Source organism: Peromyscus eremicus, chromosome 3 (genome assembly GCF_949786415.1).
Source record: "Peromyscus eremicus chromosome 3, PerEre_H2_v1, whole genome shotgun sequence".
NCBI lineage: Eukaryota > Metazoa > Chordata > Mammalia > Rodentia > Cricetidae > Peromyscus > Peromyscus eremicus.
This window is the reverse complement of record NC_081418.1, coordinates 75,031,374-75,175,552: the sequence shown is the minus strand read 5'-3', so window position 1 is coordinate 75,175,552 and position 144,179 is coordinate 75,031,374. Positions and strand designations below refer to the sequence as shown.

General features: G+C 38.5%; 1 protein-coding gene across 2 annotated transcripts; it reads left to right on the top strand.

Annotated features, from left to right (window-relative positions):
- Positions 1-32,587: 32,587 nt before the first annotated feature.
- Snca (synuclein alpha) lies at positions 32,588-138,797 on the top strand. 2 transcript variants are annotated; one of them, XM_059256699.1, is made up of 6 exons: positions 32,588-32,752; positions 34,865-35,010; positions 43,111-43,152; positions 49,188-49,330; positions 136,780-136,863; positions 138,436-138,797. In XM_059256699.1, the coding sequence occupies exons 2-6, from the start codon at positions 34,890-34,892 to the stop codon at positions 138,466-138,468; spliced, it is 423 nt and encodes a 140-aa protein (XP_059112682.1). In that variant the 5' UTR covers positions 32,588-32,752; positions 34,865-34,889; the 3' UTR covers positions 138,469-138,797. The 2 variants fall into 2 exon arrangements, with proteins under 2 accessions (XP_059112682.1, XP_059112681.1); XM_059256698.1 differs by lacking the exon at positions 32,588-32,752 and adding an exon at positions 33,445-33,680.
- Positions 138,798-144,179: the final 5,382 nt, after the last annotated feature.

Sequence of the window (144,179 nt, the reverse complement as noted above, 5' to 3'; positions counted from 1 at the left end):
GAGAAAGTAGAGAAGGAAGATGGGACATCAACACCTTACAAACAGATATAAATTAGAGTTTTCTGGAAAAAGTGACAGAAGTCACATTGGCAATAAGAACGACTTATTCTTTAATATAATCATTACACTAAGCACAAACTAGGCTAGACATGTGTTAGTGGAAAGGTACAGGGATTGGAGGCAGAAGAACCTGGTTCAAGTCCTGAACTGCACTAAAGGCTCCCTAAGGACTGTTTCTCCATATTTCAAGTAGAATGGAGAAAGTGATCCACAACCTCAAACAGCTAAACTAAAGAACTTAAATACTATATGAAGCAAGGAGTATATGGGCTTCTCAAAGTTTGTGTGGTTTGATTGAGACTGTTTTCCATAGATTCATAGGCTTGGGTGCTTTGTGCCCAGTTGATGAACTGTTTGGAAGGATTAGGAGGTGTGGCCTTGTTGTAGGTGTCCTCCTCTGGGGGTGGGCTTTGAGGTTTCAAAAGCACATGCATGCTAGGCCCGTTCTCTCTCTCTTTGCCTGCTGTCTGAGGATCAGAACATAAAGCTCACATCTACGTCTCCAGCACCATCCCTGTCTACATTGTACCATGCCCCACACTATGGCGATAACGAACCTGAAACTGTAAATAAGCCTATGTTAAATGCTTTCCTTTATGAGAATTGGCTTGGTCATGGTGTCTCTTCACAGCAATAGAACATTAGCATGACGGTAGTGCTAAAATGTATTTATTTTTTTCCCTCTATAAGAGGTAGGTTCAAAATTTTGCACATTTTCTTCTTTGTTTTACATTCTGGCAGAGGATGTGTAATTTATGATTCAAAGCAAAGATGCTTTGAATATCCTTGCCTGCTGAATTTGCTATGCGAGCAGATGTGAGTGCTAGTTTCCAGGTAACAATGATAAAGTAGACTTCAATGTTTCTATCACTGCAGTGTTTCATTCCTCTGTTGCTGTGAAAAACCTCCAACCTTAACCAGTTTAGGGGAAGAAAGCATTGTTTATTTAGCTTGCAGGTTACAATCTAAGGTTACAGACAAGGCAAGGACTCCAGGCGGAAGTCTGGAAGCAGGAAATGAAGCAGAGAACCTGGAGGAACACAGCTTCTTGTTTGCTCAACCAGCTACATTTCTCTTCTTTTTTTTTTAGGTTTTTATTTTGATTAGTTTATATTTTTATTTTTTTGAGAATTTCTTACATGCACTTACATTATTTCTGACTTTCCCTAGGCTCCTCCAGCTCCTTCCTTGTTCCCCCCATGTCCTTCCAAATTCAGGACCTCTTTTTAAAATAAGTACATACACACACACACACACACACACACACACACACACACACACACACACACGATATCTCCTGCTGACTGAGTATAATAGTGTCACACCCTATGAGCCTATGGGGACCATTTCCATTCAAACTACCACAGGGCCCACTTTCTGTTTGTGGAGAGCAACTCTTTGTTTTAGCCTCAGCCTGGGTTGTTTGGAAATTCCCATAGCCTCTCCCTCCCCACTTGCCACAGCAACTGAATTGAATGCAACCTAGTTCATTGTTGGAAACCTCCCCTGGTGACAAGAGGTGGCCAAATGAGACTCCATATGACCCATTCCTAGAAGTGCTCATTAGGAACACGTTCATAGATTCCAGGAAGTTTTCCCTTCACTAGGTTTCCATACCACCCCTCAAATGCCCCCCAATTTCAGCCATATCTCCCCCCCCCCCTCTCTCTCTCTGCCATCTCCTTCCCTCATATGGTACCCCTGCTCCCATCCCCACTCACCTCCAGTCAACCTATAATATCCATTCTATTTTCCACTCCCAGGGAGATCCATGTTTCCCCCCTGTACCTGCTAGACCCCTCTTTGTAACCTAATCTTTCTGATTCTATGGATTGAACCTTGGTTATCATTTATTTAACAGGTAATATCCACTTATAAGCAAACAAATCCCATATTTATCTTTTTGTGTCTGTGTTACTCAGGATGATTTCTTTCTAGTACTATCTATTTGCCTACAAATTTCATGATGTCATTTTTTTGACAACCAAATCATACTCTATTGTGTAAATGTACCACATTTTCTTCATTCATTCTTCTGTTGAGGGATACCTAGGCTGTTTCTATTTTCTGGCTATTATGATTAAAGCCATAATGAACATGGTTGAGCAAATGTCCTTGTGGTAGGATGGGGCATCCTTTGGGTATATACCTAAGAGTGGCATAGCTGGGTTTGAGGTAGATTGATTCCCATCTTTCTAGGAAATTGCCATATTGATTTTTGTAATGAATGTACAAGTTTTCGCTCTCAACAGCAACGTAGGAATGTTTCCCTTGCTCTACATCCTCACCAGCATTAGCTGTTTCTTGTGTTATTGATCTTAGCCATTCTGACAGGCTTGAGATGGAATCTCAAAGTAGTTTTGATTTGTATTTCTCTAATGACTAATAATGTTGAACATTCCTTTAAGTGTTTCCCAGACATATGAGATTCTTCTGTTGAGAATTCTTTGATTAGCTCTATTCTGAATTTTAAAATTGGATTCTTTGGTTTTCTGATATCTAGCTTCTTGAGTTCATTTATTTTGGGTATTAGTCCTCTATCAGATGTGGAGTAGGTAAATGTCTTTTCCCGTTCTATAGGCCGCTGCTTTGTCTGGTTGACAGTGTCTTTGTCTTATAGGAGCCTTTCAGTTTCATAAGGTCTCATTTATTAATTGTTGATCTTATTGCCTGAGCTATCAGTGTTCTATTTAGAAGGTTTTCTCCCATGCCATATATCCAAGGTTATTCTCCACTTTCTCTTCTATCAGATTCAGTGTATGAGGATTTATGTTAAGGTCTTTGATATACTTGAACTTGAGTTTTGTGTAGCACTACTGATAATTATGGATCTATTTTTATTATTCTATATTCAGACATCTAGTTTGAACAGCACCACTTGTTGGAGATTCTGTCTTTTTTTTTTTTTCTTTTCAGTGTGTACTTCTGGCTTCTTTATAAAAAATCATGTGTCCATTTGTGTGTATATTTATGTCTGTATCTTCAATTCAATTTCATTGGTCAACCTGTCTGTTTTTATGCCCATACCACACAGTTTTTATTACTATAGCTTTGTAGTACAACTTAAAATTGGGAATGGTGAAAACTCCATCAGTTCCTTTATTGTTCAGGATTGTTTTAGCTGTCCTGAGGTTTTGTCTTTTCATATGAAATTGAGAATTGTTATTTCAAAGACTGTAAAGAATTATGTTGGGATTTCCATAGGGATGGCATTGAATCTTTATATTGCTTTTGGTAGGACGACCATTTTTACTATGCTACTGCCCATGAATACAGGAGATCTTTCTATCTATTGATATCTTCTTCAATTTCTTTCTTCAAAGACTTGAAGTTTTTATCATACTGGTCTTCCACTTGCTTGGTGGGAGTTACATCAAGATATTTAAATTATTTCAGGCTATTGTGAAGGGTGTGTTTTCCTGATTTCTTTCTCAGTCCGTTTGTCATTTGTGCATAGGAGGGCTACTGATATTTTGAGTTAATTTTGTATCTAGTGACTTTGCTAAAAGTGTTTATCAACTGTAGGAGTTCCCTGGTAGAATTTTAAGGGTCACTTATGTATACTATCATATCATCTGCAAATAGTGATGCTTCACTTCTTTCATCCAGTTGGCATCCCCATGATCTCCTACAGTTGTTTTATTGCTCTGGCTAAGTACTCTATTGAATAGATATGGAAAGAGTGGACAACCTTGTCTTATTCCTGATTTTAGTAGAATTGCTTTGAGTTTCTCTCCATTTAATTCTATGTTGGTTATAGGCTTGCTGTAAATCACCTTCATGATGTTTAAGGTATGGTGCTTGTATTCCTAATCTCTCCAGTACCTTTACCATTAAGGGGTTGTTGGATATTGTCAAAGGTGGCCTTTTCTGCATCTAATGTGATCATGTGGTTTTTGTCTTTAAGTTTGTTTATATGGTAGATTACCTTTATTGGTTTTCATATATTGAACCATCCCTGAATCTCTGGGATAAAGCATACTTGGTCATGGTGGATAATCTTTTTGATACATTCTTAGATTGGTTTTGCAAATATTTTACTGAGTATTTTTGCATCTGTTTTAGTTAGGGTTTCTGTTGGTGTAAAGAAACACCATGACTATAGCAACTCTTACAAAGGAAAACATTTTTTCGGTGTCGGGGGGACTTGCTTACAGTTTCAGAGGTTCAGTCCACTATCATCATGATGAGGAGCATGGCAGCGTGCAGGCAGAAATGATACTGAAGTAGTAGCTGAGAGTCCTACGTCATGCAGGCAATAGGAAGTCGACTGAGATGAGGGACGTTATCTTGAGCATAGGAAACCTCAAATCTTGCTCCCACAGTGACATACTTTCTTCACCAAGGCCATGCGAACTCCAAGAAAGCCATATTTCTTAGTAGTGGCACTATCTATGAGATTACAGGGCCACTTACATTTAAATTACCATAGCATCTATGTTTATAAGGGAAATTGGTCTGTAATTCTCTTTCTTTGTAGGATCTTTGTGTGGTTTGAGTATCAGAGTAACTGTGGCCTCATAAGATGAATTCCTTCTGTTTCCATTTTGTGGAATAATTTGATGAATATTGACATTAACTCTTATCTGAAAGTCTGGTAATATTCTGTGTTAAAACCATCTGGCCCTGGGCTTTTTCTGGCTAGGATTTTATAGGTGCAGTTTCCCCATCATATCTAGAAGACTAGTAGTTACAGGAGAGTTCCTGGTCCTCTGGCTCTTAATCTTACCATCCTCTGAGATGTTCCCTAACAATTATTTCAAGAATGATGTTATAAATATGTTACCTGGGGTTGGGCATCCCAACACTGTCATTTTCTGCATTTTTACCAGTTGTGGATTTCTGTAATAGTCTCCATTTGCTTCCAAAATAAACTTTTTTGATCCTCTCTGAGTACTAGTTTTCATCATGCAAGTTACCTAGGGGGAAAAAAAAACAATTAACAGCCTTATTCAGCTGTAAAGTCTGTGAACTACAACAATGATTACTTAGTAAAGATATCCACAAGTGTTCAATAATGGCATTTATAGTATGGTGTTAACCAACATTTGTCTAATTTGACTAAAGACCTGATCAATAGGAGGGAATTTGTCTGGCACTGTAAGCTTAATTATCTGCAGTTGGAGATATAATTGACTCTAGAGGAGAACCTAACACTGCCACTTTCCTAGACCATTATAATTTCTAACTGCATTCTAAAAATGTATTCTTGTGCGCACAGATAAGTCTAGCTCTCACCCCTTGTCAATTACTTCTCTTATGTAACCCAAATCTACTTGCCTAGGTACGGCATTGCACACAGTGGGATGGGTCCTCTTACACCATTTAGCAACAGGAAAGTGTCCCATAAACACAGACACAGGTAAAAATGATCAAGACAATTCTTCAGCTAATGCTCACTCTTCCCAGGTTACTGAAGGTTTGTGTCAAGTTGACATCTAAAACTATGACATTCTACCCCTTATAAACCATATAAAGCAAAAATCATCATTTTGATACATAACTTCCTCTTTACTGTTTGTCCCCATAATTTCATGTTAACATCATAGTTAAAATCAAATCAAAAATCAACCCAAACTCTGACAGTGTAAAAACTTCAGTGTCCAACATCTGGCACTCCTTCATGAACTTCCAGGCTCCAAAAAGGTTGGGCAGTTGCACCTTGCCAGCTCTGTCCTGTATAACACATAGAGCTTTCTTGGTAAGCTCAGGCCTGCAATTCCCCACCTGCTGTTGTCCATAGTGGTTGTCCTGTGGTCTCTGTATCTTCAATATGCTAGAATCTCTACTTCAACTGTGATGCATCTTCATCAATGGCTACTTGGTCACTCTTTGGGGATTCCAATCCTGCCATGTGGTGGCAAGTGTCCTCCCTTTCTCTCCCTGTCCCTTTCAATCCTGGAATTTCTACTGCAGTTGTGCCTGTGCCTTCATCAATGACATCTCTTGGCTTCCCTTCAGGGATATTCTGACCCTACTACACAGTGTTATGCCTCAGCTTCTCCTCATGATCTGTTCACACCTTCAAAGCCAGAGGCATAGTAGAGACTGTTATGCATTAACAACTTTGGCTACCTGCTTGAGGTGCAGCCTTGCCTCTACCTCTTACCTTCAACCACAACTTCTCTGTGTTGACTGGGCAGAAACACTTCCTGGAAGATTTCACCTCAATGATGCTAGTATTGCATTAATCATAACTGATTTTTCAGCCCCAGGTATCTAGTGTCCATATGCTGTGCTTTGTCCCAGTAAAGCATATAAGGTTTCACTTCCACAGATTCTCAATTTAAAATATAACATAAACAACCTAGATAGAGAGCTAACTTTCTTCTGAAAGTTCAAAAAATAGGTCTTTGATGTCTGCATTTCTCTTAGCATTCTTATCTTCCAAACTTCCACAGAACAGCCCAATAAACTTTGAGCACTCAACAGCATCTCCTGTCTAAAGCTCCAAAAATCCTTCCACAATCCTCTCCAAATAACAACATGGTCAGAGCCATCACAGCAATATTCCATGCTTCTCATACCAATTTCTGCATTATTTTTCTTCTCTGTTACTGTAATAAATCACTGACCAAAAACAACTTTAGGGAGGAAAGGGTTTGTTTGTCTTACAGGACACAGTCTATATCATCCACAGAAGCCATAACAGGAGCTCAAGGCAGATACCTGGAGGCAGGAACTGAAACAGAGACCATGAAGGAAAGCTGCCTACTGCCTTGTTTTCTTCTAGCAACTCAGCAACCTTTCTTATATAGGCCAGATCCACCTCCCTAGGAATAGTACCTCTTACACCTGGTTGCCCTCCTGTATCTGAACTCACGGAGACTGTGACAGCATACACAAGTTCAAGGCAGACACAATTGCAGCAGGAGAGTGGGGAGTGGATACAAAATTCTAAACCTAACCAAGAGGCTATTTGCCACTGATACCTGCTGGGATAGGTAAAAAATCATTTTCTTCAATGAAGTGACGATAGGTAGCTAGGTATGTCAACCACACTCTGGGGAAGATATCATGCTCTGGAGTAGGTGGCCAACACAAAATGTACTCCTTATTTCTTGTTTGTTTGTTTGATTTTGGTATTTTTTTTGTCTTTTGTTTGTTTTGATTTTATATATATATATATATATATATATATATATATATATATATATATATATATAGAGAGAGAGAGAGAGACAGAGAGAGAGAGACAGAGAGAGAGAGAGAGACAGAGACAGAGAGAGAGAGAGAGAGAGAGAGAGAGAGAGAGAGAGAGAGAGAGAGAACATGATGATGTTGGGTAGGTATGCAGGTAGAAAGCACCAGGGAGGAGCAGGAGGAGTGGAAAATATGATCAAAATATATTGTGTGAAAATTTAAATAAAAAGAAAATACCTCAGAGACAGATCCAGGCTAATCTTGACCAGGCGATTTTTCAGTTGAGGTTCCTCTTTCCAGGTGACTGTAGGTGTGTGTGTCGTTGACGCCTGAATCTAACTCTGACAGTGATTTAAGCAGCACTAATGCTGCAGAATTCTAAAGCTTTATTACATAAAAAAATCCAAACTTTTAAATCAGGTTTTGAGTAGATACTAAAGCTAAAAAAAATGAAAATGTATCACAATAATATTATTACATATTTATTACATATTTATTTGATTTGTGTAATATTTATTTAATTTATTGCATACTTAATTTATTACATATTAATATGAGTGTTTCTTTTAAAAGCTTTTTGTATAACTTACAATCTAAAAGTGTTAATCTGTTTCTACATGTCCAAGATACACTTTCTATAAATTATTCTGTAACCTTAATTCAGAGCGATCATTACTATCTTTTGTCTAATTAAAAAAAGCTCTCACAGTAACATGTTAGCAAAACAGAAAAACACTAAGGTTTTCCCTAGAGTGATTGCTTCATCCGTTGTAAAGAACTGTCAGAGGTCAGAACAGTCAGTCATAGATGCCGGAAAGCGTAGGATGCAAAGATTTCCTACTCTGCAGCAAGGCCAGAAGCTGGGGTCACCAAAATAAAAAGCTTAAAACAATGCTGTGTATTTGCACTGCCACCAGGCCTGTATGTTCCCATCATGGTCTCCAAGCCCTGCAGCATGCTTCCAGGCCCTTGTGAGATCTGGGGAAGACCTGGGCCCAGCAGGACCACAGCTGCTACTAGGCCAAAAGCCTGAGGGAAGGGGCCCACATGCATAAGCCTCAGAAATCTGACTTAGGGAGCGCTGCCTCTTTGTCCTCCAATCCCTAGCCACGGTAAATGAGCCTGCTTCTGGAAATGCAGGAGGAAGTTGGAGGCCAGAATGAGTTGCTGCTGTGGGCATGGAGGAAGGTGTCTGGGGCAGGTAGACACGGACACTATAGCCATTAGCTAAGGAAAATTAAGTTCTTTTTCTCCTACCAGCCACTACCCAGGCAAGGACCTTGCCTGGGAGATATTTTAGAAACATTGTATTGAACATATACAATTGTCGGGATGTAGCTGCAAAAAGGAAGAGTAAACCCGAACTCAACGAGCAGTGGCTTTGGACTTGGCACGGTGACGAGACATCCGTTACAGGGTTACAGGAAGCTTTCTCGTTGGCAGTTTTGTTTCATGAATTCGGTCCCTCAGATATCCACACATGCTTTTGAGAACCCACGAAGAAAGAACGGAATACTCGGTGTTTATGGAAACTTGGTTAATACCTACTGTCATTTTCAATTCAACACTAAATGTCTCGCCTGCTTTCAAAATCTTACTGGGTTGATGACTGAGATTTATTCTGTTTGTAAATATTCTTTCTTTGAAAGACAGTACCCTTCATGTTGCCAAACACGTTTCTGTTCATGTGACTATTGTTCCGGATTCTTCTTTCATTGTTTTTCCTTTTGGCACAGACTCTCTCTGTGTCCACAAGGCTGGCCTGAAAGCTGCAGTAAGTCTCTGACCAAACCTCTGAAGTACCAGTGTTGCAGCTATGAGCTACCTGGCTTGACTCTGATCCTGGTTTTTAGATCCTATAAACTGTGGACATTCTAAACTTCTTTTTCAGTCACAATTCTGTTGGGGAATATACAGAATGGAACACAAATTACTGCTGTAGTGTTGAAGTTGGAAATTTGAAGACTGTTGTGTCTCACTATGTGCTAGCCAACGAGGACTGACTTTCCCAAAGGGCCGGTGAACCTGCAGCCTCTTGCAAAGCAGCACTCAAGGATCTGTTCTCTTTGGAGTCTCCGATCATTCTGTCTCTGCAGTGTGTGCTCCTACCAGGGTTGAAGTTTCAGAACTGAGTGTAGTAAATAAACAGTCCAAAAAAATGTGGAGAAACATGAGGGAATTCTCAAAACTGTCTCTTTCTTTCTTTCACACACACACACACACACACACACACACACACACACACACACACACGTAATTATGATGTGTGGATAAATTTGGCTCATTATTGAGAGAGGAAGAATAATAGCATTGCTTAAAGGGAGTCTTTTGATACAAAAGAGAAAGAACACAAACTAAATTTCTTCAGAAAATTATCAGTTGACAAGGACACAAGGATATGATGACATTTTAAAATCAAAATTGGTCATTTCACATGCAAGGAAATCTCCATTTAAGAAGTTTGTAGGGTGAATCTCCAAGGTTAAACAAGGTTAAAAAAATATTATCCAGAACAAGTGAGCTGGCATGCCAGTCTGCACAGAGGCTTCTGAGTGAATTTTCTCTCATTTAAAGAAAACTACAAACCAAACCAAAACAAAAAACAACCGACCAACTAAACAAACAAATAAACAAACAGAAATCATGGAACAATATGAGAGCCTTAGCAGTGTGAATGGAAGATCACCAGTCAAGGTGTATTGGGGGACCTCCAGCAAATGAGCTGAGGTCACAAGGTGACCCTCAATTGTTCACTAAACAGCCATTGATACATACTATACAGGGACATACCAGGCCACATTTTAAATTTCAAACTCCCAAAAGTTCATTTAAGAGCCAGTCCCTGAGAATATGTCAAAATTCTCTTTCTGCTCTCGTTAGCAGTCAGCATGCCCATTATCTACTGAATAGTGTGGGGAGTCCATGTTACAGAGTTCTTTTGTTCTTCCAGTTCATCCGAAAATCAGTGGTAAGGTTAGGCACATTCTTTAAAACCTGACTGTACTCTGGTTCATGACTGTCACAAGTAAAAACATGATGATTTGGTGGGTTACAATTTGGGAGATTAATCCCTCCAACTATGGCATTTAAAAAGGGAGGGGTGAAGTAATGTGAGCTGTGATCTGCTGAGAGCACTGGATTCAAAGCCTCTGACTGGGCTTCAGAATCCTGTGCTTGGATGCACAATATTTTAAGAAATAGTCATAGAATCAGTCTGTGTACACTCCCCAAGATGGTTTCTAATGTTTGGTGTTTGACTGTAGATAAGTCCGCATACCATTTGTGTGCCTGGTGTGTGTGGAGGCCAGAAGAGGCTGTTAGGTTCCCTGGGCTTGGAGTTACAGACAGTTGTGAGCTGCCATGTGAGTACTGGGGCTCAAAAATCCAGTCCTCTGCAACAGCAGCCTATGCTCTTAACTGCTGAGTCATTTCTCTAGCCCCATTATCGGAGATTTTGTTCTTCATCTCCTAAAGGCCACAGAGCACAAAAAAGAAGTTATAAAGCTGGTGACCAATTCCATGGATTTCATTCCCTAGTATGGTGATTTTTTATTTGTGCTGAAATGTGATTTTATTTGTATGTTAATAAATAAAGTTGCCTGGGGATCAGAGCTAAAAGCAAGCCATTTAGCAGAAGTCCAACGGTGGTGGCACTCGCCCTTAATCCAATCACATGGCAGGCAGAGTCTCTGCATAGTCAAGGACACAGCCAAGCAGTGACCCTAACCTTTAATCCCAGTATGAATCATAGAGACCTGGAGGTCTGTATAGACAGGCAGTGATGAGGAAACCATGTGGTTGGGTTTAGAGCCAATGAGAAGGGAGAACAGAAAGGCAATAAAAAGACAGATCACACAGGAGAAGGTCTCTCTCAGGGGAAGGACAGCAGCGAGTGGTAAACTAAAGGCTCTGATCTCTTGGGCTTTTAACTCTGCATTTGGCTCTGTGTTTCTTATTTAATAAGACCATTTAGAATTTCATCTACACCCTAGCTTATTGCATTATGAGAGTAGACAATGACATTGTAGATAGGATGAAAGCTATAAATATGATTCCTATTGTTTAATCCTGAGCCAGGCATACAGCTTTTTCAAGGTTTAGGTACCTTGGATAAAGCCCTATGTGATATTATTTTATGGTAGCTATTTAATGTTACTTTGTAAAAATAAGTATTATCCTTAGTCCACTAAGGCAACCATGAGAAAGACACATGCTGTGTCTTAAACAAGAGATATTTGTTTCCTCTCAGTTCTAAAGGTGAGACGTCTAGTATCAGGTGTCAGTAGTGCTGATTTATCCTAACACTACTTACTGTCCTTGGCTCATAGGCTACCATCTTCCCAGTACAGCCTTACTGTCTACCTGTAATGGATTCTAGTCTCCTCTTCCTGTAAATATACCAATCATGGTAGATTTGGGCATTCTTCAATGACATGCTTTAACCTTTATGTCCTCTTTAAAGACACCATGTCCAAATATAGCAGCACTCTGATGTACTGAAGGTTAACACTTCAATACACATTTACATTTTTAAACTTAATTTACTTAAAAAATCTTTAAAAATTATTCAAAAATTTCCTACATGTATATAATGCATTCTGATTACTCTCACCTTCTTCTCTCTTCTATTTACCTCTTACACTTTCAAGCCCCACCACCATTTCTAAAAGTCCATTTCTCACATTTATGTGCTTTTGTTTTGTGACTCGCTGAGTTGAACTATGTCCATTTTTGTGACCATGGGTGTGTGATCACTGGAGCCTGGTGACCTCACCAATGGGTAGACAAATAAAGACAATGACTTTACTTCCTTCAACATCCATCAATAGCCAATAGCTCATCATGGAGAGATGGGGCTAGAGGTACCTTTTCCCACTGGTGGTGAACTCTTAAGAGACACAGTCATGTACAGGCTCAATGCCAATAACTTCAGCAGCTGTGAGCTCATGATTAAAATGGCTTTATTATGGTCTGAAGATGATGTTCCATAAGCTTTTTCCCTAACAACCAGATTACTATATTCTTCCCTTCTTTGGCTTGCATTCCTCAAGCCTTAATGTACAAATGCCCTGTTTAGGGATGAGCATTCAACAGTAACTTATTCATAGAGACTTAAGCAGCCAGGAGATTTGCATTCACTACTATTCATTGCAAAGAGAAGCCCCTCTGATTATGGCTGACTACTGTTGTTTGCATGTGCATGGGTGTAGAACAATCTACTGGAGGAAGGGTAGCAAAAAAAGCTGACTCTTGATTCACCAGAACCCATCAATTACCAATGGCTCCTCAGCTAGAGGTGGAACTTCATCAGTCCTTTTCCCATCCGTGTTTAAATTTTGATTATTGTTTTAGTGTTCATGTCTTGTATATGTAGTTACAGCTGCATTGTGTTCATGTTTGTAATGGCTCTGTCATGTCCACCAAACACTGTTTCATTGAAGATATCTGCTGCCTCTGGTTCTGTCAAACTTTCTGTCCCATTTCTTCCACTATGATTCCTGAGCCTTGGGGACAAGGGGGAGTGATATAAGTGTCCCATTTAGGGCTGAACACTGATTGCATAGTATCTTATTCTTTTCACATTGACGGCTGTGGGCCTCTTTACTAATCATCATCTACTGCAAAAAGAAGCATCTCTGATGAGGGTTGGGAGATACACTAATATATGAATATGAAAATAAAAATGTATGTGGCACTTTAATACTATGTCTACTTAAAAGAATAATTATATTAAGTTCTCCCCTAAGGACTTTGATCTAGTCAGCCATAAGGTTTTGGACCAGGTAATGGTACCAGAAACAAGTTTTTAGTGGGCTTTAAATCCAGTCAGAAAATGGTTGGTTACTCCCACAACATTCATGCCACTATTATATCAGTGTGCATGTCCTTCCAGGAAAGCAGTTATTATAGCTTTCAGGGTTCACAGGTGGGTAAGACCATTTATTACTTTTCTTCCCCAGCAGCATGCATATAGATCTTCTACTACTATGAAAGGTACTTAATAGGTATGAAGCTTCCAGGTCAGAATCTGCTTAATTTTCCAAGTCCTATGTCTCAAGTACATAGCCTGTTCAGCAATAGGATATAGCCATCAAGTTCAGGAGAGTAATCAATAGTAGTGTCAACAGCCACTAGTGTTTGAGCAGGGGCATATTTCTACAAAATCTCGTTAACTCAAAAAGAGGTAACCCATACCCAAATTGATCTTTTTGTTAGACTATGTTGTCTGAAAGAGGAATCATCTATCTGTTATAGGGTAATATCATTTAAACCGTTTTTATATGTGTGTATGTATGTATGTATGTTAGGAAGTTTCTATAATGGTCGGTTTTCATGTGCCTTTTTCAAAGTTTTTTTCCATATTATCCATCTCTCCCCATCCTCATTTCTCTACTTTTTCTTCTCATAATCCACTCCATTCAACCATCCCTGTTCCTCTAGTCTTTCCCCCTTCCCTTGAGCCCCACCCCCGTTTTCCTACCCAATGTTATTTTACTTGTTTTCTGAATTTTATAAGCATTCAAAACACAGATATCTAAAAAGTCAGAGCTAACATCCACACATGAGAGAGAGCATGTGGTATTTGTCTTTCTGGTCTGAGTTATCTTAGGATGATTATTTCCAGCTTCATCTATTTACTTGAGAATTTCATTTTTCTTTACAGCTAAATAGACTTTCATAGTATTTAGGTACCATATTTTCATTATTCCTTGGTTGATGGTCATCTAGGCTGATTCTATTTCATGACTATTATTAATAGAGAAGCAGTTAACATGGATGAGTAAGTGTCTCTGAAGTAGGATATAGAGTCCTATGGGAAAATGCCCAGGAGTTGTACAGCTTGATGATATGGTAAATCAACACCTACTATTTTGTGGAAATTCCACATTGATTCCCACAGTGAGTTTTCTAGTTTTGTCTCCCATCATCATTAAATAAGTGTTCCCCCTTCCTATGTCCACACCAGAATGGTTGTCTTTGTCCATTTGTTTTAGAGATCCTGAATGGGATAAGATGGAATCTTAAAGTAGTCTTCCCCAATGGCCAAGGATGTGAAATATTTTTAAAATGTCTAATTTTTAAAATGTCATGTGTGTTTTCATCTTTTGAGAGCTCTCTGTTCAGTCCCTGTGGTAGTTTGAATGTAATTGGCCCCCACAAAACTTATAGGGAGTACTATTAGGAGGTATGGCGTTAGAATAGGTATTGCCTTTTTGGAGGAAGTATGTCACCGTGGGGTTGGGCTTTGAGCTTTCCTGTGCTCAAGATACCTCCCAGTATCTCAGTCAACTTCCTATTGTCTTCTGATCAGGATGTAATCAGCACCATGTCTGCCTACATGCTGCCATGCTCCCTACCATGATAACAATGGATTAAACCTCTGAAACTGTAAGCAAGCCACCTCAATGAAATGTTTTCTTTATAGGAGTTGCCATGGTCATGGTGTCTTTTCACAGCAATAGAAACCCTAACTAAGACAGAAGTTGGTACCAGGAGTGGATATTGCTGTGATAGGCTGGATGATGTTTTTGTTTGGAGGAATTTGGACTTTGGTACCTCGTGTTAGGAAAGAAGTGGAATGTTTTAAGCACTAGCTATACTAGTACGAGCACAGAAGACAGTGGTGCTACACTCATTCAAGAGGTTTCAGAGGAGAATTTTAGTATGTTACATAAAGATCCTTATTATGATATTTTGGTGAAGAAAATAGCTGTGTTTTGCCCTTGTCCAAAGAATCTGCCTGAGACTAATATAGAGTTTGGGATTAATTCGGTTGGCAGAGGAAATCTGAAAACAGCCTACTATAGACTCTGTCATGTGGTTATTAGTGGTAACTCTAATGAAGATTTATAATGAAAAGAAGCCAGCTGAGCAGGGTGAAATACAAAATGTATAGAGGAGAAAAAGAGCACCAGGAAATAGAATGGAGCTAAGCATTTGTTCAAAGAGATAAACAGATTAAGAAATGGAATAAAGGGAGTGGTGACCTCAGGACAATATCTCACCCAGCTAAGTTTCCAAATTGTGAAAAGGAATTACAGGAAAACTTGGAGCCAGATGTGGTGGTGCACACCTTTAATCCCAGCACTTGAAGGGCAGAGGTTGGCAGATCTCTGAGTTTGCAGCCAGGCTCGACTGTAGATCTTGCCAAGTTTAGGCAGTGAAAGACAGAAAGTTGGTGAAGATGTAATTGAACAAGGAGGCCAAGTTCCAGCCCCAGTAAATACCAGAATTGGCAGGCAGCTTGGACCACATGGTTCTGGAGTTAAGGATAGAAGAAAGGGATTATGGAATTTGCTCCTGAGACTAAGGAAAGCTGCTGAGGTCAAGTGCATGAAGCTCTGGAGTTAAAGCCAGGATTGCCTTGGAGAACCCAGTATGTTCTAGATGTCAGAGTTGTAAGGTACCTGCTATGGAGAGTAGCAGGGAGTAGAATCAGCCCAAATAAAGAAGTATGTTGCAGTCAACAAAGCTGAACAGAGATCTGAAGAGCATTTTGACATCAGACACAGAGATGCAGAGTTTGGAGTTTGCCCAGCTGGTTTTCAGTCTTGCATTGGTCCAGTATTTCCTCACTATGCCCCCTTCTTGCCAGAGTTCTGCTCCAGATGAGGGCAGGGTCTGAAGATGGGTGGATGCAAGAGTGGCGACGGAGAAATCAGACATGGGACACTTCTCAGTTTTGTTTTAGGAGAGATGGACAGAGAGGAAGCACATCTCGGTATGACTTATCCCACTATGACCACCTGCATCTCTCACAGGCTTTATTTATACACAAAATCATTTCCTCATAGATTTTAATCATTGATTCCAAAGTCTCACCATGGTACATACATTTTCTAAAGTCTTCCGTAATTACATAAGCACATCAAAGTAAAAGAAACAAAATGAGCAAACACCAAATGTCATGAGAACTAAAATCTAACATTATGATAGAATCAATTCTTTTTAACTCAATATCCTTTTCCTTAACATTGGTGTTGTAATGCCTTGCAGTTACAGAAAACTGGACAGGATGTCTTTATTTAAGTTTGACTAAGTTAATAAATCAGAAGTTATTTCCTACTATGTGTTATTCTATTAATCTACTATACGGAATATTTGATCTTTCTACAGAAATCTAATTCCTTGGTCCCTGGTTTAAATTCTTTCTTTTATATCATACGTAAGACCACCATTCTTTCCATTGACTTCTGAAATACCATGTTCTGCACTTTATTCTTTCTTCAATCAGAGAAGCCCTGATCAGACAAGTCTGCTCAGGAAGCCATGCAGTTCATGGAGCCAAGATGTTTCTTTGTATGTCTCTGTCATAAACTCTTGTTTAAATATTGTCTCTATCTTCACTACAACCCTACAAAGATGAAAAGAACACAAAGATTCCTAAAGCTGCTTACTTTGCCTTCTGGAAGGTACCAAGGCCTGTGGTTAACTTTATTATCAAAAATCTTGTCCTTTCCCATACCAGTCCCATGTTTTCTGGGGCAAAGCATAAAAAACCTAATGATTCAGTTGTAGTTTGTCAGCTTCTAAAATTTCCCTAAGTTTTTCTTCTTAAATGGTTTGTTCCAGACCCTATGTCTCATGCTTATTAATAACACTTAAGTAATAAGTTCTATAGAAGACTCAATTTCTTCCATAGCTAATTCTACCAAGGAATCACCATAAGTTTTATTCTTAAAATCATCTTTCATTAGGATTGTTACATTGCACCAGTTCTAGCCTTCACTGTGGGACCCTTAACAGCAAGGAATTCGAACATTAAACATGTCAAAGACATAGGCAAGGGTTGTGCTGCAAATTCCATCAAGGGCAGTGAATGGTCAGGTCAGTCCAACTCATCCAAGCGCTGTGATCTTTGTCAAGCAGCAGCCCCAAGACACTTGGCATTGCCACTTTCTCTATGTTTTGGAATGGTAATATATATCCTGTGGCATTATATGTTGGAAGTATGTGATTTGTTCTTTTATTTTGATTTTATAAGGGACTGCAGTTAAGAGATTGCATGAATCTCAGAAAAGACTTGAACTTTGGACTTTTAAACATTGTTGAGACTATGATAGGCTATGTGGACTTTTGAAGTTGGATTGAATTCATTTGCATTATGATATTGTTAAAAGCTTTTGGAGGACAGGGAGTGGATGTGGTAGTTTGAATGTCATCAATGCCCATAAGCTCATAGGGAGTGGTACTATTAGGAGGTGTGGCTTTGTTGGAGTGGATATGGCCTTATTGGAGGAAGTGTGTCATTGTAGGGGTAGGCTTTGAGGTTTCCTATGTTCAGGATACCACCCAATTTCTCTGTTGACTTCCTGTTGTCTTCTGATCAAAATGTAACCATAACCATGTCTGTCTACATGCTACTGTGCTCCCCTCCATGTTCCCTGAAATGATGATAATGAATTTAGCCCCTGAAACTGTAAGCAAACTGCCCCAATTAAATGTTTTTCTCATAAGAGTCTGAAACATTTATCTAATTATTCTTTAGCAATAAAAAATTTGGAGTAAGAGCTGGGCGGCAGTGGTGCATGCCTTTAATCCCAGCACCCAGGAGGCAGAGGCAAGCAGATCTCTCTGAGTTCAAGACCAGGCTGGTATATAGAGCGAGATCCAGGACAGGCACCAAAGCTACACAGAGAAACCCTTTCTTGAAAACCGCGCCCCCTGAAAAAAAAATACGGAGTTAGATACCAGGGTAAGAGCCTGAAAGTTCAGAGAAACAGGGGAGCAGCCACCAATCACCTCCGATCTCTTCCATTTCTTCCTCCAAAAGGGCAGAAATCCTCTCTCAGCCCTGCTTTACTACTTCCTGTCTCCTGTTTATCTACAGTCCTCCATACTAATTTAATTTTGGTCAGCTAGTGGCTCGCTCTATCCTCTGACTCCAAGCAAGCTTTATTTGTCAGAACACAAAACACTACACCAGAGTCGCCGTGGTCTTGGTGTCTCTTGACAGCAATAGAAATTATAAGTAAGACAGTCCCAATGACTCATTCTTAATTGGAATGTGTTCATGATGCTTAGATTATTATTTTTAGTTCTTTATATACTCTAGAAATTAATCGTTTCTCAGATGCACAACTGGTAAAAAAAATTTCCCCATATTTCTGGTTGTTTCTTCACACAAATGACAATGTCCTTAGCTGTACAGATGCTTTAGAAATTCATGGCCTCATTTGCCAGTTTTTCTTAATATCTTTTCAACTGATTCCTGCTCAGAAAGTCCTTTCCTGTACTTATAAATTGAGATATAATCCCTTTCTCTTCTGAAAGAATCAGGTTATCAGATCTGTGTTGAGGTCATTGATATACTTGGAATTGGATTTTGTACAGGGTGAGGGATGAGAATCTAGTTTCACTTTTCTACATGTAGCTATCTAGTTTGGTGAGCACAATTTGTTAAATATATAGTCTTTTTTCGTGTATATTTTTGGACCATTTGTCAACATTAGGTGACTTTAGGGATGTGGACTTATATCTTTGTTGTCTATTCTTCTGAGCTGTATATCTTTGTCCAGTACTATAGCTGTGTGATATAACTTGAAATCAGGTATGCTGATACCTCCAGAAGTATTTTTTATTGTTCAAAATTGTTTTGATATCCTGGCTCTTTTATTTCCATATGAGGCTAAAATTTGTTTTTCAAAATTTTTGAAAAATTGGCCTGAGAATTTGATAGGAATTTCATTGAATCTTTAGACTGCATTTGATAGGATGATCATTTTCACAATATCAATCCTAACCAATCCCTGAGCATCAGCAGTCTCTCTATCTCATGGTATCTTCTTCCATTTTTTTATTTTAATGTCTTAACATTGTCACTGTAGAAATATTTTATTTCCCTAGTTAGATTTATTCTAAGATACTTTATTTTTGAGGCTATTGTCAACATATAATTTTATGAAAGTCAACTCAGCCCTTAGCACTGTAGTATTAGTGATGGCCGTTATTGGTACCTAGGTAAAATAATTTTAAAACAGTATCTTAATAACAAAATTCTTATTTTTTCTCCCCCTGATATATAGAGAAAAGGTTATCACAAATTTTAAATTTAAAAGACAAAGAGAAGGGTTAGGTGAAAGGGGTGGAGGAAGACTGAGCTACATCATCTCTATGCAGGTTGGATACATACTTTTTCTTGCATGAAGATTCTAATAGATTCCCTATCTTCTGCATGCAGATAGAGTTGTATATGTGTATACACACACACACACACACACACACATACACACACACACACACACACACACACATATACATACACATCATCTTCATTGAAACCATGGAAAATAAGTCTGAACATTTGACAAATTTTAATGTGGTCAACATCATCCAACACTTACAGGAGGTTTGGGAAGAATTTTATAGGAAAGCTGTCACCAGTATTAATTAACACTTTAAAAGGTCTAACTTTTTTTTCTGTGCTATTAAGTTCTATTCCAAAAGGTGTTAAGTTCATTTTGCCTATTTGGGAAAAAGAAGAGGTAGAAAATATCTTGAGAAGTAGAATATTGTGATCATGAGGCCCCAGTGAAATGGGCCATATCCACTATAGTAATAGTGGAAATTATCATGCATTTCACAAATAGCACTATTTATTATCAGCAAGAAGGTGAAGAAGAAATGTTTGTATGCTGTTGTGGTCTGAATTGGGATGAAGGAACATGCTTCTTTCTTTGGTAGAAACAAGTTGTTTCATGCAGAAACATTTTCCTGGAGATTGGTCTTTGAGATGCTGAACCTTTGCTGGTGGAGAGGAGCATGTGCTCTGCTGTTAGTTGTTAGTCTTGCTCATCTTTGGCTAAGCTTCGCTGTTTGTGGATACCAGATGTATTCTGCAGGTGTGATGTGAAAACGGGGAACCTGACTACTTGCCATATTCTCACACAAATTTCTTGTCTCCCTGAAGCAAAATTAGAATTTATAAACACTCCTGTTAACAACAGTCCTAATTAAATGCACATATAGGATTATTAATTAAAGATGACATTTATAAAAGAAGGCTTAAAACTTTTTGATTTTTGTTCAGTGATAACTGCCTTATGAATATGGCTATAATTCTACAATCTGATGAATTTGTGTTTGATGCTATCTGTATTAGTTATTTTTCTGTTGCTGTGGTAAGATATTATTACCAAATTAACTTATAGAATGAAGAATTTATTTGTCTTCATGGCTCCATAGAGATATGAGTCCATCATAGTAGAGAGGCATAGCAAGAAGCAGGTCAGGCATGGTGGGAGGCTCACATCTTAGATACCAACAAGAAGAACAGAGAGCAAACTGCAAATAAGATGAGGTTATTATCTGAGGTTATTAATCTCAAAGCATGACCTCATGATAAATTTCCTCCAGCAAAGCTGCCCCACCTAAACCTCCCCAAACAGGAACACCAACCGGGAAATAAGTGTTCAAATAATCAACCATGTGTATGACATTCTCATTCAAAGCACCACATTCCACTCTCTGGCCCCTATAGGCTCATGGATGTGCCGTAGTGCAAAACACAGTTAGTCCAACTTCAAAAGTCATCTTTTAAAGCCACAACATCTGTTTAAAGATCCAAAGTCTTATGTCAGACTCAAGGCAATCTCTTATCCCCTCTATTTCTTATTTGAGAGAGAGAGAGAGAGAGAGAGAGAGAGAGAGAGAGAGAGAGAGATATTCCAGCATATAATGACACAAAATACACATTATCATCCCGAAAGAGAGGAATGGGGGCCTAGTGAGAAAAGACTGAAAGCCAGCAGGGCTAGCAGCAAATCCTACAGGTTCATGTCCAGTGTCAAGGGCTTAGATGACTACATCCCTCCATCTTTGCTGCTCACAACATCTCTCTCTCTCAAGCTGGTTCTACTTGCTGCATGTTGATCTCCTTGTCAGATAACCCACAGCTCTGGAATCTCTAAAATCTTGGGATCTCTGTTGCAACCCAGCTTCACAGCTTCACAAAATGGCCTCGCAGCATCTCCTGTCCTTTCAGGGTTTTCATGCAGGGTGCCCCTGCCACTGCCTGGCCTCAGAAACTCTCTGAAACAATGGAGAAAGAATCCATAAGCCCTTAACTCTTTTATAAAACCCTTTCATGCTTTATTAATTGTGAGATTTGTGAACATTATTTTACCACCAAAACTGGATCTTCCACAAGAAAGTCTGCAAAAAAGCATACAAGAGAAAACGAGACAATGATGCAAAACCAGATAAAGAAAAGTGGACAAAGGTTTGTAGTCAACTCTGGCTGAGCATTTTTGCTCTGGAAAGGAGTGAAGTAATCATATCATAAGGGTGTGAGGAATCTCACACACTTAAGGGAAACTGTACATGCTCATGTACTATAGTCACTATGTGTCAGCACCAACATGCTTCCAAGAGTCAGATCTGGTCAAAAGCCAAGTCCTAAAGAAATCTAGCTCTTAGTTCATTTCTAACTGACTATGGGCAAAGGGCTTATTTTTTTCTGAGTCATTTTTCTTAAATGATTTAATCAAAGGACAAAGCCTAATGCAGAACTCAATTTAAAAGTTACCAAACAAAATTCAAATTTCATTTTCTTCACTAGTTACAGTTTTCAAAAATTCTACTCCAGTGTTCCAGATTGATTTCTGATACCTTAACACATACACTTTAGCTGGCCTTGTCTGTTCTGTTTCAAAGAGACCCCACCCTGCCTGACAATTATACAAGTTATTTAATAGTATATAATGTACAAAATATTGCTGTGGATATCGCTCTGTATAAATAAACACTGATTGGCCAATAGCCAGACAGGAAGTTTAGGCGGGACTAACAGAGAGGAGAATTGAGGAAACAGGAAGGGAAGGGAGAGATTGCCTGGAGCTCCCGCCAGGACAAGGAAGATGTAAGGTACCGACACAAACCACGTGGCAAAGTATAGATTAATAAAAATGGGCTAAATATAAGAGTAAGAGCTAGACAATGATAGGCCTGAGCTAATGGCCAAGCAGTTTAAATAATGTAAGAGTCTGTGTGTTTATTTTATAAGTGGGCTCCGGGACTGGTGGGACTGGCAGGACTTAGCGGGAGCTGGAGAGAAATTCTCCAGCTACAAAATATTTAACAAATGTCTGTGTTATGGTAGGTATTTCATTCCTTTTCAGATTATTTAAAATTTTTTTCTTTTACTTGTTGAGATCATATTATAATTACATAATTTCCACCTTCTCTTTTATTCCTCCAACCCCCCCAGATACCCCACTTGCTCTCAAATTTATTGCCTCATCTTTCTTTAATTGTTGTTACAATTTTGTGTATATATGTGTATGCATATATAATTCTCTATATAATTCTTCTAGTATATAGTATAACATTATAATATCTGTAATAATAATACAATATTAATATATTATAGATGTCCTCCTAAACACAAAAGTACAACCTCCTCGGTCTATATAATGTTACTTGTATCTTTATGTTTTCAGGGCTGACCGTTTGGTGTTGAATAGCCCTTACCTGGGGAAGACAGTTTCTCCTAGTCCCAGTTCCTTAGTTGCCTGTGATTCTTTGTGTAGATTGGAGGCCTCTTGAGTCCCCATCCATGTTAGCATATGGATTGGTGTCTTCCTTGTTCAGGACATGTTTAGGCAGATATGCTGATGAGAAATTTTGGGTATAAATTCTGACGTTTTGGGGAGACACAATTTCACAGCAAACTCCCTGCTCCTCTAGCTTTTACAGTCTTTCTGCTTCCTTTGCCACAAGGATTCCCAAGCCTTAGGGAAGAAGTTGTATTGTAGTTATATCATTTGGGATGTGGCTCCACAACTGCGTTTTGATTGGTTGTGGTTTTCTCTAATAGTTTCTGTTTGTTGCAAAGAGAAGTTTCCTTGATGATGGGTGAGAATTACACTTATCTGTGGATACAAGGACAGATACTTAGAATGTAGTTATGGATTAGGCTAGTTTGTAGGTTTTCTTCCAAGATCCATGACTTCACAAGCCCTAGATAGTTGGCTACGTTACCAGTACCAGGCATGATTTCCGTCTTGTACAGGTGAAAAATCAGATTAGAGAGCTGTGGGTTGCCACCAAGATGTGCTCGCGTGCACCACAAAGGTAACCGCATGCACCCTTAGGGTTATGGTTCCATGCTGGTTGTTGTGCTTCATAGGCATCACAGCTGTGTAGAATTATTGGCTGCTTCCCTCCTTTGGAAGCTTGCATGGCATCTTCTAGAACCATGAAAGGTAGTCCTCAGGAAGGAGGCTTTTGGGTCAGTTCCAGCTCAAGGCCTCTGGGCCCTATGTCTGAAGTACATGGTGTCTTCAGCAATAAGGTCTTACCTTCTACTTCTAGAGGGCCACCAAAGGCAATAGTGATAGCACATAAATATTTTACCAGTCTCTTGAACAACTCTGACCGACAACTGTGTTCTCCCCCTACCCATGGTTTTTCTTTTCTTTTCTTTTCTTTTCTTTTCTTTTCTTTTCTTTTCTTTTCTTTTCTCTTTTCTTTTCTTTTCTTTTCGATTTTAATATGATTACAGTTCTCCCTTCCCTTTACTCCCTCCAAACCCACCAATAAGTCCCTTCCAGTTCTTTTTAAAATTAATGCCCCCTTTTCATCAATTGCTATTGCATGTGTATGTATATACATGTGAATATACATGTATATATAAATTTGTATTCCTCAACATAACCTACTCAGTCTGTAAAATGTTATTTGAATGTATCTTTTTCAGGGATGAGAGAGGGACCTATGGTTGGTATGTAAAATAAATAAAAAATTTCTTAATAAAAAAAATAAGAATGAAAAGAAAGAGTATATTATATATGTATACACTGGGACTGGGCTCCAAAATTCTGCATTTTTATTGGTTGTGGTTTTCTGTTGTAGCCTCTCTATCTCTCACAAAGAGAAGTTTCTTTGAAGCTTAGTACCTTAAGCTCTCCTTCAGAAGGTGGGAGCCTTGATGGGTGGGGTCTTGCCTGAGGACACCCTTCCCTTTATTCCAGTGCAAAGCAGGCCTGTCCTCAATGACACAAATCTCTTCAATAGTTAGTCTTTCTTCTAGCACTGGCCTTGGCTGTAACACAGGCATCCTAGCAGTCTTTTTCTCTCCAAACCACATTTTGTATTTCTTTATGCCCCTGTTTCTCTTTTTCATTGTTGACTTGCCTAAGTGTTATCAGTGAAACCATAGATTCAACATATGTTGCCTTAAAATTTCCTCCACCAAAGAAATTAGTTCATTATTTTTCAATTGAGCCTCAGACAAGTTTTCAGGACATGAGGAGAAGGTGGCCACATACCATGCCAAAATATCACATGAATGGCCTCTAGCCCACTTGCTGTTAAAGTCCTGGACTCCCCATGGAACCTTTGGTCCAGGACTCTACAGTTCTCATTGCTCTCAGCACTACCGTCTTTCAGGCTTCTACTAGAAAGATCCTTTAATTTCTGCTTCTAGCATTCATCTGCTTTTCTCATTCAAAGTTCCAAGGACTTCTACATTCCTCCCAAACCTAAAATGATTGGGTTTCCCATAGCAATAGCCCACTCTCTGGTACCAACTTCTGTCCTAGCTTGCTTTCTGTTGCTGTGATAAGCACCATGACCAGAAGCAACTTTGGAGGCAAAGGTTTATTTCAGGTTGCAGTTACAGTTTGCCATCAGAGGAAGCCAAGGCAGAAACTTGAGGCAGGAACTAAAGCAGAGACTGTGGAAGAATGCTGCTCACTGGCTTCTCAGAATCACATTCAGCTGCCTTTCGTATATCTCCCCAGACTTCACTGCTCACAGTGGACTGGACCCTCTTACACCAATCATCAATCAAAAACAAAAATGCCTCATGTATACACTCTAAGGCCAATCTGATGGAAATAATCTATCAGTTGAGCTTTTCCTCTTCTCAAGTATGTCTTGGTTTGGAACAAGTTGATAAGAATAACCAGCACACTACTCAAACATATTTGCTTAATGATGGAGAAGCAAAGGGAACCATTTTCAACAGACACATTTGTAATGTTTTCAAATAGTTTCATCTATGAACTAAGTTTTGTGTGTTTTTACTTTATTTCAAAGGTTCATATTTCCTTAATTTTATTTTTAAATCTGATGAGAGATACTATGTGTTGAAAAGGTTTAATTTAGTCCCCTTGAGATTCACATCCTAATACCAACTACTTCTTAGAGAGTTATATTTTCATTTGCTCTGAATACATGATTTAGGAATCAGTATAATAAATGTAGACATTTATGAGTCAGTCCTCTTTGGCATCTAAGTCATGTCTTGTAGATGCTTAACTACTGCTTCACCTCTGAATTTACTTATCAGAGTAAGTAAATGGAAATAATTTACTTATCAGAGTAACGCTAATGAGAAGCTGGTATAAGTTTTCCTCTTTTTCGCCAGTTAGTAGCACTTCTGTGCACATATGCAGATCTGCCTTTGAATTGAGCAAGCATTTGTTTGTATTATTTCATTGGTGACAGCTAAGAAAAATACAGCACTCTGATTACTCTTTGTTTTTTTGTTTCCTGAAGTATACTGTATAAACTAAATAGGCCGCCCATCATTATGACACTTATTTGTATGCTTGAGTTTACTTTATGTTGCTTGAAAAGACTGTGCGGCCGGTACATCTCACCACGTCCTGATGGTGTAAGACTTTCTCTCATGAAGAGTGGGTAGCTTAGACAAGTCCCTAAGCAAGAATTTTACATGGACATTTGCAGAATCATTATCAACAGTGTGTAAAATGGTAAAAGAAAAGTATTCTTTGACATGACAATACTCTTAGGACATATATTTTCTGATCATTCAGGAAAGTTAATCTTTTTTTTTTAATCTTTCTCTCATATAATAGACCCCAACTGCAGCCTCTCCTCCATCCACTCCTCTCAGTTGCCCCCACCCCCACCTGCCTTCTCTCCCAGATGCACTGCCCCTTCATTTCCCTTTGGAAAAGAGCAGGCCTCCCAGGAATATCAACTGAACATCAACATAATAACATGCAATAAGACTGTGCACAAATTCACATATCAAAGTTGGACGAGGTAATCCTGTAGGAGGAAAGGGGCTCAAGAATAGGCAAAAGAGTCAGAGACACCCCAGCTCCACTGTTAGGAGTCCCACAAAAATCCCAAGCTAAACAACCACAGCATGTATGCTGAGGACCTAGCACAGACCCATGAAAGCTTTGTGATTGCTGCTTTAGTCTCTGTGCACCCCTATGAGCCCTGCTTAGTTGATTTTGTGGGCCATGTTCTTGTGGTCTCCTCAATCCCTCTGGCCCCTACAATCCTTCCTTCTCTTCTTCCGTAGGGGTCTCCAAGCTCTGCCTAAAGTTTGGTTGTGATTTGCATCTGCTCCCATCAGCTTCTCAAGGAAGCCTCTCTGATGATGATTGGACTAGGCACCAATCTATGAGTAGAGCAGAATATCATTAGGAATCATTTCATCGACTTTTTTTGTTGGTTTGTTTTTGTTTTTGTCAATAGTGTTTGATTTTGCTCTAGGTCTCTGGGCCATCCAGTTTCTGGTTCCTGGCCATCTAGGCAGTGTCAGGCATGGGCTCGCTCTGTGTGGGCCTCCTTAGACCAGTCATTGGTTGGCCATTCCCACAGGCTCCATTGCCCTAGCACATCTTATAGGCAGCACAGGTTGTAGGTTGAAGATTTTATGGCTGGATTAGTGTCCCAGTCCCACCACTGGAAGGAAGCCTTTCCTGGTTACAGAAGACGGATGGTTCAGATTCTGTACTCTCCATTAGTAGGAGTCCTCACTAGAATAATCTTCAATGAGAAAATCTAAAGGTTATCAACGTGTTGCAAGGAAGATTAATACAGTACTGAGCTTAATTTTTTTTTATCTACATTGACTTAATTTTCTGTAATTAGCAGCAAAAAAAGCTTTATATGTGTGAAGTATGAAGTCTGTTCATCTTATCACAGAAACTCATTTTAATTTCCCATCTGTCTTGAGAGTGCGATTTTAACTATTTAAATACTCTCTATAGGTAAGACCATAGCACAACGGTAATTAAGGAGTCAGAATGCTCACTAACTTAATTATTGCTACAGACACTCACACAATAATCAATTCATTAAGCACAAGTACACTTTACATTTGAAGAAATTTTCAAATCATTTCATTATTCTTTTATTAATATATATGTAATATATATGTATGCACATATGTTTTCGCATGCATATTCTGTCATCTCCTCTCCATTTCAATATCATCAAATATTATATACTATTTCTTTGTTTGAAAAGGAACTGTGTACATTTGAGTAAAATAATTGAGTTTTTCCTTTCGATAGTTACATTGTATGACAATGTTAAAATAAGTTTTCTTTGTTGTGTACATACTTCTGTTATGAAGTAGAAAGTTATATATCTAGAAAGTTTGATTTCTGTAGTCTAGATCTTGACAAGTAAAATAAGAACACATAGCTCCATTCTTTCAGTCTTACTCAAACATTTCATGGCTGCTACACACAAAGTCTCTTTGAAAATTACCTGGAGTTTCTTATTCTGATATAAATACACACACATAATAACTAGTGTTTTAATGAGAAAACTGGAGTGGGACTTAAATATAAATGGACTTTAAAATGCTATGTTTGAAAACTAAAGTATTTATCTACTAATAAATCATCACTTTGCTCATAATTTTATTTTCTAAATTGCTTAATAACTTTTTCTATACTTGATGTATAATAATAAGCTTTGACAATACTAATGATGTATTTTATATAATGTTATAGGAAATTTCTTAAATATCACTCTCAAATTATCTAAACAGGAAAAAAGTATTAGATGCTCCAAGTTTCTGATGTTACAAGAAAGTGCTCATTTTATTGACTTTTTGTTATTTTTCTCCTTGAAAGACATAATAACCAATTCAAATCAAAAAGACATAAATTCCTTTGAGATGCTTTTTCATCCATTTATTTTCTGTCCTTCTGAGCAAAAATATTACTGAAAAGTACATCGGTCTCATTAATCTGCCCACTTTTGCTCATCTGAGGTATTAAAAGTTGCATCCCATCAACTTTTATCCCTGGTTGGAAATAGTTTACTTAGTATATTAAGACAAAACCATTGATGGCAGAAACAGACATCTCAGCCATGTTGTGAATGGAATGAGAGATGACACAGGCCTGCAAATCAGGCTCAAAACTACCACAAAGAAAATAATTGCTTCCTAGCTCATGTCAAACAGCAGTCTACATAAAAATATCTACTCATGGCGCTAGAGAGATGGTTTGGTGATTAAGTGCTCAAATTGCTTTTGAAGAGACCCGAGTACAGTTCTTAGCACTTACATCAGAAGGCTTAAACAGCCTGCGTCTCCAGCTCCAGAAGATCTCATGCCTCTAAGCTCCTTGGCCACTGTACTCATGTGTACATACCCTATACAGACACATACACAAACTTAAACATTAAAATACATGCACTCATTTTGAGATTACACTCAGTTGAAGCTTTTCTAAGAACCCTCTTAATTACTGACATCACACAAGACAAATAAAATATCTACCCTATTTTGCAGATGAGATCAGAAATGTGAGGTGCTAGTTCTTATTTATTCCTGGCTAGTAGCAGCACATAGGTCAATCTCTTACCTTGGGCACTCTCAGAAGTCCATCCTGTTTACCAGAGTTGAGTTCATTTCTTGGGTTCATCAATATGATTTTTTTTTTGTAATTCTGATGTCCATGAATTTCTTATATTCTAAAACAGTAAATGCATTTTGTGTTGGTTTTGTTGTCTTTAATCTTAAAATTGTATATGTCTTCGTGTTCACAGTACTACAAAAATGATTGTGGTGTTTAGAAAGATATCTAACTGAATTATTTATATACGCCATGCTATTTTCCTGTGGTCAGAATTTACATTTGTTCCTCATTGTTGTCCATTACCACCTTCTGCCTGTGGAATAATAGAAATGATATAAATTGCACAAGGGGTCAAATTAAAGGTTTTCTTCAGGTACTACATTTCTTATTTATTGATTCTTTTTAATTTTTTGATTTGGAGTAACGTCACTGTTCTATCTCAAGTTCATGACCCTTTGAAAACAAAACCTGATGCCATCCTAAAGCCACGTACTGGGCATTTCTCCTGCACCTCCCATTTAAGATTGTGGGATACATATATGCAGATCTCAGCAACACATGTCTCACGTGATTATAGAAGACGGGCAAGGGACAGACAGAGACTAAGAAGCAGAGGCTCAATGATAAACATACTGCTCCTGTACTCACTTAAGCACATTAAGTCAATGTGTTCCATCCTTCTACTCACCTTGTCATAAGAAGCTTCCTTCTTATCATGGCATTTTACTCTTTGTAATAGTGAATGCTTACTGCACAGCAAACCTCAAAATTCACTTGTTTCTTGGGGGAAATCAAAGGAAGTCCAGGTTAAGTATATATTTCAATAGAATGCTAATCTACAGTATAACTACCTGATTAAGCCCAGTTAAGTCAAGGCTATTAGCATGGTAAAACAATAGATTTCATTCTTGAAAGAGCAGCTAACAAATCTGAGCAGCTGGTAACAATGTGCACACCACCCATATGTCCCATAAAGCTACTCTTCCTTAGAGTACAGTTATCAACTTTAAATTTTAAAGTTATTTTCAGGGAAAGGCTTTGCTACCGCTGAGGGTGTGAACAAAAAAAAGAAAACAGCAGTAACTTCCAGTTCCTTTCTTTCTTCTAGAGGACTTCAGCTCCATTATAAATGCAGAGATAAGAACCCAGAAGAGGATTTTCGGTAACATCAGCAGTTAAAACAGCTGCTTACTGTGCTCACAGCATTTTGAGATGTGGATGGAATAAAACAGAACTATACTAATAATTCAAAATGGTGAAAATAATTTTACCATTTTAGTATTTCTCTCTCTCTCTCTCTTCCTCTCTCTCTCTCTCTCTCTCTCTCTCTCTCTCTCTCTCTCTCTCTTTCTCTCTCTGTGTGTGTGTGTGTGTGTGTGTGTGTGTGTATGTGTGTGTGTGTGTGTGTGTGTGTGTGTGTGTGAATGGAGAGAAGCAGTCTCCCAGCACCAAAGACCACTGATGCAGATACTCCAAAGGTTCCTGTGCCTTCATGAGAACCTGTGTTCCTGATTTTCCATGGTCATATTCACATTTGAAGGATATTTCTAACACAGCTGGGCCCTACTTTTTTCCTTTACATCCCTTATCTAGGAGACTTTAGAGAGTGGTTTACAATGATAGAGGATTGTGCATTCCAGAAAAGCCTGCTAGATTATCTTATGTCCGACTCATGAGTGAAGTGATCTGAATCCAACACAGTCTTGGAGCTCCAGTTTTCCTGTCTATAAAAGTGACACAAAACTCAATTTATCCCCCGTTATGATTAAATGGCCCAGCACCTTGGTCCTTTGCCAGACATAAACCACTGTATACAGTTGTGGAGTTATGCTGCTGCTGCATTGTAGGAAGCAGAGCCATCCTGGTTATTCCCTCGTTGGTGGGCTGTTGAGCCCAAAAGTCTCTGCCATTTTATTTCTCTTTTAACCAAAAGCACCAGGGCTTAAGGGGATCCCTGTGAACTTATAAATATGTCATATTAGGAAATATATTGCATAATTGTCCCTGTAGTCTATCCAGCTAACTGAGTTTTATGGTTCACTGTGAAAATGTATTATTGGCAGTAATAAAAAAAGAAAAGAAAGCAATAAACTACTGATTCATGGAACAACATGGGTGAACTAACACATTATGCTGACTGATATAAACAAAGGTCATACTCCATGAATATGCATAGAATAAAAAAGAACTATATGCATAGTTCAAAATGTTGAGAACTATTTCACAGTTTTCCTTCTATGTTTTGTGATTTCACACAGGTCAGACAACTGGCCACACCACATAACTGGAGATACTGGAGCTGGACAATGCTGAAGGCAGGAACCACACCTTGACCAGTACTGCTGAGTTTTTCATATTTCCTTAAGAAGGCCACAAAGGAACTTCTAGGTAATAAAATAGTGTCTCTTCAAAATGGTGTAAGTCCTGCTATCAAATGTATCTTTCAAAACTGTGAGACACTTAAAATCTGGGCAGTTCACTTTATGAACTATATTTTAATATAGAATATCATCTGATGTCATTGAGGTATTTCAATTGTACTCATATTTGTGAATGTGTGCTGGAATGTTCACAGATGGAAAAATGTGTAAAGCTTAAACCTCAATAAGGAGAGGAACTGTTAGTTACAAAGTAGCCACACTAATGGCACAAAATCATGCTTTGAAAAATTGTGGAAGCCAGTGATATTCATGTGGGAGTCTTGTTCACACCACTCAATATAGTTTGAATATTTTACATAACAAAATTTCAGAGGAGTGGCATCATCACAGTTAATTTTCCCTTTTATGAAAGAAAATTGAGGAAAAATAGAACATAACTTGGTCAAGTTCTGAGAGCCAGAGAACCACCTCCTAGGTTCAACCAAAATAGGGCTGTGCAGAAGTTACCTTAAAGAGACATGTGTGTCCTTTCATCTGGCTTCAGACTATTGAACAATAGAGACCCAGAAATTGAAATTGAAAAGGAATTTGCTGGGGGAAGGAAAAGGCTGAAGCACTGTGCCCAATATAGGGACAGCACGTCTCCCAGGAAGAAGTTTCAGAGTCCACACAAACTAGACACCTTGTAGAAGAGACAGGAGCATGGACAACAGTGAAGGCTGGAACCACACTTTGACCAGGATTGCTTAGTTGTACAGATTTCCTGCCACCTGCTTAAACCTGAACCTCATATCAGGTCCCCAAAGATGAACTTGGGGGCACTGGACCTCTTTGTTCCTCTTCTCAATGTGGACACATTGACTAACTCCCTGCCCCCCACACTGTACAATTTATATGTCTCTTTAGCTGGCCTGTTGAGGACAGATGTCCTAACCTGCTTCATTAGGGATACCAAGGCCCAGGATCTGACCTTGTCTACTTCAGGAACACCACTTTCTTCCTCTAATTTCAAGTAAACACAATATTTGCTACCACTGTGTGGGAAGGTTGATTTATAAAAGGAAGCCAAGCATGCGTGAGGTGCTGAAGCAATGAATTTCAGTCACATGGCTTCTACTCAGCATATGTGGTTCTACCTGCCTCCTCTCTATAGACCTCAAAAATTAACTGCTTGCCTCTCGTTTCAAAATGTCTTTCAGATTTCAACTTTATTATTTATTTGTTATTTAGAATTCGGAAGTCAATCGAGCGCAAATATCAAAGAAAGCATTTTTCCCTCTACAACTTTTTTTTTTTTTTTTTTTTTAAATACAAATACAGCAAAAGCTTGATTTTGCTTTCGGTGTCCAACACAAGTTCAGAACACAAGAAAGGGAAGTAACCACAGCGTCCCGCGGGGGGAGGAGCTTGGTTCTCTGCTCTAGTCAGCTGTGGGAACCGCGGTATTCTGCTCAGCTCAGAAAGAAGTGGAGACGTGTTAAGCAACACAAAGATTCTCTGGAAGCGTGTGCATCTGCGTGTGTGCTGGGGCTGGGAGAAGGGTTTGTCAGCTGGAGCTCCAAGCAGCTAGAAGTCGGAAAGGTAAGAGGTGTGCAAAATCGGCCTATCCCTGGGGGCGGAGGAAGAAACTGCCTCTGACGCTCCCAGAGGGTGAATCCCACAGGCGTTATCTCCCAAGCCTGTATGTGGGTCTCTACAGTAAGCTACATTTCAAGAGCCAAAACAACTCTAGGCAGCTGGTTTTCGACGGTTGGGGGGTTATTTATTCCTTGCTCCACAGATGGGAAAAATCAGCGCCTGGCAGCTGCTGATTGGTGGAAAAGAAAATGGTGATAGTGGAGTCGGAAAGAGGATTTGCTGAGGCTCCCCTTGCCTTCTCGACCTGTAACTCTTCCTTAATCGGCTCCTCTTCACACTCAAAACCCTTTGAGGTCCTTGCAGGCTTAAAAACAAATGGAAATCTCAGACTGTGTGAACAAAAGCAACCCAAAGGGTGTGTACTCTCTCCCCTGGGTCTGGCTCCGCACACAGGCAGCCTCAGGCGGTCCGCGTCCCAGCTCATCCCCGAGGAGGGTCGCCGAGAGGAACCTGGAACAGGCGGAGGCAGGGAAGGGGGGTGATGGGCAGGACAGACATCAGCCCAAGTTCAGCCTCCGTAGAGCCCAGGATCCCTGAACTTGAGGTGGAGCTCAGGCCACGCTCTCTTCCCTCCTCCTGGGAAGCACGCTCCTCGTACCCGCAGCCCTCCCGCATCTCCATCCCATCCCTCCCCAGGAAAGGGGCGAAGGCACGAGGCAGGCGAGGGGCGGGGAGAGGCGCTGACAAATCAGCTGCGGGGGCGACGTGGAGGAGCCCGGGAGCCAGAGCGCCCAGCAGCAGACGGCAGGAGACCAGCAGGTGCTGCCCCTGCCCCTCCGTCCAGAGCCTTCCTTCCCACTGCCATTGAAATAAAATCAGGGGTTGGTTCGAAAGAGGAGGAATCGGAATTGTGCGGAAGCCAAGGGCGCCGGTAAGTACCTGTAGATCGCACAGCTCTGGGGATCCCGGAGAGCCCTGGCTAAGAGGAGTCCGGACGCCTGGAGGAGATCAGCGGTGGCTACCTCGGCGGTGGGAACGCGGCCAGCGCGAGGAAAGTACATTACTTGGCTTTCTTCCGGCTGGAGACGGGGCCCTTACAGCCTCCCAAAGCCCGAGGGAAAGGCCAGGCTGCCTGTGGCATCTGCTTTTTCGAGCAGAAACACTAGGGTGTTTCGTGTTGGGTGCTGGGTCCTGGAGGCTGGGTGCTGTGGGTTGGGAGAAACATGAGCATCTAACTTTCACCCCCCACCCCGGGAGCTTTCTAGCTTTGATCTGTGGAGTAAGGAGGCTGCATTTGGCCAGTGATTGATAGAAGTGCCGAGGACACTTGGCAACAGGTGATAAGGGGTTAATGAGCACGGGGTGCGGGGTCTTCTAGCAGATTCCAGCTGAGGACGGTGCCCCTAGGGTGAGAGGCCCCAAGTGAGACTGCTTCAGTGTATGGACAGCGCCTGCTCCGGGCAGATAGCAGACTGGAGAGCTAGTGGCGGGTGGAAGGTCTTGCCAGATTAGAAAAGCTGGGCTGCTGGCAGTTGGCCCGCTGTTCCCTTCATCTTGAAGTGAGCAGTTCGCCTCCTTCTCCTCCCCAAAGACTAACCAGTTACTAACCCCCCTCTGGGTCCTTTTGACTCTTGCCTCGGACTGGACTTCAGCTTTCCCCCAACCCTCTCCCCCCCCACGCTCCCTCCCCCCAACACCATTTTGTTTTCTGGATAGGCTTTTTACTTAGAATGTCGCCTTTGGGACACGGGACTTTGATGGGGTAGAGGTCATTCATCTTCCAATGTAACCCCACTTCTCCACTGCTGGAAGAACTGCCAGGTGATCCATCTGGATCTCTCCCATCCTTAAGACACTTGACTTTTCTTAGATTTGAGTGAAACGGGTGACAAGTAACACCATGCCCAGTCCAAAAAAAAAAAAAACCAAAACCAAAACCAAAAACCAAAAACCCCAAATGTAAGTGTACTTACACAGATATGGGGGAGGGGTGGTCCCTATTGATTTTTCAGTGATTTCTTTCTCTTTTTTTTTAAATTCTTCCCACGCTAGCTGCTTTAATCTTGTTTTCTTTTAACCGAATTTTTAATTGAAAATGTACTGTGTATTTTCTAGTGTGGAGGAAGACACGTCTTTAACCATGGATGTGTTCATGAAAGGACTTTCGAAGGCCAAGGAAGGAGTGGTGGCTGCTGCTGAAAAAACCAAGCAGGGTGTGGCAGAAGCAGCAGGAAAGACAAAAGAGGGAGTCCTCTATGTAGGTGGGTGGTGACATTGTGACTGATGAGCTGGGATGGCTAATGACTCAGTGCCGGTGTGTGGTGTCTGATTCATGTACACCACTGCTTCTCAGGAGTGTGACAGGTATGTGGAGGTGAGAGAATGTGAACCTGCTGATTAGATCTCAGAAACAAACGGGAACAATGTTTTCTTTCCTTAGAGTACTTAATTTTGTTGCTTAGGGTTTTTATTTCAATGTTCCTGTGTGTGATTACATTGGCATTTTTAAAGCTGGAAACCCATGAAAAAAATAGCTAAGAATATGCTTATGAGTCAGACCCTTTCACAGCACCAAGCATGGTGGCGCTCGCCTGCAATCCCAACATTGGGGAAGTAAAGGCCCAAGGCTCAGGGGTTGAAGGTCATCTTCAGGTACATAGCGAAGTCAGGGTCAGTCTGGGCTGTGTGAAATCCTATCACAAAACAAAGAAAACAAGGAGCCCCCAAGACTCGTGGGGCTTTGGCTTCTTTCATCATCACTGAAGATAATACCTCCTAATTTCAATGAACTATAATTTTAAAATAAGACTTTAGTGTGACTGTATTTAATATCTGTGAAAATACACCTACTTTGGCTCCCAAATAGAGAAGAGGAAAATGTCTTCAGTGGATCTCCCTTTAGAGATGAAGCTCAAGGAACTTCAGAAGTTTTGTGCGTGTGTGTGTGTGTGTGTGTGTGTGTGTGTGTGTGTGTGTGTGTGTAGTCACCTGCCAGGAACAATAAGAGGTTGACACTTGTTGCCTTTTGGGCCTAAGTGTATACCTTGAAACAGAGGTCAACACTCTTTTTTTGTGTCTTCCCCTGTGGTAAATTGGGTGCAATCTTAGAAACACTTCCAACACTTTGGTGGGAGGAAATGACACACATGTACACACATTCATCTGCAGCAGGGAGACAGGTACACAAGGGAGCACAGATGTGTGACTCATCTGCCTCTCTTGGCATCTCTGAGCTTTTGCACCTTCTCTGGGGACATCTATCTTGGTAGAAGCCCAGGGTCAACATTCAAATGGGTCAATATTCAAATAGAGACGGAGCAGACCAGGTGGCAGAAATGCCAGAGAGGCCACACTGAGAAGTGTCAAGAGAGGGGAGCTGTGCTGAGTCTCCAACAGATCGGTGGGAAAGATTATTTACACTTGGGAACACTTTTATGAATGCTTCTCCTCGAAGTTTCTAGCAGATCACCTTGGCTCATTCTCCATACATTATTTTTATGCTGACTTAGCTCTTTTTCTACCTTGAAACATTTTTTCAGAAAGTCTTGAAATGAATATTACAAGAGAAAGGTCTGAGTTAAGTGCTTCTTTTGTGAACAGTGAAGTATAATGTTTTAGATAGAGTTCAAAATATAAAATCAGTTATTTGTAGTTTTTTGGGGGGGGGGGGCTCAAGTCTCCCACATTCACCAATTACAGGCTCATGACTAAATTTTTTACTTTTTACTTCAGTTACTTAATAAATACATCTTTCTTCCTTTTAGACTACTAATTTTCTTTTTTTGTTTTTGTTTTTTCTCTTTTGATGCTTTTTTTTTTTTTTTTTTGAGACAGGGTTTCTCTTTGTAGCTCTGACTGTCCTGAAGCTTGCATTATAGCCTCAAACTCACAGAGATCTGGCTGCCTCTGCCTCCCAAGTGTTGGGATTAAAGGCGTGTGCCACCATTGCTTGGTTAGACCATTAATTTTAAGGGAATCTAGAAGTTTATTACTCTATCCAGATAATAAACAGATTTTATCAAGTAGAACACTTATGCATTTTATTGTTAATTGTGAGTTTGAGCAAATAAAATGATTGCATTTTTCAAAGATTCATTCTGTTGTCGCTGTGAGGCAATTATATAAAAAGTGTAATTTTTCAATATGTCTAATGTTATTAAAATTATCAACATTTGTTATTATATTTAACACATGTATAATTGATCAATTGCTGGTTATGTTCTGGAGTCTAATTAAAAGTTGAACACATGCATAGAATTTAGGATGAAAAGTGAGATGCGAAGATAAGAATTATAGTTCAGATTTTGGTCAACTTTTGTTAATGTTCAAACTTATTTTGGCAAATCTGTCTCAGATAATCAGCTTTACTGTTGAAGTGTGAAAACAACCATAGGAAATAACCAGTGTGGCATTGTTTCAGTTTTTTATTTACCAAAACAATAAGTTGGAGTTAACTCAGAGGCTATGGAAAAGTGAAAGGAAATTGGGCTATGGCCTTATTATCATAAAAACCTAAATTTAATACGAGCTACATCACTTCTACTTTTAGGATCTTAAGGAGGTCACTTAATATCTTTGGACTTCCTTCCCTTTTCCACAAACATATAGTTCAGAAAAATACAATTACTTTGTAGAGCTTTTGTGGAAATATGTAACTGAGTGAACTTCCATACTTAGGAACTTTGACTTTTATCAAATAAGCTGTTCAACTCAACAATTACTTTGCCAACATAAATTTTTCTTATTTTTCATTTAATATATAAAACTATTACCAATAATTAGCCTGAAGGCTTAGAAATTATCTGCACTGGAATTATGGCTCAGTGGCACCGTGCTTGTCTGTGTGCATGTAACACTGGGTTCGATCTCTGTCCCAGAAAACCAAAAGATGAAAAAAAAAAAAAAAGATTAGAAGTAATCAAAGAAAAACTTAAATTTCACTGATGGCTGAAAGGGCTTGGCAAAAGCCTCATCTCATCCCCTTATAACAAGTGCATTGGACAGCTGCCTTTTAAGTTATTGAAGAACTAGCTGCCACAGTAGCCAACGTGCTGTTTCTCTTTGTGATATTTGTATGAACATTTCGATTAACATATTACAGTTTTATAAACAACAATCTCAATCACATGACATATAATCATAAATCGAGATTAAAGTCAAAATTTTTTTCTTCCCGTAATGTTAGCTTTGTAGCATTAAGTTGAAGAAAAATCACCTTCAAATTCTGTTTCACTGCTGGGTGAGCAGCTGTGGCCACATATCCAACTCTTAAGTCTCACATGTGAGGCTTATTCCATGCAGTGAGAGAGTCAACATAGGAAACAATGTTACAGCAGGGTCCTTACAGCCCTCCCTCTCCAGTCTACACCCTTGTGATATCTGAAAAAAACAAGACAAGATTGGGCACCTCATCTTAGAGAAGCCATCCTCTGTGTCATCCCCCAGCTTCCACATCTTGCTTCTTATTTGCCACTTGCCACCTACTTTGTAGCTATATATTATCACTTAGAGTTCACCTGCAAACTGAAGGTAAATTATCATTTATAGCTTAACTGATAATTATGAAAACAAAGATGAGGCATTGTTTTGAGACACAGCAGCTTCATCTCAGTGTCATTTGTCTTCCGTTAAAAAGGCATTCCATGATTTATCAAATGTCAAATTCTCCCTACTGCTGAGGCGGAGAAGACAGACTGGGGTGAGCGGTGAGCACGTCTTTCTGTTAGTCATGGTCTTGAAAGGCTGTAGTGAAGGGGAAGGATACAGAAGAGAAGCATTCCTTTACACAAGCTGCGCTGCTTCTTGTGCAGTCTATTCACACTCCAGTTGTGACTTTAATAGCACCCATCCCTAGGAACACAATTTAAATATCTGTTACTGCAGTGCATAAATTAAGAGCAATTATGCAAGGTACAAACTTTACTGCTCGCTCTTCACCCTCAAAATCATCACACAAAGAACCGAAGCCCATTATAATAGGTGACTAAGTTAAATCACTTCTTTCGGAATTTGTCGGTGGGTTGCCACTTTCCATCTGTTATACAATTCTCACAAACAGCAACACCTGTGGGTGTGTTGTCTGCTGCCCCCTGGCAAGGAATCTATGTGATATTTTACAGAAATGCATTCCAGAAAGAGAAAACTGACCAGCTGAGGTGAAAGCGTATCAAAGCAACAAAGTAAAAATTGTTGCCAGTAATTGCTTTGTAGAAGAAACAGTTCACTATTCAGATTGCAGAAATGTACAACTGAATTTTAAATAATTTTGGAATTAGCAATTACCTCATACTCTGGTTAGTGTTTGTCAATTTGACACAGAATAGAGATAGCAGATGTGGTCTTTTTTTTTTGCGGTCCTAGATAGTATACATGCAGTTAAAGGTCTGGAGGTGAATGCGTAAGCATACACTGAGAATGTGATATACCAGAAGCTATTGCCTCAGAGGAAGTAATGCCATCTCAATCCCATGCTAAAGGAACTGTCAGGGACAGATGGTGACATGAAGAGTTGTGGTAGTTTGAATGAGAATGCTACCCAGAGGTTCATGAGCTTATTCCCAACTAACGGAACTGTTTAGGAAGGATTATGAGGTGTGGCCTTGTTGGAGAAGGTATGTTACAGGGGCAGGCTATGAAGCTTCAAATGCCACCCATCATTCCCAGTGTGCTTTTGGTCTGCTGATTTTGGATCAAGATGCAAGCTCTCAGTTGTTCCTGCTACCCTACCCTTCCTCCGCCAATGTGGACTCTAATCCACACAATTTATAGGATGTAAAAGATACCCACTCCATAAGGCATATGCAAAAAGAAGCCAAGCACTGTTGAAACTGCTTAATACATTCTTTTTTTGCAAAAAATAAAAATTTTAATCTACAAAATGTAAGGTAAATATTAGTTTTAATATTTTATCATTTCCCAACATACATATAAATGGCTGAGAATGTTTAATAATTTGAATAATAGCCCTGAGTATTCCCCTGCTTGTGCAGTTTACCCATTCATTATTCGGTCATGTACTCTGCACCAGCTCTAGAGTGCCTTGCAAAATGAACAGTGCCTGTGAAATACACATAGACAGCACACATGTAAAACACTGGGGCATGCCCATTCATGCCAGTTAGTATGCCCTTCACTCTGTGCTGCTTCTAGTTTGGTGATCCGTCTTCTGGTTTCAGCTCCAGATCTTCCTTCATAAGTGTTGTGTGTGTAAGAACCAGAGCTCTCACTAAGTTTGGGGGCCTTACTTGAACTATTTCCTGTGATTCTTTTACTAATGATGCAGATTTGATTATTCTTTAGTGAAGTGAGTGTTGAAACCTGGACTCTGTATTGGGGGGTCTTTATTTTCAAGATGGAAGTTCCTACATATGCTTTTTTTTAAAAGTAGGGAGTTGAATTGACCCCTTTTAAAATATAATTTTAAATATGATATATACAAATTTCACTTGAGGCTATGCTTATATATGTTCAAAAATATTTTCTAAATGCTTTTACATACTTTTGTACATCTAATTAGATCATTTTATTGATCATATTATTCAGATTGTAGGAATGCACATCTGAAATTTAAACAATTTTGGAATTAGAAATCACCTCATATACTATTTAGTGTTTGTCAATGTGACATGAGGTAGAGATACCTGGGAAAAGGAAATATCACCTGAGGAAGTGCCTTCATTAGATGGACCTCTGAGATTTCTGTGAGGGTATTTTCTTGATGGCTAACTGATGAAGGAGGGCCCAGCCCATTGTGAGTGGCAACACCACCCTTGGGCAGGTGGTCCTGGGTGCTATAAGAAAACAGGCATGGAGAGGAAGCCAGTAAGCATTGTTCCTCCAAGGCCTCTGCACCAGCTCCTGCCTCCAGGTTCTTGCCATGCTTGAATTTTTACTTCGGTTTCCCTAGATGATGCACTTCTAAACTGCAAGCTGAAATAAACACCCCCTTTCCGCATGTTGCATTTGGCCATGGTGTTTATTCCAAAACAGAAGAATTTGATTTTTGACTTAATTATGTACAAGAATCACAGAGTTCATTACAAATGTCGATATCTGTACTTTATTTGTATGCTGCACTTGGCCTCTAGGAAGGTATATTTATGATGTGGTTTTGTTCTAGTTTTTTTTTCTAATTATTTCCTGTACACTTAGCCAGAAATTTTTTTCTAAGTAGTGCATTTTTAAAGTATAAATTGTTAGATTTTTTCCATACACAGACCCAAATCTTTTTCAGTTTGTATGTCCTTATTTTCTCTTATTCTTCACATTCTTCTGTGTCTAGATAGTATTATTTTAGTCAGTGTTCCTCTCTCCCCATCTTTATTCTTTTCTTCTTTGTTGTCTTGTTAATACTGAGTATCAAATCCAGGGTCTTGGACATCTGAAAACACTTCTGTACCAAAAATTATGTCTTCAGTCCTATAGGATAACTTGCACGTAAAATTTATAACATATGTGTGTGTGTGTGTGTGTGTGTGTGTGTGTGTGTGTGTGTATAAATTGTGGATATTAATTGCACAAAGTGAGAGGTTTCATTATGATTCTCTCACACATGTATTTATTATACAGGGGTTGTATACACCCTTCTATTGCTCAGTTTTTTTATTATTTGTAGAGACAATCCTTTTACTATTCCTTTGTTATTACTGCTGTTTTATTTTCATTGTGTATACTCATTGTTCATGGTACTGTTCCATAAGGATATTTTAATATAAGTATGTACAATATAATCATTCACAATGCAAGTATTCACTTTGACCTTAAACCTCCCTCTACTATTCTTTCTCTCCCTTGCCCTTCCTTTCCACATCTTTAGTAGTGCCCTGTTACTTTTGCATCCTTTTTTTAATCACTCTATATTGCACATGTGAGAGAAAAAAAATGATGCCATATTTATCTTTGTGAGCTGACTCATTTCACTTAACATAATGACCCATCCATTTTCCTACACATATCATCATTTCATTCTTCATTATGACTGAGTAAAAATGAATTATGAATTGTGCATGGAGAGTTCTCTGCCACTTCTGTGTAAACACCAGAGCCAGCATACAAAAATGATATACTGCATACCCATGTTTATTTGTCCACTCAACCCTGGCACATTATGAAATCAGCCCAGCTACTCACCAATGGATGAATGGAAGAAGAGACTCTGGTATACACACACACACACACACACACACACACACACACACACACACATATATGTATATATATACTGAAGAAACTTAGCATTAGAGAGGTTATGATTAAAATGCTTTACAAACAATTTTAGTAACATGTGCAATCATTACTTGTTTAGTAATGGCAAAGGTGAGATTCTTATCTTACATACAGACATTGTGCCCATATCATGCTATTACTTAATATTAGACACATCACTTAATCATGGTTTTTAATTTCCTTATGTATGAAATGGACATTGAATGACTGTTTTAGAAATGAGATGAAGTGAACCTGTAGCAGAGGTTGGGCAGACACTGGTACCGTCTTTCCTTCTGCTTGTGTGTTGTGGCCTGGCCAGTCTCTATTCTGCTGTGCTTCCACAGTGTGTGCAGGGCTGCCCACAGAGTCTTCCTAAGCTCCATGATATCTCGCCTTTTCCCCTTTGGTAAGTCGATAAATGAAGTATCAAGCAAGGGTTAGATAAAAAGTCATTATGCTTTGTGAAAATCTTGTTTTTATTTTTTGAAAATTAAGTTTACATTTATCTGATACATGAAGGCACAAAATGGTTACCTATCAGTGAGGCCCCTTGTGATGTTTCCATACATGTTTACAGTGTGGTCAGGTTAGACATCTCTGTCACCTCAAATTCTTGTCAGATCATGGTGGGCATGGTGGCACATATCTTTAATCCCAGCTCTTGGGAGGCTGAGACAAGCAGATCTTTGAGTTCAAGGCCAGCCTGGTCTACAGATGGAGTTCTAGGACAGCCAAGGCTATGCAGAGAAATCCTGACTCAAAACAGCAACAACAAACAAAATACTTGTCATATCTTTATAAGTACCATTCAACTCTCTTGTAGCTTTATGAGTTACACAGTGCCCTGTTGCTGCCTATGATCACCCCACTGGAACAGCACAGGAGTTTCATACTGCTGACTAACTCAGTTTGCTGCATATTAATTATGCTCTCCAACCTTCCCTGCTGAATTCACCTGGAGAGGCCCCTGCTAGATTTCACATGTTCTGGTGGCTATATCTCCCCAGTTTAGTGGGTTTTGTATGTGCTTGTCTTTGCTTGTCTTTTGAGGTTATCTTTGTACATGAACTTCTAAATATTGAGATATTTTAATTGGCTAACTTGAAATCCAAGGACAGTTTAAGACTTATGCATTCAATTTCTTTGTTTTTTAGGTTCCAAAACTAAGGAGGGAGTGGTTCATGGAGTGACCACAGGTACGTTTCATTGGCTTTTATTCAGAGGTGATATCCAAAATGCCCTCTAGGCCAACTGCACTTTATGCTTATGGTTCAAAGTACAGCTGTCAAAACCTCTGTCTACAGAGGAACATTGGTTAGTTAATTTTTGTAGTGTATCTATTTTTTATTTATTTTGGTTTGTTGAGACTGAGTCTTGCTATGTAAGCCAGACTGGGTTCTGCTTCAACCTTCTAAGTATTGGGATTAGAGCCATGTGCCAATGTACCTTGCATACTACTAGCCTTGTTTAAATCTTATTGTTTATGAAGTATTTTTAAATAGGCAAATATGGATTAAAGATTTATAGCCCAAAAGTCTAATGGTGAAGGATAATGGCTTTAAATTTGCCAGCCGTATTTAATCCTAATGGTTTGGTATTTGGGTATTTGGCTAAAACAAAACAAAACAAGACAAAAAAACACAAATAGCAAAATAAATAAAATGTAATAATGCTATTGTTTCTTCAAATGTTTTATATAAACATTTCTCCAGTGTTTGGTATTTGGACTGTAAATTAAGCTGATTAAACTTTTCATCTGATTAAGAGTTCTTTTTAGAAAATATCCTTAGGAATATGTTATTTTTTTTTAAAAAATATATGGTTTTTATTGTAGTTATGTCCACTTAGCATAATTGCAGAAAGAATTTCAATAAATCTAAAATAAAACATACAATAAAGAACAAAAATGTCAAAGATGTTGCAGCAATGGTAGGAAGATGAATGATATATGACTAGGAAAACAAATATGATCCAGTTGCCACAGGTTGGCTGCAGCCAAACTTCCTAAAATACATTCATCATACATCAGACTTCCTATGGTGAGAATAGACCTGTTAGGATTGTAATTGATCAGGAAGCCTTGGCCATGATAAAACCAGGCAACATAGCAAGTGACCATCAACAACCTACAAAATAGAAACAGAGAAAATGTTACTCTTACTTCAGTATGGGAAATATGCAAATGCCAGAGTCAGGGCTTGATTCAAATTTTTGTTTATTCTTTATTGCTGCCTGATTTTCTGCTGGAGTCCTGTCTTTCCCTGGATTTAATTTTCTCATCTATGATCTTGAAAACTGAAAGCAAATCCATTGCATTATACAGGGACAACTTGCGTCTCCCAGCGACCCTTTCCTGAGCAACTTTGGCCAGCAGAGGAAGAAAATAGCTTCATCCCTTTTAGTGCAAGGTTCTGATGAAGAATGAGACCTCAAAAGTAAAATCAAAGCCCAGGAACACAGGCTCGAAGTTCACAGTGCTGATACCTTCTCTCTGCTGCTGGCTAACAGGAAGTGCAGACAGTGAGACAAATAAAAGGCTTCTTGGTCTCTGGAGGCTGAAAGAAAGGCAAACTTAAACATGAATGTAGTAAGACACAGAGATTAGACAGGCGGAGAGTATCATAAAGAGGCCTCACCTTAGAGTAATGGTTTTCAGTTTTGATAGTTGAAGGAGAAGCCACTTTGTTAACAGCACAGGTAGTCAAAGGGTACAGGTAGCCAAGGGGAGAGGTTTAGAGTCTTCTGTGGGGACAGGCTGCAGAGCTCTCTGTAGACAAGTTTGGAAATGTTTAGTGTCCTCTTGAATAGTAGGATGTAGAACAGGAGTTTTTTTTTTTTTTTTTTTCTATGTGGGGTAGGTGGAGCAAGAAAGAGGGAGGGAGGGAGGGAGGAAGGGAGGGAAGGTGTGTTTATGCAATAGACAATATTTTACAAATACTTTCTAAAGAATAATAGTCAGCAAGCTTATGTTTCCATAGTTTTACAATGTTTAAAATTTTTACATACTGCAGTTTCCCTTTAGTCTATTAAAGAACTTGAGATGTCTCACAATAAATAAACACACATAATATCCTATAATCCAGGGATCTTGAAACGTTTGCTAATGAAACTTTCTTTCAATACTTACTGTATCATATGAATCTAGTGTTTCACAAAGCACTCTGAGAGACACTGTTAGGCAGCAAGAACATAGTGATGTGAGTATAGTCAACATGTGCTGCCATTCTAGCAGTGAAGAACTTTGGCAGCAGTATAATATCAAACACGCTATCACAGTTAGTCTGGCTATGAATAAATGCATTGTCAAAAAGAGGCCACAGTAAGTACCATTCCTCCCCACTACATATAAATAAATTGCTTAATTTATTGAGTAGTATTATTTAATATAAAACCCAGATTTCTATTATAGGGACAAATGCTTCTGGTAATCACCTCAATATGAGAATAGAGGGAGGGCTGGAGAGATGGCTCAGTGGTTAAGAGCACTGACTGCTCTTCCAGAGGTCCTGAGTTCAATTCCCAGCAACCACATGGTGGCTCACAACCATCTGTAATGAGATCTGGTGCCCTCTTCTGGCTTGCTGTCATATATGCTGTATACATAATAAATAAATAAAAAAAAATCTAAAAAAAAAAAAAAAAGAGAATAGAGGGAGAGTTGGTGGTTTATTGTGCTGGATATAAAATGCACATTACAGGTGCATCATACCTGCTCAGTAAATGTTTCCATTATTGTTAGTAATATTTACACAAAGAAGCAAGAGACTCTCCTACAGCTCACACCATTACCTACCACTGGTGGCTGGTTTTATGTGTCAACTTGATACAAGCTAGAGTCATCAGAGAGGAAGGAGCCTCACTGAGGGAATGCCTCCATGACATCCAGCTGTAAAGCATTTTCTTAGTTAGTGGTCAATGGCGGAGGGCCCAGGCCATTGTGGGTGGTGTTATCCCTAGGCTGCTGGTCCTGGGTTCCATAGAGGAGCAGGCTGAGCAAGCCATGATAAGCAAGCCAGTAAGCAGCACCCCTCCATGACGTCTGCATCAGCTCCTGCCTCCATGATCCTGTCCTGTTTGAGTTCCTGTCCTGACTTCCTTCAGTGGTAAACAGCAATGTAGAATTGTAAGCTGAATAAACCCTTTCCTCCCCAACTTGCTTTATGGTCATGGTGTTTCATTGCAGCAATAGAAACCCTAACTAAGACAGTAGGAAAATACTCTTTTGATCCTGATTATAAGGTCTTTAGCTACAAAATGAATGTCATTTATTGAAAGAAGAAAGCACAAACAAGTTTGTCTCCTTTTCTTTTCTAAGGCAGTGTCAATGAATAGATAAACAGGGTAAAGATCTTAAAGGTAAAATATAGTCCTACAGATGTTTATATTCATATCTTTATAAGCATATCTGTATCACTATTGTAAGCTGTAATCTTATAATGTTCTTTATTTATTATTATGATAAAACAGAAAAAATGGGAATCATGTATAAATTACACTTACTGTACAATTTTTGTGTTTTAAAAACAACAGATTAAAATTGATATTTATATAAAAAAGTGTACACAAAAAGTAAAGTGTAGCTGGAGTTTTCCTGCCTGGCCCACAGTCAGGGCAAATCTCTTTCACCTGCCAGTCCCACAGCCTCTCAGACCCGACCAAGTAAACACAGAGACTTATGTTGCTTTCAAACTGTATGGCCGTGGCAGGCTTCTTGCTAACTGTTCTTATAGCTTAAATTAATCCATTTCCATTAATCTATACCTTGCCACATGGCTCGTGGCTTACCGGCATCTTCACAAGCTGTTTCTCATCGTGGCGGCTGGCAGTGTCTCTCTGACTCAGCCTTCCACTTCCCAGCTTTATTCTCCTCCTTGCCCCGCCTATACTTCCTGCCTAGCCAACGGCCAATCAGTGTTTTATTGATTAATTAGCAACACATTTGCCATACATCCCACAGCAGTAAAGTTTATGGTTGGCAGAAAATATGAATATGTAAAAAGGCAAAACCTATTTTGCCTTGCTTTGAGATGTTTTAACAAGAAAATGTTAATCTCAAGCAAAACTTTTTATCGTATTCTTGGAAGAAAAAATAATAACCTGAAACAGAATTCAGTATGATTCCAGCAACATTTAAAAGCAAATTTTCTAACATTGCTCTGCTCTGGCCTTTAAAATTACACCGTGGATACCCGGTGCTCTTCAGAAAGCATACAGAATGGCAGGGAGTCCATAGGCAGACTTTTAGAGCTCAAACCTGAAAGGCAGCTATGGAGTCACTTTTCTGAATGCTGGTTGCTGTCTCCATGACCTTCAGGCTTCCCCACACTGCCTGACCTAAGGGGTAAGGCGGTGCCATTACAAGCCAACTTAACTTCAATTGACAGAACTTGTCACTTCCAAATTAATTTTCTTTGCCCACATTATTAGATTACTGGCCTTTCTGGCTGATGATGGGAAATCTGTGTAAGTGTAGTAGCCATGTGAATAGCTGATGTGGTGTGATTCCTCTCCACAGGGAATGAGGACACAGGCTTCTCAGGAGAGCACGAAGAAAAACAAGCATAAAATTTGCTTAGGAGAGAAAACACAGGGAGTGTATGAACTCAACTGAAATTTGGGGCAAAAGCAAAAAAAAAAAAAAAAAAAAAAAACAAACAAACAAACAAAAACCCCGCAACCCCCGCCCCTCCGCCACTCCCCCCCCCAAGAAAAACCAAAAAACCAAAACAAATGTAGAGTAAACGAAAGGCAAGCACGACATCCATGCAGATGAGAACTGGAAGCCATCAGGCTTTGTGAATACAGGATGTAGATGTTCGGGTGCAGACATGCTCTTCTACTTATTTGTTTAACTTAGAATTATTTAACAAGTGGGATCTCACGTTCTACTTGCATGGAACTCTGGAGTTAGTGGAAAGACATTTCCTTTTGAGTTTCTGTTATATACGTACATGGAATTGGTTAAGAAAGACTGGCTTAGCAATTAGGCGTATTTCTAGGATGCCATGGAGAATTATGAAAATAAATCTTTGCTAATAAATCCCACCTGAACTATTTTGTAGTATCTTCCCTGAATTTTAACCTGTTTAAAAAACATATTAAAGAGCCCTATCTTTTTTCATGGAAATAAAATACAAGTATGCTCAGTAAATCTCTTCATTTTCTCATTTACTAAAATTCTAGCTTCTCTGCTTTCATTAAAGTGGCTGAAATTTTGTCTTAACGTTTTTGTTTGGCTGGAGAGATGACTCACTTTTGCAGAGCACTTGCTGCTCTTCCAGAGGACCAGAATTATGTTCTCAGCACCCATGATGGGAAGCCTTCATCCTCCTATAACTCCAGCCCCAGGGGATCTGACTGCACATTCTGGCATCCTTGTGCACCTGCACACATGTGTACCTACCTGCCCCCAACAGACACAAATACACTTAATTAAAAAAAATAATCTTTTAAAAGAACCATCTTTTTCCTCTACCATGTCTTCTTCTATCACCTATCTCCAAAACATCCGAGGAGTGTGTATGAGCACATAGGGCCTCCTTTTCAGAGATGCTTAAAGGCAAGACTTGCTTTAGATTTCAGCTACTTTTGACTTGCATGCCTGTAATGAGACGTCTTGGCAGTGGGACCCAAATCTAAACATGAAATTCACTTATATTACATATACCCTGTACATACTATCTGAAGGCCATGTCATACTCTAATTTAGAATCATTCTGAGCATGTAACAAAGTTCATGGTGTGAAACTTTGTGCTAGTATTGAATTGGTGGTGCTCCAAAGTTAAGAATTCAGGAACATTTTGAATTTTTTACATTCAAAGTAGTGATACTAAATGTGTGAGCAGTGTTTACTGAGAAGGGATCACGGAAGTGAACTTGGTAAATGAGACCAAAGAGTTGGCATTGAACCTGAAATAATGCTGAGATGTTCAGACAACTTGGCACTGTACCTAGTGTGTTGTTTTCTGTCCATTTGCCTCAATGCAAACCAAATCTTGTTTGCACTGTGTTATAACTAAACTCTCAATATTTTCTAATCTATGCATAATGATAACTCAGATCCAGTGTTTGGCTGAAACATGTCACTTCTGCCTTGGTGTCTTGTTTCCTCAGACTCTTGTTGCCTATGGCATATGTGTCTATAGAAATCCACAGCTGCTGGAACTGGGATTTTTTAAAGTCTGCCCCACCACCATCTTTTAATATGCTGTTGGTCTTGATTTTCTTAAGTGGCTGAAAAGACCAAAGAGCAAGTGACAAATGTTGGAGGGGCAGTGGTGACTGGTGTGACAGCCGTCGCCCACAAGACAGTGGAGGGAGCTGGGAACATTGCTGCTGCCACTGGTTTCGTCAAGAAGGACCAGCTGGGCAAGGTAAGGCTGCATATTTTATACTACAGTGATTAAACCCTGGATACCATGATCCCTCCAATGCATCAGAAAGCAGCCACAAGACATACACTGTAGGGAAGGACTGCATTTTTATAGAGCTCTTGTTTTGACAAACTGTTAACCCTGGGGAGGGAATGTCGTGCACACTGCACAATATCCTTGATTGTTTTAAGTTCTGGAAGAAAACTACAGAAGTGAACAATATTGTAAGTGCTAAAGAATTGGTGACATTTCAGAAAGAATGGCTGCTTTCACATGAATGGTCGGTCTGGAATTCCTCTTTGTGGACATAGCAATTTGTTTCTGTGCCTAATTCTTGAATTTCCAGAATGGATATCTTTTATTTGATTTCTTTGTAATGACACATTCTCTTACTAAATGACATATTTGCATATCAGATATTAACCCATTACCAAATACATGCTTTTGCAAACTGAGAGACTTAAAGTGCATACCAAACACAGATCATGGTTTCTTATGGTGATTCTTACATTTCCAGAATTTTAAATTTGCTTCTGGATAAATATGGGGCTCTAGTGACATATTTGAGGTATAACAATGGAGTCTCTATCAGAAAAACACAAGAACCAAAGTACCAAAGGACGAAAGGAAGGCCATCAACATAACCTCAATTGAAAACTATTTCCTGATTTTACAATGTAGAATTTGTAGAGGGGAAGTATCAAGTTCCTTCAGCCTGTTGGAGTTAACTGGATGATTCTAACACACATCTGTCTGAACTATCACTTTCCTAACCATGTCCAATACATAGCTTCATATTGTTATATAGATTGAATTATGTAATGCTACAGTTAGTGGAAGAATTCATTGCTTTGGATGTAGAAAGACTGGGCAGCATGTATCATTCCATTTTCCACTTTGCTTGTATTTAAAATATGCAACATAAATCACAAATGATTAATTAAAAATACTTCCCATCAACTTGGGCTTGTTTTTTATCTTTTAAAATACCAATCCTTATTTTAATGTTCTATAGCAGAAATCTACCAGTGTTACAAAATGAAACATTTGCAGATATTTCTCTTATGGGTATTGTATGTTCTTAAAATTTTCTAGTATGAAAATGAATCCATAAACATAGAAATTGAAGTAAGAAATTGAGATAAAACCCAGTGGGTTTAGGGTCAAAATGGTTGATCTTCATAGTATAATGGGTCATTTGCTAGGTGTGAGAGTTTGTGCTCCGTGCCTAAGGCCCTTCCATAAGTAATGAGGAAATTCTACTACTTTATCAGAAAGCTGATAAAACCCAATTTAGTGATGAAATTCTAAATATCTGTAAAATCTCAAGAAATACTCAAATAAATGCCAGTAGTTGTGGCCGTATTTCTTGATGCTAAACATATCCACAGTTTAAATAAAATCATCAAATTTATTCCTAATGGAATGTGAAATATTTTATTTCATTTTTCAGATTCTAATCAAACTGATCTTGATGAAGAGAAACAAGTACTTGTTTATTTATTTTATAGCCAATTGTCAGTGATCCCATTTGGCCTATTTTTAAGAAATAATGGTTATGTGCAGTGTTTAAGAAATTTGGAAGCACAGGGATTTGACCAGTGGGGCTCATAGATTTCTTGCTCATAGAAGTAGATTAACCACACTGCCGTTCTCTTGGTGTCTGGCATCCCTAGGACCAGCAACGCCAGGGAAAGAGGTGACCAACCTTGAATTTATCCAGCATGTTTTCTGGGGATATTTGTCTCATTGCTTCCTGGGAGATGAGAGAGCAGGCACATTTCCTTCTTTCCTTCCTTCTTGTTTGTGTTTTCTTGTCTAGAACTAAGCTATAATAGTTCCTTTCTTTATTCTGTTATTTCCTAAATTCATCTCTTTAGGACATTGCTGCTCTTGTATATTCTATCTATTTTTAATATCAGTGGAGAGATATGGTTTCATATATCTAAGGTGAGATTTGCCCCCAGCTTTAATTAGGTACAATTAACTAAAGAAAATTGTGTTTATGGAATACAGCTCAATGTTTTAGTAAGTATACATACATCCCCAAATGGTTGCAGCAATCAATGTAATTAACATAGTCAACACCTTACATGACTTTTTATCTTATTGTGGTGACAGTTTTGGTACACAACAAAACACTACTAACTGTGACAGTTGTGTTGTATATTAGGTTTCTAGGTCCTTCCCTCCCCCAAAATGAATCTTTATGTCTTAGGACCACTGTCTGGCCATATATTCCCATCTCCTAGCCCCTGATAACCACCATTCTAACTTGTTTCTGTGCCCTTGGTGCTTTTAGAATAGGATAGAATAGAATGTTTTTAGATTTACACAGAAGAAAAATCACAAAATACACACCTTTCTGCATTTGGCTTACTTTCTATTGTATGATGTCTTCAAGATTTAGCCATGCTATGGCAAATGCAAGGATTTCCTTCTCTGTAAAGGCCTTTTGAAGACTGAATAGCATTTCATTTGCATACATGTGCACACACCAGTTTCTTTACCCATTCAGCTGCTGATTATTTTTTGCATGCTTGCATATTTTGATTATTGTGAGTGGTTTATTTCTTTATACCTATGAGTATAATTGCCAGACTCTATGGTAGTTATGCTTTTAGTGTTTGATGAACTTACATACTGTTTTGATAATGGCTCAATCAGTTACATTCTTAACAGCTGGAGCTCAAGCTTCCCTGTCCTCCCCATCATCATGATACCTGCCATCTGTTTCTTAGATGGCCGGTCTAATGGGTATAAGGCAATATGTCATTGTGGTTTTGAATTGAATTTTCTTAATGGTCAGTGATGAATGGTTTTCATGTACCCTTTGGCCACTTGTGTGTCTTCTTTGATAATGTTTATCCAGATAATTAATTCATTGCGAGTGTGCATGTGTGTGTGCACGTGCATGTGTGGGTGTTATGTGTGTTTTGCATGTGTATATGTGTATATGTGTGTGAGTTTGTGTGGGTGGTACACATGTGTGTATGGTGTGTGTAGTGTATCTGTGGATTGTGTGTGTGATATGCAAATGCACTTGTTGTACAGGCATGTACAGAGGCTGTAGGTTGACATTAGGATATCTTTTTCAGTCAGTTTTCTCAGGACCTACCTGTCTCCATTTCCCAGTGTTGGGTCTGCAGGTGTGCTGTGCCGTGCCTGATTTTTCATGTGGGTGTTGGAGATCTAAATTCAGGATCCCACGTTAGTGCATCAATCACAGTCCCCAATGAGCCAACTGTGCCGCCCCTTTCGTTCATTTTTTTCTTTTGTCGAAAACAGATCTTTTTCATATGATATATCCTGAATATAGCTTCCCCTCACCCAACTGCTCCAATTTCTCCCCATCTCCCTTCCCATCCACATCTGCACCCTTTCTGTCTATCCTTAGAAAACAAACAGGCAGCTATGGAATAATAATAAAATTAGATAAAATAAAACATACAGAAGAAAAAGAGCCAAAGAAAAAGCATGTGAAACACATATGGACAGAGAGACACACATATGCACACACAGGAATGCCCCCCAAACCCTCATAAAACCAGAAGCCATAATCTATACTCAAAGACCTATAACATTAAAAACATGCCCTAACAAAATATTATCAGACAAAGAACCTCTGAAGATGCCACTGAGTTCATTTTGTGCTGGTCACCTGCTGCTGGGCATGGGGCCTTAAGGAGTGAGTTTCTCCAATAAGGCTCCTTTGGAAAAAACAAAATATTCATTTGCAAGTGGTTATCAGCTGGAGATGGCTTCTGGGTTAGGGGTTGGAACACTTGTCCACTTCTCCTTTCAGTGCTGGGACTCCATCTGTGCAGGCCTTGTGCGTGTGTGCTTCCACAGACAGTGTGAGTTCGTATGTGTGTCAGTCTTGCTGTGTTTAGAGGGTCTTGTTTCCATGGTGGTCTTCATCCCCTCTGGCTCTTACACTCTTTTGTCCATTTTTAATGAAAATGATTTACTTTCTTTCTATTGAGTAAGTCAAGTTCATTTTAAAAAAGTTTAACACTTGCCGGGCGGTGGTGGCGCACGCCTTTAATCCCAGCACTCGGGAGGCAGAGCCAGACAGATCTCTGTGAGTTCGAGGCCAGCCTGGGCTACAGAGTGAGTTCCAGGAAAGGCTCCAAAGCTATACAGAGAAACCCTGTCTTGAAAAAAAAAACAAAAATAAAGCCCAAAAAACAACAAACAAACAAACAAACAAACAAACAAAAAACCATTTAACACTTAATAGGCACATGGTTTGCGTACTGTTTCTGCTGTTCTACAGGTTACTTCCGTATTCTGAGAATTGTCTAGTTTGCAGCGGAGAAGCTGGCAGTCTGATGTTGTTTCATTTGTGTATTTTTGTAGCTTGTAGTTTTTTAGTCTCTTTAAAAAAATATTGCTCAGAACAATGTCAAGAAGTTTTCCTTTATGTTTTGGTATAGTGCTTCCAAGGCTTGAATGCTGTGTTTGGGATTAAGCCCATTTTCCGTTCTGTTCATGGCTGTCCAGTTTTCCAGTGATGCTGACTGAGGGTTCCCAGTGCCGCTTTCTCCACCGTGTGCTTTTGATGCACTTGGCAGAGGTTGACAGATGTCCTGTCTGTGGGTTTACAGGTTCTCTCTCCATCTATTTGCTATGTGACTGTTTTTATGCCAATATACTCTTGCTTTTGTTACTCTAGCTTTGCAACAGTTTCTGAAATCAGGCACTCGAATGCCTCCAGTTATGAATCTGAAATATTGCTGTGATTACATATTGTTCAAGGTGGCTTTGGACATTTAAGGTCCTCTGATTTTACTTTTCTGGCTTTAGGGTGGCTTTTGTCTGTCTATAAAATGTGGCCTTTTAGTTTGGACCAGAGGCACAGCTCAAATCTAAGCCATTTTGGCCACGTGGAACCTCTGACATCATTGACTCTTCAGATCCACGAATACAGGTTATCCTCCCATTTACCTCTGGCATCTCAATTTCTTTCATCAGTGTTTTATAATTTTCAGTTTGTAGAGACTTTAAAACCTGCATTAAATTTATTTCTAAGTACTTTATTTTTGTTGATGCTTTTTATGCTATTGATACTATTTAAATGGAATTATTGATTTCTTTCCTAGCCAGATACCTGTATAAAACTGTTTCTTAATTTTGCATATTGATTTCATATCTGAAAGCTTTACCATATTTGTTTATTAGCTGTTTGGTGTAATATTTACAGTTTTTTATGTGTATATATCAATATGCACATATAATCCACACACATATACATACATATATATGTATGTATGTACATATACTATACTGTATATATACAAACATAGATAATCACTGGTGATGCCAAATGTGGACAATGATATAGGTGACTCAATAATAGACAGACCTGATCTACATTTAACTGTGTCCAAAAGCTTATCATGTGTTCCAGACTGATTCAGTGAATGGTTACAGTAGAAACTGGCCAATACACTTTGGTAGAAATGCAAACTAGTAGTGGTTTTATGGACAGCAGATCAAACTATTCCCTATTTTGGCTGAGAGAAAGATCTGCTTTTCTGAGAATATTGAACAAAGGACGTTACAGGAGTCCATGCTATTAAGTAATGGTACAGTGTTCACAGCTCAGAGCTGATCACTGGATTATTTGGCCAGGACATCTGGCCTGTTTGTCTTCTACAGCTTTTCAATGGTGTTCTGTATGGGGCTGCTGTTCAAATTGGCCATTGCTAAATAAATGTACATCACTTTAATTCAATTTAGAGAGCTCTGAAAAGTTGTAGCCAGTTTTTAAAAATGTTTTTTAAATGTGTGGAAGTACTGAGTCAATTGTGGTGCTGCTGCCTTGCATATATGATGTTGCTCTGCTTCTTATCCTGTCCCCATTAGGCACTGACCTATCCACTTGGTAACTCACAGTTTTCATACAAGTAAGCTTGAAGCACTAAGGCTCAGGAGTGCTAATTATCTTTCTCCAGAATCAAAAGGAAGTTCTGAAGCATTGCTAATTTTGAAACATTTCATCAAGAGAATATAAATAGTTTTTGAAAACCTGGATTTCAAAACGGGATTAAACACATGTAGTCTATAATCATTCCTTAATTCATAAGAGGGTGGCTTACCAAGTGTGCCCTGGGGGAAGGAGATAATGGCAGAATGAACAGTCTCAGTGTCAGGCTTGGCAGGGCCTGTGCTTTTTATCACGTCCCTTTCCCTGCCTCCTGTTAGCATGATTGACACATGCAGCATCATGCAGATGAATTCTTTAACACTGAAACAGAGCTTGAACAAGTGACATGTGCTGCCTCCAGGTGAGTCATTTTATCCCATGTCTCAAAGCAGCCATAAGCCATAGGCAACCTTTCAGGTTTCTCTGAAGAAATACACAGATTACAAGTGGAATCAAATGTCAGGATTAATGAAATACTTTCCTGCACAGTCATTTTTTTTCTCCTTCAGTGTTTCATAATGGCTAATGCAATACATCATCTCAAATCATCAGATCTCTGAGTCCTGTCTGCTCAGTTGAAGATAGTCAACACCATTGTTAAGAATATTTGAATCTAAATGAAAGCTCTGTGACACAGTGAGTGACCTGCTCTGTGTTTGTTGTGGGAGTGGAGTCCATAAACTGCCTTGAAATCTTGAAGCATAAGTATATGGCAAAAAAGGAAAAACACAATTGATTTAATTGATTCGTTTCAAAAGAGATACCATCAGTAACATTTTTGCAATGTGATCCATGTACAACAATATTTTTATTTAAAGGAGAATCTGCTAAATGTATCTGCATTGTCCCTACTTAGTAACACAGCTATTAGGTAATTGTACAGTGTCTGGCACTGTTTCATTGAACATATATGGATGAAGATGAATTGTGAATCTTTGTGTCTTTTAATCAAGTAAGCTTTTAAATGCAAAGGCATTCTGTAATCACCTATAAACTGGTAAGGAAAAATAGGCTTACTGGGCTTTGGTTGTTGTAGTAATTCAATAGCACTGCGAAATTTACTTATATGTTCTAGGTATGCAGATGGGTCAGCAGGGGGTGCATGAATCATGAGTGCATGACCCCTGCCTTGAAGTATGTAGGGCAACAGATACGATTATCCCTAGTGTGAAAAATCTGACTACAGTGTGTACATTCCCTAAGTTTATATCTATTATAGGAAAAGTTAAGTGGCTTTTGTTAGAAAGAGAATTTTTATTATTCCAAATAAATATTAACCCTTGACAAGTGTTAAGCTGGGTTTTTGTCAGCAGTATATAAAGTAGCCTTAGACAAATAATAAGCATAATATTTCAGCTATTTAGACTTAAGGACACAAAACTGATTCCAATCAAATTCTAGGTTTCAATAGTTTACAATCTGCCAGCATAAAACCTTTAGCAGCATGGACATGAATAAAAATGTCATAGGCCAGACCATGGATATTGCTGTTTGCAAGAGAAATGCATTCTAAGGTCGGTCTGGTATGACCTTAAGCATACCAGTGAACAGGTACAAGCTATACTATGCAACTGGTTTATTTTTTTTCCTAAATGTTGGCATAGATTAGTATTTTAATAAATGCTACATAACAGAAATGACTGCAGTTTCATGAACTGGTCTTAGTTGTACACGTGTGAACAATTATTGCTACTGTCCCTTCACATACAACTATTATGTAAAATTTTTGATAGGGTTTCTTTGAGCTGCAAACATTGTATGTCTGGTGATTTCAAATTTACATAATTTTATTAAATTTATTTTATATATTAAAGGGATAAAACATGGTACACTACACACACACACACACACACACACACACACACACACACTTACAATCAAACAAGTTAACATGTCTGCCATAGCATTACTTTTCTTTATTTTCTAGTAACAGAAGCTAAAAGTTACTCTCTTGGAAAATGACTTGTATACACTCAATATTAGCTATTGTCTTCAATTACCCGGACACATTCAATGTTAGCTCTTGTCTTTATATTCATGAATTCTCCAGACTTGCTCATGTAGGTGGTTTGTTTTCTTTTTAATCTCTTTTCCCATCTAACCCATATTTTCATTCTGTAACAAAATGGCAGACTTAGATAGCATCTACATATTGAGGCAGAAGATGATTAAGATATGTTTATATACTATGATTGTCACTAGTTTTATCCCTAATTCAAAAAGGAAGAAATAACTTGATTATTTGCTTTTTCATATGTAGGCTTTGACTCCAATCTCATAGAAACATAGATTGTATTGTCACTTGTCAAAATGAAATGACAGATGTCCTATGATTCTCAAAATATTCAAAATACACAATAATTCAGGACGTAACGCAACCACTTGATATTTTCAAGAACAGAAAAAAGTAAATGAGACTGGTTTGGTTTTCCATGGGAATATATATTTATGAGAACTGAAATTGGATGACACATATCATGAATCTAATCATTCTCTTAGGAGAAAATGAAGTGTCAATTTCAGTATGAAATAATTACCTCCTAAGAAACTTCATTACAATTTCTATCAACTTTTTAATTTTTAGGTAGACTTTAAAGATCCCCCCACCATGTGGTGTATCATTAAATAGATATTTGTATAATTTTTATGGTAGTATTTAATTCCCTTCAAAGCTATAGTGCATAATAAAACAAATAATAGAGTCTGGAATCAGTGAAAAGGAAATAAATGAAAAAAATGGGAGAAGTCAAGTGTATTTCAACTTCCTTTTTCCTCATCTTTTATTGGTGTTTTCTAATTAAAACAATATGACTAGTTTATTTGGAACTCAGTTCATACAAATGAATACAGTTACAGGTCCGTATATTCAAGGAATAAAATGAATGTCAGGTTTTAACTATGCTTGTAAAGGGATAAGTTTGAAAATTTACAGTAGAAGACCATCAGTAACTCTCTGTCTCTCTCTCTCTCTCTCTCTCTCTCTCTCTCTCTCTCTCTCTCTCTCTCTCTCTCACACACACACACACACACACACACACACACATACACATCCCTTTCTATTTTATTGCTGTGTATCCACACACAAAAAGAGAAATTTCCCTTTTTAATATGTTATATGACTTCCTGTCATACAACTTTAGGGAAAGCATGCTCAGCATGACTTTGACACTCTAATTTTTGCTCAGTGGCTCATGTATTATTTACTAAGTCTCTGGGAGAAGGCAAGTGCTTCCTACTTATGTCACCAAGCTTGGAATCAACACTTTTGCCATACACAGTGTAACATTACTAGAATGTTTCATCTTTCATCTAATTTTACAACACATGTAAAGCAGACACATTTCAGAAGATCTCCACTAATACTAACAGAATTGCTTGTGGTAGCAATCATTCTTCCAAGGAGGGCAGCCACTGTAAGTTTGGAACAACGGTAGTTCATACACGTTCTGATTAGAGCTACTTTTTGCTACATGACCCACTGTGATGGCCATCTGGCCCTGATCTTTATGGCCAGTGCCTGGTTTACGAGCACTATTTACTTTGCTCAAATGTAAAATGTGGCTGGGTATAGAGGGCAACTCTATAGGTCATGGAGTGTGGCATTACTCTCATCTCTTTTGCCATGCTGGATGAGGTCACTATTTACTTTGCTCAAATGTAAAATGTGGCTGGGTATAGAGGGCAACTCTATAGGTCATGGAGTGTGGCATTACTCTCATCTCTTTTGACATGGCTTTGAGCATGGGCATTTTTATCCGTGGAGTAGATTTGCTGAGTGAAATGAGCTCAAACTGTTTTCTACCTCGATTCAATGGTTTGTATTTTAGGCTGGGTTTTCTTTTTCTTTTTCTTTTTTTTCAATTATGCATTGCCAGACCCCTGGCAACTCATTTAACCTTTCTAAAGCCGCACTCTTTGTCTGTAATTGGCCAGCCAACTGCACAGAGTTGGAGTGAGAAGGAAATGCAGCAGCAGACAAAAGACAAGCAATCAGCTGGATTGTAGCATAGTCATGGTATTTTTTTTTTCTGTAAAGAATTTGATGTTTCTCTTTATATCTCTGTTTTAGACTCATGATTTTACAGGCTCTTTCCCACATTAGCATAGTTTGCCTTTATTAAGTGGTTTAACACCAAAAGGAATACACTTCATTGCAGATTACACTTTATTGGGCTAAAACAAAAAACAAAAAATAGAAACAAAAAGAAAGAATTACATTCTTTGTCTTAGACCTTCATGTTTCTGTGATAAAATTCTCTGACTTAAACAACTTAAAGGAGAAAAGCTTTATTTGACTCAAAGTTCAAGGGTGGAGCTCATCATGGCAGGGAAATTGAGGGGCAGAATTTCAAAGCATCAAGTTATAACAAAAAAAAAACTAACAAAACAAAAGAGACTAGTCAAGAGCATAGAGGGATGAATGCTAGCATTTCAGTTACTTTCTCTTTTTATACAATTCCACATTCTAGCCTAGGGCATGATACCTCCCATAGTAGACTAGTTTTCCCACTATAGTTATCTAATCAGGATAACCTCTCCAGGGCATCCCCAGAGGCTCATCTCCCAGATGATTCTAGAGCACACCAAGTTTACAATTGAGATTAGCAATCACATCACACCACTTTTATTTTCCCTTAGATTTTTCAAAACCACCAGGTTTTATTAAATGTTATCTTCATGCTGTAATTAGAAAGGGTTCTGCTCAAATGATTTAGAGAAACACTGCCATAAACAAAGTTTAAAAGCTCCTCTTGTAAACTGAAGAAAAATCTAAGTGTTGGGAATTACATGATAGAGGTATAATTATCTTCCTTAGTTTCTCTTGGTGCCGGGTGCATAGAGAACAATTCTAAGTGTTCAATGGAACACAGATATGAGATGGCCTGGGTTAATGACCTGCCTGACTCTGTTCTTCCTTTTCTTAGTAATGGTTAGTTTTGTATCTCAGAGAAAAGGACTTTCAGAGCAAGTGACCAGCCTCTTGGCATTCTGTATCACAATCTATTCTTTTGTAGCCACTTAAAAAATTTCTGAGGGAAGGACAAAGAAATGATCCCATCATTTCTGTGAGGTTTTACAACAAATCCTGGAAAAGATCCTGATGGCTTAGATGGTGCGAGGTCCAAAAAGACCAGTTATGAAGCTGGCATCTTCATTGTCTCAGCCCCTTTTCTCATAGACATTAGAGGGGGCACACAGACAGTGTCTCCTCATGCTAATTCATGATGCTGGAAGTTCCTGTTATGAGAGCTGTCCCAGAGAACAACTCCACACAGACGCTTAGAATTTCCTTCTTCCTTAAGTTCTTTAAAAAATAGGAAAGTGTCTCTGCAGAGAGAAGAGGAAGAAAGAGGGACATGAAGTGCCCTTGCTCCAGCAGGCTTTTGGTAGTCATCCCAGGCTCCTGCACAGCTCTGTCTGTGACCACTCTTCCTTGTGGTTGAAATGTGCTTGCTGGTACATTCCCTACCTAGGGCCTTGGAAAGAGAACATTTCCCTGCTCTCTTCTCTCCTTGTGATGAGCCAGCCTATACTTTGTTCTAAGATACAGTTTGAACCCAGAGAACTTAGGAATTTGTCATTCCAGTGTTCAGTCTCAGGAACCGAGGTTTGCATGGGAAGGGCATGGTGCTTTCTGCTGATGCTCCATATGTTGAGCATCTCTATGTCACAGGTTAAGAATGCATTGATAGAAGCATCCCCAAGGACACATGGGACACTGATGGAAAAACACTGCAAGGAGTTTAGCAATTCTAGATTTAAATATAAGATTATTTATCAAAGCATTAATTATGATACATTTCTTAAGCCCAAGAAGCTTGACATAGCTACCAGGCTAAATTCATGATGGCTCAACCCATGTAACAATGACTTGAACAGAAAGGTGCAGAAGAATAATGGATGTCATATTAAGTTGTTATTGTTGCATTAAGTGAAAAGACCAGATTATAAAACAGTACTAAATGTGGTAAATACTTCTGTAATTACAAATATACATATGTGGGGTGTGTGTGTGTGTGTTTGTGTGTGTGTGTGTGTGTGTGTGTGTGTGTGTGATGTGTGTATATGTGATGTGTGTGTGTGATGTGTGTATATGTGATGTGTGTGTGTTTGTTTCTAATCACTATTCTCCTTTAATTACAATTAGAAAATAAAGATATAAATTTTCCTTATTGTTGCCCAAATTCTAACTTAAATTGATTCATAAAGCTTTTTTATTTTAGCTTTGCAGGACTTGAAATTAATTATAAGGCTATGACCTTTGCTGTTCATTCATATACTTAACTACACATACATAAGTTCACCTAGTTAATTAATGCTATGTGTTCAATACTGTTCCATGAATTGTAACTGTAGTGATGTATAATATTGCTTTTGGGGATCCAATGCACTGATACATAGCTGTGAATCCTGATAGTCATTTATTAAGTGTGGACCTTGCTTGAAAATATCTTCCTCAATGATCTTGTTTCCTCCTAGTATGAAACCAGATTTTTTATGTGTGTGATATTATAAAGCTTCTGATCATTAACAATTTCTAACTGGAGTAGTTCTTTTATATATTACTCTTGATCTTATTTATCAAACCAACATTAAATATCATTTTGGCAATTCTCTTTCTTGGTAGCTTATGATAATTACATGCCATATTCAAATATCAGAGCACATCTGAACAAAAAATTTCTAAGAGCTATGGATTGTATTGCCTGAGTGGTTAATGTACAAGATGGCTTGTGTACATCTGACAACTATTTCTGATCATTTGAGTCCTAATCATTAACTGGCTTTGTCGATTCTTATTACAAATCTTTTGGACTCTGAGAGAGCTATCCTCAAAGTCAATATGGTCTATGGTAATAAAATACATGATGTTGGGTAATTTAGAAACAGCAGACATTTACTCACCACATTGTAAAGGCTGGAAATTCCAAGATTAAGGTGATGGAGGATCTCACCTTTGCTCCAAGATGGCATCCTCTTGCTGTATCTTGGAGGGGAGGTTTGTTGTCCTCACAAGGTGAAAAGAACTGAAGGGGTAAACTTGCCCCTTCATACTCCCTTACTGAACAACAGATCCCTCAGGACTCAATTACCTCTAAAGATCCCTACCTCACAATACTGTGACAGTAGTGATTAAATTTGAGGCAATGGGTTTTGGGGGACATTCAGGCAATAATAGCAATTATCTTTATTTTCAAGTACCCTTAGAATGTCACCTTCCTCTCTGTATTAACACAACATGGCAAAATCCCTCTCTTACATATCATTCCCAATGTGCTTGTTATCCTGTTTGGTAAGGTACAGAAAGTCACAAAAGCACATTTTAAGATTTTTGTATAATTATCATCATTTTATTCATAATAATTAGACAAATCCATAGTGTATGGATTTGTTTCACAGCTGAATAGGGATCTCATGTATAGCCTGGGAATTTTTTGACTATACATGTGTGTATTTGATAGTAAAATTTAACTGTACGTTTTCCTTAGGAAATAATGCCTTTGAAAACAACTTCTCCCGGCTCACATCCAAACATACCCACTGCTTTCATGGAGTGATTTGAATATAAACAATAAAATGAAACAGTGAGGAAGTTCTAAAAAAACAATTAATGTTCCTTCTGCCTTTTATTCTAGGCTGCTAGTTAGAAAATATAAATTACTTGATAGGGAACACTACAGTTTTCCTAGTGACAAGGAGTTGAGAGGGAGAGAAAAAATGTGTTCATGCACAGGAATATGTGTGTGTGTGTGCATGCATGTACACACACACACACACACACACACACACACACACACACACACACTGAGGAGGTGTAGTGAGAAGGATGAATGAGACTATGCTGAAGGATGTGACAATATGCCTTTGCCACTGTCTGGACTCTGCCATTGAGTGGAATCCAGAAGGTCCATCTGAAACCCTGGCCTCCTTGAATTCTAAAAAACTCTTCAGCAATGATGGTTTCACTATAAGAAAAGAGAAATGTCAAACCACATTATCTTTTATGATTCATCTCTGAAATCAGTCAAGATTCCAAAGGAAAACTGTGACTTCCCTTATAGCTTATTCTACTCTATCTGGAGATTTCTCATTTTTGGACATTTCTTCAAGTTTGACAAATGTTTTTCTTAAAAAATCATGTTCAAAACTCCAGAGAAATGCTGTTTACTGTGCTGTTTGTTCTGGTTGAAATTACTGTAGATTAGTGTCTTTGACAGTGTTCTATTGCTGTGAAGAGACACCATGAATACGGCAACTCTTATAAAGGAACTGGGGCTTGCTTACAGTTTCAGAGGGTTAGTCCATTGTCATCATCATGGTTGGAAGCATGATAGTATGCAGGTAGACATGGTGCTGGAGAAGTATCTGAGAGTTCTATATCTGGATCTGCAGTCAGGAGAGAGAGAGAGAGAGAGAGAGAGAGAGAGAGAGAGAGAGAGAGAGAGAGAGAGAGAGAGAGACTGAGAGACTCTTGGGCTTCTGAAACCTTAAAACCCTCCCCAAGTGACATACTTCCTTCACCAAGACCATAGTCCTAGTTCTTTACCTAGTGGTTCTTTACCTCTGAACCCTTTTTGGGGATTGAATGACCCTTTGACAGGGGTCATCAGAAAACACAGATATTTACATTATGATTCATAACAGTAGCAAATTTACAATTTTGAAGTAGCAATGAAAATAATTTTATGGTTGAGGATCACAACAATATGAAGAACTGTATTAAAGAGTTTAGCAGCCTGCTGGTCCAGTCCTCAGTGCTGCACCCAGGGTAACTCAGCGAACACTTCCCAGGGGCAAGGATTGGAAGAGTTTTATAATAACTTCGCACAAGATTTGAGGGTCATTTTCTTTTATTATTCTCCAGTTTTAATTCTACAGCTTCTTTTCAGCTCTAATTCTATAGCCTTTTTCAGCTTTAATTGTACCTACGTTCTAATTTCTACTAAGTTTTAATTTTTCTCAGCTCTAGTTCTTCTGAGCTCTTCTCTCTATCTGCTATATACAAATTTCTAACAGTGGGCTCTTTGCAATAATCAGAAAAGTTACAAGGCTGACTCTCAAGGTCATAGCATATTCCTAGAGAGACAATAAGGAGCAAAGCCTTTACCTTGGCAACATGTAGGCAAGGGCTTGGTGCTTGTCACCTGCCCAGGCAGTAGCATCTGCAGTTAGCTGGATTTAAAACTATTTCTCTCTGGACTTGGTTAACTGATTAGTTGTTATTTGGGACCTAAATAATAAACAGTTAATTAGTTGAAGTTTCAGTATTATATCATAAACTGAGGTTAGAATGTTCGTACAAAGTTTTAACTGCTAAAAGGTCAGAGCAGGTGAGTGTTGGGAGTCCTGATATCAGCTGCTGGTGGGGGAAGCTCAGGACAATTCAGTCTCTGTAGGACCTTGATTCAACAAAGTCAGACATTCTGTAATTCTCTCCTTGAGTAAAATCTGTGAAAGTCCAACTTGTGATCTATCCACAGAGATCTGGCCAATATGCCCTGTCAGCTTAGCTAATTATAGAGAACAGGCTTCTAAAATGTCTTACAGTCCACATGGAACAATGAATCTAGTTATTAGGATATTTTAGTATATTTCTATTCATCAAAATTACACAGCTTAATTAGAAGTCATCTTCCTGACCACCTATGGGTATATGTGCCCATAAGATTGAGATGCAATCACTACAATACATATGCTTATCATAGGAAAATGCATGGTAATGGAGAGATACCTAAGCTGTTTTTGCACATGTGAAATCACAGATGGAAGCAACAGTTTTCAGAGCCAGTGGTCCATAAGCCTTGCTGGCCAGGGTTATCCCATCATAGAACCATTCTTCTGGTGGGTTGACATCTGAATTATCAATTGCTATAAGCTGTGTTTTCATCATGTCCCACAATAGCTCATTGCAAAAGGGTCATAGCATTAGGAAGATTAAGAACCACTGTTCTAAGTAGTGGCATTTTCCACTGACTAAGCATTCAAATCTATGAGCCTATGGGGGCCGTTCTTATTCAAAACACCACAGTTAACAATTCTTCTTCTGTAGGAAGGAATCAATTGATGCCGTACAGCACAATCATGTTGAAGGGTTGTCATCTGCACATCCAAAGCACATTTTGTGTGCACTTATTCTTAGATACAAAAGACATCTATGAGACCTGGATGTCAGTGAGAATTGTGAACAAGATTCTTGAGAGACACCTGTCTTTCACTTCTGTGCTTGACTGACCCTCATCTAGATGATAAAGATAGAGATGCTCAAAGCTGGCCATGTAGCTCTCAGACATTTGCCCCATTAATACAAAAGTGACTGCAAGCACAGATCAGCTATACCTTCTCCTACTCTATTAGGATATTTACTTGGAATTAACACTTTGTGCCTTATGGAAAATGTTGAGGCATTGGTTATGTGAATCATCAGCTTAGATTTTGCTGGATTTATTTATTCATATTCTTTATTATGGATGTATTTCTTCCCCCACTTTTCCCTACTTTACTCAGCATTTTAACTAAACCCAAGTCAGGCCTCACATTGGCAGGTCTTTTGCTCCATAAAAACAATTTTACTTTTAAAATTAATTTCAAAATTCAGTAAAATGTGTTTATAATTTTTTATCTGGTGGTTTGCAAGAGCTATCTCCATTTTCCACTGATTATGTATCTATAGTTATCTTATAAAATTCCATATTGATATGCTTTTTATGTGAGCTTCTGTAACTTTTCTCTCAATTTGGAATTTGCTTTTCTTTATTGTTTTTCTATGTGTTTTCCTTTTGGATAATTGAAAGAAGACTTATAATTTCTTAACACTTATATTTGATACAATTGAAACGTGTTTTAAAATATCTTCAGTGGAGTCAGAGTTACTGCAATGGGGTTTTCCCTGTAAGCCCTATCTGTGTTTTTTTGTGTATTTCCGTACACCTGGCTGATGCTCAGTGTCCTAGGATGCACTGAGGTACCATTTTGTCATTTTAAACAGTTACATTTCAAAAAGCTGGTAGAGATAATCTTTTTGTCAGGACCTATTAATGCACAGGTATTAGCAGTGTCATACTTTATCTGCCCACTCTCGATCCTTTACATAATCTAAGCTGGAAGTGTATTAATACCCAAATTTCCATTCAAGCAGAGGATTTTGGATTGACAGATGAAGGTGAATTCTACACAGCAAGTGATAGGAATTTCAAAAACAAAATTGTATCGAAAGCAACCATACAGGTAAATATATAACATGTACAAGCACACAAAATTATACATCGTCCTTGCCTGTTACTATGTTCTTGACATGAATATTTATTTGACTGAGTGATGGATTAATAGGCAACATCTTGTGCTGGTATAAGTGCTAAGATACAAGAATGGTCAAGATGTGTTCTTAGATGCAGAATAATAAGCATAACATCTCTGTGGAACAGCATTGGCTCTTCTTTTCTGTTCCCTTCCCATATTAAACTAAAACGTGAATTGAAAGGAACAGGTTTTTTTTCAGGCTGTCTTATCTCTAGAAATTCAGCTCAATGCCTTTTCCCTTCTGATCACACTGAATCATTCAAAACCTCTTAACTTCTCAGCAGCCAAGAAGAAGAAAGGCTAGGATACTAAGTCTTCTATAAATCCATCTTGAGGTTCTGTTCAGGCTAACCTTTACTGAAGGTGGAAAACAGAATTGAGGTTAATAGTTTGTTGCTGTTGTTTATTTAATAGAAAAAAAAGTAAAATAGATTTATTGCTGTAGAGCCATGCTCAAAACTAAGACTTAAGAACGTACAAATCCTGCCTGTGAGAGCATCTGGCAGAGAGACCCAAGGTATTGGCACCATCCATGTGTTTATATGATCATGTATGCAGATGGTTTGGTTTCTAGAAATTAGAATTCTGGAAATAGTCTTTGTAGTTAAGGCTATGGAATATACCTTTCTACAGTGTCCTGCAAAAGGTGAGAACACACTCATTAGCTGTTTGGTCAGGAACACATTACTTCATTATTTAGTTATTTAAACTGTATGAATTGAAACTAATAAAAATCATGTTTTAGAAGTATGGTGATAAATGTCCTAGTTCCTGCCATAAAAGAGCTTAGAGTTTGTGACCTTTCTATTCCTTAGGGGTTTAGAAATTTTAATGCTTTATCTTGACGTTTATTAAATTCCACTGTAGTCAATAAGTGTCATATTTCCCTGACAAATTATAAACTCTGTGAATTAAGGACTGTTACCAATGAGACAATCCACTTTTTATAGTGTTTTATAAATTTCAGATTTTGCATAATTTAAAATGCACAACACAGTTATTAATTATTATTTATTGTCAATACTAATTGTGGTAGTTTGAGTGAAAATAGGTTCTTAGGGAGTGACACTTTAGGAGATATAACCTTGTTGTATGTGTGGCTTGTTGGAGAAAGTGTATCACTTAGTGGTGGACTTTGAGGTCTCCTATACTCAAGCCATGCCCAGTGTCACAGTTCACTTCCTGCTATCTGCCAATTCAGACATAGAACTTTCAGCTACCTCTCCAGCACTGTGTTCACCTGCATGTTGCCATATTTCCTATGATGAGAATAATAAACTAAACCTCTGAACTGTAAGGCAGCCCCAATTAAATGTTTTTCTTTATAAGACTTGCTGTGTTCATGGTTTCTCTTCACAGCAATAGAAACCTTAGTTAAGACATTAATGCTACATTACAAAAATAATGTAATTCAGTTTTACAAACACATTTTAAAGCTTACAAAAAATCAAATGAACTCCAAATCTCATAAATAGTAAGTGAAGTGACCCAGAAAGAAAATAGATCTACTGTACTAAAATACCACATCTGCCTGACTCACCAGGAGTATTGTGCATCTCAGGAATTGAATCCAGAGTCACAGGATTCTCATGAATATAGTCATACATATCACAACATATGCCTTTTACTCAAAATTGCTAACAGTTAAACAAGTCTTTATCCTATGAACTACTTAAACCAACAGAAAATGGATAGTGAAAAATGTATATCCTGTGATATACAAGTCAGTTTTTAAAAATCTTAGTTTAATGATTCTGAAGTTCTCTGTATTCAGTGTGTTGCCTTTCAATAGTATCCACTCATTTCTTCAGTGCTTCCCTGAAACAGCAGAGCCTCTGGCTTTGCTTTCCTTTGATGACTTGAAAGTCTATATGACAGTTAGCCACTTGAAAAGCTCGCCATGTATCCATAGGACGACCAAATACAAAGTAGGGATATCAGTCGTGCTGGGGAGGATGAGTGGTTAGCTAGAGAAACCCGTGCACTGCAGCTGGACACACAAAGCATGTTCTGTCATTGGAATGTGGTTTGTAAATTCCTTACAAAGCTAATGCTGGACTTAGTATCTCTTATCATGGTCACAGTCTTAAACATTATTCACTTGAGTTGAAAAACTATGCTTACATGTGGACTGGCACATGGTTTGCTACTAGTTTTATCCACAATTCCTCAAACTTGGAGGCAGTCAAGAAGTTCTTTAATAGGTGAACGGATGAACAAATCCCAAAATATCTACTCAATAGAATTTTATTCATTGATGATTGAAAAATGAGCTGCAATAGCACAAAAACCTACTGTGATACTTAAAATATAGACTTCAATAAAAATAAGACAATTCTTATAAGACTATGAACTATAGGATGTGGTGATATATAAAAATTTGATGCTTTTGGACAAAATTCTGAGGACAGTAAGAAAGCAAAACAATGGCTTCTAGACAGGTAGAGGGCTGAGTGGTGGAGTTGAGGGCATAACTAGGCAGGGAAGTTTTTGATGCTGTGTTTGTTCATGTTAGGCATTTGTTGACTCATATAAAACAGTGGGGCCGCGCGGTGGTGGCGCACGCCTTTAATCCCAGCACTCAGGAGGCAGAGGCAGGCGGATCTCTGTGAGTTCAAGGCCAGCCCGGTCTCCAAAACGAGTTCCAGGAAAGGCGCAAAGCTACACAGAGAAACCCTGTCTTGAAAAACCAAAAAAAAAAAAAAAAAAAAAAAAAAAGTGGGAACCCCCAAAGATGAACTGTGACCTTTAGTACTATTATATCAGTTCTCATTAAATTTAATAATGACACCCAGTATGTAAGATTATAAGGTGGAAATTGGGGGAGAAAATGGTCCAGAGCTTCTCTAAAATAGTGTATCAGAAGTATCTAACCCCCCAAGTACATATATATTTCCAGAGTACTAGGACCTTCATTTTGCATTCTTCCACCTGTCCTGTGTCATCTAGTTGGATTCACTTTGGTAAAAGTAGAAATGCAAATATCTAGACTTAAAATGTCTGGGAAATAATTTGTATCTCAAAAATCATCATGTTGTTGCAGTGTTCCTCAAATGAAGAGGAGCAGAAGAGCAGAGTATGTCTAATGAGTCTTTATTCAAGGAAGGTTGGTAGGCATTAGTTAGGTCTGCCATGCAGCTGGAACCCAGAAAAAGGGTTTATTGTGTTAGCTCTACACAGCACTGAAGCACTGAGTAAATGGTTTGTCCTCTTTCTTCAGATGTCTTGTAATCTGGATCCATTCAAGATGCATTTGTTGTTGGCTGTTGAGTAGTCCCTTCATAGGCACTGTGGAGAGTTTTTAGTGACACTGTAATTTAATGTCCACTCCATATACAATCTTAATTGTTTGTCATACCTTAGAAGATTATATATTCTTCGTCAGGCTAAGACTGCATTTTGCTTGCATTTGTAACTTCTACAGTACTGATCACAATTAATAGGCATCTAGAATGTACTGACTCAGAAAATGATCCCATGATTAAATGAGTAGCCAATCATGTATGTCTACTTCCCTGTTTGTTTATAATGTGGGACAAGAGAATGCTACAGAAAGTATATGCTGTCCAGGGCCTCAGATCACCTCAGGGTGCTTCTGTGTTTCCTGGCTCTAGTGCTGTTTACAATGCCCCTAATGAGCTACTCTCTATTATAGATAAGTACAGTTTCACATGAGAATGATAAGACAAGTTTTTAATAATCTTTCTAATTAAGCAAATCAAGGTATAAAGGGAATTGAAGTGTTACCTTGTGATTACTCCAAGGCTATGTGTACAAGTGTCCCAAGGACTAGAGCTAATGCCAAAAGAACTCAATAACTATTTGGAATTTTACTTTTGTCTAAATATTTTGGTATGTACTTCCTCAGTATTTATTATAATTGCTGTAAAAACAGATGGTATGCTCAGATCAAACAATTTGAAGAAACTCCATTAAATGACAATTTAGGCAGGTTAGTAATAAAAGCACCTTACAGCAACCCATTAAACAATCAGGAGAGGTCACCATAAAGAGAGGAAGAGAGTAGAAGAGACGGATGCAGTTGGAAAAGGAAGGACAGCAGACAAGAGACGAGAAGAGGGGGAAATAAGCGGTGAGTGTTGTCTTCCTGGCTGGGCTTGCCATCTGTGGACTGACAACTGCCTGCTTGCCCTGGCCTGGCAGGGAGGGATGAGTGACTGTCTGGGAACAGATCACCTCACATGACCTCCCCCATCCCTCTCTTTCTAGTGCTTGTATTGGCCAATGCCCCATAGTTGTATAGAGGTGAAGCAGTGTTTAGACATAGACAAGTTTGTTTATCTAGGACAGGTTTCCCCAAAGGGAAAATTTGAGTCACCTCAACTCCATGGGAGGAGCGTGCTTCCCAGCCATCACTGCATAGAAGCTTAATATTCTCTGTCCAGCCTCCAATGCACAGAACACATCTTGTGATTAAGTCACCTGCTTTGATGTCAGTAGTGTGAGACTGAACAAGCCCTAGAGCAATCCATATGGTTCCTATTCTCAGGGAATAGGAACCTGAATAGAATCCTGCACGAGCAGGATGCAGCCAGTGTCTGAAGGAAAGCATGGCCATAGAACAATCTGTGAAAACAGACCTGTGGAGAGACAGCAGGACAAATAGAAAAGGCTCAGAAGTACATCTGGTGGTGTTTATGAGATTTATTAAAATTCAACAAGGAGTGCGTAATATTTAGCAAACAAGGTTTGTCTTTAGAAAATCCTTGTGGGATTTATATAAGGATCTGTTTAATAAAGGGCACATACGGCACTCATACTACAATCAAACATGTTATGTAAAACATGAACAAGAAAGTAATAGGATAACATCCTGTTTGCACAGGGGATTTTATGATATTACACTTGATTCTCCTGCTTTCACTGTGCACCTTTGGAAGCTGTGATTTGCATAGTGATGCAGCACATGAGACAGGAACCTTGACAGTTTTGCAGCTGTACATGTTTGCATACACCAAGATACATAGTTACTATCTGATTCTTTTATTCATCTCCGCTTTATTGCCCAAAGCATTGTCCACAAAATCTGTTTAACACATTTTCACAATTTAAGCCTTTAAACCACTGTGTAGATTCCCGACATATTATCTAGGTTTGCGTTTCCCACCAGAAATGCCATATGTTCTCAAAACCCTTTATCATTTTATTTACAATGCTAGCTACATTGTTGACTTAATATTTCTTCACATATACCACATGTTTACTTAGAAAGATGCTCCATTTCAGCTTCAACAGGTCAAAAAGTTCAACTTAATCTTTTCCCCAAACAAATAACACTGCCTTATCAATTATCAACATTGGAAACAATATTCTACTGTGAGTCACAGCACAAAACATGGATGCATTTGAAGGTTGCAATTATCCTTCACTCTTGTAAAATGATTCTAAATTCCTTATCCTTCCCCCTCTGCCTCCCATCCTCTCCCCCGTCATTTTCATTCAGGAGGTTCTGATGAGACTCTGACCTGGAGAGAGCAGAAGACTAGCAACTTGTTTCCTGGTTGATCTTTTCCTCTGGTTAACTGTTAGCTGCATGTGTACCTAAAGACATGATTTCCTGTGAATACACATTTAACTAGGTCCTCACGATAAGCCAGTATTTGTCTTAAGCTTTTATTTTTTCTCTATCCTCATTACATGCATATATGTCCTGTTGTTTGTTTATTTATATATTTGGATTAGCTAGTTATTGAACATACATGAAATTCGCCCTTCTAATGTAGTACTTAATCAGTACTTCTTGCTTATCTCTACACCTGTATGTCTGGTGTGTCTGTAATTGGACTAATATGGCTATTAAGCCTTTGGAACTGAGACAGTTGTGGTACACACTCAACTGAGACATAGGTTAAATGGGCTCCTGGCCACTACATTAGAAACTACAAAGAAACCTATTTACTCTGCATATCAATGGTTCCACATGGAATCTATGTAAGATTATCAAGAAATTCTATGCTAATTAAAAAATACTATGTGTTAGAAATCCAATGTACTCTTTATACTTATTTCTCACAATTCAACATTTGATCCATTTAGAAACTATCCAAGTATCATCTTCATATGAAACTGAACCAGGCAGCGTAAATATCTTCTTATACCTAACATCAGCACACAAAGGGACCCTCTCTAATTCTTTTCATTGTTAGTCTTATTCATTAATATTTTGGTATATGATTATTAATAATCTTTTGCTTGGTTATCCAAAACAATTAAGTAAGCAAGTAGGATAAAGTTTTCCAAACCAGAAGCGTAAAAAAAATAACAGAAATGGAGGGCTGGGAGAACACTCAGAGCATACTTGGTGCACAAATGTGAGGATTTGACTTTGAATCACTAGAACTAATGTAGAGCCAGTGTAGTATTGTGTGTCTGCAATCCCAGGTCTCCTATGACGGATTGTAGAGGCAGGAGTTGCACTGTAGGCTCATGGCCAAGCTCAGCCTGTCTTGAACAAGATAGCAGGCAGGAACTGGCACCCAAGGTTGTCTGCCCACTCCCATATGCATAAAATGAAATGCAGATGTGCACACACACACACACACACACACACACACACACACACACACACACGAAGCCCTCATTCTTGATTCCTAAAAATGTCATCAAAAGTAGAAATAGAAGCCCTACTTCTCAAGTTTGATGCAAGGTAATTGTCAAAAACACAATCTTTATGTGTATGAGGCACTAAACATTTTTTTTCTTTAAACAAAGTAACACAAAAATGCCACTGTGATCATTTCTATTAAATGGAATGCACTGGAAAGGTAGCTCAGTGGTAATATACGAAATACCTTGACCAACTTCATGCCGGTACCTTCCACAGTACCACTGCTGGCCCACATGGAGATATTAGTCCTCGCAGTCAGACAAAAAAAGTAAAATTAAAAGTAAAATTGAAGCCGGGCGGTGGTGGTACACGCCTTTAATCCCAGCACTTGGGAGGCAGGGGCAGGAGGATCTCTGTGAGTTTGAGGCCAGCCTGGGCTACAGAGTGAGATCCAGGACAGGAGCAAATCTACACAAAGAAACCCTGTCTTCAAACTCCCCCCCCCCAAAAAAAAGAAAGTAAAATTGAAATGGAAGAATTAAGAAAAATCCTGATTCAGTAGTAAACTGAGATAATCTTAAGGACTTAGTTATAATAAAAACTGTTCAATTATAAGATACAAACTATAAAAATAATATATAAATACTAGTTGAAATTTTCCATATTAGAAACAATTGAGAAATGAAACTGTAAAATGTCCCTTCAATAGAGTTCAGTAAAGGAACAATTTAAGGCATGAAGTATAGTAAAGATAAAATAAAAATATCATTTTACTTTTGTCAGGGTTGACAAGATAAAGCCACTTTAGGATATTTAAAGGAATGTCATTGGAACGTCACCCAAAATCCTGCATGTGAGACTTCATTTGGGAGAAGGAAGCCTGAATTTTCTTCATTTGTATAGTTAACCAATGAAGATCTTGCTTCATTAATTGGGATGCTGGGCTGTTTAGGGACTTCCATCCCAAGTGAGCAAGATTTGCTCTGACCACTACCAAAGGAGTGACTACCTTATTAGAATTGTTATTTATTTACCTCTCCATCTGAATCTCAGGCAGCTCTGGGATTTTCTAGCACTCCATCAGTAGCAAGAGCCTATAGGTGTTACATGTCTAAATGATGTTCCCAGCTGTATGCATTGTTTGCTAAATAGTGTGTGTGTGTGTGTATTTGTTGTGTGTGTGTGCGTTTATGTATGTGCATGCACATGTGTGTGCATGTGCCACAAGGCAGTGGAGGTCAGAAGACATCTCTCTAGAGTTGGTTCACCTCTTCCACAGCCTGTATCCCACTAAGATAATCAGGCTGGCACACAGACACTTCCGTCCACTGAGCTATCAGCTCATATTTGCAGTAATTTCAATAGCCTTTGTTCAGTGGGAATTGAAAATGGTTTCTGGGGTACAGAATTGGGTATCTTTAAACAGATATTAAGTCTGTTCTGTTATAGGTTAAGAAATCTTCAAATAGTACTCAGAAGGTAAAGGCAGGCTGATTGCTGTGAGTTTGAGGCCAGCCTGGTCTCTAGAGAGCACAGCCAGAGCTACACAGAGAAACCCTGTCTCAAAAAACCAAAAACCAAACCAAAACAAAACTTTATAGACAGGCTTTTCCTTGGACTGCCAGCTCACAAAAAAAGACATTTATTATTACTCATCATAATAAATGCTTACTATTATTTATGAAAGCTCAGCCTTAGCTTAGGCTTGTTTCTAACTAGCTCTTCTAACTTAAATTAACCCATTTCTATTCATTTATGTGCTACCACATGGCTCATGGATTTTACCTCTCTTCCTGCATGTCCTGCTTCCTCTCCATCTCCTCTGGTATGTTCTCTGCACTCAGATTCACTACCTCTTTCTCTCTCTGCCTGGAAGTCCTGCCTAACCTCTTCCCCCCTAGCTACTGACCATCCAGCTTTTTATTACTCCAATCACAGCAACACATTTTCACACAGTGTACAGGAATATCCCACAACAAATCTTCAAATAATAACCTTGTATCAAACGAACTCTGGGTTATAATGATATATAAATGGATAAAAATCACATTAAAGTTATTCTAGATTATTTCATTTTTTTACAAGTCCTTCTATAGCCAATATTTACAATACTTTAGCACAACTGCAAAACGTGTAAAATATTGATTGCAGAGCATAGCAATGTTGAAGTTAAGGATGGCGTTTCATCCTTCACTCCAAAATACCAAGACAATTCACTTCTATTCATATGAAACTTCCTTAACAAATATCGACTCTAGTCTTCAAATATACCTTGCCTTTGAATGTAATAATACCTCGCTAGCTGCTTTTTGCCCCTGGCCCTTCTGCTACACTGACATACCATGCTTTGCACTTCACGTACTGTTACATTTGTGAAGGAGTCTCCCGGGAAAGGATTAACCTGAAAAAGGGATTTTACTGTATTCTTATTGGTTCCACAATCCATCTTTGGATTTCTATGCAGGGTATTATGTATATGAAGAGATGTACATTGTCAGAATGAACATATGACACATCATGGCTTTAATTAGAGTATAATAAGGTTAAAGTATAGAGAGAAAATAAAAAACTTTTATTATAGAGGGACTGAGAGTGTCTACTACGCCCTCAAGCAACAATCCTACTACATCTCCACCTCATCTGAATTCTGAAACTGGTTCTTAGGGATACATTGCTACACAGGAAAACTAAGGGATGCAGTGGCATTTGGTCAAATGAAAGATGTTTTAGGCCTGTTTCCTACAGGTGACTTATATTACTTCAACAAACATTTCTTCAGTTTCTACCTTGTGCCAGACATTATTCTATACATTGGTGAAACAGACAAAACCATGCAAGATATTTCTCTTAATGCAGTCATTACTAAATGAGCAAATAAATAATCTAGATAACTAGGTAATGTAAGTGAAAGAAATAAAGGGAAGGATATTTTAATAAAAAACAATGACATAATCTGTTAATGTGTGGAGGACACTATGGCACTAGATATTTATAAGCACAGCTACAATTCTCTAGCTTACATTTTAGTGTTAATACATGTAGCTTATATGTCAGCCTTTTAATGGAAGTATTTCCTTCAGATCACACAGTACTAAGTGGAATGGAAATTTTGGCACAGTGATTCATGAATCCAACAGAATCCATGTTGGATTCTGAGTGTCATGTTGGCATAGTGGGATTCTGAGCAAAACAAAGACACGTTTGCTTAGGAAACTAACCCTCTCACAGAGATTAAACAGCTAACAACAGAACATGTGTGATACACAGTAGATCATGACCAGAATGATGAATATCCTTAAGGAGTTAGGGCAGGCGAAGAAAGAGACTCTCCCCAGACCTTCTAGCAGGGTACACAATCCTTTCCACATACTGTATTTAGCCGTGAGACTTCCATGGGTTTTGAACCTATAGTCCTCTAAAATAATATATATATATATATATATATATATATATATATATATATGTGTGTGTGTGTGTGTGTCATTTGATGTCACTAAATAGCAGGAATAAAAATGAATTATAATCCAATTTTTTAAAAATGATAAAACATAAAAATGTATATTATAAATAATGGCTCCAAAACTTGTTAATACTATGCACAATAATGTATTTAGAACACTTACTCTAAGGTTTGTAATATGTAATCCATGATTAATGTCTTATGACCATTCTCGTAAATCTTTAAGGGCTCAAGTAAATGATGTGTGTAAGAAGATACACAGAAATTCCCGTGATGAAATGGAAACTGTATCCCAGGATATTACCAGTATATAGCAGCAATCAAGAAAATGACAACAAAGAATTTCATTGTATTAAATTAGTTTTTAATTGTATTACATTAACAGTAGACTAGGTCAGCCATGGAAATCTTTCAAGAGGAAAAGCAAGAAGAAGGAGAGTTGAGACTCTGACTAATATGTGTAAGAATAAAAAGGTGGTGGAAATATCAAGACCTACACTCGTGCTCCATGTGCTAGTGAAAGAGTCATGAGCAAGAAAACAACCATGAGAAGAAATGAGCTATGCCAGCTGTAGTTCAAGCAGTGTATACACAGAAATAGTCACAACCCAGACAGTGGCTGTTTTGAAGTCAGTTCCTAGGTACTGCCTTGCTGGGTTCATGTCAAGTAGAAAAGAGCATGATGGCCCTAACAACACTGTTCTGTCACTGAATACAAGAGTGTGGGGTACAGCATCTCAGAAGAGCCTTGACGGCTGTGAAGCTGTAAAACTGCCATTCCCTACCATTTCCACAGTGGAAAGTTACAACCTTCATATGTTCTAGATGTATAGAGTATCACAAGTGCTTGCATTTATTTGTTTGTTTGTTTTTCATTTGTCTATCATCTATCTATCTATCTATCTATCTATCTATCTATCTATCTATCTATCTATCTATCTATGTATCATCTATTTATTTTGTGCATTGGTGTTTTGACTGCATGTATGTCTATAAGAGGTTGTTGGGTCTCCTGGAACTTGAGTCACAGACAATTGTGAGCTGCTCTGTGGGTGCTAAGACATGAACCCATAAGATCAGTCAGTGCTTCCAACCACTGAACCATCTCTCTAGGCCCCCACAAATGCCTGTTTTAAAGAAGGACATAGATGTTAGCATCCCAAAAAGAACATAGCTGAAGTTTAGATCCAACAAATCTTTGTTTCTCCTCAGAAGCATTAACAACCATCACAGATGAGAAGTTGTCTGATGTAAGTGCAACTTAGAAAGATTTTCTTTCCTAAATTTGGAATGTACACGTTCACATTTTCCCCTCAAATAAAAGCATATTGGAGGGCTCACTATGAGTGTTTGAGGGCAACTAGAGCAAAATTACCTGTCCAAAGGACATCTTATCTGTAGACACCATTGTCATATAGCGTAGAAGAGAAAAATTCAGTGATGCGCAAGTTTACAAAGACTGAGGTGAAGACTATTCTGAGATGACAATGTGTCACCACCTTTCAAGTGCTTGAGACTAAGACCATTTTGATCTGAGTGGTAAAGGGGGCAGAAGCAGATGAACATGATTATACTGTTTGCTGTGTGGACAGTGAAACATATTCATCTTTGTCACATTCTAAGTCACAGTGGTGTCCATTCCTTTGTGAGAAAACAAAAAAGCTACCATTGGACATGAACTTGCTCTCTTCATATACAGAGGAGCGTATGAGAACCTAACAGTCAGTGACTGCTGGTAGATGTATCAGGTCCACCAAGTGGCTACCTTATTAACCTCTACTTCAGTTTCTTTAGAGTTTTCTTTATGACATGCAGAGCTGTCATATGAAACAGGATCGAAGAAGCCACAACATTACAAGGCACATAAACCTTGAATAGGAGTTATGTTCTTGAGCATTATTTAAAGTAGTTCTCATTCCTGTCAGAAGACATTCTAGAAAATACTGGATTCAGGCAGGCTACAGACATTACATAGTGACTATTTTTTTTTTTGAACTAGGTTGCACTTGAGTTCATAAATTTCTATTTTTTGAGATGAGGATTTTGTCACTTCAAATGGCTGTCTGTGGAGTTTTTCTTTTCCCTTTGTTTTATACTTCTTGACTGCTGCTGCTTCCTTTGAATCACTTCTCCCCCATCAGCGGCCATCAGCACTGAGTTCCTTTCCCTGCTCATTATGCTCAGTCAGGGTATCATGAAGTACAGTGTTTACTACCAGCCAGCTGTACACATAAACTGCCCTCATTTTCAAAAAGCCAGCCCCCCTCTGCAGCAACACTTCCTTCACATCCTCCAGAAGTCCTACAGGGCTTCAGGACTTCTTGTAATAAGAACTAGGAAGACTTATTGCTGACAACGAGTGTCTTGAGAATGGACTTTTGGAGTGGGTAAAGACTAGCATTCAGTTTTATGACATAATAAATTTAAGAGGATTATTTTGGACTTTTCTTGGGAACGAACCACATCCTTAATGATATTTCTGAGGTGGAAACAAATTCCATTTCTTTTTCTTCAAACAAGAGATTTGACAAACCCTTTTTGGGATGAAGCCCAATGATACTTTAGAAGGCATACTCTCTTCTTGTCACATTAACAATCACGATCATCTTCTGTATGTCCCCATGCCTGTGGTTTCAGCTGAAACTAATAGTGTGATTGAAGGGAACAAAGAAAACTTTTCTTTTGCTGTTAACCTATCAAAATATACAATAAAATTTTATGCATAGTGCATTAGTCAGGAGAATTTTGCAATTATTTAACACAATGAATAGATGCTGGAATTATTTAAATCCAAATTATTACTGTGTGAAACATGATCCTGATAATCAGGCCTGCCTTAACGTATTTGTGAGAATTTTTCACAAGCTGCTGTGAATATTCACTGAAGGGAACGTATTTTTGGCAGGACTCTTCTACTCCTATATGGAGAGTGTTTTTACTGTCAGGCGAATGTTTCTCAGTGTGTACTATACTCTGCTTTAAGCCTAAACCTCTTTTCTTCTGGAACTAAGAGTTCAGAGAGAAGATTTGCTTTGACCAAGTCATGTTGACTTAACATACATATTTTATGAGTAAGCAGTGCTATGGATTCTAATAAAAGATATAAGAAGCTAAATGTCACGCTACAGAAATTGCTTTGTCAGCCATCTGAATGTAATAACTGGATGGTTCAAAAGAATATTTGTTGCTCTAAAGTTGTACTTAGACCATCCCAGTTCCAACAAGTGCTTGAGTGAAATGTGAATGTCCATATTAGGTGTTCTCGAGGAATGTGTTTTTTAGCACTGATTTTCAAAATTATGCTGGCATTACACTGAACGTAGATTTGTTCACTCCTTTTTCGTTGCTTCTTCATCTGCCCTTTGATATTTCTGGAGCACCTTTTTTTTCTCGGTATGGGGATGTGAAAGCACCACTGCCTGGTGTCTGTGAAGGCCCAGTAAGGAAAAATGATATCAAGCCATGATCAATGCAAGTGTTCAGCAGCCACAGAAGTGGGAAAGAAAAAAGTGTCTAGACAGCGGGTAAAAGAAGGTATGGCTTCATCTTTGTCCAAAAATAATTGAAAAAATAGTAAGTAGAATAATTTTAACATTGTCTGACTTAGATAGTGGTGTTGTATTGACATTGGCTTCCTGACTGATGAGAAGTAGAATGTTGTTTGTAGAGACTAGTCTTCCTGTTTCCAGGGCATGCCTGCTGAGCATTGAGGGTTATGTCTCATCATCCATCATGCTACACATACAAATACACACACACACACACACACACACACACACACACACACACACACAGAGAGAGAGAGAGAGAGAGAGAGAGAGAGAGAGAGAGAGAGAGAGAGAGAATATGTGTCAATGAATAGGAAGACGAATAAGGTAAAATGTTGATGATTAGGGATTCTGAGAAATGTGAGTATAGGGCCCCTTGAACTGTTATTGAAACTTTTCTGTGGGTTTGTATTTTGAATTAAGAAAAACTTTAAGCTACAAAATAAGATGATTTATTGAATTTCCTATAAAAATGATCAAATATAATAAGTGCATAGTGGGTGTTTTGGCAAGTAACAGTTTCCTGAGCAGAGAAATTGAGGCAGCCAATCTCTTCCCTAGTGCCTCCCCACTGTCTTCTCCCAGGGTACCCTCCACTCCACCACTTGTTTGGAGTAGCACATATCATTTGTTTTTCCATGCCATGGGCTTTGATTCACAATCTGAGGAGGCTGGAAAAATGTCCTGTAGAGCACATGTCTGACAGAGAAAAGAGAACAGATTTTTGGCAGATCACTAAAAAAACACAATAGGCCCCCTATTAAGCACAATATGTGTGTGGGCTGATGCTAAAAGAGAGCAGGGTGTCTTTCTTTTGCTTGAAACTAGGCTAGTTATGAATTTAACAAAAGGACATAGTTCTATCAGTGAACTCACAATAAGATGAAGATGAAAAATAATCATGCCTACATAGAACTTGTGTCATTTAAGTAAAATGAAATATTCTCAAGTAGAATTTAGCAATAAGTTTCGGTAGGCAGGCTAAAACCCATCATTAAATGCAATCACGTCAAGGAAAGAAAGACAAGTTGGAAAGATAGTAATTGCTAAAATAGTTTTTTTTTTTTTTACAATTTTCTGTTTAAAGATATTTATACTTTTCAACATTCAGAAAGTAAAGATTACAGTTTTATAACCACAGGAAGAGAACATGTTATCAATGAAAATTCTGCATTTTCCACTGGCAGTCATCTAATCATCTTCAATGTTCTTAAAGACTTCGTCAATGGACCTGGCCATGCATGTAGCCATGACCAGAATATGAAGATACCCATTTTGTGCTGCAGATTTCTACCCACTCACATCCAAATCCTCCTCACATATTCTTTACTAATGGCATATTTGGAGGTCAGACATCCTCTTGGCTAGATCATTACCTTTTTAAACAAATCTATATGCTATTCTAACTAAAACATCTTTAGGCATTGCCCTACTGGGAATTGATTCAGGTAATTAATGTCAGCTTGTGGACCAGCTTGAACTTGGCTTCTTACGTATGATTCATCCCTAAAAGCATCTACTGCCAGCTGAACACTGGCAGCCTCTGTGAATGTGAGCTCAGAAGTCTCTTTCAATTATTAACTCTGAGTTATCTTTTATTTGAAATTGTTCTTGGATTTACTTTGTTTTAGATTTAGTTTGTTTTTGGAACTCAAAAGCATTATGTGGGTAAGTAAAGTTTAATTATGAAAAAAAAACTCAGTTAAAATGACTGTGTTGGCTTATCCCTTACTTTTCAATAAATATCACTAATGCCTTTAGTTTTCAGGTGAGTGAGGCCTTCGTAGACTAATTTCTAATAGAGTACCTTGGACTACTATGACATAAGATGTAGATCATGACCTTGGATATGGGATACAGTAGTGCATAACTATACCCCAGCATAGCAGATAGAGGCAGGCTGACTTGGGTTCTAGGTAGACTGAGACACATAGAGAGTTTAAGGTCAACTTAGACTATATGGTGAGGTCTTATCTTAATAGACCCAAAGGCAAAAACTATAACAAAAAGACCCAGGAAAGAGATTTAACATTGTCGTACTATCTAACATTTGTCACAACAGCAGCATATTAGTTGTGGTTCTACAGTCAGTTATCCATCTGCTCCCATGTTTTAATTAGATCATAGTCAAACGTATACACAAGACAGAATTCACATGTGCAGCTGCACAAGCCACCAGACCTTCAGGTAGAATATAGACAGTATCCTGGCAGGGAGAGTCTGTGCCTGGACAGATAACAAAGATTTAATCCACATCTGCTTTTGCCTCCTGCAGTGCAGTCAGGAAGACCGGCGGCCTCTCCAGCCTCCCTTTACCTTTGAAAAAAAACCTCCTCCACCCATTTTTGAATTTGAATCCATTTGACTAGGTTAAGAAACATTTTATATATTATTAATGTAGTTTTGTTCAACAGCCCTTGTTATATTTTAACTGATCCTTGGGAAAATTTGTAGTAAATCCTAGAAGTACAAAACTGCCACTCAGAATCTTATAGATTTCTGATGGGTAAATAAATGCACCATAATTAGTAAATATTTCTCATTTCAATATTTATTCATTTTTGTTTTTTACAATACTTTTCTAAGTAAATGCATGCCAGGTCATGAAAATGTCAGTAAAATTTCATGGAATCATTTATCCATAAATAATTTTTTTATGTCAGTGGAACCAGTTGATTATATCAAAAGAAATATGGGGATTATCAATATAACATAGTCTTAGAATTCCATGGCCTTATCTATGTCACTTATCCTTTCAGAATCTAATTAGCAGGAGAATTGCTGTCAACCTCCTATGCATAATAGTAAGGCAATGTGTTCATCAGTTGGAAACTTGTAAAAATACCACTTTATAAGCAATAATAGTTTGATTATTATTAATTTTTTATTAATGAAGTAGAAAAATAAACTTAGGGGTCTTTAGATTTAATTTCAGTTTATATTAGCTTTCCTTTAGTATGTCATAATACTTGTTAGTAGGTACTTTTTATTTATTTTATGTGTATATGAGCACCAGTATGTGCATTACCTGTGTGCACAGCCCCTGCAGAGGACAAAAGAGGGTGCCAGATCCCATAGAACTGGAGTTACAGGAGGTTTTGAACCACAATGGAGGTACTGGGAACAGAATCCAGATTCTCTGCAAGAGCATCAAGTGCTTTTGTAACTGCCGAGCTATCTGTCCAACCTTGTGCTTTTTTTGACAGGGGTGGAGTTTGTGCCAAAATACAGTTTCTAAATCTTTAGCCCAGGCTAGCCTGAAACTCACTGTATAGCCTACCCCTTAAACTCAAACATATAACACTGCTTTTAAGCAACATTTTTTTTAATAATACAAAATATTTTTCTGTTTAATGACTTGATTTTTATATTATTAACTATATTATTATTGTTGTATATTTTCTTTTTTTAAAATTTTTATTTTGCAATACAATTCAGTTCTACATATCAGCCACGGATTCCCTTGTTCTCCCGCCCCCCTCACCTTCCCCCCAGCCTGCCCCCCATTCCCATCTCCTCCAGGGCAAAGCCTTCCCCACAGACTGAGATTAACCTGGTAGACTCAGTCCAGGTAGGTCCAGTCCCCTCCTCCCAGGCCGAGCCAAGTGACCCTGCATAGGCCCCAGGTTTCAAACAGCCAACTCATGCAATGAGCACAGGACCCGGTCCCACTGCCTGGATGCCTCCCAAACAGATCAGGCCAATTAACTGTCTCACCCACTCAGAGGGCCTGATCCAGTTGGTGACCCCTCAGCCATTGGTTCATATTTCATATGTTTCCATTCGTTTGGCTATTTGTCCCTGTGCTTTATCCAACCTTGGTCTCAACAATTCTCACTCATATAAACCCTCCTCATTCTCGCTAATTGGACTCCTAGAGATCCACCCGGGGCCTAGTCATGGATCTCTGCATCCAGATCCCTCAGTAGTTGGATGAGGTTTCTAGCACGACAATTAGGGTGTTTGGCCATCCCATCACCAGAGTAGGTCAGTTCGGGCTGTCTCTCGACCATTGCCAATAGCAACATTTGTCCATTGGCCTTTGTGTTTTAGTTGAACATATTTTATATATATATATATATATATATATATATATATATATATATACTTAAAAATAATACATGGTGAAATTTTGAAGCTCTTTATAGAGGACAGACTTACAAAATTAGGTTAAAAGAAATAAACACATGGACTTACTTGAAGCATTCTCTAAACACAGATCCTTGCTAATGGGTCAATACCAAGATGTGCCTCATATGGTCCATTTTAAAGAGCAAGCAGTAAAAGAAAACCATGTGAGCACCTTTGAAGCTTATGGAAAGTTTACCTTGACATCTTATTCCATCTTCTGGGTGCAGTTGATTGGCACAATGGTTTGGTGGCCAGGGCATACTGGTCCCAGAAAGAGGAAGCTACATCATACCATGTATTATGTAGGAAACAGCTTATTTCCTACAAAGCAATAAAAAGTTGTCACCATGGTGATGGAGAGACAGCTCAGCAGTTAAGAGCATTTGCTGTTTTTGCAGTGGACCTGGACTCAGTTCCCAGCACTCTCATGGTGATTCACAACTGTCTGTAACTATAGTTCCAGGGAATAATACACATTCTTCCACTCTTCGTGCTCACCAGTCATGAACATAGTGCACATACACACATGCAGAACAAACATTTATATACAAAATAAATAAATATTAAGCACATTTAAAAAATAATCACCTCATCCCCACACTTACATGATATATAGGTCCAATACCCTTTGTATTGTAGAATTTTCTAGTTCTGGAAGGACTCACATTGTTCTTCATCTTCAGATTAATCTCGAGACCCAGATTAACTGGTTTGTGGTCACTCAACTGGACTGATGAGCTGAGCGCCTGCACAGGTGTAGCCTTGGCTGGCAGAGTCATCTTCCTCCAAAGCTTTCTGTGTTCTGACGTCATCAAGCATTCTGTCCCCTGTGATGTTTCTTTCTTTGTCCTGTTGCATAGGTTTAATCACTTTCCCATTGCTCATCTCACCCCATGATAGTGGTAACTCTTTAAAAAAAAAAGATACTGCCATCATCTATGGTGATATTTTATTTTGTACTAAAATGTTATTTGTATGTTAATAAGTAAAGTTGCCCGGGGGTCAGAGCTATTAGCAAGCCATAGGAAAGCTGGTGGTGGTGGTGGTGGTGGTGGTGCTCGCCTTTAATCCCAGCACTTGGTAGGCAGAGCTAGGTAGATCTCTGTGTGTTCAGGGATACAGCCAGCATTGGAGACACACACGCCTTTAATCTCAATACCAACCATAGAAGACCTGGAGGTCTGTACAGACAGGCAGTGACGAGGCGGTCATGTGGTTGGGTTTACAACCAATGTGAAGGCAGAACCGAAAGTTCTTTATAAAGACTTTAACACAGGAAGTAGCTCTCTTTCGGAGAGGTAGGACCACCGCAGGAGGAAGGGTAAGGTTTTAGCTCTTAGCTCTGACCTCTTGGCTTTCTTCTTTGCATTGGTTCTGTGTTTCTTATTTAATAAGATGGTTGGTTACATCTACAATCATCTCCTTTCCAAGGTCTGCAAGATACTTGGTAGTAACAATACCCAACGTAAATGTTTTCTTTCACATCAAGGTAGCGTTTCCTGACTCATTCGAAGAAATGCTGTGTCACATGTGCAGAGGAATTCTCGGCTTTCCTCCTCTTCCCTTATTATAATATTCTGAACTTCATGGCCTTGTATTCTCCAGTCCCATGTTTGTACACAAGTGGAGGATGCGTGTCACATGCTCCTTCTAAGAGAATTGGACTACTTGTGCACAAAGACTCAAAGGGTCCCCAAGTATAAGCCTCTTTCTGTTTATCAGATCAACCCCTAGTCATCTGTTACTTCAGTTATTTATTGACTGTTACTGAGTCAACTTCAGATGTCAGTTCTTTCTTTCCCCACCAGGGATGTAGCGACCATCAACACATCCTGTTTGCTTCATTATCTCTTCCTGTAAAAACACGTACTTATTTTTTTGTCTACTCTTGATGACCCTGACCTGGCTCATACTTCAGGATTCTCCCTCTTTAAAGTTGTATTTGCAGCAAGAACAATTTTCTTGGCTACTTTGATTGTTTCTCCATTCAAACAATCAATTCCAAAAATATTTCACAAATCTATGTCATGACACTAATTGTGAGTTACAATAGTAAGGTATAGTAGATATATATTTGTGCTGTATGACAGTGCTATATAATATTGTAATATAAATGTTAAAAAATAAATAGATCTCATGTAAACAATGGACTTTTTGTTACTCCTCTCCTCATTTTCCATGCCAGATATGTATGTATGTATATACATACATATGTATGTACCTATGTTTTATATGTATATATATATGTGTGTGTGTGTGTGTGTGTGTGTGTGTGTGTGTGTGTGTAGTGTGTACATATGTGTGTGGTATCTGTGCATTTGTGTATGGAGGCCAGAGGTCTGCATCACATCTTTATCAACCATTCTCATAGTATTTTTTGAGACATTTTCTCTCACTGAATCTGGAATCATTGTTTCAGTTAGACTGTTAGGTTGCCCCTTGAACTCCTTCAGTGCCCCATGCACTGGGTTAATAGACACAACTATGCCTAGTTTTGACATGTGTGGTGGGTATCTGAGTTCATTTTGTCATTCTTTTCAGCCAACAATTTACCCACTTATCCATATTCTAGGCCAAAGTTTTTTAAAAAGAAAAAAATGTTAAGGTGTCTACCATCGAAAAAGGCTCAGAATTATAAATGTGTTTGTCCAAAACCTTCAGTTAAGAATATGACTGCCTAATTATTCATTTAACTGTTAGACTTCTGAAATTAATAGCCAATATGATATTATGATTCACTAAAGTAAATATTTATAGATTCTATTAAAGGCAGTTAATGAAGCCAAAGTTAATGAAAAACTTAAATACTGTTTTTTATCTTTTGTGAGCAAAATGTGATGAAAATTTTTTTCTATAACACTGCCTTAACTATATCCATCTGGATTCAAAGAAATAGAAATCATTTCTGTCACTCACAAGATGTGTCTGTGGATGAATCCTGGAATGCATTTTGTTTCAAGCTTCTATAGTTTAAAGTAAATACAAGATTGGAAACTTCACCTTGAAAATCCTCTGTAAGTCTTTCCCACTTCCTGGAAGAAGGTATCAAGTAAAACAAACCAAAACCACTATCCTCATTCTGAAAATCTTTTTCTTAGCACCATGATGACTTGAACAAACATCTCACTTTTGTTCTTACCCGACTCTCACAACTTCAAACATTACAATGAAACCTCCAGTTAGTGTTTGATCGTGAAACAAATAAATGAATTAGTGATGAATTAGACTCAGAATTCTACATGATAAAATAACTACAGAAAAATAATTATATCTAAGGTCTGCATTAGTAGGGCAGCTATTTTTTTGTCTGTCATGCAGAAACAACCAATTCCTTGTGGACACTTGAGGTCCCAAAGAAGCAGTCCCTGAGACCACACTGCTGCTCTGTTGAGCACAGGCAACAAGAGACTCTCCAAAGCATGGGGACCGTTCTAAAGGCTTGTGTGTGTCAGCTCCACTAATGCAGGGCATTTCAACTGATGGAGGATTTCAAAAATTAAAACAAGTTCAGCCTGACAGCCATTCATCTGGGATATGTTCTCTCCTGTCACAATGATTAGCCATCTGTTCTCAGATCTGAAGAATGTTTCCTTTCTAGATCTCACCCACCCATCCATCACTAAAATCATTACACCACATTTGAAGATTCGAGGTCTGAGAATGTTATCTCCCTGGTAGCAAGCACACTTGTCTAGTGTGCATGGCATAAGTTCTAGCTTCAAGTCCCAGTGCCACCAAAACACACACAAAAAAAGGAAGATGTATGAACTGCAAGTTCTTTAGCTTCTATGTATTACTACCAATAAAATGCCAACTTCTGTGACAGGGAAAGGAAGCAGACACCATGCATGCTACTGGACAAGCTTTTATACCACTTGTGGGTGGTTTCAGGTTATAGTCATAAAAGACACAGGCAAAGGAAAAGTAGCAAAACTTAGGTGTTTGGATATATCTACTTTGAGGACTGTGCCTATGAAATATGTGTTACCTTGTATTTGCCTTTTATCCAAAGTAGAAAGGATTGAAAATTGCCTGGGGGGGTGCGGATGGGGGCAGGAACAGTCCCAATCTGAGGCAGCATGGATGCCAGTGCTCTTGGGTAGACTTCTGTGAGGTTGTCTTACTGTAGTCACTTATTGGACTGTGAGGTGCGGGCCTCTGTTGCGACTGGATCTGAATCACAATCAAGATTCTGCTCATGCTTTGGTTCATAATTCCCTCCTATACAATGGCACTGCAAAGCCCACCTCCTGTGACCACTGCAGGGCTGCAGGGCTGCCACTCAGGCCTAGCGCTCCTCTCACTGTGAAAGAGTGACTGTGTCCCTGGGGATCTATAAAAGCTCTAATTTTGTGAATTAACTCCAAATCAGGGAGCCACAGGACTTCCAGCTTTATTTTAAAATATGGATGAACTTCCCTGTGAGATATTGTTTTTTCAAGCCTTTGTGAAGTGCAGTCAGTTGATTGATCAATTAACTGATTTATAGTTGACTCTTTTCCCTCATGTGGGCCTCTGTATGCTAAGAAGAATAATTCAATCAGCAATCACTCACAGAGTTTCTACTCAGTTGACTAGATGCTTCAAGATGCAATTAATAAAGAGATATTAGGGTCAGTGAGATGATTCAGTGGGTAAAGAAACTTCCTGACAATCCTGATGACCTTTTTGATTCCTTAGAACCCACATAGTAAAAGGAGGGAATGCCATCCCACAAATTGTCCTTTGACCTTTATATGCCCACTGTGGCACATGTGCACCTCCACCCTAAATAAATCAAAGTTTAAAAAGAGATATTAAGAATTAATCAACACATGTAATAACAGATGAATTACTACGACTAACACTCAAGTATACACTCAAAGACAAGGAAGTTATATTATGGATTAATAAGTAAAATACACACTGAATGTTAAAGAAAATGTATTGAAGGAGAATAGAGAAGGGTGGATTGGGAACAAGCCATACAATAGTGAAGCTTCATCTGGTCCCTCAAAACTAGGAAGAAGCAAAGTAACATGAAGCTTGAAGGTACTCTGATGGCAAGTGCAAAATACTTTAGGACAGAATTTAGAAGCAGGAACTAAAAATTGAAATCTACAGTGAAGTCATCTGAAATGTCTTTATATAACAGTGTTGTGTACACTGAATGCTATACAAATATTAAAAAAAAGTAACAAGAATTATTCTGTTTACAGTGGCTTGCATATTATCAGGCAAGATGGCTCAACAGGTTAAAGCACTTGTAATGCGTCCCTGATGTCATGAGTTCAGTTCCCACAGGAGATTGAAGGAGAGAACTGACTGCACGAAGTTGGGCTCTGACCTCCATGTGCACACATTGTACTTGTATCTCCCCCCACACGCTACACACACCACACACGTATGTACACATGATAAATAAAACTTAAAGAAAATAGCCTATGTAGAGCATTTTTAAAGGAACATTTTCTTATTTTTGGAATGGAGAAGAGTTTTGAAGTTTAATCTATTACTATTCATCGAACTTTTACAAGCAGTTGTAGTATTTCTTAAGGCCCTCATTTTAAATAGCATGTTAAGTATTTGTTGAAGGTTTGGATACACTGACTCCAAACAATGTTATGGCATTCAGATGTTTCATGAAAAGTCTGAAATTATTTCATCCTCATTGTGTTTCTTATCTCTCAACTGGGATTGTCCTATGGTTGTTCATCCATAATAGAGAAGCTGAATAAACCAGTATCCAAAATGGATAGCCCGTGTCATTGGTATCAGTGGGTTCTACTGACGACAGATCAATAAGTGGCGAAGCATATGAATGCAGTTCTGTGGAAGATTTTCCTCAGGATTCAAATAAAATTCAGTAACACACACACACACACACACACACACACACACACACACACACACGCACATACACTCACATTTGTATGCAGGGAGGAAGTCTATGGTATTAGAAAATGTATCCTGGATGACCATCAAGGAGTGAGTATCAGTTTCCAGAAAATATATCATGAGTTCGAGTTAAGCAGATGCCAGTACTTGTTGTGGTAAAGACCCAGGCTGGCCTCAAACTCATGATTCTCCTGCCTTAGCCTCCTGAGCACTGGGATTATAAGCATATACCAAAGGCTGCAGAGATGACTCAGAGGTTAAGAGTACTGGCTGCTCTTCCAGAGGTCCTGAGTTCAATTCCTAGCAACCACATGGTGCCTCACTACCATCTATAGTGAGATCAGGTGCCGTCTTCTGGCCTGTAGGCATACATACTGGCAGAACTCTGTATACATAATAAATAAATATTTTTTAAAAAGCATGTACCACCACACTTGATGAGAAGAAAGATGTAAAATGGGATTCAAGCTGGACAACAAGAAATACATGGGTCAGATTAACAGGGTTTCTGGAATGCTGGCTTGAAACCTGTCATTTCAGATCAGAGACCTGGGTACCATACAGCGTTTTACATGTGTGTTGTTGGATAATGGCAGAAAGGAGGTAGTTTTAAAAGCCACTGGCCCATAACAAGTCTACATTAAGTGAAACTTGAATATCAATTTAGGTTCCTAGTAATCAGCTCTTAGGCATTAAGGGGTTTCAGCTGGTACCTTATGTGCCTTGGCTATGACTCTGAAGTGAGTGAAGGAAAAGCTAACAGCAAGACAGAGGCAGAGACTCTGTCCAGTGCTACCTAAATAGGCACTTGGTGCTGCTTAAGTATTTCAAGCCGTATTTCAGGTAGGTCTGGATTGTAAAAGGAAGCCAGACCTGGTGGGAAATCAATGAGTCCAGTGATTCTGGCCTTTCTGTGAAGTTCTTGGAGTGGTTTATTTGACCAGAGCTGTTCTCATAACAGCTAAGGTTCTCAAGTGTTAAATTGTTGGCAACTATGTTGTTGTTTTTTTTTGTACCCCATCATCCAACATTAAAATATGCTTTTGATGTGTCAGCATCATCAACAAGGGGATTTTACAAACAAGTTCTTTTTAACAACTGATATTTGGGTCTCCTGGTTTCCATGGGATGGCACAAGTCATAAAAGCTTCCATGTCACCTTAGCCATTTAATCTCCTGCAACCCCCATATCCACAGAACATCTGTGTGGTCACTCTATGGCCATCCCCCAGAGGTGAGTGATGCAGAGATGAGCAGAGAATCAAATTTAAAGTGACAGGAGAACACAGATAATACCAAGAGCACTGGAGGAGAGTGTGCAGATATGAGTACAGGTAGAGGAGAGTGTGCAGATGTGAGTACAGGTGGAGGAGAGTGTGCAGATGTGAGTACATGTGGAAGAGAGTGTGCAGATGTGAGTACAGGTGGAGGAGAGTGTGCAGATGTGAGTGCCTGTGGAGGAGAGTGTGCAGATGTGAGTATAGGTGGAATAGAGAGTGTGCAGATGCGAGTACAGGTGGAATAGAGAGTGTGCAGATGTGAGTGCCTGTGGAGGAGAGTGTGCAGATGTGAGTGCCTGTGGAGGAGAGTGTGCAGATGTGAGTACAGGTGGAGGAGAGTGTGCAGATGTGAGTACATGTGGAAGAGAGTGTGCAGATGTGAGTACAGGTGGAGGAGAGTGTGCAGATATGAGTGCCTGTGGAGGAGAGTGTGCAGATGCGAGTACATGTGGAGAAGAGTGTGAAGATGTGAGTACATGTGGAAGAGAGTGTGTAGATTTGAGTACAGGTGGAGAAGAGTGTGCAAATATGAGTACCAGTGGAAGAGTGTGCAGATGTGAGTGCCTGTGGAGGAGAGTGTGTCTATTCAAGTACAGGTGGAGGAGAGTATGCAGATGTGGGAACAGGTGGAGGAGAATGTGCAGAGATGTGAATACAGGTGGAATAGAGAGTGTGCAGATGTGAGCACAGGTAGAGAAAAAAGAGTGCACAGATGTGAGTGTAGGTGGAGGAGAGTGTGTGGATGTGAGTACTGGTGGAGAAGAGAGAGTGTGCATATGGGAGTACTGGTGGAAAAGAATGTGCAGATGTGATTACGGGTGAAGGAGAGTGCAGACTGGAGTACCTGTGGAGGAGAGTGTGCAGATGTGAGGACTGTCAGTGTCCAAACTGCTTCAATGCAGACTTCTTCAGCTCATGGTCTATCTCCCTACACTGATGCCCTTCTCCGTACTTCAGCCAACTCCTTTACACATTTCTTCTACGTGTTATATCCTCCATTAAGTCCCCTTTAAACCTCTTTCCCTCTAGTTCTGGCTGCTTCTCTGTCCTTCCTTTTCTTTCCATGTCTCATATGCCCATTTCTGTTTCTGCAGCAGCAGAACCGTGTCACAGTGGTCTGCAGGCCTGGCTCCTGAGTTGCACTGTGAGCTCATTGACAATGGCTGCTGTCTCCTTGCACCCTCTGCACAATACCAGCTGATGAAAGTTGGACACTTGCTCATGTTCTGTGGTGCATGAATGCTTTGTGCTGCTTTGGACCCTAGAGCTAGTGGGCTATGTTCACATATTGACAGTTTTTTTAACGGGAGACTTGCTTCTGGGTTTTAGAAACATGATCTGTGTAGAATTAATAAATTCAGGCAGAGGATTTCCATTTAAAAGTTTAAGTATAAATGAGGGATCACTGAAGGCCTGACACAAACTGTTAGGTGAGAATAGAGGAAAGCCCCCAAATTATGTGATAGGAGTGAGGGCCCCAGCATGAAGCATGAGTAAGGATGTCTGTATTTAAGGGGTGAACGAAAGTGGGAGTTTTTGAGCTAACCAGGCCCAATACTTACTTTTGAACAAAGGGAAATGCTTGTGACTTAATAGTTCACCTGCACAATGAGAAATGAAGAAGTGTAAATTCTCACTCTATAATCTTTAATATCCCACTTTTGTCAAAGGAGTCTGTCCTTATTGCCACCAAATTCTCCTGAGGTCCCAGACCAGCAAAAAGAAGTGAGTTCTACTAAGCGCACGACCCTATGAAAACAGCATATTACCTTTTCCTAATCGTAAGTTGAGGAACAGCCTTTCTGAATACTTGCCGTTGGCATCACATCGTGTATCCTTACAGAGTACTACACAGTGATTTGATGCGCACATCTGATGTGTGATGATCCATTAGGAATCCCAGTCCAGAGAAGTGGCTCAGTAGGTACCTCACAAACACAAGGGCTTGACTTTGACACCCAGAATTTGCATTAAAAAAAAAGCTGGGCCTGGTGACACCCATGGGTGATCTCAGCTCTGAAAAGGTAGAGAGAGGAAGACCTCTGGGTTCCTTGGCTAGCCAGAGCAATCGACTTGGCAAGATTCAAGCCTGTTAGAGACATTGTCAAAAAAAAATGTGCACAGAGGCCGGGTGGTGGTGGCGCACGCCTTTAATCCCAGCACTCGGGAGGCAGAGCCAGGCGGATCTCTGTGAGTTCGAGGCCAGCCTGGGCTACAAAAGGAGTTCCAGGAAAGGCGCAAAGCTACACAGAGAAACCCTGTCTCGAAAAACCAAAAAAAAAAAAAAAAAAAAAAAGAAAGAAAGTGTACAGAATCTGAGGAACAACGTCAGAAGATGTTAACTGGCTAACACACACACACACACACACACACACACACACACACACACACGTACCTGCAGAGAAACACACACCCTCACCAACATATGAACACACACATACATATGTACCTGCAGATAAATGCACACCTTCACTCACATATGAACACACACACACACACACACACACACACACACACACACACACTACTCACTTTAAGAGTGCAGGCTGTAAAGTGCCTCAGCCGTTTATCATTATTTTGTTAGGAAACTCCCAGTGCCATCCTCCTAGTTCCTTATAAAATAGCTAATTAAGTAGTATAAATGTGGTCGTGTTATGCTGCAGTAGAACCCCAGAGATCATTCCTCCATTCGGTCTATATTCTGGGGCATTTACCCAGCCTCCTCGGGCCTTGTCTATCCCCTTTTGCCACTCCTGGCTTCTCTTGACAGCTGTTCTACTCTCTACCTCCATGAAATCAAGAATTTATCTACATATTACTGATCTTAGTACAATCATTTATCATAATAATACGCCATGCACTTCAAAGGTCCTATAAGCACTCGAATATGTACATACTCTCTACTATTTCTCATGATGTTGGTTGAAGAATTCCCTAGTTTTATTCTAACTTTTCCTCTAAGCCTTGATAAAGCATCCTGTGTACCTTAGCCATTTCTCTAGAATCTACATAATTAGACCATGAGAGGGAAAAATACAGGATTCTTGTTCACTAACTTCAATGAATTATGGGAAAATGCTTCATTATATTACAATGTGGAAGTCCAGGAAAAAGAAAAAAAACAGAATTTTAAATGTAAAAGTAATGTCAGACAACAGTGTTGTAAGAAAATAGCAGCAGGCATTTTATTCATTTTCTCATCCATATTAGAATAAAATTCAAGTTTCTCATACTTTGTGTAAAGCATGAAAAATTCAGTCTAAGGAGAGTATTTAGGTTTGGGTTCTACCTAAGCTGCTAGTCTAGAAGTTGAATATTTCTCATTGAAATGTTTATTCCCCGCTTCTATCAAGTTCAGCTTCAAAGCAAAACAATCATAGTAGCCACAAAAAACTTTTAGCAACTTGGATTTAAGCTAGAATATAACTGGTGAGCAATTTATTTATCTCAGAAATGCCAGTATTTCACCTTTCTCTGTGTCTCGACAGCAACTGAAATAGTCTCGGTAGCAGCGGCAGAACTGGGTTCTGGGATTTGGTTAAAAATGATTTGGCTGCATGCCTGTTGCTGAGGGGAGAAACAGTCAACACTGAGGATATTTCTGAAGCCAAATGCCAAATTGTTTGTGCTTAGCATCAAATATCAGGCTTGCTCTGCAAAATGATGCCATTATGAAGGCCAGAAATCCTGTGCTCCTGGATCCAGAATTCTATTCAGAAATCAGGAAACAGAGGAGGCTTCAAAATAGTACTCATCCTTCTTCTTCAGAATGAGGGCTGTAGCTTCCTTAGTGCTTAGGAAGCCATTCCAGTCTCCATTATACTTCCCGGGGAGGAGATCACTTCAGAAAGACACAGTCTGTAGGTGTCTCTTTTATCTGTGTATTTTCTAAACTCTAGAAAGATTCTGAATGTAGCCCAAGCCTCGCTATGTAAAACTGACTGTGAGCAAGAGGAACCTAACACAGTCTTTGCTTATGCTGTCCCATGTTGGTGCATTCATTTTCGAAAGTATTCTGCTATTTGGTTTGGTGGTAATAGCTTGTACCATGTCAACTATAGCTTCACCCAGGTAGAGATGAATCTGAAAGATGAGTTTGTGTGCCTCTGAGCTAATGTTTCACATGCATGAAGAATAGAGCTACACAGGGTTGAAGCTACCTGGGAGTTTGATCTTTATCAGTTTTGTGGAGATACATGCCCATACCTATACCTATATATGTTTATTTTAATTAGACAAGTAACCACAGACCAACTGCTACCTCATTTCAATATTAGGTTTCTTTTCAATAGAGTAAGAGACAATATCAATATCTGTCTACTGTGTTTTTTTTTTTTTTTTTTTTTTTACCGTCACTACCCAGCATTTCTTATTTAAAACTGTCAGCAACTAATATATGCCTATACACGAGTCTTACTCCATGGAAATACCCATGAAAACAAAACAGTTTGCTTGTTCAGATATGGGACATGTCAGCAGTTTACAGACGGAAGCAATTCACTTCTTATCTAGAATAACTCACTTTCTTTGAGTTTTCAACTTGTTCTACATCCAGAGTCTAATAACACAATGTATTCACTTAAAGATAAATAATACCTCAGTTGACAACTGAGACTCAGACATCAGCCCTGGGTTAACTGAAGTATAATAACCCTTCTTCAAAAAAAAAATCAGGTTTTTTTTTTTTTTTTTTTTTTAAGACAGGGTTTCTCTGTGTAGCTTTGGAGCCTTTCCTGGAACTCACTCTGTAGCCCAGGCTGGTCTTGAACTCATAGAGATCCACCTGTCTCTGCCTCCTGAGTGCTGGGATTAAAGGTGTGCACCACCACTGCCTGGCAAAAAGTCAGTTATTTTCTCACCTTTTGTTAGAACAATATTTAATATGAACTATGATTATGTAAATTCATCAATCATCAGGCTTCTCATGGTAGCAATAATTAAGAAGTACCCATTTTGATCCTGATGTCAGCAGAAGGGAACACACTTGGCTTTGGCCAGGCCATCTATTTCCCTGACATGAGACAGTGTGGATTACATGTTCATCCAGTCCACATACTTGTAGTCAATGGAGAATCCAGGAAGCAACACATTCATAAGTAGCAGCTACACCATTCTCATATAAGAAATGTACAATTTCAATGTCAAGTCCAGGGGGTTACACAGTTTCAGAATTCCTTTGGTGGGCATTTTATAGTCAATTATAAAATGAAGAATATTGAAATGACCACCCAGTATCACTTCCATCCTTTGGAGGTTGGCCTATTTCTTCAATCAAAGCTGCAAGAATGTCTTCATGTTTGCTTTATGCTAGCTTTGGTGTCCTAAAGGTAAGGGGTAGCACAGTACAATTTCTGAACCTCTCATACCACTTATGATTATCACAAAAGAGATTTTTGTTGAGTATTAAATAAGAACATGGCCAAGTAACAGAATTAGCATTGTGGAGGAGATGTGACGACTAAGATAAAGAACAATTCAGAGCTGTCAATAATGTCTCCTCCTCTCTGGGTTCATTGTCTTTCTATTTCAGTCTTTGAATCAAACATATCCTGTCCTCACATATTCCTGACTATTAAACCAGCAGTAAAATATACAACTGATTCAGTAACATTGGAAAGACTGGTGAGACAGGCAATGAGGAGAATATATGCACTGATTCAAAATATGTATCATAATACCAGAAATTTTAAAAAGGAAAGGAGCATAGTCCTGTAAACTCCTAAATTTGACAGCATAGCAGTACTGAACAGTGATCAGTTGGTACGTGCTGAGCGCTGTTGGTCACCTTTATCTGCATTTGCTCAGGATGCAGACACCTGTGAACTTAAAGGATTTGTCCTTGAACAGACTCCTAAAAATGATGAACCACAGACAGCCTCAGCTCCAGACCCCATAGTGTCACCATTAGCTTATGAATCCAAGTCACAACCTTAGCATGTCCAAGCTACTATTTACCAAGCTTTATTTTTCAAGTGGTGGTTTTATCTCAGTACAATGAGTTTGGCATACTGTCATTTGTATTTTCACATTGTGTAGTGGTACTTTATATATACCCAAGGGCGTGATTACAGACTGGTCATCCTGTGTTCAAGATGGTGAAGAATAACCATAAATTAAATTCGCAGTGTGTGAATAACCATAGTCCTGCCACATCTGGATGGAAATTAACCCATGTGCCACACAGTGCCAGTGAACAGAGGCCATTAATTTAGTCACAGAGTCAGTGAGAAACAACTATCAACACAAGAGACAAACTTCTAAAGCGAAGTTCACAGAAAGTTTGCTTATATGAGTAAGCTGTGTTTAAATCTATATGCAGCCCTCATCAAATGTTAGATTATTTTCTTTCATACTTTCCCCCTATGTCAAGTTCATGGGACATGTTGTACTTTCAGTTTTCTCTGAGTTTTTAAATGAGGCATTGTAAATAACATGTGGAAGTAATGACTGTTTTTGCTCTTGCTGGTGTTAATGTTCTGCTGTCCTCTCCCAAATTTCCCAGAAGGAGGACAATAAGAGCATTACACATTTGAACAAACTGCAACCTGTTCATGTCTGGAATAGTGCCTGACACACAGTGAATGAGCACCAAATGTCATGTGGTCACACCTCTTTGTAATGGAGGGCAAAGGAGCAAAGTCAGCTTCCGTAGAATCCTCATAGGAAATACAGGAGGGACTACCTGAGTAAGAAGTTTTTTCTGGAATCCTGACAAATGTTCTAGGAGAGCCTCAAAAAGAGCATCTATATGACCTCATCTGAGGGACCCAGATGTCTCCAAGTACCCCAAGGTGGAGAAGCTTAGACCGGGCAATGCACAATCTTTAGCTTGGTTCCAGGAGCTTTCCTAAAGGAGGTAAGGGACACCATCCACCACAGCTTTCAGAGTTAGATGATCCAGCTGGTGGTACCCAGCTAAGTGAAAGTGATTTTCCATTTTAAGTAGTCTCTATTCTTATAGAGATACTTTTAGTTTAGGGAATTCTCTGTGTGGTAGCTTTTTATTACATAGTTTTATACATCATGTTAATAAAATAGTTGAAGTCCTGAGCCAGAGTCACAGCTGCATCTCAGATGGAGAGTTTGAGCAGATGGCTGTATTTCACTTGCACAGCACTCATTTCTGTGACCTGGTTTTCATTCATCATTTGCTATCCACTCAGAAAGAGCCTACTATGTGTTTGGGTTCTATGCCTTCTTCTACACTGTCTTCTGGTATCCTCATTCCCTACATTGTAAATATAAGAAGAAAAAAAAATAAAGACTTTTTGGTGGCCTCTCTTTAGAATTCTTGCTTTTCTTAGCAAGAACTAACACTGCAAACTACTCAAAACATAAACAAATGAATAGAATTAGGTTATATAGACACCTAGCCAAAGGGCCACTCCATAGGTAGTGGACTCAGCTTAAGGCTTGCTAAAATGATAGGCAGAATAATTATCCCTTTCGTGAGATAGCTTTACATCTCAGAATTCCTACTCATTGGCAGAGTCTCGTACAGAGTGTAGTTATCGTCATAAATTGGGCTGCTTGCCAAATTACACAGAGGACCATAACTTTCCCTTTCTTCTGTCTTTTCTTTTTTCTTTTTTTCTTTTTTTTGTTTGTTTTTTGAGACAGGGTTTCTCTGTGTAGCTTTGTGCCTTTCCTGGATTTCACTCTGTAGCCCAGGCTCGCCTCGAACTCACTGAGATCCACCTGCCTCTGCCTCCCGAGTGCTGGCATTAAAGGCATGTGCCATCACCACCCGGTTCTTCTGTCTTTTCTAAATGTGCTTCCCCCAACATACAGAATTTTTTCTTCTCTTCCTTATTCTACCTTTCTGGGCACCTGTTGAGAGAGTTACAGTTTGCTTGCCCTGGGTTTTTCCCTTTTGAGCTCTAAATAAAATCACCTTGTTTTAATAAACTTAGGCTTTGTTTGACTTTAAAAATGGTTTTGGATCTGTCTTTCCATAAAGGTTCTCATGTGTATGCTTAGACTCCTATGTCTGTATGCACTTTCTTTCCCAATTTTCATACTAAAGATGCTTGGCTGCACCCATACTTGGCTGGCACATATTTATTTCATTTTGCTTCTGACATGCTTTTTTTTCCTTGACCTGCCTGAGCAGAGCTTACAGGACTCCAAAGTCTTCCTTGGCTAACCCTTCTTCCATCAAACAAGGCTTGTGGGATTTTCTAAGATGTTCTAAGGAAAATTCAGTTTTAAATGAGCCTTTATGCTGATGTGGTAAAGTTGTGACAACTATTTTATTTTTGCCACTTAAGAGCTACATTGAAAGCACACTCATTAGATTACATTTAATTCCACAGCATTTAACTATATGTCCCTATAGGTAAGATGTGGCTCTCCTCTGGATACAGAGGCATCATCATTATCTCTATAATTTTTGTTTGGTAAGTATCTGCATATTCAAATACTACTTCATGGTGAGGACTTCTACTTGAAAATATAAAGAACCAATTAAATCCTATTTTTGATCTTTTTCTGTATTATTTAAATAGAATGAATATTAGAAAGATTTTAGTATTTTAATTAAAGACAGATTATAATATTATTTAAAGGAAGCCTAAGATATATACCTACATAGAGACCAACACCTAACCTACCACTTAGAAAGCCTAGCAGCCTCAGGCTTCCTCATATTTCCTTTTCCTATGCTTTCTGTTCTATGAGAATGGAGCTTTATTGTTGGAGGAAGCTGCCCATGAAAGGCACTGCCCATGCCAATAGTGACAATAAGAGCAGAACCAGAAACAAGTCTCTCTTCCAGCTCTACAGTGATAGTCAAGGTGTATGCCATCTTGCCCTCCACAGTGATTGTCAACCATGTTTGACTAGCAGTTCCACACACATCTTCCCCAAGCTTGCCTACATCAACATAGTTCAGCATCTCTTTATTTTCCCCTGGTCTCCAGTTAGATAGCTCCACCTTGCTCTTCCATAAACTGCTAGCTACAGCCCTTTAATGTTTTCCCAAACCATACAAAACAATGTCAAAGGGTCTTATTAGCAAACTCACGTTCTCTGTGGTCTACCTTCATTTTCATCTGCTGCTACTTTTTCAGCAAGTGACTTCCAATGCAAGTAAAATTCTATTATCACTGGCACATGAGGGGCAAACATGAGGCCCAAAGAGCCCATGTGTACAGTTTGTGCAATGAGTGGCTCATGACCTTTGGACCAAATGTCTGATTGCAGTGGTTGACCAACTGTCTTCCTGTCAAACAGACTATTTGCGTGCACTGAGATCTTGTACAATACCTCTTAATTGTTGCATTCCTTGGTTTCTTCACACGTGAGATGAGCATAAAAATTACTCCTGCTTCAACAGATTTAAATAAAGGGTTTTGCATAACAATTCAATTCAGTGGCGGTATGAAGGGAACACAGTTGACCTTAATTGCATTTTAGAGTTCTGATATCTATAAATGTAGAGATATAAATCATGGGCTAGTTATGACCTGGAAAGAACTGGCCACAGAATGACTGAATTTGTGTTTGCAGAATTCATATTTGCAAATAAAGGGAAGAATGAAACCACTGGTCTTTGGGAAACTGACTGAGGGAAAAAATAGTTCAAAGGGCTTTCGTTGTGGCTTCCTGTGATGATCTCTGTCTGCTGCTGCTGCTGCTAACAGCTGTTTTGATGAGTGGTAGCTATTTAGAATGCAGCTAGTAATTATACTGGCTTAGAACAGAGGCAGCAGTAGGTTCGCCTCTGGGGTCCATTGCCTTACCAGCCATGGGTATTTGGCTGAGTTTACAGTACAAAGCTCGAATTTCCTCCTATTGAGCAGACCCTAAGTTCAACTAAGAGACCAGTACAGCAATCCATATCTGATCAAATGTAGAAAACAGTTAACTTTGTTTGCTTGTCCCCAGTCAATATGTTTCCAAATGACATGTCTAACTAAAGGCCAGGAAACATTAAGGAAGGAGGGGTGGAAAGATGGTCAGAACCAGAGGACCAGGTTACTTGTTAACATGAAGGGTCTTCTTACCAAAAATTTTTTAAAAGGGGAGAATAAAATAAAAGACACAAAGTTTAGGGGGTAGGGAGAGGGAGATAGATCTGAGAAGAACTGGGGGAAGGAGCTGGGGTGAATGTGACCAAATACACTGTATGGAATTCTCAAAGAATTAAAATCTCAGTGTAATTCCTGATTGCATTCTAGTTATTCTTAGACCAGCAGGTAAGTGTAGCTCTTACTGCTCATCACAGAGAGTCACAGCTGAAAGCCCTCTCAACTGTTTCTCCCTCCATCAGTTTCCACAAATACCAGTGGTTTCAGGGTTCCCTTTACACATAAATATAAATTCTACAAAGACCAGTGGTTTCAATCATCTCTTTATTCATAAATATAAACTCTACAGTCATTCTCATTTTTTTGTTTCTTGTTTCTTGTTTTTTTTTAAGGCAAAGTCTCTCTCTGTAGGCCTAGCTGTATGTCTTGTAGCTGGCTATGTAGACCAGGATGGCTTTGAACTCACGGAGATCTTCCTGCCTCAGCCTGCTGGGTGCTGAGATTAAAAGTGTGTACCACCATGCCCACCTTCTTATTTTCAAAAGGCTCTTCATATTTTAAGCGTGTTTTGTTAAACTGCAAGTGAGAAGATTTGGATTAAGAATGATAGCTCTTTTGTATCTTGTTTCCAAATAATTCTGATCCTAAAACACAGTAGCCTTTCTTTAAAATTATCTTTTATTTATCAAAATCATACTTTAAGTTTCCAGCACAAATAAATAACTTGCCATGTAAAAGTCATGTTTTAAAGTTGTGATAGCTGACCAGAGACAAAGCCTGCTGAGGATGGGCTCCACCTCTGTGGAGGGAGTGTTTATGACCTGTCAGAGTCTGATGAAATTTTCAGTTAGTATATGCATGGTAACCACAGCTTCAGAAAGGTCATTAATGATGCCAACTAACTATATAATGAGTGAGTTACATGGAACCTAAAATGGTGTGTGGATTTGATTGTCAACGAAACTAAACAAGGAATATTCATATTCTATGTGAATTTACAGTCATTGAGTATCAATGAAGTAATTCTGTCCAGATCAGAGAGAAATGAAACAATTTATCATTCTGTTTTCCTCTTCTTCTCAGTAAGATCTTAATGTTGAAGACAGGTCTGCATAAGAATGTTTCTAGAACCACTCATTAGCTAGGATCAAAACATTTGGCATGGATCCACTGCAGACATTACAGTAATTGGTCTGTAGCCATTCAGTACTATCTCTGTAGCTTTGGTCTTTTTGTCACTTTCAGTATGGTTTTACATAGTAAGGTTTTAGAAATTGAATGTCTTTGGTACATACAAGCTTTATTGAAAGATATATTCATCCTTTCAGGTCTACTGGTGTTTATAAGCATAACTCTACTCCTACAGATTTCTGAGAGGGACAATTCATACAATTTACATTACAGTGTATTTTGTTATGATTTTATACAGGCAGACCTTTGCTTATAGAAAAGATAAAAAGAAAGTTTTATAGTCTTCAATGCCATATAATTTATATTTGTAAAGTTAATTTTAGAAAGTCAGTGCTACAGAGAGACTATAGATAATTCATCTATAAAGTACATAACTCTCCAATACCACCTTTCTTTAATGAATTGTGGGGAGTTTAACAGTAAAAAAAAGCAATATGTTAACCCTAGTAAATCAATGGCTGTATATCACCTCTAAATTAATTTTAAATTCAACAATATAATTTTTCATAAGCCATGGCTTATTTACTCCTTGCACAAACACTGAGCACCAGAGGAGACATGGTACCCAGTCCAGCAGGTAAGTTGTTATGTAGGCTTATCCTCTAGATACACAATATAAGAAAATTTCTGAGAAAAAAAGAGTTAAATCATTCATCAGTGATGCTTGAGGGTGATTTCTGTCTGGCAAGAACACAGTTGTCCCGAGGGTAAGAGTTTCAGCATTGGGATAGAAGATTCCCATTCCTGCTCATCTCCCTGACCAGTTGTGAACAGGGCTGTCCAGCAGCTCTCATTATACTTAATTCCCCTCATTGTTGTTAGTAATATTCTGATCTCTGGGATTTCCTACAGTTCCTTATACATAGAGACTGTCTATCTAAATGAAAACAAAACAAAACAAAATAAAACAAAACAAAACATCCAACAACAGCAGACAAATAAAAACAACAACAACAACAAAAAACACAAGGAGGCTATAACAAATATGTAAGAAATATGAATGGCATTCTCACTGTGTACTGGGGAAATGGTGTAAGAGAAATGAAAGCTGATTTTAGGTGACAACTGAAATTGGAATGTATTTTGTGCACTATTACACCTTTTGGATGAGCTCTTATGAATGAGTGCTATCAAATATAACTGAAATGTTGGGTTTTGATGACCCCATTCCTAATTAATAGATGCTGTCTGGGAAGTGCCCCTAACTCCTGACCTTTTCCTCCAAGACCTCTGTAAGCCTATATCCTTCCTATTGTCCACTGCCTATGGCAATACTGTCCAGTCCACACAAACAGGCCCCTATTCATGCGACTCATTGGGCTGTACCACAGGAGAGGAACTAGCTTCAACTATCCAGTACCACTGTAGATCTGCTAGGAAGGGACAGGAGGAAGAATAGTCTGCCAGCCAGCCAGCAGGCCTGTTCATACCCTCTTCACTTCTAACAGCAAATGTAGGACTGCAGCCAGCACAGATCACTGTCAGTATTAAAAGCTTGTACATCATGGCAAATCATTATATTTTTTCTGGTCTAAAAGAATTTGACATCTCTTAAATATTTCCTGCTTAATGATGGTAGAAGATTTATACATGTGCCATTAACAACAAATATAATCAGACTGAAACTGAGCAACTAGTGCTATACTTACAGGAAATGTATAGAACAACAAAGAATGCAGATGTTGATTATATACATGTGCTATAGTATCCTTTAAGAAAAGAAAGCTGTATCATAAATAAAAGTATTTTTAAATGAAAGCTCCGGTATAAAGAATCACTGCAGTTGCAAGTCTGGAAATATATGAATGAATAATTCCCATTGTTCTTTCTGTGATAATATGAACTTGATCTTTTTATTCTCATAAAAGAATGACAGAGTAAATGTGCCTTTTGTCATTTAAACACAAATATTACACACAAATTATCAATTATATGTTCTGACCCTTTTCCAACATTTAGAGTCCCAGTTGGTTTTACACTACTTATTTTCGTGAGGCATTCCTAATGCAAATAGCTCTGAAGCTCATAGGACCAAAGTGGAAAAGCAAACAAAGATGATAACTGTGGCTTACAAACAGATGCAGTTCAGGAAATGTATGTAGACCCTGATAGCCTTTAACAGGGCCTTTTTCATAGGCTCAGATATAAAACAACTGGGTGTCAAATAAATTGGATGAAAGTAAGGAGCTGAGTAAGAAATGGATTTTGTCAGTATAACCTATCTTTACACCAAGGCTGTTACACATCTTACTCAATGATGCCAAATCCATTTTGGATTTGGGTGGTTAGAGATAAACATTTGTTCACATCTATAGTCCTCTGATAATAATCTAAGAGCAGCATGAACAAAGTGATGTCTGTGGCTTCCCAGATGTTGGTTTCACTTTTAAATGTTTTCAGGATCATTCTTAACTACAGTCAAAGACTATTGACAGCAGGGCTCACATAGAAAAATTGAAGGAGAAGTTTGGTATAGGATCATTTTTCATCCTCACATGTTAACCTGATTGAAAATTAACCTGTCACTGAGCAGAACTCACAATTCCAAGGCCGTTTGCTGCATGTGATCTTTTCAAATGAGCTTGCTGCAATTCGAATGAATATTCTGTCACACTCCAGAGAATCTGAGTCCCTGAAGATTTGTGTGAGTGCCTAGCTATTAGCAAACTATAGCCTCATGGATGAATTCATAAATGTTTGCTTTTGCAGCAGATAATGGCTTACAAGCTAATTTTCTCTGGCTCCCCACTGCACACACATACATCTCTCTTGAAAACAGCTAATAGAAGTAAAGACTTTGATTTCTGGCTCATAAAACCACAAGACCTCCCCCCCCCAATGTCTCCAAGTCACACTGCAGAAATTACAGTTTCATACACACTGTAAATAGTATATATTCCTATTATTATTTAGTTTTATAGTATTATTTTATTGTAATATATAAATTACTGGCATTTATCTTTACCTCATGTTTTAGAACAATGATGATGGAGCTGACCAACTGATTTTTAAACACAGCTATTTAGCGTAACTATCATGACATCACCTTGCAGCCTAAAGTTTAAATCTCCCACTGTACCCATAACCATGTTTATTCCCTAGCTACCCCACATAGCTATTTCCAACACATTCCATGTCAGGTTTCAAGGCCTCACTGAAGACATTCTTTTAAAGGCTATTTCAAGATAATGTGTCACTTGTGAGTCAAACACAACTAAAAAATGACTCAGAACAGTTAGTTCCAATGTCTCAAAACACGTTGTGATTCAGTGTTGACATTATTCTTTCCTCATAGTTTGCATTGTGAATTTATTTCTTATAGCCATGGAATTCTTATAAACTGTCACACCACCTCTGAAATAAGAATCTGTAGCTAAAACTTTTTAATTCCATCAAAAATATTTCCCCACTTATCTATTACTTCCTTGAGAAATTTGTACTATGTAATTTTATCATATTCACCTGCCCCCAACTTCTCCAAGATCCACATCTTTTTTTATCAGTCCAACTTTGTGTCCTCTAAAAAACAAAAACAAAAAAGAAACAAGAACAAACAAGCAACCAACCAAACAAAAAAACCCAACAAAACTATCAAATAAAATCTGTGCTGCCTATGTACTCTTGAATGTGTGGTCTTACACTGTGGTCTCGTTATCAGGAGAAACACCCTTAAAAAATCCATTCCACCTCTCCCAACAGCTAACAATGGCCAACAATTCCTTGGACAGTTGTGGGACCTTGTGCCCACCTTCTTCTTCATGCAGGGATTTGGTCTGGCTTGAGTTTACACTGGTTTTGTCCATATTGTGGAAACTACTGTTAGTTCATATGTGCACAAGCTCTGCTATGTCCACAAAACAGTTTCCCTTGTAGTCATTTGCTGCCTCTGGCTCTGAAAATCTTTCTACCTTCTCTTCCTTTATGATCACTGAGCCTTGGGAAGAGACAGTCTGGTTAGGATATGTCATTTAGGGTTGAGCATTCCACAATTGCTTACTCTCTGTGCTTTGACCAGTTGTGGGTCTCTGTGTTATCACCATCTATTGCAAAAAGTAGCTTCTCTGATAACCCAGACCCAGAAAAAAATCCTATGTTTTCTCTCATTTATACATGTTAATTTTAGATCCTTAGATATATGTATTTTATGTGGACTGTCCATAAAGGTCAGGAAATTATGAGGCCATCTGGAGGATTTCAAGGGACAGGAGGAAGAGCATGGTGGTAGAAATGCTTAAATGGAAGTTATGGAACATGAAGTGTTAAATGGAGTGAGGAAAATGGGAGGGTGGGGTAGAGGAGGGAATATGGAAATAAATAACTGCTACTGAAGACCTTCTGAAAAAATTACATACATTTGGAGGGATGAAAGGAAAGAGAGAAATATTGTAATTAAAAATACACTTTCAAAAATAAACAACAAAAATGTTAACTACTTTTTTGTTGGAAAGAAACTCTTCCTTCCTTTACCACAGCCTTCTGTCACAGATGCTGAAATATTATCTCCTGACATCTCTCAAAGCATATCAGGAAATTTTTATCATAAATTTTTTTAAAGTGGTTATTTTGAGGGATAATCAATATTATATGTTTGGGGGAAATAATATATCTAAAACTATAAGTTCCTAAAATATGTACACACACACACACACACACACACACACACACACACACACACATATATGGAGTGTAAATATAACGACCCTATAACAGGGCAACTGTGCCCCTACTAGACACTATAGGCTAACAAATAAAAGCCCGAGGGCAGGAATGGCTTACCACCTTTTAGAATTGGCAAGCGAGGTCACTGAACATTACAGGCTATTGCCAGTACTCCTGTTTATCCTCCAGAACCTCCAGATAATACAACACTATTGCTGGAGACATCACATATTTGAGTCATAGAACATGAGAAATCAAGATAGCACTCATCTTGAAGCTTTTTCCCTACTGGCTAGCTTTCATAGAACTGGAAAGAGCGACAAGAAGAGAAAAGCGGTCATCAATCTTAGCCAGTTGTGAACCCTGCACGTTACAGCAATGACCAGCTAGGCAAGACATGACCCCTGGCCCGACAGTGGATTGGATTTTATTTAAGGCCTGTTCCCCCAGTTGAAACCCATACATGCAGTCATTACTGGGGCAAAGAACCTGTGGCTTTTTCAACAAGTCATGTCCCCAATGGAGAACCTACTACCATTACACCACTAAATGACAATAGTATTAGACAGACTTCTCATTGTTATACCCATAGATTAGTACATCTGTTAACCATCAGAACTGTCTTATGTAGGGATATCGTTGTGTATTATATGTTGTGTGCATAAGACACAAGCAGAAAAGAGGAGTGATAAAACAAGACACTAAAGCAAATGTCTTACTTACTCTCTCTCTCTATTACATACACGGTTTCATAGTTCTAGCCATCTTTGATCAAGCATGCTTTAAAAAATCCTTGAAGAACAAATGTCTAGCCATGAGAACATGTGCTTATGCAATCATCCTTTATTTGGGCAAATTCAGTACGTTGAGTTAGATGAGACTCCAGAGATGACAGCAGCAAGTTTATTAGCACACTAGAGAGTCTATAAATCCAAACCATGCATGATGTATCCACCTTTGATTACTGGAATTTGGCTATCAGAGACTCATTCTTTGGAATTGTTCTTTCAAATCACTCCACTTGATTTTTGCTTTGCTAATAGTTAAATGTCAAGACAAAAGGAGGTTATAAGTGAGAACAGCTATGCTTCATTTGTGAACATGTATAGTGTCATTCAGAACATTCAACATACATCACTTTCATAAATCTAGGTAACTAGTAACATTAAATTATAGGTAGTTTAAGTTATGTAATGTCCTTAAACTTTTTTTCTTTCAAATGATTACATTTATCCATACATTTATACCTAAACTTTTAATTTCAGCAATTTTCATGCTAATAATGAAGCTTTCATTTACTCTCTAGAAAAGATAAGGAGTATATCAATGACAAAAGCCAACTTTCAACAGGCTTACACTTGAAACTCTTCCTTCCTTTGCCACAGCCTTCTGTCACAGATGCTGAAAGATTATCTCCTGACATCTCTCAAAGCATATCAGGAAAATTTTATCCTAAATTCTTTTAAAGTGGTTATTTTGAGGGATAATCAATATTATATGTTTTGGGGAAATGATACATCTGAAACTAGAAGCTATTAATGTTGGTAAAATATGATCAAGTTATCATGTAATATGTTTGTTTAATAAATTTAAGCTAAAACAACGTTTTCTTTATTTAAAATTATACATTGCCTTAGGTATATTTAATATATCTGTTCACATTTTTCTTCTAATAATCATCAAATGCTCATGCGCAGTGGACATATAGAAAAAATTTTGTAACATTTTCTTTTTTGTTATTTATATACCAATAATTTATGTCATTGTCCCTCCATATAACACTCCTTCCCAATGGTTATATAAAGTAGGTTTTGTGACATTTTCTTTTTTTCTTTTTTATACACCAATTAATTCATATGCCATTATTCATCCATATCTGCAGGCAATGGCTCCAGAACCCCCTTCAGATGCCAATGAGTCGTGTAACCATCATCTCCTTATATCTCTTGGACTTGGTTCTAGGACCCCCTTCAGATGCTAATTATTTATATTCCATCATCCCTCTTTATCTCTAGGACAAGGCTATAGAACCCCTTCTAAAGCCTATGATTCATATGTTACCATCCATCTATATATATAGGAGATGGCTCCAGGATCCCCTTCAGATGCCAAACTGAAGATGCCTGAGCTCTTATATAAAATTGTGTAATATATACTTTCAGCTTGTATCTCCCTACATACTTACAATTATCTCTAGCATGCTATACATACATATAGTATGTAATACAAACTAAATGCTTAATAAGTAGTTGTTATACTACATTTGTATGGACTTTTGGTTTTGCATTGATAACTAACAATTTGTAGTTTGACCAATAGTTAAAATTCTTTGGTACCATTAATTGAGTAACATCCACTTACCATTAATTCAGTGTCTCTTTTCTTTCTGTGGATGTGTTTGCTGTGTTCATGGGAGACTAGGTTGTAGTACTGTTTAGTTATATTTTGTCTGTTAGACTGGTATTCCAAGCACCAGGTTCTATCTCTAATCTGCCCTTATGTGTTGAATACTGCCTATGGCAGCAGTCTCTATCCAACTGCTAACCTACTCTGATAATAGAGTAACAGGTGACTAAAAAGAGACTCTTGTTAAGTACTGATTGGTTTAGGGGGTAAGGCGACTCTAATAGCACTGTGTATACTAATATGTTAGTTAGTGTGTTTATAATTGGAGAGGAAAAGAAGAGTTTAGCAAACATGGTGAGAGTATTGACAAATATTAGATTGTTAGAGGGGAAGTAGGAGAGAAATACATATGTATGAGTGGAAATAATTGATGCAAAGGGGAAAATGTCATGGATGTGTGGAGGTTTTATTTAGTAAACTAAAAGAATTGAATAAAAATATAGACTGAGATATCATAAACCAGATCAGCCTCTGTTCTTTGGGAGATATAACAGTAAGTGGAAATGGTAGAGAAAAAGAGAGAAAGAAGAAAAAGAAAAAAAGAAAACCAAAAGGGCAGGAAGAGGAGAATGAGGAAGCCAAGCAGGAGGAGAAGAAGAAAATGGGAGAAAGAATGTAAATCAGTAAAAGCTGCAAAGAGTAAGAGGGCCAGTGTTGGCCTGATACTAGACCTACTAGACTGTATAGGTAGGAAATAGCTGTGCCAGAGGAGAGCTACATGGAAATATGAAATCTCTGACAGATGTGTGATGGTTATAGCAGGGAAAAGAACTGAGGACAATATAAGGAAATGAGGCCACTGGCTTGAGTGTTGTTTTGGCAGAACTGAGACTTTGTCTGGTCCTGGTCTTTGCAACATCCATGTTGATTTTTGCTGGTCGAGTCCTCACATCTCTCCTTGCATCTTCTTGACTATCTTCTGTGAACTGTAGATGGTGGAGGAAAGGTCTTTGAAACTGAGTTGCTGTATTGCTTCAGGACCAATAGAGGAGGCTGGCTTTGTGGTACCCACAGGAATGTTTCAAGCTCTCACTGAGCACTAACCACTTTGCTTTCCTCCATAGGATGCTAATGATAGCCTGAGTAGCAGTCACTGGGAGTCCCCTTTATAATATCTTCATCAGCACAGCTTTTGTAGATATCTTGATAGGAATTTTCCACCCATCTTTCTGGAAGGTGGTAAAAATGCAGTTGTGGTGAAATCTGTGTTGGTTGTAGAACTAGCAGCAAATCCAGTCCAATGACAGAGAAAGTTTGGGAGTCCAATAATAAATGTTTGTTGGGGTGTTGATCAAATTCATTCAAAGGTTGGCAAAGCTGAGAGCTATTGAGTGTTTCTACATCTTTGTTTTTCCCAGCGAATGTCATGCCCTGACATAGCTTCTAGTTCAACCATCCTGTGCCCAATGATAATATATATATATATATATATATATATATATTAATATTATATATATTGGGTCTATATTTTCTTGGAGTCCATTGACCTGAAACCTGCAGTTTTATATGCTAGTTATTTTCAATTTAGTGGAATGAATTATAAAGGGAATATATTATTAACAAGTGTATTCTGAACACTCAGCTGGAAATGGGATGTCTCCATTAAAGCTCTCCCCTCAGAGCTCAGGGAACCCCATAGAAAATGAAGCAGAAAGAATATTAACACCAGAGGGGATGGAGGACAGTAGAACAAGGCCCTCTATATCAACTAAGCGAGGCACCTATGAACTCACAGAGACTGAAACAGAAAGCATAGGGCTGACATGGGTATTCACCAGGTCCTCTGCATATGTATTATGACTTCCAGTTTAATGTTTTTATAGGACTCCAGAATATGAGAATGAGTGTATTCTAATTCTTGTGCCTTCTCTTGGGCTTTTTTCTTCTGATGGTTTGTATTGTCCATCATCAATGTGATTGCTTTTGTTTTATCTTATTATATTTTGTTTTGTTATATTTTATTATTGTCTCTTAAAAGCCTGTTCTTTTCTAATGAGAGACAGAAAGGGAGTGGCTCTGGCTGGGAGGGGGTGGGGAGGACCTGGGGGGAATAGAGGAAATGGAAAATGTAATCAGGATATATTATATGAGAAGATAATCTATTTTCAGTAAAAAAGTGTCCTGATATTTTATATTTATATCATAATAATTATGTCTGAAGCAACCAGTCAAGTTCTAATTAGTTTCTTTTGCTGTTGTGTATTTTTGCTTTTTGGACCCACATAGACTTGTAAATAGCGTGACTATTTTGAAATTCATCATAGCTGCAAACTGAAGCTTCCTCCACTTCTCTTGGAGCCTGAAAGGATGAGTTAGCCTATTTTTCCAAACCCCCTACTGTTGCACAATATGGCCACATGGAAGGGTACACAAACCTGTCTGACTCAGTCTCAGGGCCATAAATAGTCAAATGGCTTAATTGGAGTCTGGAATCGGAGTTGTTCACAGATGATGCATCTCTTTTTGAATCTCATTACCTCCCTTATGAGTCGATGAAAAAAACCTGAGATGTTAAATTAACACTTGATGAAGCCTTAAGTTTCTTTGTATTTGATTCAGTCAGTGAATGAAAGTTCCTGGAGATTTCAAAATCTTGTCCATGTTCAGAAATATGTGGAGGATGTCAAACATGTTTTTAAAATATACAAACATTTACTATTTACTGTAGAGCCTGTTAAATATAAACATGTTTTAAAAATAAATTAATTGCTTAAATTTGTTTTTAGATTAAGAAATAAATGTTTATATACCTGTTTTAAATGACAACCCTTGAGATTAAAACCGCAATCCAATATCTCAATTTAACAGAATCTTTATTCTTATTGATTACAGAATTTTATATAATTTCATCACTAACTGATGATGTGATAACAAATGTATCTTAAAATGAATAGATATGCTGTGTTTATTTTCTAAAAACATAATTTGTTTGACATAAGAGAATAGTCTAATGACCAACTATATACTCTGCCACAGCTACTGCCTTTCAAATACTTTCTGTTTTACTTAGAGCAGGTCAATGAAGATATAAAATGATTCAAGCTCTCTGACATTGCAAGAAAAAAAAAAGACCCTCAAAGCTTGTGTATTGATAGTATCATGCAATGTACACAGAGATGAGAACAGATCCCTACTGTCAAATTAGCTGCAGTTTTTCACTGTTGAAAGTCAAATGAATGCTTATATGTAGTCACTGAGTTCAAGACAATTACAGGTGGATTTGTGGCTTTGCTAAAAGAAAGCTGGTTCGAAAACAGATGAAATTCCCGCTGATACCAAGTTTCATTAATTATTCACCTTAAGTCATAGAACAATGTGCATCTCCACCTCTTGTCCGTTTGACAGCTGCCCAATAGCTGTTGAGTAGCAAAGAGGTAAGGGGCGAACAGTGAGTGGGTGCCTGATAAGGAACTGAAATGGATTTGTAGCTTTTTATAATCCTAGACGGTGGTATCTATTTTTGGTATAGAGATAGATCTGTAACTGCTAATCATCACTCTTTCCATCGCAAAGTTCATCTACTTAACCTGAAAATCTTCAGACATGATGAGTTCAAGGCTAAACATGGCTTTCATCCATTGTAAATGCTATATTTGGGCCCTAACCCACCCTTCCAGCATCACTGGTGATTTATTGGTGTCTGTAAGGGCATCTCATGTAATTGAGACCTAATGTGTTCACTTTGATCTGCTTGGCTGTCCTTGTGATAACCAGCTACCTATGAGTTACTCAGCAAGGAATCATGCCACTCTGTTCCCCTTGCTAGTGATCCTGTTTCTTGTTTTTGGAGTATTTAAGCTGGAGTATCAACAGTTCTGGTGATGTACCCATTGTGGACAGTAGTGTGATCCTTCAAGACAGGCTTGGAACAGGCAATGTTACCTGAATTTCTCCCATAGTTATCTATGTCCATTGTGAATGCATGCATGCACATGCACACATATTTTCCAAATTTTCATAAAATAACAGCATTTGAAACAGGAGGGTAAGGCAGCCCAATTTATATAAAGCTTATACAGAAAGACCACATTTCAGTGTAGATTAGACAAGCAAAGAGTCAAGCCATATCACAAAAACAGAACGTCTGGGAATGATGCCTTAGATTGTAGGACTGACATATCCAAAGCAGAGAAATTTCCTGAATGAGATATGAGAACCTTGTGTCATAATGGCATGAAAGAGGGCAGAGAACTGGGAGAGAGTGAGGGAGAGAAGATATGCAGCCTGAGGGTAGATGTCTTAGTATAGCCATAGCAAGAAGTTTTGATTTTGTGCATAGACGTGTCATATTTTATGAAGGAGATTATTATCATCCAACTTAAGAAATATTTTACTTATAACTAAACATGTTCCAGGAATATTAAACCTGGACAGAAACACTGGGATGATAGTGGTAAGCTGGGTCACAAACGTATTTATGCATTATAAAGATGTAAAGATCTTTTATTACTTTGTTTATAAATTTCTATATGCCTGTGTTTGTGAATACTAATTTTTATTGGGGATGGTTGCTAAAAATGGTTTCCACTTGCAAATGAGAAACATTATATCACTATTGAGCTAATGCATGTATAATTTTTTAGTCTTCTTAGAATTCTGGAAGAAAAACTTATTCAAATTATACCTAAGTACTTTCACATAGTTTTATGAATAGAAAGGTTGTAACTGGCTGGTTGATGGGTTCCAAACCATCACTCAAAAGCAGATGCATATTATGTATCCCCTTATTTTCATCCACTTTCTGGTTAATGAGCATACATTTTTGTTCCATCATCTAATCTTGGGAGAAATGGAGACAATGAGAGAAAGAGAGATACTGAGACAGCAATGGTGGGAGAAAAACAAATGTTTCATGTTTTCTCTCATACATGGAATCTAGATTTAAATATATACTTCTCTGACTATGACATGGAAAGAGAAGAGGAGCACTTAGGAAGAGGACAGATACCAGTATGATGGAGAGGGTCACGAGAAGGCAATAGGGTGAATATAATCAAGCACAGTGATATACATGCTTGAAAAATACTGTAAGGAAATGAATCACTTCACATACTAACTTAAACATTTAATTTAAAAGTGAACTTGGAATTTACCAATTGAAATGGGCTCAGAATTATCCAAGTCTTCAAAGCATTGGTTTTATTGGATTTCTTGAAAGAACAAGAAAACTTTTAAAACTGTTGAGGATATGCCATAGATTTTGTTGTACAAAATGAAGCTCCATTTACACCAGTCTATGTAAGCTTATTTACACTTGGACCCTATTCTGTCTTTCTGCTCATAACATTCCTGTCTACTTGCTAAATGTTCCGACCTCCTCTGAGCATACTGGCCTTTAGAGGCTTCTTTTATGTAACCTCTCAGAAGACCAGGCCTACAATTACAGTCCACACTCAATACGCCATGCTTTTGCTTTATTTTACCACAGGTTTCCTTTAAGCAACAAGGCCAAGGGGTTTGTTTTTATTCTACCTTCTCAAAACATTTCTCTTCCTCTCCGTAAGTTTCAAACTTATTCACAAAGGAATATCGTGATACGGATGCAATTGTCTGTGTTTCTTCCTGGAACAAGTGTTAATTGATCTCTTTGGGTCTATGTGTAGAAAAGAGTGGAGAATGAGGAAAGGTATTATCTGGAGAGTTCCTTTGTCCTTGGAGCACAACAGAAAGATGCTGCCTATGAAAAGCGTTGCCTCTCCAGGGCTTCCCTGTGGTTATATTCTCCTCCAGCTGGAGAAACTCTGGCTTGTGTGCTCTGAGGCCCTTTGACCAGAGGGTCAGTTACTTATTCTTGTTTCGTCTCTTAGCACACTTACCTGTACTCTTCAGAAAAAAAATTTTTTTTTGAGTAAGTGGCGTGTTTATTCTGTAATTCTCAAAGGATGTAATACATTCAAATACAAAAATAAATGAAAGAGACAATGCAATTTCTAAAATCGACTTACAGTGATATCCCATGGGAGTGTACTATAAACCGTCCGCCCAATCTCATCAAGCTTAGAGTCAAGATCCATTATAGAGAGCACAGTTGGATACCTGGAAAACAACTTTCTCAGGCGTTTGCAGTCTGGGTGGAGCTTTTCTCATCTACTTAGATGACATTATAGTACTGACGAAGTCTATAAATAGAGACCAAGAAGGCATTTTCTGAGGTTTAAAATACTTTAAATTGTACAGATTATTAAAACCAAAAAAAGAAAATGATTTCACCATACTTCAGTTTTGTTCAGCAGTTGCTGAACTAGAGTTGATGAATCATTTTTACAAAAGCTATAGAATATTATTCCTGCACAGAAGCAAAACCAACACATGTCAAAACGATGCCCAACTATTTAATGAACTGGTGGGAAGAATAAAACAGTGGGTCATAGGCTCTGAAATCAATTGACCAAGGGCGGAGATGATTAGCATTACCATTACCAGAGGGTGAGCCTGACAAATGGGCAGAAACTGGTTAACATTACCATTACAAAGCAGTGAACCTGTGCTTTCTACTGCAGAATACTACTGGTTATTTATGTAACTGTGAGGTGTTGGGGTACTAGTCAAATTGTTACTAACAAAGTCAAACCCAGGGATTAATAAAAATCACACTTAAAGGACATGACATGTATCAGGCTGGGGAAATACCTAAGCCAATAAAGTTCTTGCCACTCACAACACAAGGACCCAAATTTGAGCCCCAGTGTGGTGGCAATGGGGAAGCAGAGAGAGATGGATTCCTGCGGCTCCCTAGCCAGCCAGCCAGCCTAGCCTAATCAGAGAGTCCCAGTCCAAAAAGAGACTCTATCTCAAGACACAAGTTGGATAGATCCTGAGGAATGACACTCAAGGCTGTCCTGTGGCCTTCCCCCGCTCCCCCCACACACACATGCATTTGCTTGCACACAGAAATAGACAAAACAAGAGAGGAAAATAAAATAGAGAGCATGCTGCAGTTCGTTAGTTCTAATCTCTATTTTCTCATGAAAATGAACACTACGAAAACTTGACCAAAATACAGAATCACTCAGGGACCCAGAACCAGCTCTCAGAAAGCATGCCCACCACAAGCATGGTCTAAATGTGCTGCTTACATAGCTGCATTTTAACTGTATCTAACATGGACAGAGTTGCCTGTTGTTGACCACTGTGGAAGAGGTGTTACCCTCTAGAGAAGCAATGTGAGACTTCTGGTAGTACAATGAATTACTGTATTCAGTCTGTTTTCTTTTTCCTAAACATTTAATAGAAGTTTGTAAGAAGACATATTAGTTTCTGAGGAATGTGGCAGAATTTAAAGCCAAATCCAGAGAGAACTTCAGACTTAAGAATAAGATGTCAAATGAAAAAAAAAAAAAAAAAAAACTTTTTTTCATATATAAACAAGTACTTTTTATATTTGTGTACAAATCAAGTATAAAGTTCCCAGCTACCTTTCATACTTTTACTGTAGTGCTGGAAAATGTATCGTGTATACTATGGATGAATTCAATGACACTTTCAATTAATTTTAAAGTACAAGGATTTCTCTCATTTTCTTGGAATTTCAGACCACAAGGTAAAGGTTAGGAAGTGGTTTCAGTCAAGCTGACATGTTGACCTCCTAAACATGAAGCCACACAGGAGTGTGCTCTGAGAGGCATGGAGGCCTGGTAGCTCAGAACACAGCCACACTTCCAATCGCATCCACTGTAACTGAGAGCTCTGGGTTTATCATCTATGGAATATGCCTAATCCTGGAGCATAGCTACTAAGACAGAGGTAATGTTCCTAGTGTTCACCTGACAAGAAACAAATCTTCAAAAGTATGTCAACATAAGTGCTCTGCTTTACAGCTTCCTTTATTGTCAAGATGCTAACGATTTAAACCTGGTCCATAGAAATTATCTTCTAGTAATTTTGAGAAACTGTGTCTTCTAGTAGTGTTAGAAGCTGCAGCCATAGAGTTTCACCAACGTGACTGCCTAAACATGAGCTCAACAAAGGGCAGCAAGAGAGAGGCTTAAGTGGAAGGAAAAAAAAAATCCCATGAGATTTCAACCCTTCACAAAGAACTACAGGCAACTAAGGAATTCCCATAGTGTAAGATGTAAGAAATAGTCCTCTTAAGGGAAGAGCATATCAATTGGCTAACCAATACCAGACAGTTAGCACTGAAAGCATACATATCAGTATTGCTATACAGACTGAGAAGGTTATATTTAGAAATACATGCACATATATGCATGTAACAACAATTAATAAAAAAGGAGGTTATAAGTTTGAAAGAGAGCAAGGGGTATATGAGAGGGCTTGGGGGGGAGGAGAGGGAAGTGAGAAATGATGTAATTATATTATAATCTCAAAATATAAAAGAAAAAATAGGGAAATAAAAACTCAACATCAAGCAATGTACATTTTTGGCCTATGATATAAACAACTCATATCTTCCTTTTTTTTAAATCTGAGTCTAAATTTCAGTCACAAAACATTGAGAGTTTGCTGTTTGAAAACAGTTAAATTGTCTTGCATACTTGTGTTTTTCATTGGCAGGTTTTGCTAGGCATTGAGGAAAGAACTACAGAAGGTACAGATGGGAGTCTGTGATTTCCTTGTTTTTAGATACTCACCACCCTAGAGGAATAAGGCTTTTTACCTATACCAGAACTCTCTAGCCTGGTGGTGTATGTGGGAGGGTACTTGAAGGAGCACACAGGGAAGAGATAATTGTAGATCACCAAGGCTGGCTATTGATTACCACTTCCAGGATCTAAGAATAGGGAACACCATTAGGTTATTCCTCTCACGCCCCTTCTCTTCTAGGGGCATGTCTGCCAGCCTTAGCACAGGTAGTTAGGACAACTGGTGATGAAAGTGAGTTCAAGTTTATCACTTAGATGGCTTGTTTTGCTTACAGTATTACTGTAACTCAGGCAGCCTTGGGAAAACTCTATGGAAAACATGATTTAATTGTCTTTCCCCATCACCATATCTGATCAAGAGGAGCCCTTTGGGTAGATGTGGACCGGTCTCTTGTTGGTCAGTTCAATTCTCAGCTTACTCATTGTCCCACTGTGTCTTCACACCTGACAGCCCCCGGTGATACAGTGTGAAGACAACTTTCTCCTCTTGGTGACAGTCAGCACCTGGTTCACATGTCCCTGCTAATTCAAACGAATCAGCCAGAAAAGTATATTAGAAGTTATGAAAGATGTGTGAATTCCAAACTGACCTCATTTTTTAAATGTGTAAAAGTACCATTGTGAAGGCTCATTCTAGAAGATTCTTTTGCTTTTGCTTCCCCACCACCTGCCTTTTCTTAAATCTCTGTGTGAGAAACTCAGCTGAGAAGCAGCTTTTTTTCCCTTAATGTTTTCTCCACCTCTGTTTGAAATAAAAGACTAAAAATAAAATACTTTAAAATGCAGAGCAGCAACCTGTCCCCAGTGAAGCTCTCTTAATTAATGTGGTGACCTATGTAGACAGAAGGGACAACTGCAGAGTCCCTCAGTAATTATCCAACCAAAGCTTCAGATAATTACAGGAGGGAGGTTTTCAAGACGTAAGACATCCTGAGAAACTTGACCTTCTGTGTTGATTTAGGCCTTCTATTGTTAAAATCTTTTCATTTGTGTTGGTGTGTGTACTTGACAAAGTCAGCTGCATATCAGAAACTCAAACATTACTAAAGTCTCTGTGGGGAGATTTCAATACAAAATAAAATGCTGGAAATTAGAGGATTAACTAAAAATAAAGTTGGGAAGTACTAGTGTAGAAATGAATAATGTGAGGCAGAAAAAATAAAGATCTGTCCCGAACACCAAACAGTTGAGCACTGTTTGTTAAGGTTGAGATCAGACAGCTATGTGTTGCATTCCTAACCTGTGGCATTCCTTAGGACAGCATTTTTTAGTACTCCAGTGATGGGCAGGGTTGGAAAAATCTTGTTAAGCTACCATATTCAAATACCCATTAACTAAATTTCCTATTGACTTAAATTCATAATCGATAGTCCAAGTAAATTTGTTTTCCATCTTTTCAGTTAAAAAGAAATGCAATCTCTCTGGACTTCACACCTCAAGTCAATCTGAAACCGCATAAAAGTGTTTGGTTTCATTTTTAAGCCTTTAAAAAAACCTTTTCTCAGTGACCCTGTCTGACTTGAATTGTTGCACTGCTTTCTAAAAATAATAAGCGTTATCTTCTCCATGAGCCTCAAGATGAGCGTGTAAAATCACCTTAGAGACAGAGCTTGCTCTCGAGTCTAGATGTCCTCCATGTCCTTCAAGGAATAAGGAACATTTTGCTTTGTATTGAGCAGTCACAGTGTTAACTTTAACCACAGGCCATGCTGTGTTTTCAAAGTACCGTGTGTTCCTTTTGTGACAGATACACAGTAAATTACAAGTTGGACCATGTGTATCTGCTCTGTTACCTGCACTTTCTTCTTTTCCTGGGTTGCTTTCCTGGTTTTGGTAGCCTTTTCTTGCAGGTGCCTTCTGCTCCACAGTAGTGTGTGCTCACTAAGCAAGGTTAGTCATCCTTCCTTTCAGAGGTAGGAGACATTTGATGAGAGGGCCTGAGGCAGGAACAGCACTTAACACGCAAAGCAGATGAATTAATAGTGAAAGAGAGATTTGGGAGCAATACATGAGCCGGTTCATTTTAAATACTCTTTACAAATGGCTGTTCTTCTCTATGTGACAAAAAAAATAAGACATGTCAACCAGTTGCAATGAGTTGGTGACTCATCCAGTCCATATTTTGCTAGATTGTGAAGAAAATAAAAGGGAAATCCTAAGTTTTCCTAATTGGCTCTCATTGAGTAATGTTTTGAAAACCCCCCATTTTATAGGTATGCTGATGATATGCAGCATATTCAGTACTCTGCAAAATCACAATCTTTTAGTGCAGTGGAAGTAACCTCATTTATTAATCAGCAGCACTCCATTATATCAAGCTGCCTCTTGATAGAAACACTACTGAGTTCATGGCTGTAGTTGTCATGCTTGCCCCCATGGACACTATAGATTCGTTTTCTGTGTCCAAGTCTTCTGGGCCAAGGCAGCGGGAGGTAGGGATTTTTAAAATATTATAAATAGTGCTGTTTTGCATTTTCTCATAATGGCAACTGTGAAATAAAATGATGATGGCAGTGAGGCTTAAGTCAATCAAATGGACCATCTGGGAAGTAGTCATGACCTTCAGCCTTAGAGAACCTGCCTTATTTCCCAGCAGAAGCACAGCCATATAGCTGTACGACCTGAATGTGGTGCACTATGGTTTGAAATATCCATGGCTCAAGGAAGCTTTCACCACTAGGATGCCTAGGACACATCTCAAAAGAAAGCTTTGGGGTGGGGGACTGGCCCGGGAGGTGGTGTGCACTGCCCCACCCCCCAACATGGTGCTGGCCTTTCTCACCCTTCATCTTGGTGTTGCCTACACCATAATTGATCATGAAGACATCCGATGTTCAGGTACTAGACACAAAATTATAGTTTCAGGCACAATAGTAACAAAGAAGAGCTGCACTTTCAGCGGGGAGGGGGTTGCCGTCATCCAGCAGATGTCACCAGGAAATAGCTCAGAGTTGAGAGCTGTCAAAAGTAAGTGTTAGAATCCATATGAATTTTACCCATGTGTGACAGTCTCAAGAAGTAAAAACAAAATTTAGTTAAAAAATTAAAGTGGCAAGAATGTATCAAAATAGGTAAGAAAAATAGTAAGTTTCTAAAAAGAGAGAAAGCAAAACAGGATTTGTCCAGAACAAGTAAATAAAAACAGACCTCATTGTTTTTAATTTCAAAAAACAACTTTTAATTTTTTTGAGAGGAAATTTTTTCTTTGTTAAGACATTTTTTTATTCATTTTACATACCAACCACAGAGCCCCCTCTCTTCCCTCCTCCTGCTCGCCCCCTCCAGCTTTCCCCCCAAATCCATCCCCTATTCCCTCCTCTGAAAAGATAAGGTCTCCCATTCAGTTGAGGCAGGTCCAAGCCCCTCTCCCTGCACCAAGGCTGTGCAAGGTGTCCCACCATAGGTAATGGGCTCCAAAAAGCCAGTTCATGCACCAGGGATGGATCCTGATCCTATTGCAGCCAACTTTTAATTTTAAAGTCCATTGTGCATAGGCTTTCTTTTATATGTTTGTTTGATGTGCAAGTGACATTTTTCTTTTAAATCTTTTTTTATGACTAATAAGTAGGAATTTAATTTAGGACTTTGATAGCAGACTGTTTTGCATACATGTTACACATGTGTTTGACTCAGCATTTAGTAACTGTAGTACTGCCTGACTCTTGTATAGAACCTACCTGAAGATTCTCCTTGAAGAAACTTTGTTATCTGTTACTTTGGACATTATTTATTTTTTAACTATAGATGCAAAACAGCCTCTAAGAACTTCTGTCCTTCAAAGATTAAAAATTTAGAGTAAGTCTTAACAGTTAGAGAAAACTTGGGATATTGGACTGACTGAGCAGACCTCAAATGGCGATGCTCAGGTTCTGTTTGTTATGCTCCACGATTTCCCTGACAATGCAAGGTCTCTCTTATTACACACTGCTCCTCAGTGGTTGGTTTATTTCTTTCTAATTTCCTTTTCAGGATCTATTATAGAACTTGAAGAGACCAATAGATTGATATTGCAGGAACATTGCAGTTTTGGTAGCATAAAACATAGATTCCATCACTGAATTAGACTGTGAGAAATAACATTTTCTACTTCAATTTTATGAAATTTTGAAGACTTTTTTTAAATGTTGCTTTTTGTGTTTATTTCTTTTTTTATTTTTATTTATTTATTTTTCTATTATCAGCTTGATACAGTATAAATTCTTATCCTAATAGTGAAATGTTTCATTGAGGCTTGCTCAGTAATTGAGTAAAACCAAAACTTATTATAAGCCACAGTCATCCTAGGGTCCCCCTGCTATCTAGCCTCCCTGGTTCTGTGGGTTGCAGTTTGATTGTTCTTTGCTTTATATCTAGTATCCACTTATGAGTGAGTACATACCATGTTTGTCCTTCTGGGTTTGGGTTACCTCACTCAGGATGATACTTTCTAGTTCCATCCATTTTCCTACAAATTTCATGTTGTCATTGTTTTTCTCTGCTGAGTAGTACTCCATTGTGTATATGTACCACATTTCTTCAGTTGACAACATAAATCCAGTTACACTAAACTTAATAGAAGAGAAAGTAGGAAGTAGTCACAGGAGATCACTTCCTAAATATAACACCAGCAGCACAGCCACTGAGAACAACAATAAATAAATGGGACCTCTTGAAACTGAGAAGCTTTTGTAGAGCAAAAGACACGGTCAATAAAACAAAAAGACAGCCTACAGAATGGGAAAAGACCTTCACCAATTTTGAAGTCTTTACTGGTACATAAAAATATCACAACATCTCTATGATTTGGTCAATTCTTCAAATAAAATAACATTAAGTCTACATTTTCAGATGTTATATAACCTCTTAAACACAAGAAAGGTCATGTTTTTGGAAGCTAGCTACCATGCAGCCAGTCACTATCATAGCCACTAATATCATGTAATAATTATTTGTTAGCTCTAAGATCACAACCGTGCTCATGTCTCAGTTGTGAAAGTTTCATAGGTAGCACAATAGTTAAGTCTATTTGTGAGTTTGAAACCAGGGTCTACAAAGGAAAGATCATGCTTTTCATCGAGTTCTTATCTTGCCTTCCGTAAGAGGACCAGTGACAGAAAGATTAAGAAATGTCTTCTTAGCACCATCACACAAACTAATAGAAGTCTACTCATCTTCCAAAACCAAGATGGAAATTCCCACTTCCATGTGGTCCACTGTAAGCCCTGCTCCTGCTGCTGTGAATAAGCCTGCAAGGAAGGATGTTGAGAGCGCTGTGCTTTTAGCTGCTGCTTCGTTAGTCTCCCACTGGATGCTTCTTATCCATATCTAGGACTTCAGCATCTGTTACTGTAGTCTGTATCCACATTCCTGGGCAGCTAAGAGATGGAGATAGGGAAGGAAGGGCCTGTGTACCAGTTTGAGAAAGACAAACACCGAGGTTCCTTATAGACTCAAATGTAACTAATTGACGAAAACAGACAAAAAGTTTCTATTATTAAAATATAGAGTGTTTTTTTTAAATTTTAGTCTATTATAAGAAAAAATTAGCTATAATTTGATAATATAAGTGAGTACTCATTAATGAAATAATATGTGTTTATTGAAATACATAACAAAATCAAATGCTACGCTAGCACCTAGTAAATTCTCAGCAAATACTCTGTTATGTAACCAGTAGTCATTACCAGCTACTTTATGTCATCATATTTAATATCTGTGATGTCATAGGTACCATTTGCCACTTTGTTAGTTGATTACCAAATACTTAGCTCAGGATAAAGCATATTTTCTCCAGTTTTCCAAACAACCAATCATGTGTATACAGTTTCTAGGAGGGAAATCTGATACATGATGCTTGGAGTGGTATTGTGAGGAAGCTTTTATTTGCTCCCCAAGGTGACTGAGCTGGCAGTTTTCTCACATATATGCATGCAATCTCTACTGCATGAGTGCCTGCAGCCACTACTCACAATCATGGAGATGCTTACATTGTCCTCACACAGACACTCCATGTGTCTGTGGGAAATTGAGAGTTGCTGATGAGTATTCAACAAAAGGAGATCTAAAGGAACAAAATTAAAGAAAGATCCTTTGAGAACGTTGAACAGAGCAATGTATTGACTTACTGAGAGTTTAATAATATAAGTAATCCAGAAATAATGGATGCTTTAAAAGTAATTAAAAGACTACAAATAAACACTTAGTGCCTTATTATAAAGAAAGGAAAGACAACATTGAGCTCATCAGTTGTGATGAGGAACTAATCTTTTCTTTCTCTTCAGATCCTAGGTGAATAAATAAGCAAATTAAACATGATGACTAATTGTGGCATCTGCCCAGTGGACTTACTTAACGGATCATTATGCTTTATTGTAATAATCAAAGTGGACATAATGCAGGGGCTTAGGAGGGATTACCATCTTCAGTGCTCAGCAAAGCTTTGCTCCTTGTCAGCATGGGAGAAGGAAGCAACTTAAGTAATGATAATTCAAACTATTCTGCCAATTTGTAGTGTCGGGGCCTCTGATAAAATAGCTTACCACAAATTCAGAAAATAATGTTGTCTGAGTAAGGCTCTTCATTAGAAGAAATTTGTTCATTGTCCCCTAAATAAAAAAAAAAATCTGTTTTTGTCCTTGGCAAAACATTACACACACACATACTCAATTCCCTTAGCAGTCTGAGATTATTTTTCCTGCTGCAAATAATAACATGCTTTAATTAATACTAAAGGTAGTTCAGGTATTTAATAAAATGTTTTACATTTTCAGAAATTAATTATGCCTTGTTCATGAAGTCTGGCTTAATGTTTTATTATGAAGATTTTATTTACAAGAATATTTATAAAAATACAATATAAGAAGTAAGAGGGTGGGCTTTGGAGCCAGGTGCAGTCTGTTCAGTGGTAGATAAAATGGGATCATAAGGACAGCCTTATCTAAGAACTGCTTTGTGTTCAGACAAAGTTTCTAAGGTCTTTGGAATTTGCCCAGACCCTAATGAAGCACCAAGGAAAGTCTGTTTTTTTTTTTTTTTTTTTTAACTGTTACTCATTTATAAATAAGATGGGAAAGAAAACATTTTAGTAACATTTCCTATCAATTACCTTCTTACTTTATCTGTTTAGTTTAATATATCAATTTACTTATTTTTATAAGCAAGTCTCACTATATTTGCATGGAGCTTACAATGAAGCCCAGATTGGCCTAAAATCCTTGGAACTCCTGCTTCAGTTCTCCAGGTGCTGGTATTACAGGCATGAGCCACCATGCTGGGTTTCAGTTCCCTCCTAAGGATTCCCCTTGCTCATCAGCTTTCTTTACAACCTTGTAAAAAGTTCCCCTTTACCACAAATCTGTTCAGACATGATTAGAAGTTTCCAAAAAAAAGTCTAGTTAAAATAAAAACAAAACAAAACAAATAAACAAACAAACAAAACAGAGGAGGAGAGAGTGACTATTACCACCGTGTGACAATATTGAATTGTGACAGAGATTTCAAGTCCTTTTGAAGTAGATTGTTAGCACCTTTGAGGCACTAGCTCCTCAGTGCCTCTGGTCCCATGGAGATACTGCATAGCACACTCAACCTAAGATGTGGAGACCCAATGAGGAGCCTTTCCTTCTAAACCGTAGGCTTGTTCGACTTCACTTGGTCTCTGTTAGAATTACTGCTCCAACTTTCTTAAATACTTTTAATCACTTAGGTAAGGAAGACATGGCCTTCCTTTGCTCTCTGAGATTTCTTGATTTTATATTTACTGATTTCTAAGCCTCCACGGTCTGCTTCAGAACCCCATAACTCCTGTCCATCTTTTTCAGACAAACAGCTTGTTTTGCCTGAAGTATTTCCTACCTGTCAGATAGTAAGATAGAATGTCTGTTATTTGTTTGTTTAAAGCAAACACCTGTACCTTGGTTCATTAAAGTCTTAATGTTTCCTACTTTTTCCTCTAAGATCTTCAGATTCCCTAAAGTCACCTGAAATAAAAGCACTGATCCTGTTTCATACTTGGGGCAAAGTCTACCCTTTCATTCATTTGTTGATTTTAGGACCTGCTTTCAAAGACCAGTGTGCTTACAAAGAAGATGTGGCTAGCTGATTCTGAGTGCAGTGTACAACTTATCTTCCTCAGTTCAGCCCACTTGAACTCTGAAGATGTCCTATGCCATTTCAAACCAGGGAGTTTATCTTTATGAGTCCAATCCATACAAGGTTAAAATAAGAGTAAAAATCTCAAGTATATATTTAAATATATAGAATAATATTTTTATTCAACAGTCCTTAAACATGAAAAACACAGTGTATTCTCTAGATTCCATTGTGTGTTAGTATTTTCAACCAGATAATATCCAAAGAACAAGAACAAATGCTGGTAGTTTTTGCTATGCTGTGCAGTCTCATTAGATGAGTCAGCTAATGACATGTTTGTGCATTCAATATGGCATGCACTACACAGCTTCCCAAAGAGAATGAGGATTAAGATAGCATGCTACCTCCTGAAAACCCTCCTTAAAAAGGCTTTTACACAGATACCTATTTAGTGTGCCATGTGTTTTATACAACTGGTTTTTGATAATTGATAGAAAGAATTTACAAAGATTCCTCAAGTGTATTTAATATATTATCTTACCTTTTCCTCTTCTCCTAAATCTTTTAAAACAATGAGATAAATGGGTGTTCATCTTTTCTCTATGTTCTATCCATCTGAGACTTGATTTCTGAGATTAAATCACTGTGCTAGAAGGAAAGAAGACAAGAAAATGAAGAATGAGCTATCTATCAGTCTTCCCAAGGAGAACATGCCCATGTTCAATGAGAACATGAGTACACATTTACTTCTGTCTAGGACTAGCTTCTCCACATATGTCACTTAACTGAATAAATTTGCATTCATAATCTCAAAAAGCTTTTTACAGGTGTGACCTGGGAACAGTGTATTTTACTGCATGGCTTACCAGTGCTCCACACCTTTGCTATTTCCACATGACGAATGTAGCTGACACCATAGCAATTTGCTGTTCATTGAGAAAATCTTGTTAGGTGTAACAAGTGAGGGCAGATTAGTCACTATGATAGCAAAGTAGCCTTTCAGATGAACCAGGAACCATGTATCTTCAGACAGCTTTGTGCTAGTCATTTTGTTGTTGTTGTTCCTGTTAAAATCAAGCCATAGTTGTGTTTTTGTTAATTTAATAGTAGACCTCAAGGCCAAGGGAAAAACCTCAACCACTGAACTCTATAGTTGCATTTTATGTGTTTATGAATATAGGATGCATGCATGTGAATAGAAGTGTTTGTATACCTAGTCACAGGCATGTATAAATTAAAAGACAACTCACAGGTATTGTTCCTCAGGTGCCAGGAAGACAGTCATTTGCAGACTTGGAACTCATAGATTAGTAAACTAGGTTAGCTGATCAGCAAGCTCTAGGGATCAACTTCTCACATCCTCAGTTCATGCCCATCACTAAACCCCCATATACCCTACCCAGAGATTACAAGCACAACCTACTCAACACAGATGCTCATGCTTAGAGAGGGCAATTCACTGATTGAGCCATGTCCCAGCCCCATGCACTTTTCATATCAAACAAAGACCTTCCAAGTTGTAAATTGTTGATGGTGGTGAACATCTAGGCCATGGCAAAACTGACAACAAAAAAAGGTAAATACATGGAATACATCTTATACCTATTTCCTCACAAGTTTTCCATTCCTGCCAACTTTACTTTTTAATATGACCATAAGTACATGGCTATTTGTCTTAGTAAAATGTGCTTTTTAATTTATGCATATATGGACTTCCCTATATAAGAAGTGGAATATATAGTATGTACATCATTTTCAATTAAAATTGACTATTTTACACACAGACACACACACACACAGACACACACACACACACACACACACACACACACACACACACACCTCCTAATTCTCTTTCTCTAACATTCTCATATTTCCCTCTCATCCCATTCAAGACCTTACTCCTACCATTGCTAACAGCCCCTTTCCCAGATTCATGGCTTTTGAGTTTTGTTTTGTGACCCAGTTGGTTTAATCAGGCCCCTTTATGTGAACATTTGGCTGGAATTGTCTATTATTACATAGTGGAATCATCAGTAGTTATAAAACTGAAGGCAATGATTTACCCTTTCCCTAAATTAGTCAGGAAATAGTTCAGTAGTGAGAGATAGGGTCATCTGAGCCCTTCTTCTGTCTATGCCTGCCTGTTGACAGGCTCATTTCTATACATATTCAGAGCAGGCACCTGCAGCTGCTGTGAGTTCGTGATTGAAATTTCTGTCTTGCCAAGGAAATAATAATTCACTGCCCTTCGCTCTTTCTTCTGGCTCAATCCTCAGTGCCTTTTATAGTCATGAGTCTACATTCACCACTGTTCACTAGAAAAAGAGGCTTCTCTGCTAAAGGCTCAAAGTATCATTTGTTTAAGAGCATAAACAAATATTTAGAGGCAGCTTGATACTAGTCAATTTGCTAAATAACACTATTCAGTACTCCCCAAGGACCTATGATATCTCCTACTAGAATTTCAGTTTTTGTCATGTTTATAACACTAGACTTGGATTCCTTCATTGGAAGTAGGACTCTAATTCACCCAGAGAGCAATGAGTTACCTCCCGAACAGTAGTGCCACTACTGTATATTGTGCATGGAAAGTTGGCCTCATGGATCATGGAATGAGATAAGAGCACTGATGTCTTTTTACTTCCAGTATCTTGCATAGCACCTTCTAAGATTGTGAAAGGTAGGCCATAGGGAGGAAGCTTCCAGCTCAGATCCAGACTGACTTTTCTCAGTCCTGCATCCAAGATGGTTAGTGTGTTTAACAATAGAGCCTTATCTACTTCTGGCAGACAACAAAGAAGAATGACAAGAACTGCTATTGTTTGGGTGTTTTGTGGGATCTTTGTGATCAATAAGTCATAAGAAAATATCCCACCTCTGGCATTTGATGTTTGATTTAATAACCCATGGCTTTGGGGAGAAATTATGTTCAGCAGTGTACATTTTAAAGAAATCTGTGCTATTTTCATCTAAAACAGAGTCCTGGGTTGTATTTTATATTAGAAACACTTAACACACTAATATGTGTGCTTATTAACCAATGTAGTTGAAAGATTTCTCCGGTCTCGCCTGGCCCACGGTCCCACAGCCGCTTATAAAATAATTACTCAGAGGCTTATGTTAATTACCAATTGCATGACCTATGGGAGGCTTTTTGCTAGCTAGCTCTTATAACGTAAATTAACCCATTTCTATTATTCTATGTTTTGCCACGTGTTCCGTGGCTTACCAGTCTGCTGGCATGTTGTTCCTTGGGCGACAGGCTGGTGTCTCCCTGCCTCTCCTTTCTCTTCCTGTCTATCTGCTTGGATTTCTGCCTGCCTCTAAGCTATTTTGCCATAGGCCAATGCCACTTTATTTATCAACCAATCAAAGCAACACATATTCACAACATAGAGAAAGATGTCCCATAGCACTTCTCCTTTTCTATCTAATCAAAAGGGAAGGTTTTAGCTTTAACATAGTAAAATTACATATAATAGAACCTTTACCCTCTTATGTCAAATTTCTTTCTTTTAAATTTCTTCCTTTGTATTTATGGCTATTGTTTCCTCCATCTTTGTGATCTGCTCTATTGAGCAAATGTGTTGCTTTCTTTATTCAGGGGCCTGACAAACATTGCCTGACATTATAACAAAACAGTGATTATATCCAAAACCCATCTTAGCATAAGAGCAGCGGGGCAAAATCTCGATCTGACACTTTCTGTGTTCTAGCTATAGATAGCAGGTAATTGGTTAACCTTTGCCATTGAAGATATCACTATGTATTGTTGTACAGTCTTTCAGAAGCCCCAACTTTCATAAGCCTCCATAAACTTTGAAGTAGAGAACATCTTTTATTTCTTTGTATTCACACTGGCAGCAAGTATATTGTTCTGTTTTTATACTAAATGACACCATGTAGGTTACAAATGATTGCACACAGTGGATAGTAATTTCCAAGATCAGTTGGAAATATTGGTCAGTTCTGATCTTAACTTCCTGCTTCTAACTTCATGAATAAATCCATGTTTTCTGTATTTCTGTATTGTTACTTTGCCACCAAGAACCAGCCTACACAGAATACTCTGTAGCAAACTTCATTGAAGATTTCAGTGCAAGCTGAGGGGAGGTAAGATGTAAGCTTTACATGGGAGCCAGGTAGGATGAAAGCTATACATGGGGAGACAGTTAGGACACAGGCTATACATTAAGGGCCAAGAAACTGTGAGATATGCATGAATATCTATACAAATATAATTTTATATTTGTGTCAATTTACAAAATATTTCAAATAGGAGTAGAAATATATGTACATTACAACAAATATAGTCCTGTATTTGTATCAATATACAAGTGATCTTAAATAGGAATATAAAAATAGTTTAAATTTGTATCAGTATATAAGAATCCATAACCATGCAAATTATCTAAGGCTGATATTTTATAAAATTGATAGCTATAGAATATGAAGGTAGTAAACTAATTTAGTAAAATATCAGCCTTAAATAATTTGCATGGTTATAGATTCTTGTATATTGATACAAATAGTCAGGCATGTTGAAAACTGTGCATTAAGGGCTAAGAGGATTCAAGCTATTCAGGAAGGGCCAGATATGATACAAACCATGCAAATGGGGGATCAGGTGGGAGGCAAGCTGTGCATTAAAGACAAGATGAAATACAGTCTGTACATCAGGGGCCTTTGTTGCTGGAGAATTTCTCTCCAGCTCCCGCCACCAAGTCCCGCCAGTCCCAGAGCCCACTTATAAAATAAACACACAGACTCTTACATTATTTAAACTGCTTGGCCATTAGCTCAGGCCTGTTATTGTCTAGCTCTTACTCTTATATTTAGCCCATTTCTATTAATCTTTACTTTGCCACATGGCTCATGGCTTACTGGTACCTTACATCTTCCTTGTCCTGATGGCAGCTCGCAGTGTCTCCCTCTCAGCCTTCCACTTCCCAGAATTCTTTTCCTTGTCCCGCCTATACTTCCTGCCTAGCCAATGGCCAATCAGTGATTTATTTACTGACCAATCAGCAACACACTTGGCATACAGACCATCCCACAGCACTTCCCCTTTTCTTTTCTTAAAAAGGAAGGTTTTAACTTTAACATAGTAAAATTACATATAACAAAACAATTATCAAGCAAGAATTACAGTTACAATATTAAAGAAGAGATCCTATCTATCTTATATTTGTAAGTTTAAGGTTTTATATCTAACTTATCTTTTATTATAACTAAGGAAAATTGTAAGTATCTAGTCTTTAACCACATCAAAGACCTCAGAAGGATATAGTACTACCTGAGAAATGGAGAAGGATATAAGCAACTTTTAGGAGTCTTGTAGGGTAGACAGAGACAGCTGGCAGCCTGGACAGTCATTCAAAGTTCTCTTGTAAAGTTGGGGCATCTGTCTTCAGCCCACAGGCCTAGAGTCTCTTATTCACTTTTCTCTGTGTCCTGTAGAATGTCTGGCAGATTTCTCTGCAAAGCAGGAACCTGAAGGACCATTTTGTCAAGCAAAGTTCAGTGGTCACCTTTGTATGGGTCCTGCATGTCCAGTTGATCAGGCAGTCCAGGCAAGAACAGTTTCTTGCCCAAATGGCTATTTTTGTCAAGGTGAAGATAAACTCCGTATGGAGTGTCTTCGATGCCCATCCTCCTCTCTGAAGTAAATCGGTGCTGTCAGGAGCAGACATGTCTCACTGTCCAGAAAGTCTAAATTTTTAAAACATTTTAAATGCCATATTCTGTAGGTCTTTGAAGTGTTTGAAGACTACCTATCTATCTGAAATATAACTATGTATACCTAGAAGACTTAACTAACATGGCTACAAATATGATTATCATAGATGACTAATTATTAATCTATTTTTTAATTATCCATTATAATTTTAAATGAGTTACATAAACATAATACCTCAAACAAGAATAGAAATATATATACAGTATAACAAAATTAAGTTTAAATTTGTATCAATAAACTAAAATCTATAGCAATGTAAAACATTTTAAACAAGTTGTTACTCTTTAAAAGTAGGTTTATTAATCTACCCTTTCATCCTATCATATCTAAACTATCCCCCTTTTTGTTTTAGAAAGAGATTGTATTTATAATCAACCTGATTTAAATAAAAATATTGTTTTTTCTCTGTCCCACACCAGAGGGCTCTTCTGATTTGGGACACAAGAATCTCTTAACCATTTTTTTTTTTTTGAGCAATATGTCTGGGTTTAGAGGGGGAGTGAGCCAATTCCATCTCTAAAGCCAGCTTGGTATATTTGGGAATTTGGGCGTAGCTTCTCTTACTACTTCCTGCTGGAGGGGGGCGCTGTATCTTCTGGAGACAGAAAGAAAATTTTAGGATCATGGAGTAGTCCGTGAGGCTGTATATCTGAGCCAGTTGACTTGAAACCATTCTGGATGTTGAATCATCTGGGCCATGGTGTCATTGGAGACCTTTCAGGGGGTCTTGGCTGGTCAAACCTGATGTATCTTAATCTGGAACAAATCCATAGTCTCTGGCTTTCTGTGGAAACAAGAGCAGAGACTCTTTTCCAAAGCAACATATCCTTATATCCAAATTTTGAAGTCAAGGTACCTTTAAAATATACATTTTGGCATAACTCAACAGCTTTTACAATCAAATGTTTTTCTGCAGTTACGAATATCAAAGAGAACATAATCCAGATTCTCTGTGTGGTAGTCATCTTTACGTGGCTTATTTTTTTATATTAGCTTGAGCCTATTTCTTTTAAACTGCAGCCTTCTAAGCCTGAAACAGCACAGTGGCTGCTGGCTCCGCCCACTTCAGCTTCCCAACATGGCGGTGGTCCGCTTTCCGCCAGCTCTGGGAGCCGTAACTCTCAGAAATAGTGGGTCTACACTTTTACCAAAGTAGCGTGTAGCCCAGAAACCTCTTTTTTTGTTTTGTACTAGCAAAGGCTAAATCCACCACACAGTTTAATGTGCTACTTGCAGAGGCCTCATTCCCACCATACTGCAGGTCGAGAGCGCACGTTAGGAACCCGCCAGTAGCTCAAACCGGCAGCTGCCGCTTATTTGAGAGAAACAATTAGGAAGCTGTTTTTAGGTTCGTTTTAGAATCTTTTTTCTAAGTTTTTAGGTGGAAATTCTTGCCACCACGTTGGACGCCATTTGTTGCTGGAGAATTTCTCTCCAGCTCCCGCCACCAAGTCCCGCCAGTCCCAGAGCCCACTTATAAAATAAACACACAGACTCTTACATTATTTAAACTGCTTGGCCATTAGCTCAGGCCTGTTATTGTCTAGCTCTTACTCTTATATTTAGCCCATTTCTATTAATCTTTACTTTGCCACATGGCTCATGGCTTACTGGTACCTTACATCTTCCTTGTCCTGATGGCGGCTCGCAGTGTCTCCCTCTCAGCCTTCCACTTCCCAGAATTCTTTTCCTTGTCCCGCCTATACTTCCTGCCTAGCCAATGGCCAATCAGTGATTTATTTACTGACCAATCAGCAACACACTTGGCATACAGACCATCCCACAGCAGGCCATATAGGACACAAGATAAACATTAAGGGCCAGGTAGCATGCATGTTGTTCATTAAAAGTTTAGAAAGGATACAAGCTATGCATAAGGAGCCAGGTGGTATTACAGTACAGATCTCCCTGAAAAAGAGGAGGTACAATAAAAAATATCCTTGTTACAAGATTTTGACAACTTTCTCTGCAGGAACAATGACTGATGTGAGCCTGTCTTTTGCATGATCACTTCATCTGTCCCAAAACTTTGCTTTATCTTTGCCCTTTGGCTGGTGTTTTACACATGCTGATGACCCATCAGAGTGTTTTATTAAAACATTATTGCTTTTTACCTAAACAAATACTTCATTTTGTTTTGTTCTTTGGGGGTATATATTCATACCATAAAGATATAATGCTCTCTTGAAACATGTTCACAGATAAACTTATGGACATATGTCTATGATTTCACAGATAAACTTATGGACATATGTCTGTGATTTCACTTTTATTGTATAAATTATGGTTCCTTTATGATTTCTACAACCCTTGCCTCCAAACATTTTTTAATGTCTTAAGATTAAAAAAAATCTTTGATAAAGATAATTCCTCAAGAATTTGTGAAATATGGTGTTACCTAAATGAGATCCAGGAGAGTACAATCTTTATACTTTGAATTTAATTCAATATAAGTGCATACTTTGCTTCATCAGTCTTTAGTACAAGAAAAAATTATACTCAGAAAAATATATATTGTATTTTAAAAATATAACCAATCATTATTCATCTACAATTTGGCTAATAATATATTTAAAAGAAACAAGGATGGATTTTAATTGATTGTAGTACACGACAAGAAATCCACAAGCAACATCCAGTGTTGCTTGGCTGAACTTTGAAGTGAAAACAGTTACCCCCTCATGGACATGAACACCGACATGCAGTGGTCTCTTCTTCCCCTACTTATGCAGAATCACTTCTTTTATGAGAGTCATCAGTCCCCAAGATTGGCCTTGCATTTGTCTCATCCAGTTCAGAACATAAATCTCACAGATTACATTAAAAATGCACAGAGCTGGTGGTTTGCCATATTTCCCTTATATTGACTGTCTCTAAGAAGCACCAGGTCCTGGTGCTGAACCACCACACAACAAAAACTTGGATTCTTATACTCCTGTATGAAATACTGTGAAAGTAATATCTTACTCCACATTTTGAAGTGAGGTGTTTGTGGGATAGTGTAGCTCAAGTTTTCCTGCCTGGCCCACAGTCAGGGCAAATCTCTTTCACCTGCCAGTCCCACAGCCTCTCAGACCCGACCAAGTAAACACAGAGACTTATGTTGCTTTCAAACTGTATGGCCGTGGCAGGCTTCTTGCTAACTGTTTTATAGCTTAAATTAATCCATTTCCTTTAATCTATACCTTGCCACATGGCTCGTGGCTTACCGGCATCTTCACAAGCTGTTTCTCATCGTGGCGGCTGGCAGTGTCTCTCTGACTCAGCCTTCCACTTCCCAGCTTTATTCTCCTCCTTGCCCCGCCTATACTTCCTGCCTAGCCAATGGCCAATCAGTGTTTTATTGATTAATCAGCAACACATTTGCCATACATCCCACAGCAGGATAGTTTGTAATTTATTTAACTTATAAGCAAGTTGGTCTCTCTGTGTTTATAAACACAGATTGGTGATGTCCAGAAAACATGATAGGATGATCTATAAGCTGTTCTCTCCAGCTACCAAAAGCATGCCTCACTGTTGACCATTATCTCTTTCCTCTGCCTACTGGCCCATCGTGTCTATGGTAAAAGCAGTGGGAGTTAGCATTTACCCAAGGATATTGTCCACATAAGCTGAGTATCTTTTGACACGTTCAATGAGCCCATTTAGACTCTGGCTGCATCTATAATCTTTGAAATTTTACTGAACTCAGTCATTTAATAATTTTCTTGCTGGAACAAATGGGAAGGAACAGAAGACTTTTGATGGAGAATACAAATAAGCTGCCTTGTGTTGGGCTGAATGTTAGGGTGTCTACATTTATGGAGAGATAACTTGAAAAATTGTTTCAATCTTGTCTTTGATGTTTTAACTCCAAGTACGTATATTTTCAAATTTTATATTTGAGAAGAGAACTTTGCAAGCATTTAAAAATGAAATATTGGGGCTGGAGATATGGCTCAGTTGTTAAGAGCACAGGTTCTTATTCCAGAGGGCCCAAATCCTAGCACCCATATGGAGGATCACAACTGTCTATAACTCCAGTTCTAGGGAATATAATGCTTTCTTCTTGCCTCTATGGGTACCAGGCATGCACATAGTGCACAGACATACATACATACAGGGTAAACACCCATACACATAAAATAAAAATAAGTTTTAAATGAATTACAAACCATATATACTTTACCTTATAAAATTTAGGGAAAAATAAATAATAATTTGTCTGTCAATATTTGTTTTACTGTTTTGGAGTTTTTTACTTTTACCTTCAAATACTACATGGGTTCTGTACAAAAATGATGTCCTGCTAAACATTACTTCATAGGTAGGTTCTCATTATTAGAAAATTAACATGTTTTTATAATAATTTTAATACATTACCATTATTTGATTCATTGGAGAGAATTAATGGACTCTAGCTTTGGCAACTTCCTAGTTACCTGGGTAAAAACTTTGTACTCTTCAGATTGGTAACCCATGTTTTCACAGTATTTTTCCAGAGGTGTGACACCATTAGAATTCCATCGGCAGTACTAAAGAGTGCAGTTCTGACAACAATCCTTCCAGTATCCCATAGATGTAGCACATGTAAGTTTTTTTTTTCAAATTATCTTTCAAAAGTTAAGATGATATCTCATTGTACTTTTCACTTCCCTCTTTGACTATAGGGTGAAGAAGGGTACCCACAAGAAGGAATTCTGGAAGACATGCCTGTGGATCCTGGGAGTGAGGCTTATGAAATGCCTTCAGAGGTAAATGACCTATATACAGAAAACTAAAAAAAATGGTTGAGGTGTTGAATTTGGATCATGCCAACAGGTACCACCAAAACCTTATGATTATCAGATTTCTCCAGAATTATGGTCTGGGTAGTTCAACCAAGAAAAAATTTTAAAGGAAACGATTTTGATCTGTGTGGGAGATAAGATAGGTCAAAATGAGAAGAGAACATTCTAGCACAAGAGACAACCAGAAACAAAGGCACATGGATGTGTCTGAGCAACAGTGCACAGTTATTAATCATGCTTAGAAAACAGAAAAATGACAGATTAAGACTGAGAACATAATTAAGGTTATGGACAAACTGTAGAGCATCAAGGTAACTTTGTCATTTAAATTTATATCTACTTAAAACAATACAAAGGTAAATAAAACAAAACAAAACAAAAAGCTTTTGAAGATAGGTTTAGTTTAACAGCAAAACCTCAATATAATAGGAGTTATTCTTGAGGAAGGCTACCTAATCCAGTTAGCTAGGGCTATTGCCATTGCAAACATTATCCACATTTTGTCCAGGAGGCTTGGGCTTTAGAATAAAGAAAAAGGAGTCAATAAAGCCTTCCACAAAGGTGGAGTTTGTTGGTTTTAAAGCGGCAGTGCAAATGTTATTTATTAAGTGGTGCTGTTACAGTGTGAGAAAGGCCACAAGGCACAACAAAACCCACTATCAGAGCTTTATTAGGAGAAGAAAGGGACAGAAGAGAGTGTGACCAGGCCTGTGGAAGACAACACATGCAGAGAGAGAAGGCAGGGAGGAGAAGAGGAAAAGAGGAGGAGTCTGTGTCCTGCTTCTTATGGATTCCTCTGCACATGTGCATATGGGGTTATGGAGCTATGCTACACATGTGCATAGATTGCATAATCACACTAGGCACAAATTATGTGATCACGCAGCACAAGGATTACTATGTAGGATGCAAGGCCCCTTACTTGGCTACTGAACACACATGTGTAGTCATGTAGCTGGAGGAATGGCCAGGAATTCCAAAAGTTTCCTAATGGGAGAGAGAAAGCAGAGGAAGTGCCCCTTGTCTCTAAGCATTGTCACTTCTGGGAACAAGGGGTCTGAAAGAGGTCCCAGGCAGTTCACCTTGGTGCTCACAGCTTACAGTGCACAGCTAGGGATACAAATCCAGAGCCCCAGCTGATTCATACTGTAGGACAAGATCACAAATCAAGTGGCACATATGGAATTAGGCCTAATAAACTAACCCTGACAACTCCCATAACTTATACATGATCAGTATGAAAAAACAAATAAATGTTTGTGACAGAAATGTTCCAAACACTGTTCTGAGGATCAATTTTATCTGAGTGGAAGGTTGGATTCTCTCTCCTGTGAAGTAGACACAGGAGATAACTGTCACTTTCACTGACAAGTCATTCTCTCTCTCTCTCTCTCTCTCTCTCTCTCTCTCTCTCTCTCTCTCTCCCTCTCCCTCTCCCTCTCCCTCTCCCTCTCCCTCTCCCTCTCCCTCTCCCTCTCCCTCTCCCTCTCCCTCTCCCTCTCCCTCTCCCTCTCCCTGCTTCTTACCTGATGTTAGGAAGGATACCAAGACTATGAGCCTGAAGCCTAAGAATGTCTTTGCTCCCAGTGTCCTGAGATCTGCCGGCCACTGTTCCATGGCGTACAAGTGCTCAGTTCCAACGTGCCCATTCATGACCTTTTCTCAAAGCTGTACAGTGTGTTTCAAAGTCTTCCATCTGCAGTGATTGACGTCCTGTACCTGCCCCTCAGCATCCCGGTGCTTCCCTCTCACTACAGTGAATACATGGTAGCAGGGTCCTGTGTGCTGTGGATATTGTGGCTTCAAACCTAAAACGTTAGAAGAAATTTAAAACACCTAAGTGACTACCACTTATTTCTAAATCTTCACTATTTTTTGTTGCTGTTCTTGAGGAGTTGTGGTTTTAGGTGTCCTTAATGATTCTTTCTGTCGAAGAATGATGTATTGTGAAATTTGTTAATATATATTTTAAAGTATGTGAGCATGAAACTATGCACCTATAAATATCAGTTATGAATTTTACAGTTTTGTGATGTGTTTTATTAACTTGTGTTTGTATATAAATGGTGAAAATTAAAATAAAATACCATCTCATTGCAAAATTATTTTTTTTTCCATTTCCCTTTAGTACCGAAACCATGCTTATCAGGAACATAAACGGAAATGACCACTGACACAAAGAACCTGAATTTAAAGTTTTCAATATTGTCTTAAGAAATTGAGAGGAGTGAGAGATGGATCATTCAACTGCAGGAGGAATTCCCCAATGCCACTGCACAGAGCCGGCTCTGATCTTCAGTGCTGCTCTGAGTGCTGGCTGCTCCTAGAAACAGTTCACTGGAACTAAGAAGTGTTGAGTGGTAGTGACTACCTCTCTTTTACATATTCATAAGACACATTAGCATACCAAAGGCCTCCCGAAAGAAACCTCTGACCTTGGAATTTCTTACATATATACCTAAAATAACTCAGAGTCCCCAGTTAGCAGGCTGGCATTTATGATACCTTAGCAGGTATGGGAAGACAAAAGCAAAATGGAACAAAAAGGAATCTCATTTTGTGAATACAGGGATTTGAGAATTTTTTTTTAGGAAAAACATCCCTTAAAGAGGATTAATTATTTCCCCATGAGTGTAGAAAAAAAAAAACTTGACTATGATCGAAAACTTATTCAATTCATCTTTCTGGTTATTGAGGAGAAAAATAGCAGAGTCATGGTGGAAACTATTTGCAGACAGCATAATGTCAGTAAGGGATACTGTGGCTTATGTATGATGATGAGCGCTTTGATGCCTGTTGGGCAGTGACAGCCAAGAAAGAGGAAGGAGAGACTATGAAGACAGCATTGGAAGTTCCTTTTGCCCAGCTGAGAGACTACGACTTCAGAGTGTTCAGAGGCATGTGTGCTTTGACACTGGAGAGAAGTGACAATTCTCTTAAGTTTCCTTGGAGCTGGTGAATGATTCATCACCTAATGGTGCTCCCAATGTTGTTAAGGTATGTTTTAAATCTACCAAAAGTACCATCTCTTTTAAAAAAAGAAAAATAAATGGTAATAAATAACAGAATAAAATCAAATTGACAGCAAGTGTGGGGTGGAGGAAGAACGTGCTTGAGCTTGAGGACTTCCATTGATAGAAATTATATGATAAAGCTTAAGCAGATTCTGGCTGTTCATGTGTGAGCAGTTAATTAGGTTTTTTGTTTTTTTTTTTTTAATCTTAATAGTTTATTTTTCACTCAGCACTTAACAAATTTCCTCAGTCCACACAAGCCTTGACAGGAGTCCTGAACCTGCCTAGTGTGGCCTGAGGGTGGCTCTTGTCTAAAGCTTCAGCTTTGAGGATGTAAATCCCAAGTCTGATCTCTTTGATCTGTCATGAGTCCACCAAGGACTTTAAAGAAAGCCTTCCACAACAGGCTTGGGCCCACAATAGGCAGCACACCATATTCAAGTGTATACTTTGGAATTCCAGCTGTTTTTTTTTTTTTTTCAAAAATCTCTCCTCCATTGTAAGATGTAGGTATATTTAACTTTGTAGCTATTAGTGATATAATGGAAAATATATGTACATACACATATGTACACATGCACAACACATAGATGTATATATACACATACACACACACTTGCCAGGAAATAGTGGCATATACCTAGTACACTTGTAATCTATTCAGAGGCAGGAGGATCATGTGTTTGAGTCACTGTCTCAAGAAACACATATGCAGATAGTTTCTGCTTCCAATTCTTGTCAGAGTACTTAAAAGCATTGTGATTTTGTGAACCATATGACTGCTAAGGTGGCTGAGTGTGTCTTTTCTTCTAATAGTTGATCTATATCCCTGGTTTAGACAAGCTCCCAATGTCAGGGAACTTTCTGACTCGTGTTCTGATGAAGTACACGTCCAGCATCTGAAGCTGGTATATAAGAGAGAAAGTAGTATATTTTCCTCATTCACCACAAAGATGGCAAATAACGTCCCTGTAACAAAAACGGGCAAAATGAAGAGCAAACTTAGCTAAGGTAAGTTTGACATGACATTACAAGTATTCAGGAATCAAGGGCCCAAAATACAAGGAAACTGTATATTTATGCTTGAGTTTTATGTAAACAAAACAGTTGTATAGAACTATGGTTAAATAACAATGTGGTATAATCTCAAGTGATATACTGGGGTGGGGCAGTTGGCAAATCTTGTTTGTATTTGTCTTGCTTCTTTTGTCATTTCTTCCTTTGGGAGCAGGTGCCTGTTATTTGGGGGGTCTTCACACAAGGAAAGGTCAGAGAGAAAGAGAGGAGAGAGGGGATAAGGGGGAGACAGAGAGAGACCCTTGTGAAGCTTTTTGTTTCCTTCAGCTTAAAATACACAGATTGCCAAAGTGTGATATTTCAAGACGTGTTCTGAGTCCTGGCTTTCTTCACCAGAAAGGCCAAGTCATGTTTACAAACTTGAAACTTTCAGACCCTATTCCAGTGTCCCAGGAAAAGAAAAGTTCTAGACATCAAGGCCCATCTTCACCATTTCTTTGTAAAAGTCCCTAAAAGATTGGGGTCAGAGAGCTTCTGAGCAAGTGAGCATCCAGAGACAGCCTGAAGTTCTACAACAGCAACCCTACACCTTACCTTTTGCATTTCCTCTATCTGGCTGCTCCTGGGTTGTATCTTTTGGAATAAGCTGATGATATACTGAATAAATTGTGAACCACTCCTGAAAATTATCAAAACTAAGTAGAGAATCTTGGGGACCTCTAATTAGGAGCCACGTCAGAAGTTGGAAGTAACTAGAAGACCCAGCACTAGCTATTGGCATCTGAAGTTGGAGACAGTTTTGTGGAACTCAACCCTTAGCCTTAGTGCAGAGAAAAGTGGGTTGTTTTTTCTTTTTACCAGAGACAGTGCTAGCCAAACCCATCCCAAAGAAGAAAATATATTCTTCTAACTGTAAACTTAACACATTGTCCCTTTCCTTGCCGTGGGGAAGCTGTATTCCTATGTAAGATGAGCTCACCCACTTTGTTCTTTCTGCGTTGGGCAGCGCAACACATCAGGACTGGCATGATCATGCAAGCCCTGTCCTTGGATTTGGATATACTTTAAGAAAACATTCTTTTTCCAATATAGAGTTAGGTATAGTTCTAATATATAATTTTAGGTCATTTAATTCTCAAAACAACACTAAGAGATTCAATTTTCTGTCTCACATACTACATGAGTGAGCTTAGCAGCTACTGAATTTTGCTCAAGGCTGTCTCACTAGTAAGTGGCAGGGCCTGGAGTCCCAGCCTTCACAATGTCTCTCAGAGTAAGAGTGTGCAACTATATAAGAGAAATTTCCAGAAGTCTAAGCAGTGCAGTGTGGAAACTACTTCTCCAGGTACAATTATTAGGATGTTTCTGTTTTCCTTCAGGTGTTTGTGTGCTATGAGAATTTCATATCTGAAGAGAGATTTCTGATCCTAGGAATACTACTCATCCTCTGATGGATATTTTATCAAAATTAAATGATTTTAGTCATTTATTTTCAATAGAAAATGAAAAATATGGATGTAATAGTAACAATAGTCTAAAAAAGGCAAGATTTGTCACTTCCCCGTTGGTATTTGGTTTCTGTCAAAGGGCCAAAGAAATATATAAATTCATTCATTCATAAGAAGGATTTTTAATAGCAAATTTTTATATACCAATCACAGATCCCCCTCTTCCCTCCTCCCACCCTTCAACCTTCTCCCCACCCCAACCTCTTATTTTCTCCTACAAGAAGGTAAGGCCTCCCATGGGGAGTCAGAAAAGCCTGGTATATTCATTAGAGGCAGGTTAGAGACCCTCCCCATGACTCAAGGTTGTGTGAGGTGTCTCACCATAGGCACTGGGCTCCAAAATGCCAGTGGTGCACCAGGGATGGATCCTGATCCTACTGCCAGGAGGCCCCTTAAGCAGATCAATCTATACAACTGTATTGCTTATGCAAGATCAAGCTATATAATTGTCTTGCTTATGCAGAGGGCCTATTCCAGTCCCGTGGAGGCTTCATAGGTGTTGGTCTAAATTTCGTGAGTTCCCAATAGTTTGGTTTGGTTGTCTCTGCAGGTTTCCCCACCATGATCATGATGCTCCTTGCTCATAGAATCCCTCTTTTCTCTCTTTGACTGGACTCCTGGAGCTCAGCCTGGTGTTTGCCTGTGGATCTCCGCATCTGCTTCAATCAGTTGGAGAAAGGCTCTATGATGACAGTTAGGGTATTCACCAATCTGATTACTGTGGTAAGCCAGTTCAGGCATCCTCTCCACTATTTCTAGTAGTCTAAGCCAAGGTCCTCCTTGCGGATTCCTGGGAACTTCCCTAGCAACCAGTTTCTCCCTATCCCCATGATGTCTCCCTCTATTATGGTATCTCTTTCATTGCTCTCCCACTACATCCCTCTTCCAACTAGACCATCCTGTTCCCTTATATTCTCATCCTCCATCCCCTACCCTCCATTGCGCACCCCTTATCCTCAGTTTACTCATGGAGGTCTCATCTATTTCCCATTCCCAAGGAAATCCATGCATCCCTCTTTGGGCCCTCCGTGTTAGCTAGCTTCACTGGAGCTGTGAGTTGTCTGGTTATTCTTTGCTTTACATCTAGTTTCCACATAAGTAGGATTTTTAATTATGCTTATTTATCAGATTTATCATCGAAATATCTTAATGTATAAACATATTACATAGTAAGGGAGTGAACTAAGATTTTCCTGTTGCTGGAGAATTTCTCTCCAGCTCCCGCCACCAAGTCCCGCCAGTCCCAGAGCCCACTTATAAAATAAACACACAGACTCTTACATTATTTAAACTGCTTGGCCATTAGCTCAGGCCTGTTATTGTCTAGCTCTTACTCTTATATTTAGCCCATTTCTATTAATCTTTACTTTGCCATATGGCTCATGGCTTACTGGTACCTTACATCTTCCTTGTCCTGATGGCGGCTCGCAATGTCTCTCTGACTCAGCCTTCCACTTCCCAGAATTCTTTTCCTTGTCCCGCCTATACTTCCTGCCTAGCCAATGGCCAATCAGTGATTTATTTATTGACCAATCAGCTATCCCCCTTTTTGTTTTAGAAAGAGATTGTATTTATAATCAACCTGATTTAAATAAAAATATTGTTTTTTCTCTGTCCCACACCAGAGGGCTCTTCTGATTTGGGACACAAGAATCTCTTAACCATTTTTTTTTTTTTGAGCAATATGTCTGGGTTTAGAGGGGGAGTGAGCCAATTCCATCTCTAAAGCCAGCTTGGTATA

Bases quoted from the DNA above. Each gene is read 5' to 3' on its own strand.
- Snca (XM_059256699.1), top strand. From the start codon at position 34,890: ATGGATGTGTTCATGAAAGGACTTTCGAAGGCCAAGGAAGGAGTGGTG. The intron at 35,011-43,110 runs GTGGGTGGTGAC...TTTGTTTTTTAG, and splicing joins AGAGGGAGTCCTCTATGTAG to GTTCCAAAACTAAGGAGGGA. The intron at 136,864-138,435 runs GTAAATGACCTA...ACCTGATGTTAG, and splicing joins CTTATGAAATGCCTTCAGAG to GAAGGATACCAAGACTATGA.